Here is a 144179-nt window from a genome sequence, read left to right as displayed (position 1 = left end):
ATCCTGGACAAGTAAGAAAATGTAAAGAGAGACTGTCCAAATAAAAAGTACAGCCTTCGCAACAGTTTCTATGTCTTCTCATGTGCATTTCCCTTCCAACATCTGCTTTTCTTTAGTCAAAAGATAAATTACTTCTATATTGTATGAAAAGTTTAAACTCAAAGGTTGGTTTCATTCTCAAGTTTCTTAAAGTGCAATCACAGCACACATTTGTTTACTTTCTTGGTTCTTCCCTATTCAGCACTCCTTAGTCAGGCAGATCTCCCAAAGAGAGGTCTGGATAAGAAAGGCTGAGGGGGCCCCTTACCTGCTTGTCAGTGTCATCACTGATGCCAACACAGCTACGAGAATACGGGCTGACCATAAATTTGCTCTCACTACTGATGCACTCTGGAAGGCTACAGTAAGACCGGACAGCAATAATTATAACTGGTAATAATCCTAATGTATCACCTTGCCAAAGGTGACCATGACACTCCTCCACAGGCATAATACAAAATAAACTTGAAAAGTTCAAATAGAACATCTTTCCTTAACTCTCCTTTCACAACTACTCAAAACCTTTATTGGACATCCCACTTGTCACCTTTCTTATGGTTAATCCTTTTCAATATTGCCCCCTCTTAGGCTAATATTTCGTTTCTTTTCCTTGGGGAAAATGTCCAATATTTAAAATATCTTTAAAAACACTCATTCTGTGAAGTCTGTCTACATGAGTTCACCAAAGAGAGAAATGTTGGTATGCTTGATAGTAGAAGATGAAACTGGGACCTCAGTTTCCACAGAACAACCCCTCCTCTAAAATCCATGGAAAGTAAGAGACTAATTCTTGGTTTTTATAGACATGTTTTAATGTGAGAGCAAAAGATATGTCTTGTCAATATTAGGTTCATTGGAAGCCTGAAATCTATTATTCCTGCTCTTTGGGGGAGGAATTACATCTCTTATACAAGTGTTAAGTGCACTGTTCGAACTTAGTACAGGAATGCATTGGTAAGAAAAGCTAGAGTCTCTAACACAAATAAAAGGGAAGAAGGGATTATTGTACAAGGGTATGGTTTCATGTCAGATTTAACTTGACAGCAAAGTAGATTTAATGAGTTCCTCCCCTCCCCTACCCCTTAGTATTTACTACCTTCCTCTCCACGGCTTTCCAGGTCATGCGCCCCACCCCCCTTTTCTTGCCCTCTTTCTCCCCAACCCCATTGTGGCGATTCTTTAACAGTGCTATCCTGCATGGAACTGGGCACTAATAATGCACTGACACAAGGCAACTGAGCTGATCTACTAATCAGCAGGACCAAAAAGGATAGTCTCACACCTCACAGTCCTCTTCCTTCTCTCCTTTACTCTTTAACTATGCATACCCCTCAATCTCTGCTGCTCATGTGACTCGTTGGCAAGCCAGTTCAGCTCTTGAAGATTTGAGTTTCACAGGATTTTGAAGCAATTTAACTTCCTCTACTAGGAAGGTCTTCAGCCTCCCTCCCTCCTTTCCTCCCTTCCTCCGCTAATCCTTTCATTTGATATCTTCAATACTCTCCAATTCTTAGCCCTGTGGACCTGTTTCCTGCTGTGCATTATCTATTGTATCAGTCACACTTTCTTTTGACCAGACTTAATTGACTAAATAGATAGACAGTATCTATTTTTTTCTTATTTATTTTATACCATTTTAATGAAGTTAGCTCAGAAAGAGGGCTGACTACATCCAAGATAAAAAAATAAGCAGTCAGGCACATCGCTCAGCAAGGAAAGAAAAGTTGTAACACAGACCTTTTTGCACTTTTTCTTTCAGCAGTAATGAGCTTTTAATTTGACTCCCTGTATTTGTGAAGCCCACCAGCCACAGAAAATGAACCAACAAAATAAAGTGAAAAGATTTCCGCCAGCATGGCGAACTGAATTGGCTCACTAAGAAGTCAATAACTGGAGCAATTGCAAGAGAGAGGGTGGAATCATGCACTTGGGAGCTGTGGGGGGGAGCAAAGAAGTGGGACCCTGTCTTTTGGGAGCAGCAAGTTGTCAGACCAGTTTAGCTATCTTGTCAAAACTTCCTTAAGTAAACAGCCAAACTGTTAAACAAACATAAACCAGTTCTCAGGTAGAGGGTAAGAGGTTGAAAAAGTATGGAGAGAATAGATGCCCCTCTTTAAGGGAAGTGAGCCCTGCTTCCTCCATAAACAAAATATGATTACCTGTTGACTACACGACCATGGTCCAGCAGATGACTTTTTCCTGAAACAAGGCTCAAGAAAGAGGTCTCGAATAGCAGTATTTTAAACTAGAGAGATCTGTAATAGTGTGATTAATCATGTTCTTGCTTAATCATGATTATAACCTATATTGCTTATCAGATTTAATGTAGCTATTTGTTAAGACACACTGTAAATCTACATTCATATATATAGTCCACAAGACTTGTTGAATGTGATGGATGTTTGTATGATTTTTAAAAGCAGAATCCTTGAAAAGTACAGAGCATGTTTTCTCCTATTTAACAATCACTAAAAAAAAGCAAAGCATTTCTTTTAAGTATTATGCTGTGACTCTCCTTATAAATAACTATCAACTAAGGAAAGAAGAAATTGCTTCTTGGTATGAAATCTGCTTAGGAAAAAACATTAGATCCCTGCCTCAAATGCAGACTTAGTTCCACTGAAGAAATGTAGTCAGCCCAGTTATGCTGAAACCAAACCAAATATGCTCAGATTGTATAGTCTGAATGTGTGGAGCTATATGGCTCTCCTAATACTCTGCAATGAAAGGGATAACCTGGCAGCTGCATGAATATTCAGTATAGTGTACACCAATTCAACAGTCTAACCATACTTCAGCCCAGAGAATAAACAGTCAACAGAGCCACAAATCCTTGAACCTACTCACTCTTGCTTCTTCCTACAAGCTAATATGGAGGGAGTATTGAGAAACTTTGCCCTCACATCAAGCATTTTGTGGAGACTCTGTAATAAAAACTGTGACAGATGAAGGATACAAGATCCTTTGCGATATTTAAGAACCACTCTGCTACCCAGGTGTTTGAAAGAGATCCTGTTCAATCATTCACCAGTTTCAGTAACAATTACAAATCAGAACAAGGATTTTTGTATCTCTTTAGAATACTTTCAGTTTCTAAAGGTAATCCAGTTTAAAATCCTCTGTTCTTAGTACTACACACTTACTCGACATGCACTCTTTCAGTTGCTGGCCAAACCGGGGCCCATTATGCCCTCTATAAGCCATGCCCTGCGAGGAAAATGAAGGTACATCTACCTGAACTGGAACGTGGTATTGAAATGCTGAGGTTACACTGAGCTGACAGTGGTACTGTTTGGTAATATTAATTGAGTTCAGAAATCAGTGCAGCCAGAGAAGCAGCTGTGATTACCTGTCCTTTTATCCATCCTGACTGTCCTGATGACTGCGCTATAGAATTAGTCTCTCTCTGACTCAGTGAATACTTATTTATGCAAAGTTAAACATTTTCAAAAGGACTCACAAGACAAAAGCACCTCACCAAAAACAATAGCATGGTGATTAAGCACCCTCCCAGGAGAGAGAGCGCTCTCTTAGACTACAAGGAAACCCGAGCTTTTGAAAGGGACATTGTTTTTGCAAGAGAGCTTCTCCTCCTGCTCTTCAATATTTTTTATAGGATTGATTTTAAAAAAGCACCTATAGGGGTAAGCACTGTCCTTTGAAAAAAGCTGAGAAGTGCTTTGTTTATGACTTCTGCTGGGGTTTAGGCAGATCGTACTTTGTCATTTCACACTATCAAGTCTGAAATGGTTCTGTACATTAGCAGCAGCAGATATTTAGATACTTAGATCTGCTAGAAATTGATGAAGGCTTTTTAAGGTTTATGTTTAAATTTAAGTGTCCATATAATTTATAGAAATGTAAATTTGTCTTGTAAATCTAGCTGTCAGTAAGTGGGATCTAGAACACTACAGAACTCTGCCCCACATTAAGAAAATAGAGCTGTAGATGATATTCATACACCAGTAATTCAAGCTCTACACCAGACATAATACAGCTACAACATGTTTTCCTCCTTACTCTTTTCACAAACTCCATAAAAGAATGGACAGCTCATCCTAATGAGCTCTTCAGCGACTGAGGTACACTTAATCCTGAATCAGCAAAACCTGATAATAACTCTCAGCTACTTGAAGTGGATTTATTTTCTGATGACTAGACTTAAATCCAACCAAAGGTCAGTAGAAATAAAAAATTATGTCAGCTCAGGACTTAATGATATATTCTTACCTCTGTAGGCCTATAATTTCTTTAGATACCTAAGAGGTCATGTCACTCTTAATGTCTCCCAGCTTTATGAATGCAACCATAAGTCCCTTTTAAATCAGATTACAAGTGATTATTATAACTCTAAATTGAGGGAAAGGCCCACCATTTTCTCTAATTGGAAAGACTAATTTAATTATAATCCTTGTCTTTCCAGATGCTTTGTATTTGTTCCATTACATTACAATAGATAGTCAGGGTTTATGGAAAAGAAACAGTTAATTGTTTATGACTTGGAAAGGATGAGAATTAGTTCACATATTCTCGTGTAGCCACACTTCAGCCAAACTTCTATTGGTTTTGAACTGCAGGTATCTTCATATACAGCACATGATGGCTTCACTTCTAATGTAAAGTAGCTGAGAAGACTACGTAACTGGATTGCTTATGCTGTTCTAACATTTTTTAAAGATCTTCCATCTAAAATAGGCAATTGATAAAACCATCAGAAGTAAAAAACTAATAATTCAAGATCTACAAGTCAGTGGGCACAAAGTGGAAAATGGTTAATGTATTCAATATCCCAGTGTGATTTTGCACTGAATGAACAGAAATTGACATAGCCTCCAAAGTGAATCTTGCCAACAAACTCAACTTGCCTTATTAAAATCATTGTTGTATCTAAATTATTTTTGTTTGTCAAAAATAAGTAGCTTTCCAAATATTAAATAGGCCGTATCTATATTCTGTGTAGCTTTGCTGAATCCAAAGTTTAATTATTTATTAGATATCAAATGTATAACATCTGTGTAAGAAGGCTGACATATGTTAGGACCTTTGACTTTGATATACAAAAACTGTCTGCTGAGTTAGGAATCTCTCTATAAATTAATTAGATAAACATGAATATAGCATGTATATTCTTCTATGTCTTTGCTTCCCTAGAGATGAGGATAATGCTTACACAAAGAAGACAAGACTGAATGTATGAATGGATAACTTTTGTCTTTGAATTAACAAGGTTACACTTTATGCCTTCTTAACTTTTTAGCGGATGGCTTTCAGTTTAAGGATTTCACAGTCTAAACATTAATTCTTCTCTCTTCTCCTAAGCTGTTTCTGAGACTCTGACAGTATTACAGAAAATTACACCAGTATAACTACCTAGATTTTGTTTCATTGGTATAAATTTTGTAGGCAAGGCCTCAAGTAAGAACATTCTTCTGGAAAGATATATTGTTTGTCTTCTTCATTCACACATGCAAACACACAGACATATACACACAAATCCAACTGATTATACTTTGGGTCATAATCTTATATTTTGATAGGAAAACTTCAATTTTATTTATCTCCTTGTCTGTACTTTTGAGTTGAAACCCTTCTAAAACTTGCTCCTCCAGCTGCTTGTCATTCCACTATATAACAAAAAATCATTTTGCCTAACACTCCCTAGAAAGCGGAGCCTACTGCCTGTACAAAGATATTTCTTTTTCTCAGCTAGATACAAAATGTAGTCTTTTATCAAGATAAGGGAAGGGTCACAGTTGATCTTCTAGTGAAAATGCAGAGCCTTCTCTCCACAATATTTTTTTTCCTCTAGAGATCCCTCAGTAGAGATCCACAGTTTTGATTTACGATTTAAGTTACAACTTTGCCATAGAAAAGGAGTAGTTCATAGGCAAGTATGCAAGGTCATAAATTATGCCCATTCTCACTACTGAAAAGGTATAATCTTCTTCCAAATAAGGCTGCGTATAGCAGTATATCCAAGGAAACTAGAGAAGTAGACATGTGCCAAAAGCATCAAATAGTGTTCTTTGCCTGAGTAGGGCCCATAGTGACATGCATGCAAAAGAACTCTTGCTTTTTCAAAAAGCAATCCTGAATAAAAACTCTTCTCATTCAAGATAGAGGCCTTAAGGAACATCCTGCATGTTAACAAACATCTTCAGATAATGCCTAGTTTGATGCTCATTTCCTACTTATTCACAGACTCTCTTAAATGGAGCTCTTTCACTTCTGCAGCTTAGCCTAAGGAAATCCTGCAAGAACAATGTGTGACTGAAATACACACAGGTTTCCCAAATGGTAGCAAGACCCATTGATGCTGCTTCAGATAGCACCAAGACAGCAAGTTATAATACAAGCTAAACAAGAAAGGGTCTTGTTTGTATAGGATTGATTTGGGTTCAAGCTTTTTTCCTTTCAATTTGTAGTATACTACGTAAAGTGTCCTTCAGTGAAGAAGATATTTAGCTGCCAAACTACATTACCTTTCCTCAAGTATTTCAGTAGACAGAATTTCAAAACCACCTATGCAATTGCTTACTCCCCAGATAAGCATTCCCATTTACTCTTCTTAGTAAAGTAGCCTGGAATCTCCTTGCAGATGCTGAAGGTCTGGTAACAGAAAGAGAAGCCTTAAATACTCTATTTCTAAAATCAGATACCATGGCATTGACACAGTTTTATTAATTAAGGTTGATTTATTGCTGTAGAAGATGCCTGGTTTGATGCTCCTGGAGACTATACAATCTGTACACATTTACAGAAAAACTGCATTACTGAGGACATTACAACTTTCTTGGGACTACCTCTGTACACAAGGGAAAATCCTTAGGACCCCTAGATTATGCAGCTTTTCTGTTGAGGTTATCAACAGGGTATAAATGATTCCAGTATAGGGACATCTTTCAATTGTACAATAGATTTAGACCATTAATTTATTTCAAGACATTTAACACTTGACGGATGGCTTTGAACTATTTCCAAGACAGATTACTTTTGGATCTCAAAGAGAAATAGCTCTTTATCCCATTACAAAATTTCTGAGCCAAACAATCTTCCTCCTCCTTCTTTATTTCTATAGCATTATCTAGTGTCTTCTCCAGTCACAGTCTGGTTAAAGCTGTTGCTAGTACTTTTGCTAGTCAGAGCATCCCTAATGAGTTTTTATGCTATTGCTTTCCTTGTTTTCTTATTGACCTTACTGCACAGTTTCCTCAACAAAGAGGGCACACAATATTTTTATATTCACAGCAGGTATTATGCATCACACAGCACTACATATGTGTTAGTGGATAAACCTGATTATCTGTCTTCCCCAGAAGATCATATTGATCAGCCAAGCAACTCCTAAAACACCTTAGCATCTAGATTACTTTTTCCATTTTATTTGTGAAAACACATTCTTTGTCTGTTCAGATGCTTAAATCCCATGGTTCTAGGAAAGTTGTATTTTGACTGAAAGAAGGACAGAAAACACAGTATGCCTAATACATACACAAAAGAGACATAGCAAAATAAAATACATTAAATTAAAAAAAAAAAGGTTTATGACTTTAACTCTAGCCACAAAGAAATGAAAAATAGTAGTCCATCCAACAACTGATTTCAGGGCTTTTATATACAGGTAAATACTGTTATCAATTCAGATACCATATATCATTTAGAAGTAAAAGCAAGGCATGGTGAAGATTATATGCATAAAATGGATCTTATTATAAGTTTTTTCACTAAAATCATTAATAATCAAGCTTTTCAGACAGAACAGGATAGTCCAATAGTACCACTTTCCTGCAATCTTAAAAAAGAAAAGGCAGAACTAAGGTACAATGTTTCTCTGTAGCAAATCTTATAATACCCAGTCATCCCAGTTACCATACCCTCACTCATCCTCATAAACAGAAATTAAGAACATTAGAGTAGAACTTATTCAAACACCTGCTAAAATCAGTGGAGACTCTCACTGGATTGATATGCTTTGGATCAGGACACTAGCGCAGGGTCTTTTGCACACTGACTTTCTCCATTCTTTTCTACTGACATCACAGCTACCTAAGTAATCCTCATTAATTTTTGCATCAGATAGTTGGGGCTTTTCAGAAGAATTACTACAGTGGGCCCTGTGTGGTTAACTGATGTGCTGAGCAAACGTGATATATTGCAAAGTGAAGTATCAGGCTGGAAAGCTAAAACAATGAGTTACTCAGAAAACAGTTGGAATAAGCCATGTTTGTTCTTTGCCTTTTTATACATAAAAATGCTTTTGAGCATATTTGTTCAAATGTTAAAATGTATGCAACTATAAACTCGACTTCAAAATCTCACATCTCCAGTTACAAGCCAGTTATATTTACAAAAAGCAACACTCGTTTACCCATCAGGCACTTCTAAGCACATCTTTGGATGTTGTTGCTGCTGTTTTTTTATATAGTTGAGCTATTTGTCTTAACTAAAAAAAGTAGCATCTGTATGTAATTTCCATGCTCACTTGGCACCACTACCTCCTTTTGATGACAGTCTGTACTGTTTCCCTTTCTTCTTCTAGTCACTCCAGCTGCAAGACCCAGATGTCAAACTCAGGAATGTATCTTTTCCCAGCACTGATATCTGATTCTGTTGTTGGCACCTCTGCTGGTGGCTGTTCTGAAGCTGCCTATGTGCAGCTTCGTAAGTTTAAACTGCAGACAGCATTTTTTATTTATATGCTAAAACCTTTTCAGTTGCCTTAATTATGGGAACTGCATATTATATATTCATTAAATATACCAACATATAGATTCCATTATTTACTAACTGGTTTTATGGCAACTGTCATGCTTCTGTAACCAGAAACTGGGAGGCAAGAAGAAAGCTTCCAAAAGTGCTAATGAGACATCAAAAGTAGTTGCTTACTCTTAAGAACTGATCCAAATGAAGAAAAGGTAAATATAAAGCAATCAAAGGCTGAATGACAAGAGTAAAGAGTAAGGTAGAAAGGAAAAGGTGAAAAAAGAAATTTATTAAAAAGGAATGAACAGCAAAGAGATGAGGGGAGAATAAAATGTTAGAACTGTCTAAAACCATTCTGCCACATGTCTCTAAAAAGTGAAGTTCTTTAAAAAAGAACAAAGGGAAAAATTTCTTTCTAATTAATACCTTCTTGTAATTTTCTCTTTTTCTTTCTCCTAGCTTCATGTTTTCCTCTTGGGAACTTTTTGCTGCAGTATTTGATTCTCCATCACATAGACAAGAGATTTGTCTCCGAGGAACTTTGCTGTAGCTTACTCACATACAGTCACTGACTGGTTTGGAGTACTGAATGAGCCAACCAGCTTGCATCCTCCCACAAGCACTGGATAGCACCTGTGTGCTTACTCTGCTGCAGTCCATGTGACACATTAATTTTCCTGTCTACAGATCCTTTAAAGAAAGCACATTCCTCTCCCCCTGCATTAATTCTCCTGTGTAATAAACATAATTTTGAGCCAGCTTCTATCTTACACAAACAAATATTACCAGTTGCTTTACACTGATGTGCATATAGTCACAAGAACAGTTTATGAAGACAAAAAAGTGGCATATTAACAAACTGCTTATTCAAGAAACTAACTAGTGTTAGGCTAAAAGAGCTAATTAGCAGGCTAAGAGAAGGGAGGGTAATGATCCATTAATGAGCTAATGGAGTGGTAAGTGGTGAGTAACCCAGTCAGGTAGACAGACACACTGGAAAGTTCAGAGATAAGAAAATATTAATACTTAGCAACATTTGTACTATCTTGAAAGCCCACCTGATTTCTATTTCAATATATCTGTTGGATGTTGAACATTGAAGTGATAAATTATATGTAATTCACATTTTACAAATTAAAGAACTATGACCAAAAGTTTAAAGATTCAAAAAAAAAGAGAGAATTAACTTGAAATCCAGGAATGTAAAATGTTTACCAGGATTCAGCCATTTAATAGATTATATTTATTTTGCTGTTCAGTCTAGCAAGATGCCAACACCATGATTCCTATTCATCACTTATGCATTCCTTATTCATCACCTATGCATCACACTTATATGCATCACAGGTATGGAATGGACTCTATATGAGGAACAAAAATATATAGGAGTCTACAGCATCTAGACAGGTAGACAGAGAGACCAATCAGTTTTTGCAGTATGAAGAAGATAAATAGATGAGAGAGTGTACAATCAGGCTGACATAAAACCTAGGAGGCATCAGGTTCAAGACCAACACAAGGAGGGTTGTTGTCCCTAAAAGTTTATAGGGATACAAAAAGTGATATCACAAAATTAATGGAAGAAAATCCAGCATAGACAATTAAATGCAAAGAGGCTATATCTGGCTTAAAAAGTTCCTGCTCTGAAAATCACTGGAGCCTGGGAGAGCATTTGGGGGAAATATCACTATATACTTACTGTCTTCTTATACTCTTTCCTGTACTCTGATGCTGGTCAGTGCCAAGACAACGAGACACTGATTCAGATGACGCTTTGGTCTGACCCAGTGAAGTTGTTCTTATGTTCAGTTTTTGGAATTTGAAAAGTCCCACTGAAATCAGCAGGATGTCTACATTCTCTTCACTACAGGTCTGAACACCCAGCATTTTGTAGGAACAATCAAGAGAAAAAGTAACTTACTAGAAGACAGAAAAGCATGGAAAGTGTATTGTACAATATTGTAACTCCAGAAACAGAGAGCTTCATGAAACCAGAGTATTCTTTTAAAGAGCTAAAAAAAAAGTTAGCAACGTAGAGACTGGGTTTGTGAGTTCTGTGAGAGAGGATGAAGCAATTTCGTGAGAAAGCGCAGAAAGCAGGAAGAGAGTTCTGCTTCAGATTTGGTACTAGATGGAAAGCTAATGCAGCTGAGACTGATGGCAGAACCGCATTCCTGTAGTGAGGCCGTGGCATGATCGCTGCCCTCCTACTTTGGACAATAGGAGTCAGGGTTTTTTTCTTTATTTGGACTGTCCAGATTCAGCAACTGTGTCTCACTTTCAGCACCAATAAGTTCAGCACCTCTAAAAGAAATGTTCAGATATGCACCCTTAATCACCAGCCATTTCTAAAAATGTATTCTCAATGATTTAGGAACATGCAAAAGCCTCAATTACAATAGTTATCACAGCTGAGACTAAAACATAGCTCCAGACTGTGGGAGCACGCAGCGTCCATAGCTAACAGCATAGGGATGATGACAGGCAGACTATTCAACAAGACAGTGAACCCAGTATGAAAAGAGCCGTGTGAGAAGACAAATTCCAGTATTTTAGTCCTGAAGGTGAAAACAAAGAACATTAAGAGTACTGGCAAGACTAGAGATACAGAGACAGAAGACATTTTACCCCAGGAGAAAATGTACTGCAGACTTCAGTCATGACAAGTACATTATACTTACCTCAAAAATATTTTACTTCAGTAGCATGAAAATTTCTAATTATTCTTACAGTTCTTCATACAAACAAACTTATGGAGATTAGGTGCTGTTTGGAGTTTGTGATCAAAGTGTTAGAAACAATCAGTTACACTTGTAAGTGTGAAAACTGAAAATGTTAGCATACAAATGGAAAAAAGAAAGCATGTCTTTAATTAGCTATTTTGCATACAAAACACCTTATCACAAGTAAGATTAGAGATAGCATACAAAGACAATGCATTTAGAAGTGCTAAGGACATTATCACATTCTTCCATTTACTATCATTTTTTAATACAGCAAGATTTTACAGAAGTGGGAGAAAGAAAAATTAAAACAAGCTTGCCTATATGTAAGTAAGCAAGCCAACTTGTCTTTGAACTTGGCTTCCAGCACCTCTGCCCCCAGTAAGTGGAATTTGTTTCCTTCTACATCTACTGCCCAATTACTTCTTCAAACTGTTTGTGTAAACACCAGGTGTTCAAAACAGTGGAAGCCTTTTTTGTCTCCATAATACCAGGAGAACATGTTTGACCTAATGACAACCTTCTACACACACACAGGCACAAAAGCATAAACTGCACTCTCCATCCTTCAGTTGCTTTCAGCTCCAACATTTTAAAGGAGCTCCGAGAGATGACAACTTCTTGTCTGTTTAAACAAAAAGGTGGCATTCAAAGTCTACAGCAGGAAGCAATCCCTCAGCTTTTCAAGATTATACTTTTGGAAGAAACTCAGGCAAAATAATCTTTTGACTTAACTGGCAATAATGATTTACTGTGAACAAAAAAGGAATTTAGAGAGATTTTGCTAGGATAAAAGGTTGAGTAGGAAGTAACATAGCTTAAATTTCTACCATTATTTCTGGAAGAAGTTAAAGGTATAATTAATGTTATTATTCATAAAAAGAAGAAGTCAACAAGCTTGCAGCTCAAACAGCTCTCCCAATGAAGGCTGTAAACCCATTTTATTTTCACATTGGGAATCCACAACCAGAATATTAGGAATTTACAGGGATTACTTACAGGGATTACAGGAAGGCAGAACACAGACTATTCATCTTTAGGAAGATGCATGGCAGAAAAAGCTGGCTAGCTAACGAACTCATGGAGATTCTCTCTATTTTTCAAATTTAGAATATCATCCATAATTATGTGGACCAGAGTCCTTGGCTGAGAGTGGGACCTGACTAAACTCCATAGTGAGAACACAGCCCTCTGGGAATACATAGGTCCATCAGATATCCTTCATAACAGCTGAAAGGAGTCTAGGTCCTACCAGAGAAGAACCAGCATGCGCTAAACCTAAGAACAATTGGCATACAACCTTCAGGTGCAGGTGGAGATGATGTGAAAGCAAGTCTGGAAACTAAGACAAGGTTTCATATGCCTCCTCTAAGGGCTGAAACAAATTCAGGGAGAGAACAGCTTTGGCGAACCCTAGCTTATTGTAATTACCTTGTTTGCGTTGTGCTTCATCTTCCAGATAACCATCAGGCATAGCTGAAAATATGAGAAACTTTCCCCCTCGGCAGCTGGAATATGCATAACAAGAAACCAGAAGACAGTCTGAGTCTGCCAAAGAAAGAGTGGCTTTTCTTTTAGGTCCTGAAGGGAAGGAGATCACTTTCAAGGTACCCACAAATCCTGGAAGAGGACTCAGAACTGCTCTACAGCTCTCATTTGTAATTCATCAGACTTCAGCAGCACATGTTGTACAGTAATGTGCCTAGGATTCTTGAGAGGTAGAGAGTCGTCAAGGCAACCTGATATTGAACAAGCCAGATTCAACATCAGAACATTTACAGGCAGAGAAGAGGGGATCCCATGCTATTTTTGTATGTTGATGCAAAATGCATCAGTGGTAGTATCTGTTGTTACTATTATAACCCCTGGTAAAAAGGAGAAAAGTATTACAAATTTCAGAAACGTTTATGTAGACTGCTATCCTCAGGAGAGACTTTGTGTCATAAACTGTCCAAATGCCAGAGCCAAGAGAAATGTACACAGCTGATGACCTAGACAGTGATTGAAGATAACAGAACATTCTCTTGCTAACACTGTGTGCTTTTTTCCACTACCTAATGAAAAATTTGACTCCTAGAGACTTTGTGTTCATCGTGTCCACTGGAGGTGCACAGTTCAAAGTCATATTTATATGCTTGGAATTCAAACTTTCAAGGGAAGGGAATGGTTCCCAAAGCTAAGTAGGTCTTCTGTGACGTGAAAGAACAAGCCTCCACCTTTTGAAGGATAGATCCTAACATTTGGAATTGATTCCAGGCGCATAAGATCTGGTAGAAATAAAATCAAGATGGGTTGTTATGTATACATCATGGTCTGCACTTCAGAGGAGACTGTTACGTATTGACTGTGAGTCTTAATGAGTTAAGAAGTGCAAAATAGACTGTGGAGTTTGTAAAACATTTCACCTGCCAGCTACCAAGATAAGGACAGAAAATAACTTAGCATTAGATAGTAAATAACTTAGATTGAACTGCGCAGTCCTGTACAAACAGTGATACTGGGCTGCAACAAAGTGAAGAAATTTTGTATGAAATGGATTATAATGTGGAAATAAATTAAGATTAAGAGAGAAAAGTGAGTTAACCCTTTGAAATAATGTTGTTATTACCATCATAGAATCATAGAATTGTTTAGGTTGGAAAAGACCTTTAAGATCATTGAGTCCAACCGTCAACCATGCCCACCAAACCATGTCCTGAAGTGCCTTGTCTACATGCTTTTTTAATACCTCCAGGGATGGTGACTCAACCACTTCCCTGGGCAGCCAGTTCCAATTCTTGGGAACCCTTTTTGTGAAGAAATTTTTCCTAATATCCAATCTAAACCTCCCCTAGCACAACTTGAGGCCATTTTCTCTTGTCTTATCACTTGTTACTTGGGAGAAGAGACCAACAGTCACCTCACTACACCCTCCTTTCAGGTTGCTGTAGAGAGCGATAAGGTCTCCCTTCAGCCTCCTTTTCTCCAGACTAAACAACCCTAGTTCTCTCAGCCACTCCTCATAAGACTTGTGCTCCAGGCCCCTTACCAACCTGGTTGTCCTTCTCTGGACACACTCCAGCACCTCAATGTCTTTCCTGTAGTGAGGGGCCCAAAACTGAACACAGGACTCGAGGTGCGGCCTCACCAGTGTCCATTACAGGGGGACGATCACTTCCCTGCTCCTGCTGGCCACACTATTTCTGATACAGGCCAGGATGCTGTTGGGCTTATCATCATAATCATCCTGAGCTTGAATTTGACAACTAAAGCATTCAACTAAAGTCTGAGATGGCTCCATAACCTCTTTTCTTCTTTTGATACCAGAAAATAAATACTGTAAAACTCCTTTTCTCTGATATAAAGGAGAAGACAATCTGTGGCTCCTAGGTTAAATGAGCAGCTACTTTATTTGGAAGGCCTACTGTGAAGGCAACAGCTGTGGAGTATACAGATTCAAGCAAATATAGTGGAAAAGCAGGCTATATTTTAAGTATCTTACATGAGATAGTGGAATAAACCACAACATTTCAGGATCAGACTATAAATATATCCTTTCAAAATTCCATAAATGTATTTTTTAGAATTTGAACTGTCATGGGATTGTCCTAGTAAAATCAGTTTGGCATGGGAAACTCTGAGTGAGTAGAGCAAAATGGAGAAGGTAGAAAATGAAGTATTTTAGCACAAAAATACAATTAAAAAAATGGAAACAACCAGAAGTGCCTAAAAGGGAAACATCACTATCACAGCAAACAGAATAGGGACAAAAAAAACCCCCAGTATTACTGGGTTTTTCTTTACTTTTTTTATTTTGCTCTTGGGAAAGATTACCCAAGCACTTTTTCCGCTGACAGTCAAGCATGATATAGTTAGACATAGTCAAGTAAATTTGATATGTGAAAATACAATGAGATTTTCTTCCTCTTTCAGCAACTTCTTCCAGCCAATTGAATACCCACCTTGAGGAAGGAATACTGCATATTGCTAATATGCACAGATTTCAGGACTGGGTGTCTATTTCAGTCACTAATTTAGAACTGTGAGGAGACTTACATTTCTCTAACTCCAAAACTGGACCTGTAATGCCACATAATTCATCACATGTTATTTGAGTTTTTGCAGTAGATAGTAAAAGGAGTAATTTTAGCTAAAAGCAGAACCAATAAGCTGATAATTTGTTATGCACAGCTTACAAATTTGTCAGTATACTAGCAATCTACAGCATAGAAATACAAAATTATTCTATAAGTAATCATCAGCTGGTCAGTATCCAGCAAATGAAGGAATACATTTTTTATTATCAGTATTCAGAATTGAAGTCTTCTTGCAACATCTTTGTGACAATGGCCTTTTGACAACGTTAGAGAAACAGTTCTTGTTGTTTCACAGTATCTTTAGGACCTAGTGATGAGTTGCACTTGGCAAAATATACAACTCATAGAGAATTGAGAAAAATGAGCGCTTCTCAGCTTGAGAGAAATCTTAGTGAACATGACACAATTTATAGTTTTAGCTAAATTAGCAGGTCAAATATAATGAGCTAAAAACATTATGGAAACCACAAACTGATTTATGTTCACTAAGATTTTTGTCTATAGTCTGTTCTCTAGCTGAGACTAAGTCAGGTTTTCTAGACTTTTTTGGCAATGAAAACGTCTGTAGGGCAGATGTCTGGTGGAAATAGAGACAAAAGCAATGTGATAGAAGTAATCATACCAGATGTCCAGAGCAAGCAATTATTCAAAATAAACTGAATCGATAGGAGATCCAAATCTTAAGGCACTGGTTACCCTTAGCCACTTACACCCTAGCAATACTGACAGAGGTGAGACTGGTATGGATTTTAAAAGCAAAACCTACTATGTAGGTCAGTAGCTTTCCTCTCATAAAAAGTATTTTAAAGCAATCACTCGAAAGGTTGCTACTATTCAGTGGCAGCTGACCAGAAAATATTTCTGCACAGAAATTTTCAGATTTTTCCTCAAAAGCTCAAACTCTTCTACTTAAGGAAAAAGTAATTTTATGCTCAAAATCCAATATTACATAAGACAGGGTAGGAAAAAGAAATTAATCTGTCCTTACTGAAAATGCAGTGTTTAGGACTGTCAATTGGTTTATTGTTTAGCTTAGTTTCTTGATGAGAACAAATGGAAATACAGGAAATTCCATTTAACCACAAGAAAAAAACATTTTTCACTGTGAAGGTGGTTAACAAAATGGAACAAGCTGCACAGGGAAGTTGTGGAGGCTCCATCCTTGGAGATATTAAAAACCCAACTGGGCACAGCCCTGGGCAACCTGCTCTAGTTGACCCTGTTTTGAGCAGAGACTTTGGACTACAAAATCTGCAGAGGTGCCTTCCAGCATCAATCATTCTGTGATTCTGTGAATGTCGAAAATACCAGTGTTTAGGAGTTCTCTTTAATTTCCATTTATTATCAGTTCTTTTTCAACAGCACCAAATGTCTAAGTGTCATCTCCATATCTTGTTTGAAATTATGGTAGCTTTGATTTCCAGAGTTTTCTGTTTACTAGTTATGAAGCCATGTCGTTATTTTGATCTTATTATGCTCTAATCTGATTTACTTATACTCTTACAATCCTACCCTCTTCCCTCCTTTCCCTCCTCAAGTTTCCAGAGCACAGAAGTGTTCTAATTTATAATATCTTTAATCTGGAACGATCCCTTTCCTTCCAAATTGCTAAGACAATATTTTTTTTCACTAATCTTTTTGTAAAACTTTACTGCACATTTTATCGCAAGCACTTCTCTATGTTCTCCTTTAAAAAATGCAGTTGCTTACAGAAGTGTATGTTTCACTGTTTAGAATCACAGATGATTAGTATATTTTATACCTTTTATAAAACTGCTGTTGGTAAGGAACTGGTAGTTCATGCATCACCTGATCCAGAAGAATCCAGTTTGTTCAGAAGTAATTTTTTAAACATGCACACAAAAATCTTAGCTTTCCTGAATGTTTATTGTAAACTAAGTACATTCAATATGCAATGTTATGAGTCAATTAAATATACAACCCTTTTATTTTCACAGAAACACTTTTCACATAAATGCTTAATGAATTAACACTACACAATTCTTACTGTCCTTACTTCCTGCTGATATTAGAAGTACTGAGCTACATGAGGAATTGTCCTTTCAAATTATCTACTTGCATGCTTACATATTAAACCTTTTTTGCAGGTACAGGTGTGATTAGAACATATAAATTTCTGGGTTTGCATATGCAAGTATTCTGTGTGCAAATGCTAGCATTCACAAATGATTACAAGGGCCACTTTGAAAACTAGTTCAGGTATTTGGTTCCTTGTTATGATACATATTGGCAAATCAGACCAATATTTGTCATTCTATGATTTGATAATAAAAATTCATAGTATTAGTAATATGGCATCTGATTTCTTAGAAATAGATTTTCAGTGGGATTTTTGCAGTAACAAGTGACCAATGCTAATCATAAGTCTTGTCCTCTGCTTCACAGCAGAATTGTATTCTGTTTTGGTAGGACACTTCACAGGCAAAAAGAGAAGCTTTGTAAGCATCTGCATTCATCATTACTAAAAATAAAATGTATACACTAACAAAGGAATTTAATAATCAACAACTTGTTTGAGAATCATATTGTTACAGGAAACACTTCAGTAGGACTCCAACCATGTCTTCTTTTGAAATTTTGTAAGATATCTTCCTTTGAAAGTATTTCAGAGAAATTTGTTAGGGAAGAAGAAGTATTGATAATACCAAACAATAAACTTTCTACAAAGTTCACATAACTGAGTCTTTAAAAAAATAGAGCATGTACCTTCCATATGATATGACAGTCACTGAATTTTTTGGATGATGTTGTAAATGCAATCAAAGCATGTTTAGTTTCATTTTGGTTTGTTAGAACTACAAAGGAAGAAGGAAGAAACAGCAATTTGCAAGGAGATGGAAAACAAGGCAATACAAATAGAAAAAATAGTTACACTTAATGAGATTTGTTTTCATTGGAACTGCTGCTGGGTTTCACTTTCAAACTACAGAGTTATCTACTTTCATTTGATTAGAGACAATGCTATGCAATCTGTCTGAGTTGCTTTGATTCTCTCACCAAATAAAAGAACAAGTGCGTCACACTTAAAGAGAGAAAACATTCAATTTAAGGAAATGAAAGAACAAAGAAAGAACCTAGTTACTTTAAATACAAACGTGAAGACAATTGCATTAAAGATAGCAAATCACAGCCTGGCAAGGATGCTGGTGGAGAAATTCTGTTCTGACACAAACCCACAAGGAATTACTAAAATTCACACAATTACTTTGGAAAAGCATAGTTGTGGTTTTGTTTATACTAAACTCACTATCTCAATAGATTAGGGTTTTTTTCTTTTTAGTAGTTGCTTCTAAACTTGCCCTTTATTGTAGTTTTCCATCATCACCCTTCAGTCTCCCAGTGACTAATGACTTTTCCATCTCTCCTTGTGCCACATCAGTACTTGCCACCTCTTTTCCTTCAAACTGTTTAACATAATTAAGTAATTTAAATTACCAAAGCAATTATTCCCAAATGGAATACAGCTTGACATTTGCTTCTTCTATTTCATGTCTCTTTCTATCTTGCATTCTCAAAAGCTTATTGATTTCTCCAGCTGAAAACTGATACAATAAGATTTTGCCTCTTCCTACAAGCTTTGCTTTGCTTGTACTTCAATAGTCTCACATGACCAGAGCTACAGCACTACTGCTAACTATGGATGTGCTTGTACCATCCATATGTTGCATCATGTTATTACATCCTTAAACGTGCATTCCTTCACCACCTAATTATTACCCATGACTTAGAAAAACTTTCAACTCCAATTCAAGTCATACATACTACGTATTATAAAAGGATAACTGTATTTATACTACAGAGTTACCTTGCTTTAAGTATCTCAGTAAGCAATGACAAAATCTGAAGTACCCCTAGCTGGTTAGCCGGAATGCAAAAACTGTACAGACAGCACGTTCCCACTAGACTTCATGATTTAACACAGCTGCCCATTCAGCCTAAATGAGGGAGTCAATTCTTGATCTGAAGAGGTTCCCAGGGTACACCATTATTCTTACCACATATCTTAGATATGTACAGAAATAAAATTTAAGAACTTACTAGGACTTCAGAACAGGGTTCAAAATACCAAATATTAACTACAATTGGTGTTTTCCCTGTGTGAAGACTACAAATTGTGACTTAAAACTATATCAAGTTATCAAGGGTTCAGCCTTGGAGGATAAATGTTCAGCTGTAGACTACAGAAGCAGAGTCTTCAGGAACAGTCTCTAGCAAACATTGTGGCCACAAATTTGGAATATATCTAATGGAATCTGATGGTAATTCAATGCAAGCTGCATCTAAGGATGTCTATCTCAAAGCATACCACTTCTAACTGGGATTGCATGGCATGTGGCACTATTGACTCTGCACTCTTTGCATATCAGAGTTCCCTCCCAGAAAGCACAGGAATCACTTTGTGAAGCAGAATGGAGGCTAACTAGGAAAAAAAAAAAAGTTCTTTACACATATGTATTATGTTTCTAGTAGCAGTGGTGCTGCAACTATGATAGTCTGTGTATATACATGATTTAAGCTGTATAGGGATGGTTAATATTTTTACTAGACAAAACAATATATTCAGTAGTGGCTTTACTTCAGGCCTAAATAAAAGCTTATACCCCAGAAAGTCCAGCTGTTATTTCACTTAAGTAATTTGCCTAGTAAAAGATATTACTTCTTCATACAAGCTTTGACTTACTTTATGATCTCTTATTTGCTGTTTCCAACTGCTGTAAATGAACAGAGTTCACGTTAAGTGTGTGGTTACTTTTAATGCACCAAAAGAGAAGTTGTTGACTTCATCTTTTATTTCACTTTTGAATACATTAGTTTTTACTGTACCTTTTGTTTTTTTAATATTTGAATACTTCAAGCTCTTTTCTTTGCTACAAAGTAAGCCTACTGTCAGTAGTAACATGTTAATTCAAGTACATGTTTTAACAGGATTCCCCAGCCCTAATAACCATTACTTCCTGCATTCATAATAAAAACAGTGTGAGATTGCTATGTTCTCACATATCAAACAAAACTTCAGGACAGCCCCGTTAAATGATTTGCCAACATACAATTTGATATAGCATTAGCAATTTTCTAAGTCTTTCTCAATTGTCCACATAGCTGTTTAGTACATACCAGGTTAAATGCTAATCAGCACTACTAAAGTGTTTGATTTAAATCACTTGTTCCATGTTTTGACATAACTTTGGTAGTCTTAAAATAAGAGGTTGAATGATACAAAGTATTTTTTTAAACAGTTTGCCAAACCTTAACGTGTTTCTTTACAACAACATATGGTATAGTCATTATTTAAAGGCAGGTTCTCGGCAGTACACATCTTTCACTATAGGATTGAAACTAGGGACCCATCTGCTCATATCTATTAAACTCGCAATACAATTTCAAACATTTGCTGAACTGATGACACTTGCAAATATGGTAGGATTTTTATAACATAGGTGAATAACAGGAACATGATTTCACTTTAACCAAAATCATCTTAAATTGTTGTCAGAGAAAAGAAAAAACGGAATAAACAGCTGCAGTACTGAATCACATTAAACACAATGACAGGGCTGTGTAATACAGGCTCCATGTTATAAAGCTTTCTTTTTTCCTTTAAACTAAGGAATGTGCAAATGGTAATCACACTAGCGCAACAGAAAAGTACTTTACAGCACACCCAAAAATGTGGAGGTGATCTCTTTTATTGGGGCAACTAGAAATATAAAGAAGAAGTCTTTGAGAAATTTTAATTTGTTTTATCAGAGCTTGTGAGCAGTAAAAAAGAAAATCAAAGGGTTGCCCTGTGTGGTGCCTCTTGGTAAAATAACCAGCTTTGAACTTATTCTTTGGATAACACAAGACACTGGGTTAAGTAAGGGGCACCTCCTTAGGTTCTACTCCCATTTGACACGACACTGCCAAACATATGTAAATTTTATACCAAACTAAATGTGAAAACATGTATTGTAATAAACAGCCCTATAAACATTACATTTGTTCTCTAAACAACCATGCAGCTGAGAAAAAAAAAACAGAGGAAAACACAGGAGACTAAAATCAAGGAAAACCTATGGGAAAAAAATTACAAAATGAAAGAAAAACTGAACCATTGATCCATCAATATTCTTACACTGGCCACTCCCCAGTTGGAGTAATATATCACAGTTCAACTTGTATCATCAGCTGTGACACCTTAGACAACAAAGGATCTGTACCTATATACAGAATAAATGAAATCAGATTTGTTCTTAATCTGATAGCCATCATATTTTGACAGTTAAGTTAGTTCGTCTAAAGAAACACATCCCAATTCACGGTAACTAAAATTCTCACTATGACTGAAAATCTGTTCATCTTTTACCTTATATGGTTTGTTTCATGTTAATTCACTGATTTTATTGTCTAACATGAGGAATAAAAAAATAAAAATAGAAGGGGAAAGAAAAAGAAATAGAAACAAACAGAAGAATAGATCAACAGTAAAATGAGAAAAATACAGAGCTCCTTACAGCAGCAGTATCTTAAGTACAGGATTACAAACATACATACAACCTCAGACTTTCCTACAGAATTTTTAAATTGAGTATTTTCTACCTTGTACCACAGCTTCCTATAGCACAATTACCTTTCAATAAAAACCTGGATATACTGGAATGGCATCTTCAAAAAAGCTAAGGCCTTGTCTAAACTTGCTAATACAAATAAGATATAATATATGTACAAAGTAGAAAAATTACTTTAAAAAATTCCAAAAATCCAAACCCTCTATGTATGGACATTCTTATTCCAGAATAAAACCATCCAAGAGTGAGAGTAGCAAGAAAATCCTTGGAAATTGTTTTAATAGAGTTAACAGTTTGTTTCCTGTATGTGCGAACCTTCTGAAAAAAAGATCACAGCTCCTCCTACACTGTTCAGATAGCTCAATGAACACTACATATTTTTGTTCATTGTTCATTTGAAGGCACAGAACATTTGCAAAAGGTGTGACTTATTGATGTTGGTATGGTCATTATAGTTTCCTCTCAGTACTTCCGTACAACCTCATTATTGGAATTAGCAAACTGTAGCTTTTGCTTGTCATATATTTATTATCACTTGACTCTATTTTATAATCACAATATTATTATTATATTAATTATATTAAATTAATTGAAAAATTCTGTCTCTTGATAGCAAATAACATAGAAAAAATATATTGAAAATTAAGATTTAAATTTCTGATAATATTTTGCCACTGGAATATGGTATAGTAGATCAAATACACTGTGGCTTTTCAGTAAAGTAATCTCAGACAAGACAGCATGAAATTCTTCAAATTAATCTAGGTGATTTTTAAATGCTATGTAGGAATGATACCATGCCAAAATGAAGGCAAGCATAAGAGGGAGTCAATAAAGAAAAAAAATCTAGCTGTCAAATCATATTTGTGGAATCTATGGAAACCTCATCAAAGTGAATGAGATTTGTATCAAAGGCATTTTTTGTCATGTCCGAGTGAAGTTGAGTAAATGTGCTTGGAAATCTATGTCTGCATAAAACTAAATAGCTCAATGTGTGTCTGTATAAGTTAGACTAACAACTGACAACTCAGCCTTCAAATCAAGTACTCAAGCTGGCATTTCAGAGCTTAAAATATGTAACAGGATGATCAGAGAAGCTTTGTAAAAGGTGGAGAATTTCAGAATTGAACATAGGCTCTCAGCTTTGAATGTTGTCTCTAGACATCAAAGAAAAAAAACTAATGATGCATAAAAATATAGAGCAGTAAGTATTGCACCTAATCTACTGCAATAACTTTTCATTCATTTTGATAGTGCATAGGATTATCAAGATGGAGCAGGTCACTGAAGAATCATTTTGTACAATGAAGATCACACCACAGCAGTAAAAATTTTAGGATACTTTCAGTCCTCAGCCACAGACCCTTCATCTTTTGAAAACATTCTGCTTGTTGAGTGAAGATTTTAATGAAAACAGTATTTCAGAACTTCCTTCCTTTGTGAGTATATGTCCTCACCTTAACCTTATTTTAACATTGTTTTTTGTGTGGGCGTTTATTGTATTGTAGAGTATGGCAAATCTGATAAGAGAAAAGCAAAGACTGAGCCCAGTCTTATTGTATCAGAATGGCTGAAATAATCACATATCCTGGAAAACCTGGGAATTTCTGATCCTACTTTCAGACATAGAATGGATACACAGTTTTTGATTACAGAAAATTCTCTTGCAGTCAAACACAAAGCTAAACTTCAGTTGTATTCTCTGATGAACAATCAACATGGCTCATTTCCTGGGCTTTGGGAGAAAAACTGTTTCTTGCACAACCCAGTGAACTGAGAATAATAGGAATGATATGCTTGATGACAGCAGCAACATAGAATCTAAAAAATACCCCAGAAGACTGCACTTTTGAATTAAAGTATGAATGTCATAGGGACAGCACATAGGATGTTTGATCCCAAAAGATTTGCTTCTTTCAGTGCCCTATAAGCTACAGCTGTAACTGTCACAACCACCCCCTACCTGGATAGTTAATTCTCCCCAGACATTCTGACTTGTTTCTGTAAAGATCACAACAGTTATTAAAAGACAATAAAAAACGTTTCCAAAGGTAACAAAATTATTTCTTTTATCTACATTTTATTTTATTTTAGCTTCTTTTCATGCCTCATGATGCAAAAAAGTATAATTGTCTGGGTTTGTTACCTCATAGGACAGATTTTTTCAGATATAGTGGAAATATTATTCCCAGTTCTTTGGGTATTTTTTGCAAAGAGAGTTTCCTAATCTCTGCTTTCACCATAAATCATCAATTAGTTATGTAATTGAGAAAAGATACATGCTGCTTCCACCTGAGTCTGTTAGTATCATTCCTGAAATTCAGAAGCGGTTGGCTGCTGTAGAACAGTGGCCTTCACACAACAGGACAGTATGACAGCATATCCCTATTCTTGGAGGGTACATTCAATCCTTAACATCTCATCAGTCTCATGTACAATAACGACCGTCCAATTAATTTTAATATATTAAGCACATTCATACTACTTGCTAGATTCCTATACATAGCTAGAGAAAAACCAAAGATTGAACAACTTAGTGTGAGCAGAGCTCCTGGCAGCATGAACCATAGAAATTTTTCATCACAGAAAAATAATTCAAACTTTACAATGGATGCATCTGTCTGTAGGGACTTACAGCTCTTCTAGAGTTCTTACAATGACCAGTCATATTGACATATATTTTCTTTAACCTTTACATTTGAAAAAATAATCCTACCATCAACAGATTGCGGTTTGAAAGAGATTCCCTTTACAGGCAATCCTTTTCAAAATTATTCATAATATACTTTCCCGTGCTTCTGGTAACTGTCAAAAAATGGCTTCATATCAGATGGAACATTGGTCTGATTTAATACAGCATTTCCTGTTTGGTTATTTAACTAATTCCAGTATTTTCTCCAGGGCTTGAGTTTTCACTAAGAAAGCATACTGCAATAGCCTCCAGTGAAGGCTGTTTCAGTGCTCATTTCCTGAATCTGATTTTGACTTCTGAGAGAATTAACCATTTAGTTCAGTGAGCTGCTAACTCCTAAAGTGGTCAAGATGTCCGTCTTCACAACTATTTACTTTGCAACTCTAACAATAGAATTTAGTTGGAATCATTTGAAAGCTTGTTCCATAAGAGCAAGGACTCCAAATTTCCAAACTGTTAATAACTAAAATTACTGATAAATATTTCTGCATGTAAAAATGAATACTCTATATCTATAAATGAGGGGGGAAAGAGACTTGGACAACAAACAATAAATTTAAACTCCTTTGGAAACAGCAAGGCTTCTTAGGACTCAGCTCATTAATTTTCCCTGGGAGACATGCAATTGAAATTCAGTGAGAGTTAAACACTTGACTCCCTTAGGTTCTTTAAAAACCCAGATGAAGTGATATTTAACTAATTCCCACATTAATAGAAATTAGTCATTTGGCACAACGATGAAATCTAATTGTTGGTCACTACAATAGATTCGGTCCCCAGCACAGCATTTAATGACGTCATTATCGGAGCTCACATGTCCTGTCCTGCTGGGCTAATAGCAGCCGAGTTTACTGGCCTGAAAGCCCAGTCACCTGGAGTGCGATACAGGGGAAGTGGTTCCATTGGAGGATGCCTCTCGTTACCTGCAGTAAGGTTGTGTATGTGCATTCAGCTTCCCACAAGCACTTTTTGCTTTTCCAAAGCATGCATATTCTACACATCAGAAGTAATATATTCTTTGGGCGTGACCATCCTGGTGTGTTCTGTAAAATCAGTGAAATTAGATCCCTCTGTGAGATGTACGAAATAAAATTAGGCATCTCTGGAAAGATTTACTCTTGAGCGGCAAGAGTTTTTCTCTCCCCTTTCCTAGTTTGTTTTCCCCCTTTCATTCTTAGCGTCCCGGCTTTGCTGCCAGAAATTTCTGAACTGGTGAGCTCACTCCTCTCCCCCCTCCTCCTTCCTTTCTTCCTTTCTCTCCGTCCCTCTGCCCGCCGGTGGGTTTCAATGGGCTCCTGCAGTTACTCAGGCGGACAGCATTCCGTTGCCGGGCAACTCCCTGAAAAGAAGCACATGCTGCCGCTGCACAGACAGAGCCTGCCCGTCTGCTCCAGTGATGCTGTGGCCTAATTTCTACCTCTCTTGTGTTAGATACAAAAGGGAACATCTCCAGAGTAGAGGGTTTGGGAGTACTGAATTATCTGCACTTTTTTTTGTTTGTTTGTTTTTTCCCTGCTCTCCTGATAGGGTGCATCCCCTTCCATCTCAGGGCCCCCAGAAGTCATGCATGTCTAATCTGCATGCATGCGTTTGGGACTGTTCACTGGGCTTTGTAGATACTGACAATTTTCTGTTAGCTTTTGGCTCAGTTAATAGTACTTATGGAGATCTGTTAAGCTTTCCTGTAGCTCTCCCATACAGGCAGCTTTGCATGCAAATTCTCAAGGCCATTCATCTTTTCCTACCTGACTCTATTGCCTGGGTGTGTTTTTTTTTTAAAAAAAGGCCTCTTTAGGAATGTGAGCATAGCCTTTCTTATTTTCCCTCCTTTCACTGTGCTTTCCTGAGAACAAAGAACAGTAAACTAAGAAATTCCTTTGGTTTTTCCACAGTCTGAAGAAAGATCACTGCTTTATCCATGGATTTAGTTTTGGACTGCCTAATCTTCTCAAAAGGCAGGCCCATACAGATTCAGATTTTGTGGTTTGAACTCAGCTCTGCAATCACAATCCTTCACTGTCTATTACAGACAGTATTATCATTAGGTAAAAACAGCAGTCAGAATAAGAAGCAAGTTTCCTTAGATTTATTGCTAGCTTTCCTAAATTTATTGTTAGCATGTTTTTAATATGAAGATTGCTTTTGTTAGTTGCCTTTTGTCAGTTCTGGTACCAACTCAGCAGCTCACTGAACCTGCAAGCAAACATGAACCTCAGAGAGAAGCTGCATTGCATTCAGCCTGACAGAGTCTAATATTGCTTTGGTGCTTTGGGTATTCCTCCAATCCCCCTCTCACTTCTGGACCGCATCTGAAGTCCCAGTCCTAATCTACAAATCCCTAATTTGGTTAGTGTGCATCTACTTTAAGGGCAGCCAAGAATCTTCATCCACTGATCCCTAGAGTCGGGACTACACTACAAATTTCTGCCAGTATAGCTATGTCAACGCAAACTGTGAAAAATGTATAACCTCCAGCTGACACCGCCGCACCAGTAAATGCCTGGTTCAGCCTCGTTTATGCCATCAGGGCAGCACATTTGTCAGCTCAGTTTGTGCCTTCAGAAATGTGCTGTAATTAAACAGGCAAAAACCACAGTGGTATGGAAAAACATGGAAATAGCAGATGCCCTGTAACAGATAAGACCAGGGCCAGTATCTGTGGACCATTACAAGAAAGACTCTGTGAGAGACAGAGATCCAATATCTCTGTAGAAGAAAGGTCCCAGCCCAAATGTTCCAATTCTTCCCTATGGCACAGTACTTATGAGATTGCAGCCACTTTTCCTTCCATTGTCCTTTATGTGTATAGTGCTGTGGCTAAGATTCTGCCTATCTTTTTGTTATCTTTTGCTTATCTCCTACACAAAGGATCAGAACTGTTCAGCTGTGTGGTAGCCATAGTTCTGCAACACTAAATGCAAATGGAGTGGTGAAGTCTCATCCTTTTGGAGCAAAAGGATATTTCAGTCCCTGAGAGTTGCGCGGGCTAGGCAATCACCACATTATTTACAAAATGTTTTGAGACCTTCTGGAAAGAAAGGTGCTATATACAGGCAGAACAATAGTTAGCACTTGCATGAGTCACACATATACAGCTTTCAGTATTATACAACTCCTCAAACATCCTTCCTTCCCAAACACACTTTGTGTAAGATGAAACATGTGGGACTTTTCTCCCTCAAAACCACAACTTAATAGCACTAAAGAAACAACAAAATGTCTTAACATTACATTAAAAATTCACACTCCCATTTGAAGTCAATCTAAAAGGGAAAATAAGACCCCAGAACTGCTTGTGGCCATAGCAAAGCTAATGAAAAAAAATAATTAGGGGATCCCTTGATGAACAGGTAAAGAACTGAAGAATAATAGCACAAGCCAATTCATCATATGGATACCAATTTCTTACACACTGTCCAGATGCAGTCTATGTGTTTCTCTACATATTTTCAGATCTTGCATCAATTCACGATGATACTACAGCTTGGCCCACAGCCAGAAAGTGGCAAGTGAAATAATGTTCCAGTACTTGCACTGTGAACACACAGCTGGCTTCAAAGGGAAATGGACTAATCCTACTTCATTTCCCTTCTTCAGTATGTGTTTAAAGAGCTTTGGTGCGCTGAAGGAAATCGACCAGAATTCATTAGTTCCCTTCTGATTCAGCTCATTGCTGTTGCAAAGGGAAACGGGTCGGGATTGCAGGATCCTACTCAATTTCCTTTTGAAGCAGACTTTAAGCCAATTCTGCTCTCAGTTGTACACACACAGATCTTCACTAATGATGCATATATTTAAATGCAATACCTCTCCAAGCTGGCTAAAACATATAAAGACTATGAAGGGAAGAAGAAATACTAAATAATAATTTTTTAAAAAAGATAATCTATTTGACTTTGTACCATTGAGAACTTTTGCCTGAGAGCATTTCTGAGAAACAAACGCAGAAAATCAAGAGAGGAACTTCTAGAAAGAGACAGAGGAGAAAAGAGAGGGGGGGGAAACCCAACTGAGACTCGGAAAAGATCACAGTAAAGGAAAAAAAGAAGAAGAATTTTATAAATATATCATATACATTTTCTGCTATTTAATGGAAAATTACAGCAACCTAAACCACTGATTGTAATAGCTAAAGCAAATCCTAGGGACCATTTTGATCTTTTTTGGAGGTGGTTTTGGAAACGGAGTCATGAAGCTTAATCACTTGCTCTGGACAGAAAGTTTTTCTTCCCATTCGTAATCAGATCTCTCCATTTCTCTCTTCAGACCTCATGTCATATTTTTATGAGCCTTCCCAAGGTTACTGAAAGCAATAGGATTTCAAATTATTCCAGGCTATATCCGGTTCAGATTAAGGCCACTGCTTTTGAGACAATAAGCCCAAACCAACACTCTTCCAAAGCAAACCTCCAGTTAACCACCTAAGCAGAAAGTGGCTTGTGACAAACAAAGCAGAACAGAAGAAAGCTACAGGGTTCATGATGGGACCATGGCTTCACTGGAATCAAACAGGCACAACATGTAAAAATCACTTTTTGTAACTGTCATGAAGACAAAGAAGTATTATTGCTGTAATGAACTGTCTCTTAAGCTTGAACTGTGATACTTTAAATGGTGAACAGCCTCATGAATTTGGTTTCCCTACTAATTACAAATCCATGAGATTGAAGCAGTATATTGCACAGAAAACAGTCCTGGAGTTAGAATCCACCAAAAAACCTTTAAAATAGCAACATTGTATCTGAGAAGACATACCTGATTCCAAATCCCTAAGTTTTAGAAAGTTTTATTGTCTGAAGTTGTAGAGGTGTCTGAGGGGCTCTATGTGACAACTTAAAAATTTGATTCCTTACCAGTTAGCTGCAGAAATATAGTACAGATGCAATTTATATCCTGCACTAATAGCTTCTCAGCACAGGAAAATGAAGAACAATTGGAGAGCAAGTAATGGCTCAGTGATTCTGTAGAACACTGTACCACCTACAGAGTGAGTTAAACCAAGATTATTTTCCTTTGCTATTCTATATCAACCTCAGTTTACAGCTTTAACTTTTATCACCAGACCATAATTTAAAATGTTATTCAACTTACTCTAGAAAAAGTTATATGACATTTATAACTTATAAAGGCTGAGAACTTCATACGGAAGCACTGGGATAGACACAGCAATAACATAGGTAATCAGTTCTCTTTGCATGCACAACTTATTTTCTCACTTCAAAGACAAAGGCTGAATGTCCTATCCCTCTTTAGTTGTAGTGAATGGATATTGTACAGGAAGAAATCAGTCACTACTTGTAGATAACATCACAAACAAATTAATACATGAAACAAAGGCATTTCACAGCTCAAACATTCAAAGTCAAAACTAGTTTATTAGGCATTTTTCTCATTTTTGTTTTTTAATGTACTTCAGTTTCAAAGTACAAGACAGCAGATGATACAAAGGTAATTCTAGCTCAATCAGCTCAGTGAGTATAACTACATTTTTTTAATCCTTTCTTGTTTGCTGCATTTATGTCTCTGTTATTATTATTCTTGTTTGCTACACTGATTACACAGAAGGTTTTTCTTTTGTATTCCCTTTGCAAAATCTGCATTCTCCTTCTTCCTACCTGCTCGGTTTTGCTGTGTCTCATAAAGAACCATTTCCTTTTGTTCATGCTGTGCATTCGTATGACTTAAACCTCAACTGATGTCACCTCAGAATTCAAATTTCCCTCCAATTTGAGATAAATTATTCTGGATAAAACTATATTCTAAATGTGTCCAAGCCCTTAACAAAGATGAGAATTTTGTTTTTACTGTCAGACGCATTTCAGCTTGCGAAACATATTCCAGCAAAACATTCCCTTGATTCCTAATGTAAAGAGCCATAGGTTGCTTTTCTGAAAATAAAAATGAAGTACAGAATAAGAAATGTAGTTCAATAACTTAACCAACCATGGAGCTAGAGTCACTATAAATGGGAGTTAGTGTATGCAAGTAGAACTGGGCTCTTGAAGACATAACAGGAAAAGAAAACATCCTTTGATTTGCATCAGAGGTGTCTCTTAGACTTCAGATGGGAGGCAGTGAAGTACTGAGGGAGAGAGATTAAATACTGTGGCAAGAGGTAGAACATAGTGACAGAGGAACATCTGCCCCTACTGCTGTTCTTTGACAGGTACCAAATGACCATGTTTGTCTGCAAGCAAGATTTACTACACTGTGAAGACCAACACAGGCTGCCCAGTGGAGGAACGAAAGGGAAAGGAAAGTAATCAGGGAGACAGGAAATATCAAGTCCTCCCACTATGCAGTGCGCATAGTGCAAACGCTTGTGCAGATCACCCTGGACAACAAAGGCACAGTATGTTGTTTGAGCAACTCATCCTTCTACTTATGCACAATTAGGAAAGGAGGGACAGGGATCATGGATGCCACATAACCTTACAGTGACCTTGGTAATAGGTACTCTGACAATACATGATGGTTACTTCAAATTAGAGACACAGATATACCACCTGCATTCATCAATCTTACCTCCTAGTCCCAAAATCTTTTTTGAACATCACAAACTAAGAAGAGTTAGATTTGATATCTACAAACTTATTCTCACTAAGAGGTTTAACCTATGACTTGTCAATATTATCCCATTTCCTTGATTCTTCAAATATAAAATATCACAAACCACTAGCAATTCCACATTCCCTCTAAACAATACAGCCTCCTAAGAATGAGGTTCAGAATTTTGACATTAGGCAAAAAAAAATGTATTTCTCAACTCATTGACAAACGTGCTTGCTCTAGTAATTGTGCCCAAACCAAGAAAAATGAGAGGATCTCCTTTAGCAGAAAGCCCAGCAGTTAAACTCTAAGAGAAAAAGGGATATATTAAAATCTTCCTCTTCTGTTCAACCTTGGATTAAGAAGCTGTTTATTTACCAGGGATTTAGGAAGACTACAAATAGAACCCAGCCTATTATTATGCATTAAAAAGTGAGCTTTCTGTATGAGAATGCCCTCACTTGCTTCACTGTACCAGTTCAAAATATGTGATGTGTAGTTACTGAAAAATATGGAGAAATCAATCCACTACAGCTACTAGAAAATGTTGTGTTTAACACTAACCGGTCCAGCTGGCTTCTTTGCTTTCTCAACAGCCTTCATAGCTTCCTTGAGTTGTTTTCTAAGGTCTTCCTTTGGCTAGTCATGTTTACAGCACTAGGAGAGGAAGAAACAAAGCAATTGTAAAGCTTGTTACGAAGTAGTTCATGTGCTATTAAAGGTGACCTTCCCACTTCCAGTTCTATTTGTTCTTCTTCCTCCCCGAAGTGGGTCAAATCTTTCAATTTAAAATCTGAGCACTCTTCAACAGTCAGGTCTCTCAGAAAAGCATTAACAGCTAAATCCTGAGCTGTCCTGATCTTCTGAAAAGCTTAGAGCCACAAGCTAAGAAAGCGACAAAGGATCACTCCATAGCAGTTTGAATCTACCAATATATTAGAATATAACACAACTCTAAGCAGCCTTCATACTAGATAAAGAAACTGTTAGTCACAGCAGTGCAGTAAGCATAGTGGTAGTCTCCAAATGCAGAAAATCCAAGATGCACATCTTGTCAGAATGATTCACACCATAGACAGACATGTCTTTGCAAACAGCTGTACCATACAAGCTACTGCCCACCGGCTCTTTCTCAATTGTTCATCAGGCTACACTTCAGTGGCAATTGCTAACCCTTATCTATGTTGTCTGTTCATAAGAGCATTTTCCATTGTGTTTCAAGTAAGGTCAGCCAGGTTAGATTAAACAAACAGCAGAGTTTTGCTAACCTGGATAACTTCGTCTGAAATGGACAGGGGTGCATTTATAGGAGTTCAGTCTGAGGGTGTGGCTTTACATTGAACTTAATTTGGTGTAAATGTAGGTTACTACTGGTAAGTCACTGGTAGAAAAGACTATTGTCCCTGGCTTACTGGTAGATATTCATTAGGGAAAACTTGCAGATCCTCAGATTCTTCATCCACATGATCTTCTCTAATGTTTTTTTTCTGTAGCTTGATCCTTCAAATGATAAAACCTTGCACCCAGTTCTTGAATCTAATGCTCAGCTTTGCTAACTCTTCCTCCTCAAGAAAGGCAGCTGAGGTTTTGGCTTTGTGCTAAGTGTCTGTCTTATTGACAACAAAAAAAAAAAGGGCACCCCAGTCTTTATTAGCTGAATAACTACAACAAAGGCAAAACCACTGCAAACCTAGATAATAGATACAGCAAATTGTAGATACAGCAAACTGAAAGATGTAAATTTTAAGTATATTTCACAAGGTGTAACTTAGTATCTTTCTTTTCATATCTTATTTTCCAGTTAGATGAGTTCAAGTCTACAGATCATAGAATCTGGAATGTAACTACAAAAATATGAAAAACTAACAGACAGAGCTTGACAGTCACATAGTTAAATCATATACAGCAGCCAAGCAAAGTTAACAGGAATGTCCTCAACAATCAAAAAAAAAGGAGTAATCTATCAAGGTCTGAGAAACAGAATCTTCAGAAAAAAACCCCCAACCTGCTGTCAGGTAATGTATTTAGTCATTCTGAATGAAGGACAGTTAAAACAAAAACCTGTTCTCATGTAGATTTGCATTTTCATTTGTAAAAAGGAGATGGGCTATGCCAGGTTAATCACCCTGTTTATCTGTTTCTCTGGTACCCGCTGTGAACCATATGCTCATCATTTTATGTCTTAAAGAAACAGCAAACTGTAGAGGGGAAACCCCCACAGTACAACAAAAAACTAAACTAGCAGTTCTGTACGCACTCCCCACAATTTTGAACACCATAAAGTTTATAAATGCCTACAGGTTTTGCTCAACAGACAAGAGGAGAGAGGAAGTACAGCAGTGAAAAGAAGCTGCAGTTTGCATAGTGTGCTGGTCATACTGGTGTCCCCAGAACAGTACTAGGCTGTAGGTATGCGTATCATTTATTCACACTAGTTGCTCAGAGTTGAAAACTGGCATCATATTCTTCCTGCTCCCTCTAAAAGAAACTAGTAAAACACATTTCTAGAACTCAGGATTGCGTCACATAAAAACATGACATGTTAGGTTTGCAAAGTGAGGTGTTCAAAATGAAGGCCCAGATCTTACAGGGATGTGATCAACTTGGCACTGTATGTCATCCCACTACCTGAAAATTAGAGGAACTTGAATTTCTAGGTATTTAGACAGTACTGAAAATCTCATTTCAATTCTGTAGAAACTAAGTAACTTCAACCCCAAATGCTACATTTATCAATCTGTTCTGATCAAATTTATTAATTATACTATTTCTTACTGACATGTGGGAGCCATCCATAAAGGACCACCAATACAGACATTTAAATGATAAAAGCATGCTTTGATTTTTTCCCCAAAACAAAAATGACCATCTTTCTTTTGTCCAAAGCTCAGGAAAAATGCCTATAAGCTGAGAACAAATACAAGAAAAAACCTCCCCAAATGAAATGTTAACAATCAAAAGAAATTTAGAAGAAAGAGTACAACCTTTATAACAGAATTTGCTGAATATCTTTGTTAAAATCCCCTATCAAATAAAATTTGATTTTTCTTATGATGGTGAAGGCAAAGGCTAAAGTCATACCTAATTCAAATCACACCACTCTAGTGAGATGGAATTATCTCAGTTTACAGAAGGAGAGGTTTGAGCCTAACGGTGTTTGCCTGAAGCTCTCCAGTAGAAAAAAGCTTGAGCTATAATGACAGAGTGTGCAGAATGACCCATATTACCTTTTGGCTAAGTACTACTTTTAGAAAGCTTTAGTAGTTTATCATCACTATATGGTAATGATGACTTTTCTCAGACACAAAGAATTATGGTTTTTATCAATGGTTCATGCCAAATCCAAGTCCTTAAAAGAAATCAGCCCAAAGCAGGTGCACAGAGCTGTCAGACCTTGAAATTTGTTTTGAAACCAACCACCTGTTAGTGTAATTGTGTAGCTGTTTTTCCTGGCTTATGGGATTTTAGTTCAGCTGTTGTTCTCATGCTAACGCTTATTTCCTCTAGGAATCAGTCTGTCCATTTACACTAACCTACAAATTTCTATGTGACTATCTTCAGTCTAATTCAATGTATACATGCAGAATGTCTGGTGTAGCACCGTGAATCAGTAGCACACTTTGTTTACAAAATAGCTCATGATTGCTGTAGGAAAATGTCTGAAAAATAGTATTTAGCATCCTCTGTGTCATGTTTAATCGTTTAGATGACTCGTCTCTGTTTCTTGCTTGTTTCAGACAGCAACAAAGAACATTTACTTTTAATGGATGATCTCAAAGATCAGATTTACTGTTGGTGCCTGACTCACATCTACTGATAACAGAGCACTGTTCCTGCCGCTGAAATAAACTCTGAGTCAGGATTCCCATTAAAACCTTCTGTTTCTAAAGGTTTATAACTTCACCAGAAGTTGATTCTGGATTAAAGGTTAGCAAAGATACTCTCAGTTCACAGGAACATTTACTCAAAAAAATCTGAAAGAAAAAAATCTGTATAAAAATTATCATCAGAAGGACAATGGCTTAAGATGCTTTTTGTAAATGAGAAATGGCATGTAAGAAACAACAATGCACTCGCGCTTAAGGGGCCAGTCAGAACTGCAGTCCCTTTATTCTCCAGATTGCTGTTTTCAGCACCCTTTGGACATAAGCCACCCCAGAAAAAGAACTGGACACTTGGGTGAGAACAATAGTTGAGCTGTTCATTAAATGTCTCCTGCAACAGTCAGTCCCAATCACCCGGCAGCTCTACACTGCCCTCCAGGGAGGGCCATCAACAGAGTTATAATGTTTCCCTCAGTTTACCTCTGACAGGAGATAATTCCTTGGGAGTGAACACATAAAGCGAGTAAGAAAAATAGAGCTGACATAAACATGAAAATATTCATAAAATATTTCATGACATAAAACCAGTAAAAGATAAATTATAAAGATTAAATATTCCATGTGCTCTTATTCGTGCACAGATAACTGCTATCCAAATGCCTTTTTCAAGCATCATATAAAGGAAACAATAAACAATTTATGGGTAATAGTTCATAAATATATGCAGTACTGTATGTCCAATGGGCATAGATATTTCATTGTGTGAGACATGATTACTAGGTTTATACATGATACGAAATGTGAGTTGTTTGCAGTTATTTAAAATAATTTTGGGACACAATAAACTGTTGACAAGATATATCCTATTTAAATGTATTGCCCATCCCTGACTGTAGAGTCTGTTGTCTTGTGTTTATCAGAAGGAACACTTTTAAAATGCATTGAGAAACTCAATTGTTATCATTGTCTTAACTTAAAAAGACTACACCTTTGTATAGAGTTCTGTTAAAAGAAATCCTGCTGCTTATCATAAGCACGTACTTCCCCAAAGTTCCTGTTTTTTTAGAAGTTTTATTAATTGCAAATGTTGTTTACTACAGGAAAACCGTGATTGAAGCTCTAAAACAAAGAGAATAGTTGTAACTTTAATCCTTTCAATAAGCCTTTGTTTCCCATTGACTAAAAACTTCCTAAAGGAAGTAGAGCTGCGAAAATCCAGGAAGGAATTAGATTTGCCAAATTCTGTTCCTACTTGGATTTAGATGCAAAGGCTTTGTTACATTGTACAAATGTTTGAATAAAAAAAGAATTATCAATTACAAAAATGCATTTTTGCCAAGGTTGAAATTTATTAATAGAAGAGCTTTCCCTATCACAGTATGCACACTATGAAATTACATAACTTAAAAAATAAATAATATATTCATTTTTTAGCTGCTGCCGCATTTTTTTCAGTGGCCTTTTTTTTTCTCTTTTTGTTACCTAAGGGGAACTTGGATATTGGCCTGACAATCATACAAGAACCTAGATAAGTAAACAAATATTGAAAGGAAAAATCAAATGCAAACTCTTACTTAAATTAAGCATGCTTTGCAGCATCCAAAATAAGAGAAATCGTCAAAAACCCTTTCCATGTCAAGTAATTGCACACTGGAAAGGGTACTATTGTGGCAATAAAGCTGAATTCCCTGAAGACCTTTCAGAGACACTACCAATTTGTTTTGTATTTTTTTCCACATGCTCCTTTTAACTCTGTACCACTTCATGCTCTCCAGGTTTTAACTAGCCAAACATGCAGAGACTAGTTAAATATATTCTCGCTTATCCATAGGACAGAGGTCCTTTTAAATTCTTATCCTAATATAACTTAAAGGCAATTGCTATTTCCTTCCCACCAACACGGTGTATATTTTAACTGTTCATTTCTTGATCAATAGTACACTGGAAGATTAAAGAATACTTGACCCACCATTTTTTAAAGTGCTGCATAAGGATAGATTATGGAAGGTGCTGACTACTTTCAACTTCTTATGGTTTCAGTGGGAGTGCTGTTTAGCATATTGCGACACACAGTTCTTAAGTAAAATCAGCACTGTATTTTAACAAAAGTATGTCAAAGGTTTGGCCAAGCTTAGCTGGACCACTGAGTTGGAAAGGCTACACTGTGAGTTCCAGTAGCCAACAGCAGGCAATGAAATGCTGTGGATAACATCATATCCAGCCTGTGTACTGCTAGCTCAAACCATCCAGAAGAGAGGCTGACTGGGCGTGATCTTCAGCCTAAGCAGAACCAAATGGCTCTGGATTCCTAATGAGACATATTTATGACTCTGCTATGGAAACGCCCATGTAACATTTGTAACACGAATACACATATGACCAAATTTTTGAATAGCTTCCATTTAGGATATTACAGGTGCTAATGCCTAAGTTTCAAGGATATAGTGGATATCATTATTCACAGTGACTTAAAACTTCCTTGAAGATTTGCCTGCATGTTAATAGAGATACATGGAATGTATCCCCAAAACGACTAAAAAGTGTTTTGATTAGATCAAATTATAACAGGAGAAAGAAGAGAAAAGAGAGAGAAGAGAAGAGAAGAGAAGAGAAGAGAAGAGAAGAGAAGAGAAGAGAAGAGAAGAGAAGAGAAAAAAAAAACAGATTTCTGCATTCCACTTTTGATCACAACAGTTGACAACCCCCTCCTTCCCTTTAAGATGGAAAAGCCAGTTTTAATTTAAACAACAAACTGTTGACCAGGCCTCAGCTTGGCTTTGCAATTCACTATATGCCTGAGGGATAAATTATTTAGCATTAGCACATGGTATGTCATGTCTTGTTACTTAAGTGGAATATGGCTTCCATCCAGCTGTACCCCCGAGGCCCCCCGATTGGCTGCGGGTGATGTCATTTCCATTTGGTAATCTTCGGCAAAGGCCCAGGGGACCGTGCTGGCCGCCTGGCAGGTCCCCCAGCCCCTCCGCCTCCCACCCAGGCCCAGCACCGGCTTTACTCCTACTTATCACTCTAAGGTTCACTGCAGGTACTGCCCCAATTACATGATTCTCAATAACAGTGCAATGAAACAGAAGGTGCAGCAGATGAGCTACATCATCTGCACGAAGTATTTTGCTTTCTTAACGGAAGGTTTGTAACAAATTTAGTGAGATGGGTATGGAAAAATAATTTTTTGCTGCAGGCCCAAATTAAATGGAGAATTTTGAGGGGTTTACTTAACCAAATATGAAATAATTTTTGTCAGTATTTCTTCCTAAAATTAATTAATTTTTCTATTTTCAGTGTATTGCGGGATTTTGTTCAAAAAAACTGTTTCTGCACTGCAAGACAAAGGGATTCTGGACAAATGACCTGAGAGCATGAACTCTGGAAAATGCTGCTTCTCAAAGTTTGGCAATGCAATAATCAGCTACAGTGCCCTTTAAATGGCCATATTTTGTTTTCATTTAACACCTACATTATATTAAAAGGGTTTTTTCCTTCAGGACCACCTTCAGGTTATCTGCCCCAGAGGAAATAATACTCATTAGGCTATTCACTATCGGAAGGCTCCCAGCATAAAAATAAGGGTTGGTTTGTTTTGATTGAATTTTGCAGCAAAGTCAGTGAAATGCCGAGAATTACAGAGCACTGTCGTACAGATGGTACTGTCTACTCCGTGGTGAGGCACAAAATTTGCATCTGTCTGTTAGTTAAGGTTCAGCAGTGGTTCTGCTCAGCCTTGTGTTCTAAGTGACAGGTAACAGAAAAGACACAACTGACACGCTGTAAGATATCCACGTGATTTGTTACTGTTACATTAGCGTTTAAGTACATTACACAAAACCCCACTATCAGAACTTTGTTTCTTTGTGGTGAGGAGGTATGAAAACTGACTGTGATTCTCCTCCTCTGTTACTGGATCTTAATTCTTTGCAACAGTGTTTTGCATGAGAAGAAAGGATTTTGTGTAAGCTATGCGGTCTTATGGTGAAGTGCATAATTCTCTGAGAGAGGCAGAAGGGGAACTTTGCAAGGGGATTCCCACGAGAAGAGATGCTGAACCAATGCAGTACAAAGTGCTGTAAAATAAACAACTGTAGGACAGGAAATGAAGAACTCTAATCGACACCGCAAGAGGGATTAGTTAGTCAAATGTGAAAATTCAAAACTTCAGTTTAAATCAGAACAGCTAACTCCTTCTCATCCTGCACAAAATAAACAAATCTACGGCCATCGGATTCAACAGCTGCTCGCAATTTTGATTTCTGTCATTTGAAAGCTGGCACCTGCAGCAAGCCCCGGCCTCGATACTGTAGCATTGATTTAAGGACCCAGCTGGAGGGAAACACCTGGATTCGCACTGATGTTCATTCTCCCCAAACTACCAGACCAACTTTGGGGTTTAGCTAACTAATAATAAACTGTGGGATTAGCAGGGCGACTGGAGACTAAACTGCTACCAGGGCAAGCCAAGTCTGCCGGCGAGACAGAACAAAAGTGCGCTTTGGTTCGGTTAACCACGCTGAGCCGAGCACGTTAGCTGTTACCTCAGGCCGCAACGTGCCAAACTGCAGAGCAGGACGAGCGAGGCCCAAACCCACCCGCTGCCCCGGCCTCAGAGCCGCGGCCCAGACCAGCACACCTCGGCTGCGGCACGGCAGCTTTCGCCTCAGCATCCGAGCAGGGCTGGAGGGGCCGAGCCCTCGCCAGGACGGCGGCACTTTTCGTGAAAACGACCGTTTCGGCTGCTGCTCGCCTTCTGAGGAGAGGGAAGGGGCGGCAAACAGCCGCCTCCCTCTGCCGCAGGGCGGGAACCCGCCGCTCCCTCAGACCTTGAGGCGGCTGCGGCGGGAGCCGCGCGCTGAGGGCAGCTCGGCCCCGCCCCGCCCCGCCCCGCCCCGCCCCGCCCCTGGCGCGCGAGCCGCCCGCCGCCGGGCGCAGCCCCCGCAGCTGGTCGCGCAGCTCTCGCGATAGGCGGGCCGGCCGGCCGGCGCGAGGAGAGCGCGCGGCGCTCTCGCGAGAGGAGGGCGCGCGGAAGCGGCGTGGCGCGTGGGGCCGAGCCGAGCCGAGCCGGGCCGGGTGTTGAGGGGCCGCCCCGGCCGCAGCAGGGATGCCGAGCGCCGCCGGCCGCGGCCAGGGCCAGGAGCGCCGCCCGGAGAACGAAGAGTCGTCGGCGGCCGATGTGGGTCTCCGCAGGGAGGGGCCGGGCGCGGCGTCGAGGCCGCCCGACTCGAGAGGGGGAAGGGGAAGGGGAAAAGGGGCAGGGTCCGGCCTAGCGCGGGGTTGGAGCCGCCCGAGGGGCCGGCGCTGAGGGGGCAGGCGGCGGCGGCGTCGCCCTGCGGGGGGTGGGGAGGCCGGGCCCGAGGAGGAGGAGGAGGAGGAGGAAGGGGGGGGTCTGGCCGGGCCCGAGGGCAGAGCTGCCTTTTGCTTTTGCCCTGCCCGTCCACCTCCCCCTTCGCCGGGCCCGGTCGGTTCGTGATTCAGCTGAAGAGCTGTGCCCCTCTCCGGTCAGACAGCGTCTCCTGAGCCCCGCTGGATGCCCGATCTCCGCCTGTGCGGGTGGAGGAGGCCCTGCTTGAGCGGTGAGAAACGGCACAGCCCTGCCCTGTCCCTGTGCCCTTTCCCCGTTGCAGTCCCCTACAGAAACGCTGCTCCACGGCAGGCCACTTCTGCAGGGGCACCCGTGGCTCCTGCTGGCCTGGTGGGTGTTTCTGTCTGGTACTTGAAGATCACGGATCGGTGCTGAAAATCTGTGGGCCAGTATTTCTTCAAGAAGGAAAAAAAAAAAAAAGTACTAATAATGAGCATCACTTCCTTTTGTTATAAAATCAATTTTGTTTGCTGTTGAAAGGCCGAAAATGCATCAGCAGAAAGGAATTCGGAGTACAGGTGGCTTCCGTAGAATTATGCGTGGGCCACGATTCATCAAAAGCAGAGAAACAAAGACCCCCCAATTAAAGCATTTAGAGTGAACTTAGGTTCATATATTGACTAGAATAAAATAAATAAACCAAGGCTTTTTTTATTTGGGAATGAGTGGGCTTAGTTGTGAAACTAGAACTGTGATCTTTTTGATGAAAAGGCCGCATCCCCTTGTGTCCTACCTAACAGATTTTGTTAGCAGTCGGTCAAGCTTGCTTTGGCTGTCATAATGACATGCGATCTGCTGGATTTCGTAGTATGCCTGAATATAGGAAGGAAATACTTAGCAATGGATCTGGTTCTGTAGGACTCATTTATTTTTTCAGGAGTAGGCTCTTTATAGAGGTATTCACACTAACATCTATGTAGCAAATAATGATGCTAATGTGTGTTTGCTGTTGTTGGAATTTTTTTTTCTTATAGGGCACAACTATCTTCTCTCACTTGGGTATCTCTGAGAGTCTAAAACACAATTTCTTGACTTTATAGCTAATTGTTTTGTATCAACTCAGGTAACTCTAATGGTTTTGTTCATCTTTTTTGTGTATGCTGCTTTGATATATGTTTCTCACCTCCATTTTAGGATTATGCTAAGGAAAGATATGGAGTGTCATCAATGATACAATCCCAAGAGAAACCAGGTCAGTTAAAAAAATGAAAAAGGTTCTTTAAAAGGGGGGGGGGGCAAAAAAAAAGAAAGAAAAAAGAAGTTATATACTTGATATCTTCAGTACTTGTTTGAGAAATCATTTACCAAACTTTTTCATTCAAATCCTGCTGCCATTCTTTCCCTTTATTTGAATACATTTGGCACTTGTGAGGCTGCATTTGGAGCGCTGTGTCCAGTTTTGGGCTCTCCAGTGCAAGGATGACATTAACATTTTGGAGCCAGTCCAGTGGAGAGCTATCAGATTGCTCAGGGGACTGGAGCACACGATCTCTGAGGAGAGACTGAGGGAGCTGGGCTTGTTCAGCTTGGAGAAGAGGAAGATGGGTGGTGATCTTATTGCTGGTTAAAGCTACGTAATGGGAGGGTGTAGAGAAGATAAAGCGAGACTCTTGAAGGTGTGTGGTAATTGGACAGGAGGTCATGGGCACAAGTTGCAACGCAGGGAATTCTGATTAGATAGAAGGAAAAAAAATAATGAGTGTGGATATTGGAGCTAGGTCCAGAGAAGTTATGGAATCTCAGTCTTTGCCCTTGCCTGGACCACGCCCTACACAGCTTGTCAGTTTTAGTTTCTGTCCATCACCAGGCTTGACTTTTTTTGGATTAATTTATTTATAATGTACTGAGTCCTGATATGTCAGTTTTTTTCTTTGTTTGGAGTAAGTTCTGCTATGGCTTGCTGCAGCAGTGCTCTCATCCCTGAGTAGGATATCTGTCTGCTTATGCAGCCTTCATTACTCCTGCATGTGAGCACCAAATCCATTAAGATTATATATTAATATATATGGATTTTATCATTATTCACACCCCTGTGAATTCAGGAAATCCTCATTTTCTACTGATGGGGAGTTGAGATTCAGAAAGACTTGTCAGCTGGAGAACGATCTCCCAGGCCAACATCCCAAGAAATACTAATCTTCATATTATTCAGTGAATGAAACGGGAACAAGGGAAGGTAATAGACTGGCTTCTTGTAACTTCTTCATAGTGAAATGTAAAAAAGGAACATCATTGGTGATTGCGTGATTTTTTTCTCCTCTGAATGGTTGCTTTGGTTGAACTCCCTTAGGAAGGGGAATGTAGGGAAGAGGAGGAGCCACAAAAGCAATCATAGGTTGAAACCAACTGAAGGGGAACATTATGTCAAGAGTGTAACGGGACAAGAAAATCTCTAGAGACTGTATTAACAGTCATACTGAATAAAATAAATACTAGCTGTCAAAGAAAGGGAACTGAAGTTGAAATCACATTGTAAGCCAGCCCAACTGCTGGCTACTGTGGTCTCTCTCTTCCTGATGCCAGGTTTTCTACTGATCCGTTTCAATATGCTGGTAATAACAACTTGTTTAGCCAGCTTAGCAAAGTGAAAGAAGTTGGCTAGGGGTCTGATGACTGCTGGAAGGGGCAGGAACAGAGCTATCCATAGTTAGGTGTAACCACATAACAATCCATAAATTGGTGTGCAGTCACAACCTAAAAGGTACAATATTAAGAAAAAGGTAACTTCTCCAAGTTAGCATCTGACTGGTTAACCTGCACTGCTGACTGTAGACTGAAAGATTGCCCTGTTGGATCTCCTCTCCCTGCAGTCTTCTGTGATGGCATTTGGCTCACAAGAGTTTCTGCAAGCTATGTTTCCTCTGCCAGTTTCACATCCCATAGCAAACAACCGTGTGGGAGACCCAAGCTGGCAGATTGAGATGGTGGATCAAATCCTGTTCTCGTGGAGAAAGTCTACCCTGCCAACTGTCTCATATTCAAAAGAAACACTCAGAAATACTGTGGAAAAAAAAATGTTGAGAAGGAAAAAAAAAAATGTTGAGAGGGAAAATGGCAAAAGCTACAGGAAATTATATGAACAAGGCTGAGTGCTGTGTTTAGATCTGTTGTCCCCTTGACCCTTGATACTTGTTTAAAAAAAAAAAAAAAGTCTCAGCCAGTGTATGGGCAGGATTGAGTATGTTTTCCATTGGGCTTAAAATACAACCTACAACACTCCTGCTGTTCTGTTTTTCAGAAGGTTTTTAGGACACCAAAATTCGGTAACAATAAAAGCCAAAATGCCTATAATAAAAAAGTTCAAGATCAGCCTAGTCTCTTCCTTGACGCTAATGCCCTCCTATTTCAAGATTCAGTAGCTCCTGCCAGGGAGAGCTTTTATCAAAGGACTCATGGGAGAGTGAAGTCATCACTCAGCATCAGTACTGTATACATGCTTTTCCCCAAAGTATTCTGCTTGCATTGAGTGTCTTGGAGGAACTACTGCTTGGGGCAGGGGGTGGTGGGGAAGCAGAAATGCGAGTGTTCCCATCTGTCTACTGTATTAATTTTGTTTCTGGAGTCTGTGTGGGTACATGCCATTTCTAAGTCAGAATAACGAATTGTGGTATAACATGCAGATCCACATACCGTCTGGTAACTGGAGCCAACAGACAATACAGACAGCACAGACATGGGTAGGAGCTCAGTTGGATGTCTGCAGCATTGTTGTTTTTAGGCTAGCTGTAGTAGCTGCACTGTCCTGAGGACACTGGCTGGATGTGGGAAGTTAAAAAGCTTAGAGTGATCAGAGCAAATTATTCTCCCTTTCCAAGGGATAGTCTTATTGTCCTTTTGCTGTACTCCTAGATTCTTGTTCCTCTGCAGGCAAATTAAAACTCTTTTCATGTGTTCATAAAGTTGTTGCATAGGTGCTCCACCTTGCTCTACTGATCTCACACACACCTCTGCCTTCATTCTTGGCCCACTTCAGTCTTCTAATGTTGGCTGCCCTGGCTATCTGATGTTCTCACTTCCTGTTACATCATGTCTTTAAGTCCTTCCTGCAAGCTTGAGGCTACGATTGCTAGTAAAACTTTGTTTGCCTTTCCCATTTTCTCCCTTCAGCCCCATTACTTTCATCTCCCCTCCCTGGAAGCTGCTTTCATCTTATACTGCTTTTGGCTTTCAGGTTTTTTTTATTAAACTTCTCTTTTTCAAATTTATCTAACATTGTAAAGATGCTGGCACTTCACAGAGACAGCAGAAATATTGATCATACTGTTCAAAACTCCATGATGCAAGATAAATGAACTAAGTAAACAGGCTGATGTGACAGGCAGGGAATGGGGGTCTCGGGGCGGAAAAGTGATTTGGTCTTGTATAACCCACACAGTTCTTTGGGTTTTTATCGTCTCCTCCCATGTTTAGAAGAGGTTAGAGTTCTGAGAGAAAGGTAAGGATATTTAGTATGTTGAAAAGAAGAGATTGTGCTATACACAAAAGAAATAAAAAAATACAGTTTCCCCTTAAACATGATTCAAAATGGCAGTGAAGGTGAGGTAGCATGAGTATTGAATTGGGGCTGGAAGTGTAATTTCAGACATACGAAGTGTTTTGTTTGAACTTTGTTTAAAATTTTTGTTCCCTTGTCTTCACTGCAACTGTAGCATGGTTTAAAACCTTTTATTTTTGCATTACTTAATTGTCTGTAAGCGTTTTTGTGGCAAGAAGACAGAAAAATGTAAGTATAGCTTCCATTTGTGAGAGAACAAGTAGGTGGTAGTCTGAAGAGGATGGTGGAAGGCCCTTAAAGGTGAGAGCAAGAAGCTTGATTTTTATCACGGAAGAGATAAAAAAGAACTGAAAGGGATTCCAGGTGAAATGATACGTGAGAGTACAAAGGGAAGATTTGAGCTACAATAAGTTGGTTGGATGAGAGAAAATGAGTGGCAAATGATTGCTTACACTAACAAATGCAGACATTATCATGAACTACTGGCATTTTAGAAATGAGAGATGGACAAGACTAGATTTGGGAAGTGTTGAAGGAGGGAAACAGTGACATAACAGTTGTTACATCTAGCTCTTTTCAGGGGAGCACATTGACAGGACCAGAGGCAGTGGGCACAAACAGAAACACAGAAGGTTCCCTCTGAACATGGGGAAACATTTTTTCACTGTGAGGGTGACAAAGCACTGGCACAGGTTGCCCAGGGAGATTGTGGAGTCTCCCTCCATGGAGATATTAAAAAAAACATCAGAACGCGATCTTGGACAACTGGCTCTAGATGGCCCTGCTTCAGCAGGGCATTGGACCAGATGACCTCCAGAAGTTCATTCCAACCTCAGTCATGCCGTGATTCTGTGATCTGCTGTTGGAAAAAATTACTTTATGGTGTCTCTTTTTGGATATTGCTTTATTACCCTTTTTATGAAAGGTGAAATAGTTTTTAATAATTCATACCATATAACATTTTTTGTGTTAAAGTTGTCTTGTTTCGTGTTGATGAAACATGAACTGTTATGTATCCAAAAGACTTTTTAAAATATTTATCTAATGCAGATGGTTCCTGAAACACTAAGGATCCATAAAAAGGCTAACACCTCATTCTCTCTTTATGCTTGTTCCTGGAAAATGTTTTAAGTTTCTAACAATACAGTTTTAAGTTGACTGAGGTAATTTTAACTGTCTGAATATCAAACTCTTAGAAATACTAAAGCTTATGGCTTGTGCTGGTTCCATGTTTCCTGTAGTACTATACTGATAAAGTTTGATCATCAGAAGTTGCTGGCAAGTGATAACATCTTTATTCCCCTTTCTCCCTTCCCCAGTGCATGCGTGTACACACATACATTATTAATATATTTGAGTCAATTTCCTATCACATTTCTCTGTGCACTTTCATTCTGTTCTGCTTTTGATGTGTGTCTGTGAAGAAAAAAACCTACATTGCCATGAGAATAAGCTAATAAACATTTTCAGCCCCCTAAAATTCCCAGTGCAGAATAATAGGCTTGCAGGGCAAGCTGTGACTGGTATTGAGAGACAGACGGAAGGACTCCAGAATGGCAGATGGTAACCTGGGGTAGGCAAACTTTGGAAAAGTTCTGGCGCGAAAAGTCTAGAGTGGAAGCGTCTTAGTAAATTTAATGTTATCTTGAAACAAGGGAGAAGCCTGTGATGAAACGTAGAGAGAGTGAATTTGCTTGTGTTACATAACATAGAATCATAGAATATCTCGAGTTAGAAGAGACCCATGAGGATGAATATCTCCCTTGAAGATTTTTTTTTGTCTAATAAGCAGTGTTTTTAACCACATACTAACTGTAAATGAATAAGCGTAGCTGTTAGAACTGTTGAGGTTCTATGCAATGCTATGTATATCCTCGTAACTGATTTGTAGATACTACAAGAAATAAGCGTTTGAGACCATGCAAAAATACATTTGGCCAAAAATCTACAGAAAAATGCAATTAAACAAGTACATTTCAATAGTGGTATGCAGCCAGCGTATTGGCAGCTCATAATGGTTGTATAAAAGTCCTGATTTATTTAAAAATATTTTCCTTGACATTTTTTATTTTTTCCTTTGCTATCCAAAATCTGTCCTTTCCAAACCATGCATTCCTATTCTTATTTAGCTTTCTTGGGTACATAGAATTTGAAGGGTTCTTTCTGATGAATCCTGGCTCCTACAATGATAGTAGTCCTAGATCAGGTTGTCAAAGAGATTCTCTCTTAAAATAAATTTTACTTGTTTTACATAGTAATACTCTTGTTGCTCCAAAATGCTATTGGTTTTATCAAAATAAATCTTCTTTTAATTTCTAATTCACATTTATTTCTGGTTCATTTTAAGTAATAATTGTTTTACAGTGATATTCACCCTACTTATGTAGATACAGAGAATAGTCATGTCACCTCTGAGCCTTTGTTTTGCTGTGTTCAACATACCAACTTTCACGTTGCACAGGGGAGCGGGGCAGACATTCCTTAGCTAGCAGAAATTCAGACTAACAAGTGCAGGTCGTACAGTGCAGTGCAATGAAGTCCTATCAAAAATAGTGTAGTCATACTGGGTTCTGCCATCCATGAACTACACTAAGTCTTGCTTTTGTTTTAGTGCAGTTTGACCCTGCTATATGAGTCAGACAATAAGCTTGAACCAATTTAAAACTACTTGATCAAGTACAATTCACTGAGAAAGGAAATGGGATCTTGTGTGTTTTCAGTATATCTATTATGCTGTAGATACAAAAAATAATGTTTTGGATTTATTATGAATTGTAGCAATGATGGAAAATGTATTTGGAGTTTAACGTGAAAAATGTTTTTCTTAAAAACTAAACCGTTTTAAAATGTGTTTTTTTTTCTGTAATTCAGATAGAGTTTTGATTCGAATAAAAGACTTGACAGTGGAGAAGGCTGATGAAGTGGTTTGGGTTCGTGGCAGAATTCATACAAGCAGAGCTAAAGGTGAGATGCCTCCAGGGTTTATATTTTTATTTCCTCACATTGTTAGTATAACCTGAATGTTTATTAACCTGAACCTGTTGGCTTCATGACCTGTTAGTTATGTCTTGCATACAAGAAAACTTCGCCACCTGATTACTCAGTGTTCACTTTGACTGGTTATTTTCTGTTTTTTCTACCTCTCTTTTCCCAAGAGGGGAAAAGGAAATCTTGTTTTCAGCTGAGTGGAAATGGGGTATTACTATTGAATTGTAGTAAAAGTGAATTTTGGTTTCATCATATTACTAAATAATGTGTGGACAATTGTAAATAATAGGAATTTTAAAGTACTATAGTCATTCTCCTTTGGGTGTTAACAGCTGTGAGATAAAAGTTACAAGCTTCTACTGTAAAATGTACTTTTATTATAAATGTATCAGTTGTCAGAAAGGCCATATTTATTCTGCTGCATATGAATATTTTCACTATACCTTTTCTTTGTCAGGATACAAAAATCTGTGTTAAAATTTCAGAATGTTTACTTTCAGTTACCAGTATCTGACTATATCAATTTGAACTTAAAATAAGAAACATCATCTTTCTCTAACAAGACAAAGGGAAAATCCTTTTATAGGTTCTCAGTAGTGTGGGCTGTCGTACTTGGCTGTCTGACAGCCATATTTCTTCCCTGGAATCAAAAGTTCTCTCCAGAGATCAGTTTGCCATATGCAAACTTAAATAGGCTTTGGCCTTTTCAGTTGACATCAGATGCTGACAACTGTTGTACTGGTTTCAGTTATGTTTGGCAGCTCTGTAGTGAGATATAAATACCTTGTCTTCCCAAGAGTTGAAAGAAAAGAGCATGAAGAAATTGTCTTCACGAATGAAAATTAACTGTAGTCTGAGAATTGGAAATAATGCAAATGAGGGGCAAGAATCCAGTACAGAATATTGTCACAGATACCAGATTAATTTCTCTTTTTGAGGCTTCATTTTCTTAAGGAATGTCCCTCTTAGTAAGTGTCTGTACTGCAGTCAGTTAAAATAAGGTACTGTGTGGAAATACATACATATAATGCACATTTTAATTTGTATTAGAATCTTTATATTTAGGAAGTCTTGTGATTTCTGCAGTAGTTCTGTAGTGTGGTCTTACATGGAAGTCTCTCTTTGCTATGTAGAGAGATTGTCAACCCGCAAAACTGTGAAAGCCTTGGTCATTACAACTTGAAGTTGTTCAGACAGGAGACACTATCTAATTTAAATGTTACTATCAGTATAGAAATAAGAGTATCCTTATGGCTTTTTCTTTTGCAATTGTAGGAAAATTCAGATTATTAACAGAATTTAGTATATTAAAGACAGGTGTCTGTGCAGACCTTTAAAACAATGTGAAATTCAATGGTGGTTTATTACTGTCTCTGTATTGCATTTATATACAATATCTTGTATGATGTATGCATTTACTTCAGTCAGAGTAACATATATATAACATGGCAATACTAACTTACAAGAAGCAGTTTGTCATCCTTCACCTTTGACCTCAGGAAAGACTATTGTTTTTCATGAAATAACAGTGCTTATTTTCAAAACTCTGGAACACAACCTGAACAATGAAAGCAAAAGGAGTTGATTATGGGCATGAAGTGTCCTCAATTTATTGATTGTGCTTCTTGTTCCCTCTTGGTCTGACAAAACAGAACAATTCTGATGCTTAGGGAATGGTGCTAGGGAATGTCATATGCTTGTTTACTTAAGCTTTGGGGGAAGAATCTTACAAGAAAAGCAAATGTTTAAGAGTAAAAAGTAATATTAGCCTTTCCCACACACATTGTGGCGCTACTCCTACCATTATGGAAAGGAAAGTCTTGCGGGAAACAGGAAAATCTTAACAGAAAAATAGCTTTAGTTTTTATCAGAAGCTCGAATTTGACTCCTAAATAACCAACATATCCTTTATTTAACCCTGTCTAGTTATGACCAATAAACCAGAAAAAAAGAATGTGAACAACTGCAGAATCCAGCTGTCTCGTATAGCAAGCCACTCGTGAAGTCTGATGGAAATTAACTGAAGGATGTGTAAAGAATGGGGTGTTGGGAATTTCTGTGGGTTGTACCAAATTAAAGTGCTTGGGGCCCTGTGGTTTTTATCATAGATTGAATAAATATTATTTCTGGCCTTATTTTAAAGCCAGCCTAAGCTACTGATCACGTTTATCATTGAAGGGCAGTTGGGAAATCAGTCTGGGTTCTGCCAGGCAACTGGAACTTGCGCAGTATGTTAGACCTGAACTTTTTATGAATGCAAAGGTTTATAAAACATCGAAATAGTATGTCTGAAAACAAGAGTACCACCAAGAGCAATTTAAATACTGGACCAGATTTTATAATAAACCACATAAAGTTTTCTCTTTGCTGGCAGATGTCTGTACCTAGCAATGTATTAATTTATATGACCAAATATTTTTTACTCTTTATACAAATTCCTTCCTTACATCCTTTTGTCTCATAAGGTCTTGTGTCATTTGGTACTTACATCCAAGAAAGGAAATGGATTCCTGTTTCGTTTTATGTGCTTACTTTTGAGGGGATTCTCTGTGTGGTGTCTTCTCTTGTTTGTTCAGTGACTAAAACTTTTCATCTTTTCAGGCATTCTTGTGGGACACAGTATTGGTTTGTTTTATAGAAACTTAGATTAGTTTACTGTTGGATGTGAGTAAAGTGGGTCTTATACTTTTCACTTAAATACCATGTAAATATTTTGAAACACATGGAGAACATCCCACAACCCCAATTTTTTTCTCACTCCGATGCTTCCTTTTTTCTGTCTCTTGATCTGGAAAGGCATCTAATCATGAATTAGATTTGATTATGGCTTGTCTTTTTGAGACTTTATTTTGCATGCCTTCAACTCTTTTGGGAAAAGTTCTGTTTCTTCCTACAATCTTTGTAACTGTGATATTTTAACTATTCCTATCAGTGAGGTTTGTTTGATCACTTATCTTCTGTGTGATTAGAAATGTTATATTCTACAAAACATCCTCTTTCCTCATGAAAACAACTACTGTTACTCATGACAAAAAAGATTTGAGTCCTTTTATAATGCAGATATTGATCAGACTCCTAGTGTTTGGCATTAAGTACAACTGCCAAACTTTTGCTTCTGATTAGTATGATAGCAGGTCCCTCCATTTATTTCACTATCTTCTTAAATATTTACTAGTTGAGTGACATTGAAGCTGTCTTCAGCTGTGTATTTTTTGTTTGAACACCTGATACATCATTGCTGAAACTTCGATCATATTTTGCTAAATCATTTGTGACTGAAATCATGGAAGTAAATACTATTTTCTAGGAAATACTGTATCAAACCACATTGTAAGTAAAAAATATTGAGGTGTCAAAGTTGTGAGATACGCCTAGCTTATCAAAAGAAATTTAGCATATTGTGTCCTATGGAAAAATTGTACTTGTTGGATCTAAAACACAGGCATGTATAGCACTGAAGGCTCTGTTTAATTTCTGAAGCCTGCACTTTTCTCATTTAAATCTGTGGCGTAATGTTTGCCTGCAAGAAATACTTACATCCACACCAGATTAGCTTCTTTACTTAGACATTGCAGCCTCTGGAATACAGAAATAGTTGTACTCTGTTTTCTGAAAATACGGAATTAATTTTGTTGCATTTCTGAAATCACAATCATAGGACAAGGTTAGTTATTTCCAATAATTATAATGCTAATTTTTAATATTTTTACTAGTTTTATATGTTTGCTTTTATTTCCATCAGTTTCTGTGTCAAATGTTCTGCATTTATCTTCTGATACTGTTTAAATTATCTGCAGCTATTTGTCAGGAATGGTAATCTACATAATTACAAATGAAAATTGCAGTGGGCTTTTTAGTGTCAGTGTTCAAGTTACATATATGTTGATTTTAATGTTTTATAGTCTAAGTCAGCAATAACTGGGAAATAGCTACCTATAACAAAGCTTGTGGCTTCTTCCTTTTCTCAGCATCTTGATGGAAATGTTATAATGTTATGACTCAGAAATTGTAATTAAAATGATGTTGATGCATTTTATCAGATACTGGTATAGCAATGAAGTGTTTGTTGTTAATTCTCTCTCTGAGGAAGAAGCATTTAAAATCACTGTATTTCCTTAAATCTAAGTTAAGGAGTAAATGACTACTAGAGATGTGAGGAAAAATATGAAATGATTTTAACTGTCAGCTACCAGATTAGAACAAGCTTTGTTGACTTGGAAATACCCATTTTAAAAGTCAACAAAGTGCGTTATGTTCTTTGTAAATTATTATTAATTTTTATTAACTTCTTTTTCCCTAAGCTGCTCATGAATAAATTGCTCTTACAGGAATTTTTTACTTGGGTCTTTTAGGTTCTTGTGATTCACCAGAATCAATACTCCTTTTGTTCCCCTTCATTCTGAATGTGTGGTGTATTATAGAATGAACATTGTTGGTTTAGTCCCTGTGGTGCAAAATTGAGCTTATTTCTCTCAGAGCAGCTTTGTAAAGTGAACTCCACAGCTTTAATTTGAGAAGATGAGAAAAAACTCCTTTTAAAATAATGTAGACTTGAAGTAGTTGTGAGCAAAGCAACAAGGAAAAGTACGATTTACTTGTTGCAGTTGAAGAACAATAGATATTTAAAAAGTTATGATTTCAAGTTTTTGTTTTGTCTAGATATTATCTTGAAACGCTTATTGTTATTTTTAGAAAATGTCCATTCACATGTTCATAGCTGTAAGGCAGGATTATTTGATTTATCTCAATGTTTGGTGTGTGTGTATGCAGAGCTGACTAGTTTGATGTAGCTATTTGGGGGTGGGGGGATGGAGTGGGAGGGAGACACAGACATCCACCCTTAAAAGCTCAGCTTAATATTAAAGTAGTAAAGCATTTTTTCTCATTCACAAAGACCTCGAGTAACTTGTCCTTAATACACCTGCGTTGTTTTCCTTTGTATTCAGGGAAGCAGTGTTTCTTAGTCCTGCGTCAGCAGCAGTTTAATATCCAGGCTCTTGTGGCTGTGGGACAGCATGCAAGCAAGCAGATGGTAAAGTTTGCTGCCAAGTAAGTAAGCAATTATATCCTGTTGTCAGAGTAAACAATGGTGGGAACCAGGACTCCCAGGGGTTGGGACCATTTTCACACATTAACATCAATGCTTCGTTTGTTTTAAAATGTAGTTATTTAAATTGTCAGCTCACTATTGCGTTGAATACATTACACTGACAAAAGATAAAATAGAGAACAGGCTTGAAATTCATTCTGAACTGCTGAAGCAGCATTCTCTCGCCATAGACAACCTACATTTACTTTCAGGCTGGCTAACAAAAAGTCTGGCAAGCTTAGCTTAGTGGGCCACTTCATTTTGTGTGTGGTGTTTGTGTATGTCTGCACATGTTCAGGTTTTTTTTCTACAAGATGTGCGGTGTAGTAATAAGTTTTTTAGCTAGAATTGATGTGAAGAAGTTCCATATTGCAAGTGGCTTACTGAGTTGAAGAAATTAAGAGTAGCTTCTGTACACTGAATTAATCTTATTTACACCTTATTTTTGGCATCAGAATGTTTAATGAGGGATTTAAGTTAATTTTTAAATATTTGGGGGGGGGTAATGGTTGGACTTGCCAATGAAACAAGTGTTTGTTGCAGTAATTTAAATTCAGTTACTTGGTTTGTTTTGTTCTTAAAGATAAAAAATTACCCTCCCCTGCTACTTGCCTCAAGATTGTGCTTTTGGGTTGTCCAGTACTAAATATGCTTGCATGACAAAGGTGTTTTTATAGTAGAGCTTTTAATCATGTATATCTGCTTGTCCACAAGTAGAAATGAGGATCAATTTGGTGCAATAATATGTTTAACATGTGGCACTTGAGTTGCTTCTGTGTAGTTCTTGGCACTACTCTCATGCTTGGGAAGGGAGCCCCCACTAATTAGCTGCAAAAGTGCTACAGCCTTCAACCTTCAATATGTCAGGGAGAGGAGGGATTCATTATAGTATAGACTTCCAGAAGCCAAGTTAAGAAGGTTAGGATAATGCTTCTGCTGATGAGGTTCAAGGCAACGGGAAAACAGAACCAGCAGTGTTTGTTGTTTGGCGGTGCTTAGTGTTGGCAGTGCCAGTGTGAAGCATGCTGTTTACAGGTGTTTATGAGCCAAAGTGAAGTGTTCTGTTTCTTCGTGAGATAGTTTGCTCTCTCCAGCTTAGAATCTTTCGAAAGAATTAAGTGTATAATCTACTTTTTCTCCGATTCATCTCCCTCTAACCTACCAACAGTCTGCTTGTGCTGTCTCAATGAACTTCTGCTACAGAATGGTGAAATGACTCTTACAGTTGTGATGCTGACTCTCCTCCAGTTCTCTCCAACATCTCTCTTTGTCAGTTTTCTTCGTGGTTCTTTCCTCCACAACCGAATTTCTTACGTTTCATGAGTGGCAGAAGTCAGTGGTTAGGAGCTCATGAGAAGGAAGTTGGTTCTTACTCTTTTCTTCTGTGTGGTGACTCTGCCACTTGTAAGCCTTCCATGCCTTTTTTTTTATAATTCACTAATCTTTTTTTACTTGGTTAGTTTTCTGTCGGGTTAGTGATTTAAACTAGGTTATGGAGGTCCAGAGCTAACAAGGAGTGGTAAATGATGGAAAAGGGTATCTGGAAAGAGTAGAGGGCAAAGCTCCTTTCTCTTCTGGCAGCAGTGAGCTGTTAAATCTGACGGAGCCTCATCCTTAGGTTCTTTCCAACTCCCTGTCATCTCCCCACTTTTCTTGATGTGACAGACCAGATTTCCTCTGAGTAGCCAGACTCATGATGCTTGTGCTGTGTTTTGACTTTTCATTCGGCTCCTTTTTGTGATAGCATTTGCTAGCTAAATCCTAATACTTCAGCCTCTCTAATTTATAGCATGCACATTTTACTCATTATTTGTGCTTCTGAAATGCTTACACACTTATCATCATGTTCTTTGAATGATAGAACTTTTTCTGCTACAGCCTTGAGGGTTTGCTTTTGGTTTTTTAACACCATTAGTGCAATCATCTTCTCATGATTCCTTCCCACCAACAAACCTATTTTATTAATATCCTGCCATGCTCTCACTTTTTACAATGTTTTATCTTCTTCTACAGTTTTGTCTGATACTGCCATTACAGCTGCCTCTTGTTCCCTGACTTATAAGTGCACTTGTGGTCACTGTGCCAGTAACACCTGAAGCACAGTGACAGTATGTGCCTTGTCTTCAGTCACTTTCCTGCTAGTTTTCACCTGCTGTGGAATGATGCCATTTTTACTAGCAGATGAGGCTGGTCTTAGATGTCTAAAAATAACTATACTGTTTCTCTGTCTTTCTCAGTGTCTTTTTTAATCATCTCCTCTTGTTTCCTAGACATTAAATGAGGAAATACACATTTATTGAAGAAAACATTTAACTTAAAGACCTTACATTTCAATTAAATTTAAACTAAACTTTTTTACCTGTAGTACATAAACTTTATTTTTCATGTGCTACTTTCTCATATTTTGATACTGAGTCCAAAGCTTTTTTTAAAATAGTTTGTGAAATTCTGGATCTTGAATTTTTAATGAGACCTGATTAAATCATGAGCATTTTTTGTACAAATTTTCATAAATAATAAACAAACCAGTTCCTCTTTTAGATATTGGCACATGGAAAACAAGAACTTTCATAACCTTTTGTGGTCTAGCAACATTCATTTACTAATTATCTCCATTATCGTAAGAATGTGAGTTCTTTTTGGTGAAAAATACTTAATACTGATTTAACTCAGTTTTACAAAGAAATTTCTGTAAGTTTAACTATGAAAAGTTTCTAGTTGAACTTTCAAAAGATGCATAGCCAACAACAGAGCCAGCTGAGATACTGGACTGGCAGCTGTGGAGTTCTTCTGTCTTTCATAAAAAAACCCCAACAGCCTAGTCCTGCAAGGGATGCTGTATAAGAGAAAGCATAAGTCTCTTTCAGCCAGCGGAGGTGCCAAGTGGTGCAATTAGTAATTTATCAGCCTGCTTTTTTCCATAAAGTATTGGGTGTGGTCAGTTTTGGTTTTCTTTCTCTTTTTTTTTTTTATATCAGCATTGGGCCTGCCCCTGCTGTTACCATAGCCACGTGGTATGATCTAGCAGTTGGGAGAGGTGGTTAATAGATTCTAATTTAGCTGCCCAAACAATGTGCTCTCACTCAGGAAGTAAATTGATGGCTCTTTAGAGTAGGCCAGAGAATGAAAATCCAGAAAAGAGGTTAAAAAGGGAGGGGTGGGGAAGATGGCTAAACCTGTATGGAAATACTTCACAATGTAGAAAAATATAGCTAAGTTCATCAGCTAGATAAATGGGATATTGCAGAAATACTTTCTTTATCCATTTCTGTTTAATTTTTATATCAGTGATCTGGAAGAAAGTGTCAAATTGCAGCTGTTACGTTTGCTGGTGACACAGAAATTGGAATGGTAAACTAGGGGCTAGGAGTAGATAGTAACCAGGGTTCATTTAGAGTGATCACTTTGATGCTCTTCAGTGTGAATTTGTACCTTTGTGATTATTAGTTCAGATTTTTGTATGTTCAGGATTAATATGTAGGAAAGTAAGTGATGAGAAATGTAAGATCATGATCGATAACTGACTTTAACAGGAGTCCATGCAGTTCTCATACCTACTATGCTAGGAGATCTCTTGAGTTTTGGAAAAGAGCAATAAAATGCCATTAATGTAATATATGCCTGTCATTAGACCATTTCTGGAATATTTTGTCCACTTTTGTTGTCTTTGTGTCTGAATATATGTCAAATTGGAAAAGGTTGATGGTGAAGCTGCAAGATGAAATGATACGCGGTCAGGCAAATCTGCCTTCCTGTGAGACTAAAGAAAACTCTAATCTATCCAAGAGAAATTAGTAAATAATTTAAATTCCAGTCTGATGGTAACTATGCAAGAAGATTTTCTGCCAGTGGAGGGTTCTTTACTTTGCAGATACAAAGGTATGACAAGATGCAATGAACAGATGGTGAAGCTGGGTAAATTCGGAAGGGAAGTGGAATTTTTTTCACTGAAATGATTAAAAATGTGTAGTGGATTTTGTTACTTAAAATCTTTAAAAGAAGATAGGCTTTTCTTCCCCTGGAAGATACCCAGGTTCATCCAGGTGTTAGAACGTTGGTATAGGAAACAGATTATTTTATTTTTTAGAACAAAGAGAATAAGAATAGGTATTTACCTTGCTTTCATATATACAATGTCAGTTAACTCCCATTTCAGAAGGTTTAACGGGTACTTACTGTATTTGTGCAGATGTTATTACAGTTGCTGTTACTGAGTTGAGTATAAAATGTTTGTACTTTCAACTATTTACAAAACGAACTCATTTTTTCAAAGTAAACTCTATTGCCTTCAGCTTTCACTGACATTCAGGTAAATAATCATTGATTATTACGTTTTATGACAATTATTTAATATGTTTTAGATTTAATAATGCATTAATATAATAATTTGTGCATTCAGCTTACAGAAAAGTGTTGAAGAAAAACCCAGAAAATGTCCGAACAAGTATAGATGCTTCCATTAAGTGAAACATTTTCTATTTAAAGTCTATAAATAACCAAGTTTCCTCCAATTCTTCAGACTTTTGATCAAGAAAATGTAGATTGTGATTCACTTAAAGAGGCCTGCATGGGGTTCAGCTTGCAACATGAAGCTGTTGATGAAAGATGTTGTCATACAGACTGCAATAATGCAATCCTGTGGTTAAAAGAGAAAGTCTTGGCTAATAGACATGCAGATAATTAAGAGGGACATAAGGCATCTAGTGGACATTTTAGTAATTATAGTCTTGATTTTTTGGAAGGAACATTACATATAAAGAAGCAGTTTGCTATACAGAGAAATTTTTTAGCATTGGACTTGATGAATACTGAAATAGCTTCTTTAAGGATTAAACAATAGCAAGATGTCATCTTTCTGTTCTTAATGCATCATGCATCCTAATTTAGTTTCTAGTCCTTTGTAATATTTGTTACAGATGGAAATATTGTTGTCTTTAATGGAAATGGTGATAGCTTTGGCATGCTTTTCTGCGACTTGTTCACTTTTTTTGGTTTGTTTGGGTTTTTTTTGTTACTGAGGGGAATTTTATCAAAAAATCACCTAGATGACTTAGGGCTGCTGCTGCAGAGAACACTTAGCTGTAGTTACTGGCTTTTAATTAAAACATCTTGTTTCTTGTTGTAACTTGAACTGAAATTACCCTTTCACTAACATTCTTGGAATTACCTGTTGGGATCAAAGCAGCACCTTCTAGGTTTCTCTAGTTTACATTTGATGCACTATGTTAGGGACTTAAGATTTTTCCAGCACTAGATCTTGCTGAGCATAGTTCAGACAGAACTCAAAACACGAGCTTTTACTTCCATACCAGATGAGATATGTAGTCTAAATGAGCAAAAGCATATTTTCTAATTATCAAATGAAAGTTTAGAGTAGATCATGAATGTTCATAAATACAAAGATGGTCACATGCAGTAGAAAACTTCATAGTGCTTTTGTGTGCCCAGGCAATTATATGCATATTTGGATATAGGGACCTACATAGGTAGGACCTGAGTTGAAATACATCTTAAAATTATGGCAAATTTAATGACTAAGGGATGTTACAGTTTTAAAGTGTGTTCCAGACCAAGAAATATACTGGCTGAATTGCAACTCCAGTTTAGCGAGAGAGAGAGAAAAAAAGCATATTTAATCACAAATGCAAAGTTTTAAAGTTCTGTTATGCAAGTTTGCAAAGCAATATTACAACTACAGTGATGTAAAAGTCAGTTTCTTCCTGTATTTTTATGCTGATACCATTTTGCATGTCTTGAATTCTATGCATGTTCTGATCAAAGCTCTGTAATGACTTCACTGACAGCAGTTCTCAGCCATGGGATCAGTAATCTGATTATGAATCCATCATACAACACATTTACATTTAGCTACTCTTTTCTTTTTCACAGTGCAGATAATTAGCTTCAATAAGTTTAAAACATTATTGTTATTTGCAATTATTAGTGAGAGGGCTTCTATTCACCAGATTAGAAACTTCTGCTTTCAATGAAGATGCTGCTATTTGTGTCATTAGTAGTGTTTTCTTGGCATTTGCCAAAATGTTGACATGAAAAAGGAAGCAGGAAGAATAGAGGAGAACTGTTAAGGGGAAAAAAGTTATCACAACAGTAAAACCTTTATTCTTCTAAACATTCACTTATTTGAAAAGCAAAGGGTATTTATAGTTATGCCTAATACTATTTTAACATGATATATTCTCTGTGTGTTTCTTATCATCACATTCTCTTGCATCCAAAGCATTGTATTGCTGCCTCAGTCTTTTTAAGGAGTTTTAAACAATCATTTGTAAGTGAGTATACTTCTAAGCACTTAGTGTCATTTCTCCTTGTCTGTCTTGAATTTGTTGCCTCTGCTTAAATAATGGAGATGAATGGAGGCTCACCCTTAACTAAATGAATTCTGATTTAAAGCCTACTGTCGACCTCTGCTTTGTACAAATTTAGTCATTTGTTCATTATACTGATTTGAGCAACTGTAGCTCTTTTAAAGTGTAAATGTACCAGAAAAACATACTATTCACAAATTTTATGCAGTATGTGGAATTACCTAATGGTTAAGCAAGTCAAGCATATGAAGCACTGTGGCCTGTAGAACTTTTAAAGCAGCTGCCAATGATTTCTACTACCTGAAAGTATTACCATCAAAGAAATAGTGTAATCAACTAAAATGCTCAAATTTGGCTTTGTTTTTAGTTACTTGTAATTTATTTATAGTGATGCTGTTAGGATTTGAGAATTTTGATGCTCGAATTTTCCACTGTTACTTTAATATCATCAGATTTTTCAAAACTTTGATCATTTTTATTAAAAAATTCTGTTGGATAACTTAAATTTGAACTCAGCTTTATAACATTAAAAAGTTTGTCCCAGGGTAGACCAAAGATCCATCTGCCTTTTCTTAGGGCTGATACGGCTGCTTCAGGAACAGTAGAAAGCAGGGCAAGCAAGCAGTCACAGTTGGCAACACTTGGTGATTTGTATCTCAGCTGCTTCTGGGTCACACCACTCAGGCTTTATCAGAGAAGAAAGCTAAGTTTCCCTCATCATCTAAAAAGAGAAACTTAATTGTTTAGCCGGGTAAATCCTACTTCAAAAATGTGAGAGAATGACTAATTCCAAACATTTATATTTCTAAAGAGGAACTTCTCAATCCTAATAAGTTTCTCATGTGGTTTTACTGTAGCTGTACAAAGACTGTAGGGCTAGAATACCTAGATTTTGTTCGCAGCCCTTAGACTGACTTAGTCCAGGCAGTGCTAGATAAACTGATGCAGATGCAAGTGATTAGGACTATAGTTACAGCAATAGCTTGTACCTGCTTGTACTCTGTCCTTACCTCCTTTAACTGGGGGTTACTGCCCCTCAGTAAAACCTCCTGTGCATATAAATATTTATCTCACCACCCTCCAAGTTAGTTGTGTGGGTTTTATGTGTTTTGTGAGTTGGGTTTTTTGGAGCATGGAGAGTGGTCTTACTGAAAAAAAAGCCAACCTTGTAAACTTGACGCTTGTTAATTGCTCTTTGCTTTAGTGAGGTCAGTAGTGGCCAGCTTGTCCGATGACATCCTTGCTTACCTCTTATTATTTGTGGTTAAATTGTGGGCCTGCTACTTTCCTGCTTTCTAAGGGCTTATGTGGTCAAGTGATGTACATAAAGTGCTTTCCAGTCTTCTCAAGAAGGCCTGAGAAGTGAAAGATAAAGTTAATTGTAATGGTTATTTTTCATAAAAAGGAAAGAAATACTTTCTGATATTTGGCCTTTTGTAAGCAGGCTAGCAAAGAGACAGAGTGAAAATACATTTCCAGTGGTAGTGAGATTATCTGTAGAAAATTACTGGTTTAAAGTCTGGTACCTTAAATACCTAAATAAAAACTGGTCATACAAATTATTTTCTCATTTACAACTCTTGAGGCTTTTGTTATTGTTTGCTTATAGCACACATACTTTATATCATATTTTTGGAAGGCTTTCAAGATGTTACATGGTGTTTTAATGTGCTGTTAGTGACTCTTAGTGGAGAGCAATTCAGATGTCCCCTGTCATTGAGAAATGACTTACAAGCATGTTGCATCTTTCAGTAACAAGTCATGTAGTTTAAACAAGCTCGATCAGTTTTGATTTTCCCCTCTAGATCTGGGACTTCCTTTCAGTTTGTTGTTCTGCTAGTGAAGACACATCTTTCACATAATTGCATCAGCTGACACGTACAAGAGTGTTTGTGGCCTAGAAAAAGAACTATGCAATTTGTCAGTTTATGTATACACATACAAAGAATGAGTGAGCACTAAGCTGAATCATAACTCTTTCCCTCCCAAGTCTTGCATCGCAGTTTGAATTTATTGTGTCTGGGAATATTTTAGTAAAGTCCTTCATTACTCAGTTGTTACATATATAATAAGTAGCTCTACCTAAGTCCTTAACTCTGTTTTATTGTTCCAGCAGTCCATACAGTACATGAACATTCTAGCGCTCAGTACGGAGTCTGGTGCAGTGTGCAATGAAATTTAGTAAGGCTTCTATCCTATCTTTATTGACAGCATCAACAAAGAGAGCATTGTGGATGTAGAAGGCGTTGTGAGGAAAGCACATCAGAAAATAGGAGGTTGTACTCAGCAAGATGTTGAGCTTCACGTTCAAAGGGTAAATTTTTGAGCAAATAGAGCACTGGTTAATTGTTTGAGAGATTATCTGTCTAGGCTGTCTGTCTACATGCATAAACTTTGTCAGTAAGCAGTCCCATGCCAGATAAATAAACTGCTTTAAACTACAAATTTCAGTGTATGATATGTAAACATGAAACATTTCTGGTTTTAAGAGATGTGATTTTTAGAATTTCCTATTTTTATCTGCCATTTGAATTACAGTGCCAGGTAAAATGAAGTATCTCACTAGAATAATTTGTCTAGGAATGCTTGTAATTCTAGTTATTGATTTGTAACTGCAGCAGATACTGTCGTAAAAAAGTCTGCTTCTTTTTAAGTGCAAGTCAGAAGTTTCTTCTTTATCAGAAAGTTATAATCTTCCCCCAGTACAATGGAATGGAATATATAACTCTTAGCAAAAGTAAAGCACTGGCTTAACAGTATAGAAGCGCTTGAAACCTAAAATTCCTGTAGCTTGTGCTGTAGGGCTAGAGGAAGTGCAACTTTATAATTTGTTTAAATAGAAAGCGTATTTAAACGTTTATGTAATATCCTTTTCTTCTAAAGGTTTTCAACCAAACTATACGCCTGCAATACCGCTGAAACAGTCACTTCAAGAGTAGAGTACAATGGCTATTGTATTTATAGCAGTAAGGTAAATTTTAGCTAACAGCATTGGGGAAGATCTGCAGATTTTGAAGAAACATGTTTTACTATATCTGCAGATTATCACATGCTTAATTTTTCTGAAAGAATAGCAAATCCTGTAAGGTACCAAAGACTGTAAGGCCAGGCAAGGTGTTTTTCATTCTCTGATTGTATTTTAGGTGTCTCATAAATTTGCAATCTGAAATGGCTCTTTCAGATATAATCAGATGATAAATAAAATAATACATTAACAATGAGAAGAACAGGATGATTTTACTGGAATCAGAACCTAAGATTCTGTGAAATCTAGTAGTTTCAGACCTGACATTCATGCCAATAGGCTTTTGCTTAGGCAGTGTGTACTTGCTCAACTCAATGCTTCCCAGAAGAAAAAAAGATATTTTTAATCTTTCAAAAGGAAAATAAGAACTAAGCACTTCCAGTATTGTCATGAGAATGCACCCATGTATCTCAAGTATTTGAATAAAATTACAGTCTTATAGCTAACAGCCTATGCAAACACTGTTTCAAGTCTATGCCAGAAATACCCTTTTGTAAATCACACCTTCTTTTGAACTGAGTCTCATGCTATTTCTGTTCATGTCTCAATTTCAGATCTATGTGATCAGTTTAGCTGAACCCCGCCTGCCTTTACAGCTGGATGATGCTGTTCGGCCAGAAGTGGAAGGAGAGGAGGTGAAAACTTTGCATCCTCAAATACTTTTAATTGTCTTTGTAATTGAACAAAAGCATGAAAGCCAGGCAAATTCCTTAATGCAGTGATTTTGGAGGTTTGTTAGGTTTGCATCTTAATTCCTTTCTGTTATCCAGAACTGCGTTACAAATCTCTATAGCTTTGATGTCTGCTGAACTGCAGGAGAAGGTCAAAACCAGAGGGTTTGCAGTCTTGTGTGTCTTCTGGATCCTCATAGTTGTGTTCTGCCTGTGACCTCTGGGAGAAGCCACACCTTTTTTGCTATGCTGCTAATTTGCTGTATGTTCTTTGTAGAATGATCTAGAAATTCTACTGAACTTAGAAGTAGCCTTTGGCTTTTAGCCAAAGGATGTTTTTCTCCATTGATTTTGTTTTGGCTTTTTTGGTTTTCGTTTTTGTTTTGGGGTTGGTTTGTTTGTTTGTTTGTTTTTTGAGGTGCATGTATTCATTATGTATCTTTGCACAACTGTTTAGGATGGAAGAGCTACTGTAAACCAAGATACAAGACTGGACAACAGAGTCATTGATCTGAGGGTAAGGAACATGCTGTGTTGCATACTTGCCTGCAACTGTTTATTCTTCACATTTCTAATCCACAAAGCAATAGAAGTCATAAATTTGATGGAAGTGTGTTTTTTGCCAGAGGAAAAATAAACAGCTATTTTTTTTAGTTGTGAGTGGCATTGTGAAAACACAGGGGTTTTTAATCCTAAGTATTCACCTTCCCTGACATTAATCAAAGAGCATGTATGTCGTGGTTTAACCCCAGCCAGCAACTAAGCACCACGCAGCCGCTCACTCACTCCCCCCCCCCATCCAGTGGGATGGGGGAGAAAATCAGGAAAAGAAGTAAAACTCGTGGGCTGAGATAAGGACGGTTTAATAGAACAGAAAAGTAGAAACTAATAATGATAATGATAACACTAATAAAATGACAACAGTAGTAATAAAAGGATTGGAATATACAAATGATGCGCAGGGCAATTGCTCACCACCCGCTGACCGACACCCTGCCAGTCCCTGAGCGGTGATTCCCCCCCCCCCCCCCCCCCTTCCCAGTTCCTAAACTAGATGGGACGTCACATGGTATGGAATACACTGGTGGCCAGTTTGGGTCAGGTGCCCTGGCTGGGCATGAGAAGCTGAAAAATCCTTGACTATAGTCTAAACACTACTGAGCAACAACTGAAAACATCAGTGTTATCAACATTCTTCACATACTGAACTCAAAACACAGCACTGTACCAGCTACTAGGAAGACAGTTAACTCTATCCCAGCTGAAACCAGGACAATGTATTAGTAGTTTAAAGGTGAACATTTAGGATTTGGCATGTGGCCATGTACATCTGGGCTTTTTTATTTACAAAACTCAAAGGTGGCTGAATAGGGACAATTTAGAGACAACGTTTCTTCTCAAATGTAGTGTTTGATACCCAAAAACTGTAGTAAGAGCTCAGTTTTGAAGTGCAAGATGGAAGTTCTGGATTTAACCTGTAACTGAGGTGCTGTAATACATGTCTTGCAAGTGAAATTGTACCAGGCCATGATACCAGTCTCATTCTTTTTGTTTCCTCCACAGCTTTTGTATCTTTTTCTTTTTTTTTTTTTTGCTGAAACATCTTTCTTCATCCAGGTCATAGAGACACAGCCCTCTGTGAATTCATATAACTCCCAAACACGTACTCTTTCTGATCAGCAGCAAAAAACTATCTACTAAATCACTTACAGGACTTCTTTTTTAGTGAAACAGCAACCAAGACTGAGCGTGTAACTAACTAACTGTTCATACTGACATGAGATTTTCTGGTCTCTTCCCTTATTTGGCTCTCCACAATAAAATTTGAATTAAATTTTCATTGAATGAAGAGTGTGCTTAGCTCATTTTTATGGTGCATCTAGTACTGCCTTCAAAGCTCTGATAATGGCAGTTTCCTCAGTAAATATGGACCTAGGAAATAAAGCAAAAAAGTCGGTTATTTATTGGAAAATTTGGAAAAATTCTGGCACTGAGATGCTTAAAGCATTTGAATATCTGACCTCCTTATTTCAGCAACTAACACTACTTGTACAAACTGTTCTACTTGGACCAAAGTTAATTGCTTTTCACTTGACCTTATGTATAATATTGAGCAACTTCAATTTGTGATTACTTTTCAGGATACTCGGTATTTTATCATGTTGGTCTTTTCATCTGTGTCTTTAAGCCTTTGATGAAAAGAATTCTATACTAATGGTTGAAAGTGAAAATCATTTAAAGGATCATCGGCTTATGGTAGTGGTAAGGCAGTGCAGTAGATTGAAGGGAGAACTCTGGGATGCTTGAAGTGCAAGTTTTACTTGAACTTCTGGTGATGAAGAAAAATACTCAACAGCACTCCAGAGAAACTTAAGAAAATCCAAATACCTGCATAATAAACTGGAAAGAGCCATGAACCTCAAAGAGAACAGAGAAACAACACAAAGGGAAACAACAGTTCAAAATACTAGCTGAAAATAATGGCATGAAAGTATCCTTGGCTGTAATTCAGATGAGGGCATCTGCCGAGTAAAACCTAAGAAGGTGTATAGTAATGGAAAAAGAAGGAAGACTGTAATGCCAGAATAATCACAAGAGATTTAACAAAAAGGGGTGGGCTAAAATTCTTCTGTCCCTGTACACATTCAGTAGTCCAGCAGGACTCTCCCAATACTTCTTATATATCTCTGCCAGTATAGTAGTCGAACATTAGTTGTCAGTATTCTGCCTGGAGGGTACAGCTGCTGAGCTAAGTGAATGCTGCTATAACCTTTTCTAACTTATATGTCCCAATCATTGTCGGTACACCATTTATTCAGCAATGTTTGGCACCTTGTTTTGAGGTCTGAACCTTAACTCTGCCTTCTATAGAAGCTATTTTTCTCCTTAGCTCCAACAGCTGCTGCAGTGTGGTGCTAAACAGCTATTTCATGCTGAACAGGAATTCAGGTTAACTTTTTACGAAATTGATGGAAGGATGAAATGTCAAATCTCAGTACTTCAGTGCCTGATGTCTTGTCCTGTGCATGCACCTGTGGCTGGATGTAATCTGGCCACAGCTTTCCCTTGATTAGGCTTAGGTATCTATCTTGCCTTCCTCCTACGTACAGGCAAAGTTGCTGTCTCTGACTGTGTCACATTTCTTTGTGTGTGTGTCTTCTGTTGCACATTTCATTATTTGTTTCAGAACAAAAGCAGATTATTTTGGAACAGTATAGAATCATAGAATCATTTAGGTTGGAAAAGACCTTTAAGATCCTCAAGTCCAACCGTCAACCCAACACCACCATGCCCATTAAACCATGTCCTGAAGTGCCAAGTCTACGTGTTTTTTGAACACTTCCAGGGATGGTGACTCAACCACTTCCCTGGGCAACCTGTTCCAATACGTTACAACCCAATATAATATCCAATCTAAAGTAGGCTCATGCCTATTCATAAGTTTGCTTTGTTTGTTCTCAGGAGCTTGGCTTGTGCAAAAGAAGATTCTAAATAATTATGTGTTACTTTGACCTGGTTTTTAAACGGAGAGCTGAATAAGCAGAAGAGGTATTTAATGGAGAAAGGGGAAATCCCAGTGAGAATACATGTGCTTATATATATGTGCGCATCCTAAGCACTGTATCCAGTGGAATCACTGACAGGGACACGACAGCAGTTTGTCCTTCAAAATAACTGAACCACCCCCACCCACCCCACCCCCGTAGTACCTGGTTTTCAGTGATGTGGTTGCGTAGACTGGAGCTGTAGTACAAATGGGATTTCAGAGAACCCCTAGTGTTTCGAATGTGCTGCATAAGTAGACATATTCTGAGGAGAATTAGAAGGCATGATGTGTTGAAGGCTCAGAGGGATATCTGAAACCATTGTTAGCCACTGGTCTCCCATACCTCTTCCTTCTAGGAGAACCAAATCTTGGGCAGCAGGGAAGAAATGTTAACAGAACAGTTCTAACAGAGATGCTGTGATGATCTGTTCCTACAAGTGTGGGAGGAAGTCCAACCACAGATATATGTACCATTTAGTTCTGGTTTCCTCAGTGCCCCAGTTTTTTAAGGAAGAAGGAGGTCATCGAACATCAAGAATAGAGATACTATTTTTTGGAGAAAGAGTTAACAAATGCATAGATCTTGGCCAGGATCAGGCTAAAAAAGTCCTTAGTATGGAATTTAAATTATTTTTGTCCATTTAAATACAGTCTTTAATGTAGTTAAGTAGTTTAACTAATTTTACGTTGTGATTAACCAATGAGTTCATTGGTTAGGGCCAAATCATGATAAAGTGGAGCTGTGAAACTCGGTTATTGCATGAGTGAAAGGGACTGGATTTCCAAAAATGGCATCACTCTATCCAGCTGTGATGTATACCAAGGAGAGCTTGATTATGATGCAGTAGAAGGAGTGCAATTAATAAGAAGAAATTACATTAGTGGAGATGTAATATGCAAAGTATTCTACAAAGATTGCAATACTAACATTCTTGTGTACATGTGAAAATAGATTGAGTAGTGCACTGTATTTTTAAGAATCTTGCAGTTTGGTTGCTGACAAAGTTCTCCGAGAGGTGTCTGGTAGGTTTTTTTGAGGTTAGGGATGCGAAGCGCTTAAAATGCCAAGATCCCAAGCTATTGCTATAGTTGTTATTCTGATGTGTGGAGGGAAAATGGTGATTATTTAGGGTGGAGGGGTTTTAAAAATCCTTTCCAAGAAATGATGACTGAGGAAGAATGAATCTGTTCCTGATGGGTTAACTCATAACATACAGATCACATGCTTGTGGAGTAGAAAAATTGGGGGTGTAGAGACAAGAGAGATATGATTAGAAGGAAGAAGAGTCCTTGTATAGACCAGATTTTCTTTCACATAACCACAGGTGACTGTGAGGAAGAAACCACTGTTGACCTAAGTATCTATTTTTCATGATAGCTTAATGAAAGTCAAAACAGTCGATTCTAGAGATGTTTGACTTACTGTTCCTTTATTGGAACAATTAAAAAAGTCAAATTGGAGCACTGATTGTGTTTCTAAATCTTTACTTTTCTGCTGTTCTTAAGTTTAACTGAAGTATTCAGTGATGTGTAGACTTTTCATGTCTGTAAAACCCCTACAGAAACTGTACTTCATTAAGATCTGTGGTAGATGAAAAATAATGAAGAAAAGACAAGTGAAACACTGGGTTTTGGGTTTTGCTTCTTAGTTTGTCTTCCTCTGAAGAAAAAATCAGTTCAGGTTCATCCAGTTTTAACAATGGACCTGACTGATATCCTTGTTCTGGCTTATTTTTCATGTCCAGCAGGGTTTTTATCTTAACAGTATCTGTCCAAATTTGATTTAAATTATATGTATTTTGCAGTCCTGATGCTATAATTGTGTCTGCTAATGCACAGCTCATTGAGACCAAAGCACAGTCTTTTTAGGGTCAATATTACCCAGTTTAAACTGCTCAGGGTAGAGCATAAATATGAAACTATCTTTAGTAGTTTATGGATGTCAGACTATGTTATATGATAATCCAGCTGTACATCGATCTTAATGCAGTTTTTGTCAAAATACTTGATAACTTCAAGCTTAATTTCATTGTGTTGAATTCAGTTTGCTCATTGCAAAAGCTGTGTTTTTCCTGACCGAATTCAAGCTGTAATGAACAAGCAGATGTAGTTTATTTTGTTGTGGGTGGTGATTTGATAGTGAAGACATAACACAGTCGCAGTCATTTAGACAACAAACTTCATGTTCATGTCTTCTTATACTGTAAGTAATACCGAAATCTAAATAAAAATTGACTTGAATCACTTTGAGGTTAAAAAATTGTTATCTAACATGTATCCTATCTCCTAGCAAAACCTTAATTTCTCATACATATAGTAGAGGAATTGCAAAATTATTTACATTATTTAGAATAATGTATATTACTTAAAAGAATATAGATTACATTATTTTCCCTTTTTATTTAGCCTACTTATGTATTTAGTGATTTAGTGGTAGAAGACAGGTAGTTACAGCAGGCAAACAAAAGCAAAACTGAGGTGAGAGTGGAACAAATTCTACAGCTGACGTGAGAGTAAAAAGAAAAGTTCGCAACTTTGCACGGCTGTGCCTCAGTCGCACCTCTTTGAGATATGATCATGTTAAAGTGTTAACTGCCCTCAATTCTGTTGAAACCCATTTGTTGGTCTCTGGCAACTTACATGGCTATTATTCTAACACTGCAGCTTGTGTTGAATGAGACATGATAATTGCTTTCATAATCTTGCTTATGGTGTTAAAATATGTTCTGTTCTGGTATTACTAATATTTTCCTTTGTAGCATTTAAATAATAAACACACAGGTGAGATTAGAGTGATGTTACGACTGAAACTTGTATTTCAGTATTGTTAGCTAAACATTTTTTTCTGCTGTCTGTAAGAAAGGTGATTATTAAAAATAATGAGTTTTCCTGTAAAAATCAATTCTGCAGACCAAGTTAAAACATTAACACTGTTAACTGCAACAGCATCTAAGTGGCATAAGTTTGTTTCTGCTTATCTCTTGAAGGAATATTTACTGTCTTTGCCATAGTCTCAGTAAGATAGTTTGTCAATATATATGTGGAAGAATTCATATTAGAGTGAACATTACAGGAAAAGAATGCCATGGCAAAATCTTTCTTAAGGCAAAGGTAAAAATCAATTCATTTTGACAGCTGTCTCTGTCTGTAGTTTGCCATGTTGTACCTAAGCGTGTTAGCTCAAATGGTATCTGTATTACCTACCATTGTACCAAACATGGTAATATACATACCAGCATCCCAGTTAAAGACAGGATAACAGCTTGAATTATTTTCTCCAGATAAATTCACTCTCTTTTTGTCCTGAACATTATACCAGTGCAAAGGATGTAATTAAAAAGTTGTGCTCCATGTGTAGATACAGAATCATCTTTAAAATCTTTGGAAAGTTGTAGTGGCACATAAAACTTTTGAGGTCATCTGTTTGACTCCACTGCACGTTGACAGTTGCAGTTCTTTAGGAGCTTATCTCAAATGTCTTGTTGGTCTGTTTAATTCTTACAAGGAGACTGCAATATCACAAATTCTCAACAGTTATCCCTGTTGGCAGTCTCTGAATGAATGGGCACTGAAACTCAGCTACCTTTGGTAGAAAGAAGAGTGGTCTTGTCAGATCTAATTTCAGGTATGGAGAATTGCTGCTTGTTCTCTCCTTGGTCTATAGTTAAATAAAAGCTTCAGTGTCCAGATCTGTGTATTTGGCTGCTTTCAAAAATGCTATTTTTTAACCATGATTTATCATTATAGATGGGATTAGGAAGACAGGGTCTTTGCTCTGCATCCTCAGTAAACCAGGAAGAGTTACTACCTAATGAACTATTGTTAGTGGAGAACTGTGTTAGTTATTGACTGGCTGTGTTTTTGTGCACACTTCTAGGTCAGACCAAGTAATTGCTTTCAGATTGGATTTAGCAACCATTTTTCTTTTTCCTAGGACTGTATGACTTAGGACTGTATTCTTACCTGCTGTGGCATGAAACTGGTGTTGGTTCATCAGAAGGGTAGAGTAGGCATTGTTGCTGTCCTGCTTTAAATGAATGTTAAACATTTTGTCTCTTAGCATTTTTAGAAATTTGTCTAGTTTATCAAAAACTGTATTGGTAAACCCAAATGTGACTGTTTAAGTTGTCATCTCTTGGAAAATGTCTTTCACCTTCTAAGTATGAGATGGTTAAGGAAAAAAAAAAAAAAAATCCCTTTGAAGCATCCCAGTGCTTTGATGTAACGCTGTCAAATTATGCCCAGAACTCAGGCAAAGTCTTAGTGTATGTCTGATTCTGGGAGAACCATGTGAAAAAGTTTGAGGGTACTTTTGTAACTGTTGCTCAAAACCTCATTTCCTTCATTTTGAAAGTAGTGGGAGTAGCGGCTGTGGTTAATGCTATCAGACAGTGAGAGCTGCTAGCTATTATTTACTGGTCTTAACCACTTACACTCCTGAGAAACTATATCGGTCAGCTAAAATTGCAAGTAACTCCAAATTACTGCAGATCTGCAGTATTATTACAGTTCTTTGTTTTGGTTTTTCAGTGAAGTGATATCTTTATCTTGCAGAAATGATGGATGCAGCTTTATTTCAACGTATCTACTGACTGACTGTCTAAATTTGGGTGCTTATATGATTTGTTTTGGTTGGGGGTTTTTTGTTTTGTGGTTTGGTAGGAGTCATGTGAAAAAGCCCACAAGGCTGCTTTTACCCTAACTGAAAAGTTGGGTACCTTTCAGAAAGGAGAAGTAAACAGTGCTATGACGCAGATTGTCGTAAAGAACTGTTCTCTTAGTTGTTTGCAAGAATTCGTTAGGTTTTATATACGCTTCTAGGTTGCTAACTGTCAGCTTTTAAAACGCTGCAAGCACAAAATCAGATATGGGTTCAGTGTTTTCAGCATTCACTAAGGGTTATTTTTTTTGCTTCATGCTAAAGCTCAAGAGTGTTACAGGAACATTTAGTGGAGGATTTGCTAAGCAGATAAGTAGCTTGACTGTGTCACGTACATAAACAAACAGAAGATGATAAATTCAGCCAGATCTACTTTTGCTTTCATCTAAATGTACTTTCAGAGTAAATTCTAAAGACAGAAGAACTGCAGTTCATATGATCAGGTGTTATGTGGACTGTTTTAAATGCTAGGAGTTTAGACCTTGGTTTGGGGATGTTTTTATGTCAGTGTTGTATGTGGTTAACACATGGCTGTGTTTTTACATGAAAAATGTTGTATTTGGTAGCCTTTAATAGACACAAGCATATCTGCTTTATTTAAGTTATTGAGGGCTTTACTTTTATCATGCACTGTATATTACTGCAGCTGTTCTAGTTCAGTGTGCTGAAAATGTTTTTAATAGGTTTAGTGTTTTTATTCAATTTCTTACTATAAAACCTTTATTTGCAGAAGCACATCTCATAAATCAGTGATTCTTTAAATGTAGAATTGACCATACTGCCTCCTTTATAACTGAATATGCCATAAATTGAAATGAGGAGTTTCTCTTGTTTCCTTTGCTGCTTCTTTTTGCGTAATAAACAATTACTGATTTGCATTTTTCTCTGTTTAGGCAAATACAATAATCAAGTGTTCCTAAGAGAAGAGATTCATCCTTCCAGCTGTCCAGAAAAAGTAACAGAGTCAGGAAAAACTAACTTAGGATTCATTATTTTATCTTCTTCTTATAGACCTCCACTAGTCAGGCAATCTTCTGCCTTCAGTCTGGTATTTGTCAGCTTTTCCGAGAAACACTTATTCACAAGGGATTTGTGGAAATTCAGACTCCCAAAATCATTTCAGGTATTGTATATGTGATCCAGCAGCTACAGATCTGCTTCTTTTACAGCTGCTCAGCGTTCCTATCTGCCAAAAATTTAGTAAGTTTTTATTTCAAAAAGATAAAGTTCTATTTCTAATTTAGATGCAACATAGCAAACTTCTAGCAGGTATCAAAGTTGTTCTTTACTCTTCTCCTGACTTTGGATGTTAAAAGAATGACAAGACAAATATTACATATACACCTGATTTATGTACTGTGCAGTGCATGTAAAGTTTTAATTTGGTTAAATACAGATGTCTGATCATATGCATTGTTCTTCAAATCAGTGTTCTCAATGTTGAGCACTGCCAGTTCCATTCCCAGTATCAAAAAAACTAATTTAGATTAAAAGCAACTTCCACCATAAAGAAGTTACAACAAACATATCGTGGTATAAAATATGATGTCACTTCTTTAGCAGTGAGCATATGGCTGAATAGAAGGTGGTAGATCATTTTTCTGAAACTGTGGCACAACAGCTTCAGCCCAACTAGAAGTCTAGAAGTGTAGATTTTGCTTCTAGTTCTGTTGTTGACCTGCTGTATTGTTTTCAAAAGTCACATTACTTGATTTGCTGGTGGATGTTTTTTTACATCTTATTGGTGTTCTTTGAGGTTTTGTTGATGTTGCTAAGACATACGGCATGGAAAATGTAGGGCAGAATTTCTATAGTATTCTTATTGTATGTGCATTCATTGTATGCATACATTTTGCCTACTGAATTTTATACTTCTGTCTATATTTTTGAAGACAGCTCTTGATTGAGATTAAAAAAGGGCTTTTTAACAAAATACATGTAAGCAACTATTCTTTGAACATGGAAAGTATCACTGTACTATAAGATGAAGTAACTTTTTTCCTGGAGAGGCAGTTGAAACAGCATGAATTACTAAAGAATCCCAAGTAGTTTCTTTACGTAGGACCTTTGAGGAAGTGTGCTATTCTTACTGTGCAGTGTACCACTGAAAGCAAGCAAGCAAGCACCCTATTGTTTGGATGAGATCATATTTTGTAAAAATAACTAAGTTAAGTCGATTTAAATCTCATAGCTAGTCTAAGATTTGAGATTTTTAAAGTTACCTATATTCAAAAATACTCACTGAAACCATTTCAGTGGGAGTAGTGCTAATGAAAGAAAAGAAACATTAATCTCAGTGGAATGGTTAGTAACAATAATAATTGGTACTTTACCTAGAGTTACCTAACATTAGAACTTTCACAGATTATTAACTAATCTTTCACGCTGGCATGCTTTTGTTAGCAAGTTAGGCAACTATAACTCTCATACCACACACTGGGAAATGGAAAGGTAAAGTGACTCAGCTAATAGTTTTGGTAGGCAGTTTGCAGTAAAGGATTCAAATGCATGTGTTCTTGGTTCCTATTCTCTCAAGGTAACCGTCTACAAAAACAGCCTCAAACTGAGAAAAAGCTTTATACCTTTGGCAGATGTCCTCTGGTAAATCTAGGTTTGGCTCTAAGAGAGATGTCTGCAGTTAGAGAGGATGGTCCTGGCAAAACAGGATATGCGCTTTCATCTCGGCCTCTGCAGTTAACCCGTGGAAGCCTACGTCACTGATAAAGGCTGGTTTCCACAGCAGTGTTGGGCTGCAAGTAGATGTGGTGGTACAAGCATGCATTCTCTGCTGTTCTCACTCTAAGATGATGGACGGGTGGGAATAGTAACATTTTAAACTATCCCAACTAAATTTGCAGATTTGCAAGACTATGTGTGACAGTCCTGAGCTGCAAAACTTCCCTTAGCATTAATGGATGCAAATTATATCTTTTTCCTCTAATATACTTTGAAGAAAAAAAATCTCCTGATCTGTAAATGTAAGACAAATAGTCTATAACTCTACCTCTGATTTAATTTTTACATTTTTATTTTAATAATTACTGCAAGGATTTGCTTTTCAGCTGCCAGTGAAGGAGGAGCCAATGTGTTTACTGTATCATACTTCAAAAGCAGTGCCTACCTGGCTCAGTCCCCACAGCTGTACAAGCAGATGTGTATATGTGCTGACTTTGAAAAGGTTTTTTGCATTGGGCCAGGTAAGAAAAGTGTTGGTTTATCCACAGTGTGAAGTGTGCAGTGATGGCTTTTAGCAGCTGTGGTACAAATAAGATAACACGCACACTGAAAGCTTTGAATGGTTTCACTTAATATAGTTTCACTTACCAAACACAAATTTCAGTTGGGGCGACTAATGAGAGTAAAGTTGATAGAGAAGTTGCTGGAACAAAACTAAAATGCTGAAATAAGCATGGAGTACTCCAGTGTCTGCTATTCTGTGAGGAGAATGAATAGAGTTGCATTGGAAATTGATGATATGATGAAGTTAGTAAAACACTGTGGTTACTGAAGCCATAGTTTCCTATTAACCATGCCCAGCAGTTGCCTAGTTGCCTTTAGTTGCCCAGTAGTAAGCAGTTAAAACAGGCAAGCTAGGTTTTATGTGCTTCAGATTGCATATTAACATATACTTATCCCTTGGTTTTGTATATGTACCAAACAACTTTATTTAGAAAACGCATACGTTTAACTGGGCTGTCAGTAAATAATAAAAAATTAGTAATTTCCAGGCTCATGCTCTCTTTCTCAAAAGCTGATAGGACATGGCCTCTTTAGGTGGTAATATAGCATTTTTTTTTCTAAGACTTCAAAGACAGGTTTAAAGATGTGTAAACTGGAAATGCTGGAGAACAAGTCAGTAACAGCTTGTAAAATAAAAATGCAAGTAATTCAGAAGATCTTAAATTTCTTGTTAATTATTAACAAATCAGCCATGGTTTATAAGAGGATCTGTTTATATTAGACTCATCTATCTGAAAAAACCCCAAACCCACAGAACACACACACGTGCACAAGTTTATTTCCTCTGAAAAAGGCAGTTTTCAAATATGAACGTTCGTATGTGCCTGAAAACTTGTCTGTTTTTTCCACTTCTGTCTGTTGGTCTGACAAGAGATACTGCCTCTCTACAAGTCTTGTCTGTCTTGTATCTTTGAGCACCATAGCTACAATAATGCTGTCACTGTTGTTATAAATGATGCTCCAAGGCAGCTAGTTTTCTTTTTGTTTTTCAGTGAGAATTGTCATGTCTAAAGACAGCATTGTCTGCCTGATCCAAATGCTGATGTGATTGATTGTCAGTGTTATTTTTCAAAATGGAATGATAATTTCAGGTCAGTTAGAATTTCTGTTGTTTAATTTTACAGTATTTAGAGCTGAGGACTCCAATACACACAGACACCTGACTGAGTTTGTTGGTCTGGATATTGAAATGGCTTTTAACTATCACTATCATGAAGTGGTAGATGAGATTGCAGATACCTTGGTGCAGATATTCAAGGGACTTCAGGAAAGGTAATGAGAGCATTTTCCATTTCATGAGCAACTTTGTTTGTTGGAGATTTCTTGCACTGTGGTATGAAATGGGTAAGCATTTTATCCTCAGCTTGTCAGATAATCATTAGTAATCTGATTTACAACAGAACGTCAGACATTTTTGCTTTGCTCTTAACTATTTCTTTGTCCCTGACTCTTAAAGTTCATTCAAGCCATAGGCCAGTAAACTATTTTTAGCCTGACTTGCATCTCCTAGAGTATGCTAGCTTGCACTAAGAAAACTTGTTTACTGTTGAATGGACTTCCTAACAGAAATGATCCATCATTAATTTAAAACATCCTTCTTTTTGTGCCACTACAGGTAGATTGATTGTTCTATTTTGCAATTAATATTTACTGTCTAAGAAAGCTTTTCTGAATCAAATTTATTGTAACAGCCTGCATCTCTGCTATGAAAGCAGCAAAGATGATTTTCCATTATTCACAGTCTAAGTCATTAAAAAGCCAGGCCAGAAGTTTAGGAAGTGTTTTTCATTTACTTACAAATTAGACTATTTTGCCAGCAGAAATGCAAATCTTTTCATCTGCTAGAAGGAAATTTCTCTTTTGTATTTGAAATAGGATATTACCCAAATCAAAGAAGAACCCAGGTAAATATTAAAAATCAAAGGAATGATTTCTCACTGTCTTTACTGTGAAAATTTGACCTAGTCAATTATTTCTTACAAAAGGAATAGAACAGAAGTATTAGTAAAATATTAACATGTATATCACTGAAGTAGATGCATTAACTTACATGAAACATTTCATTAGGATTGTACAGAATTTGTCCAGAAGTCGCTATAAAAGTTTTTTTATGTTGCAAGAGGGACCTCTTGTGGCAAAATTTTATTGCCATTGCAAAATCATTATTAGATGCAAGAAGAATACATTTCTTGATTGTTTTTTATTTTGCTTCTGTTCTTGTTACTCCTATATAGATTCCAAACTGAAATTCAGACAGTGAACAAACAGTTCCCGTGTGAGCCATTTAAGTTTTTGGAGCCAACTCTGAGGCTGGAATACCGTGAAGCTGTGGCCATGCTTAGAGAGGCTGGTGTTGAAATGGGTGATGAAGAAGATCTGAGGTACTTGGGCAGTACAAAAATGTGTCAGAGCCTTGTGAAAGTGGTAGTGAAGTGCCAGTTTTGTACTGTGCAACTGACAGCCCTTGAGAAGGAACCACAAGCTTTTAGAGGAATAAGCAGTACTCATATCCAGATTTCTTGATAAATAAATGGATATGAAAATAGTCCTTTCTTCTAATATAGGCTATATGTACGAAGTCTGAAATCCAAAAGAAAATAACTTACAACATAAAGTGAGAGTAACTTCAACCTTCTAAGGATAAGAAGCATTTGTTTTTCTAACAATTGCAGTCCTTCATGTGAATTGTCACATGTTTTTGAATAGGATTAAACAAAAAGATTCTTCAGTCTTAAGGTCTTTTTTTTCAGTAACACCTTCCTATTTCTTCTTTCCAGGAAAATGATTAAGCAGTCATGATTGCATTCCCATTGATTTACTGAAGGATGGGTTTAATTAACTGGATATAAACTTCTCTAACGACACCTAATAAATTAAAACTTTTCTGTCCTTTCCCATATTATATCCATTAGGATAATGTGTGATTTTACAGTTAAACGATCTGCGCATCAAAGAAGTTTCAATCGTAAGAGTTTGCTAGAGCAAAATAACTTCCTTAGCAACTGCTTATGGTGTTTCTCACTTATTGTGCCTAAGAAGAAATGGCTGCATAAGGTATATGCCAATAGGAAGTAGAGTACACAGTTCTTCAGTAATCATAATCTGATGACTAAGAAGTAGTTACATTAAGAGCAAGAATATCTTAAGATATCAGTTAATTTAAAGGATTTCTAGGACCAATACAAAATATTTAGGAACAAAAATAAATATACTTTATTTCTGAAATTTCTGTCTGCACAATCCAAAACATTCAGAAACAAGTACTGGATTTTCTAAAGGGCAGGGTGCAGCAGATCTGTAGCTTGAAATCTTTTTAGCTTTATGAAGTGTATAATCAGGACAAGTTATAATCACTTAATTTTAATGGTGATAATCTTTTTCAGCACACCTAATGAAAAGCTTCTGGGCCGCCTGGTAAAGGAAAAGGTAACAATTATTTTAGAATAAATAAATTTGTCATTGAATCTGAAACCTGATGTCATGGAGTCATTGGGTTGGTATAAATGCCTACTTCATGTAAAACAACTTTTTACACACTGATTGAGAATACAGTATCTCGGAACACGCAGAAGTTGTGAAGAGTTTGTGATCAGCATAAGCATTTTTTAATTGTCTGACTGCATTCCCATTTTGCTGCTGCTTATTTAATCTACTGACAGTTTTGTCTTTATCATTAATAAGCTGTTTCAAACCATTTTCAATCTTTCATATTTATTTCTATCATCTGTTATACTGAGCACACCAAACAGGATAGAACGTTCCAAAACCAGTTTTTACGATAATAAAAAAAAATACCAAACCAGATTCTAACTAAATCTATAGGAGAACACAAGATCTTTGGGAAAAAAATGAGTACCTGTTACTACAGCAAGACATTTTACTGCTGAACATTTATAAGTTTATACTAGAAGTAGTTTTGGAAAACTGAAAAAAAAAAAATACACCACTTTTATTGATAACTATTATTTTTTAAGATAATACTGTCAAATTTGTGGAAAGTTATTGTAAATCTTTATTTTATTTCAAAGATGCACTGGTTGTGTCTTCTTGTAATTTGTTCTTTAAATCATTTTCTCTTGTACTAACTGTTTCAAATTACCTTCTTTCAGTATGATACGGACTTCTATATTCTTGACAAATATCCTCTTGCTGTGAGGCCTTTTTATACAATGCCAGACCCAGTAAACCCTGTAAGTAAAATTCTTTGTTGTTGTCAATAGGGTTTTTTTTGTAGTTTAAATTATTCCCTGTAGGGATAACTTGACAAAATAGATAAAGTATATTTATATGATCTGCTGTTATAATTAAAATTCTGATAACAAGATTAGGTCAGTGTTACATGACTTGTAAAGTGTTTACAGTTACTCTTCACTGGTGAAAACATACCAAAAGAAACAAATCTAGCTAAAACTGGGAGATCTTTGTGAAGAGATCTTCATGGTCAGAGCACTGCTGCCATCACTGAAAAGAGGCAAAAACATTTTTCTACGGCAACAGGCACTTTAACAGAAAAGATGCTTTTTTACATTGTTAGAAATTCCTCAGTTTATTCCTAAATCCAGGGTAAATATCTTTAGAGCATCTTTTGCTGGGATAGCTACATGCAAGCGTAATGGTTTTTCAAAGGGCGTGTGGATCAGCTTCAGTTTTTTCAGTCAACTCCAGTGTAACGAGAGGAGCGAAAGGGGCTGTAATTCCCGGGCAGACTCCGAATATATTGCACTCTTAATGCACGACTTTGGATATCATAAGTGAACTTGAGAGGTGCATATTTGCCGCCTAAGGATGGAATAGCTCTAAGTGGGAAATAAACTCATCTTTGTTTTTCCAGAAAAACTCTAACTCTTACGATATGTTCATGAGAGGGGAAGAGATCTTGTCCGGAGCTCAGAGAATTCATGATCCTCAGCTGCTGACAGAAAGAGCCCAGCATCACGGCATCGGTAACAAGTCAAACAACATGAAGCTGAATTGAAAAGAATATAAATCATGATTGGATTTGTTTCCTTTAGAGGAAGAATTTGGGGTAGAATTTGTTGTATGGCAGTAGTGCTAAAATCACAGTACTGTTTCATTCTTGATGTTAATCTATCTAATTCTGTTTAACTATTTTACTCTAGAGTGGTGGTATTAAGAAACTAGCTAGTTTCCCAGCAACCCCTTCATGAAAAGGAATTGTTTCTGAAGACTTTAGAGAGAATGTAATGCAGGAAATACCTTCAACAGAATGAGGGTAGACAAACAAGTTTCATTTGGTTGTGCCTCTCTGTACTCTCACAAAGTTTTTACAGAGTACTCTAGCAGAGTCTTGGTTGGCTGTCCTTTTTAAATCTTGAACAGAGAGCAAATAAGGAAGAAGTGTCTGTTGGTGAAATTAAAAAAAAAAAAGACTCGGCAGGGACAAGGCCAGCAAGTAATAGAAGGGTAAAATAGTAAATTAGGTGGAGATCACAAGAGTAGAAGATTAAAATTATGCTTTCAGTGAATGGCAAAGTGAAGTGGTAGGTACACAGTAGCAAAAAAGGAGTAGCTCCCACTGTAGCAAGATGGGAAAATAGTTGCTAAAGCTTTGCTTTCTCACTGCAGTTTATTCACAAAGTCACCATTTTCCATAAGTTACAATGAACAATTGGGCCTAGCTCTTACTCAAGTCTAGAATTTCTTCCCTGATTAAGTTATTAACAAAATTATAAAACAAAACTGTTACAGTCATAATTCTAGGTAGTCCTGGGTAATTTATATGTTTAATGAGTAAAAACCCCACTGTTAGTTTGTAAGTTAAATTAGTAAATTTTTTGTTGTGTTTGCAGTCCTCTAGTCACTTTTATGTTTGGCTTGGGGTTCATTAAGCAGGTGAGAAACATATCTTTTTCCTCTCTAGATTTAGAGAAGATAAAGGCTTACATCGATTCCTTCCGTTTTGGTGCACCTCCACATGCAGGTGGTGGAATAGGTGAGTATCCTTTTTTTTTTTCTGTGTTAGCCTGAGCTTAATTTAAACTGCTCAGTCTCAAGCAGGGTTCAATATAAAATTCAAGCAGCCCTGTTAGGTAAATGTGTGGGGCTGTTATCCTGGAGATTTTAAAGAGATAAGGTAAAATGTAAGGATTATTGTAACATAAATAGGCAAAATATTAATGGCGCAGTCTGGCAAGTTTAAAAAAGTAGGTGATCACCAGAAAAAATGCCCCTTTATTAGCCAGGCATGTCACCTTCAAATTTGACCAATGAGGAAGATTTAAGGAATCAAGAAAGCACTGTATTATGTATGGATTTGTCATAGCCCACTAATAACAGAAGCCACTGGTCTCAGTGCATTTGATGAAGCTGTTCTGCAGTGAGGAGAGATAAGTGATTGCTCCTGTTTTATTCAGTGATTTGACTGAATGTCACTGATCAGTTTGGCTTATGCTAATTTTTCAGGAAAGGTATTGGGGCTTCATGTCTTGGGTGTGAGTATTTTACATATTAAAATGAAAAAAAAATAGGGTTTAGGCATCTTAATCGTAACAATTTAGTTACGCATATTGCTTTCATTAGCAGGGTGAAATCTGTTCATGCATGTGGAAATAGGACACTTTGTAGGTCCTGATCAATAAACAGAATTTCTTTGATTCAGTCTTTCTGCATTTGCCTTACTTTTGTAAAGTATATTTAGTACATTTTCAGCATGTTCTCAGAACAACTTCCTAAATATGCCTTCAGTAAATGCATTAGATCTGCAATATGCTGTTGAGACAATTGTTTTGAAACACCTGTAAGATGTAAGCATCGATGATGATGTAGTACTTGTGAGCAGAGGAGATGCAGCATTTGCAGATGACCCAAAATCATTTAGGCCAGACAGAACTGACATCAAGGAAGCTGAAGCTACATCTCTTCTGCAGAGTAAATGCTCTTCATGGCACATCCCAGAGATCAGGCCAAGTACCAGCCAAACAGGAGATACTGTGAGAATTAACACTGGTTTCTAGCTGTTTCAGATGGAAACCTTAACAAAGGAGCACAGTATGTGAAAACTAGTATGAAACCCAGATTCATCTCATGTAGCCCCATGGATTAGAAAGTCCTTCCATGTTCCACAGTACACACATAACCTCTGAGATTTCAGAAAGAAAGAACACAATGACTGGTGAAATATTTATTATCATAAAGATCCCAGGAGATAGTTACATGGGTATGTGTTGCTGAATCTACATTTTTGTACTGTAGAGGGTTTGGGATAAAATTTCTCAACTGTAGGTTTTTACTGTAGTTGCTTATGGCACTTAATGTCTCTTACTCCGAATCTGTTAAGACTGGTTTGGACTATACTTCTGTTACTGTACTCAAGATACAGTTCTCCCGCTTACCCACCTCCCATTTCAATTTTCTGCACCATCTTTCTTGAAAGTCCAAAGTGATTCAGAGCACGGTTGAGTCTCAAGGACCATTGCTTATTGATACACGTTCCAAATAAAGTCTGTATTGTGGCAGAAGGCACTGTATGTAAAATCCCTAATTTTTGGTTCTAGCTCCTTTCTGTACTAGGACGTGCTAATGCATACATCTCAGTCTTTGGTCACACTACTATGTGAGGCTGGCTGTAGGTATAGAGTACCTTTAACTTCCAAAGAGTTTCAAACAAAAGACTGACTATACTGATCGTTTTTTTTCCATTTGTTGTAGGGCTGGAAAGAGTAACCATGCTGTACCTAGGGCTGCATAATGTTCGTCAGACCTCCATGTTCCCACGGGATCCCAAACGACTGACACCCTAACATGAACTGCTTTTGAAAGTTTGAGATGATTTGCCCTGCAAATATGATACGATTGCAAGCATATCCCCTGCTACTGTTGAATGTCTATTGATTTGAGTATTATAATATGCAATTAAAAAAAAGGAACATCTCGTTTACTGAAGTGCCACAATATTTTTTTTTTATCCTTAGCTGTTTATTTAAAAGAAAATATTTTCACAGATCAAGACTCTTTGTATTGGCAACTGTGCACATTTTTAATGAAAATGTGATACTTTGAGTTAGTATTCTTAGTGTCACAGTAAACTGAATCATGTTTCTAAACATTTTAATAAATTATGCAATAAAAATTCTGCATTTTTAACTTATGTCAGCAAGGTTGAATATTCTGAATTACAGAATTGGCTCAAAGCTAAAATAACTGGATGCTTGCAATTTGAAAATCAGGAGGAAATCAGCCAATTGTTAATTTACATGAGTGTCAGGTAGAGAAGCAGGTGAGAAGAAGAGTATTCTTAACAAAAAGGCTTCATATGAAATTGTGAAAATAGATTGCAATAAATCTCTCAAAGTAAATTAGATCCAATATCTCTCTCTCTCTGGTTTTTGCTTTGTATCCTCACAACATAATCATGAACCAGTAAGGGTTGGGTTTTTTTTAATGATGCAATAACTGCCTAAAGTTTAAATCTATTTCCTTTGTATCTTCTCCCCCCCCCCCCTTTTTTTTGAAACTTGTATACAAGCCATAGGCTTGTTCTTTATTTTATATTACTATTTGAGAATGGATAGAAGGTTACACACACTCATGGAATACACAAGGGATATATAGTATTCTCAGAAAATAAGCGGACAGCGAGTTTGAGAGCAGGTAGTGTGTTCTCCTGCCTGACCCAGCCTCTAGGATAACAAACAAAACAAATCAGCAAGGATTTCATGTATCTGTTGCCAATGAAAAAAAAAGCAAATAATGTAAGCCAACCTATTTCAGTTTTTTCATTTATAAATGCTGTGAAGAGCCCAGCTGTGTACATTTAGAGAAATAGGGTGTTTCTGTAAGTCAGAGTACTTCTAAAATTCTTTCTAGACATCCTTTTTCTCAAATGAATCACTTGAACCTCCTTAATTTGCAGTGATGCGCAAAGCTACTTCTCTTCCTCCTCCTCCCAACCCAAAGGATGTGCCCTGCATTTGGAGAGGAACCAGTGTATTTGAAAATTCCTTTTATGGACTGATAGTTGTTTTTCAAATTTAAAACATTTTTGTAAGTGTGGATGCCAAGGAGCAACATTCCTTACTTGGGCACTCTGCAATAGCGTTACTCTAATATTCATACATATTTGTAATTCCTGACTTAATTTTTGCTTAACATTTTACATGATAAAGCTTTCAGGAGGAGGTATGGTTTAGACAGTCTGTGTTATTGTTGCTACCTTGATTTTTAAATGTCAGAGAAGTCACATATTGGTTATGCTACAAAAAGGTCAGTGAGGCTGTGTATAAATTGTGCAGAATTTCACAAAAGGGCAAATCATCTTTTGCAGCTGCCATTGAACAAGACTTAATTTTAATGTTTTGTGATGAGTTCTCCATTAGAAAACAATCATACTAAAGGTCAGTTAGGCAAAGTACTGGAAATGTAAAAGTTACTTTGTTTAGAAGTCAGACAATTCAAGGAATAACATACTTTGCAGCTTTGCTTATGAGTCTGTTGTAATTAATTTACCATGGAGTCTTCCCCAAATTATTAACTTTAAAATCTTACAGTGTACCCAGTTGTACTTTACAAAGCTAAGTGGATTATATCATCACAGACTTAACTACTGATGAATCCAAGTTTCAAAACAGTTGTTTATTCAGCTAAGCCAACTGGAATGAATTTAACTTAATTACTTTTGTTCATAGGAACTGGTAATATATTCCACATCAGAAGTGCATCCTTCCAATAAGGAGCAAAATTACTGACTTATATTTCATGCCAACAACAACAAAAAAAAAACCCCAACCAAAAAAAAACCTCTGAGAACTACGTTTCTTGCTCCAGAATTCAGCAGCAAATACGTTCCTGTAACAACTGTGCTTATCCCAATTCTGTTAAGAGTTATTTGAGCTCATGCTATAGTTTGATTTATTCACAGTAGCTGCACAAGAACAAGAATTCGGATGGAGACTGTGATTCCTTTGTATGCAGAATCCTTTCATGCAGCTTTTCTTAGCTAACTGAAAATAATTATGATCATAAATCAAACTGCAAAATGCATTTGTCCTGAATGTAATCTTAACAGGATATTTTAGTGGGAAATGTGCATTGTTAGAACTTAGTTTGAAACCTTGCAAATAGTAACTTCAGAACTTTTATGTTGCTTTGATAGGTAGCAACTCTGGTTTGGTAGTTTTGGAAGTCAAACTTGTGTAGTCCTTTATTTCCAGTAACTTGCAGGAAGTTTAGCATTTTACATGGAGTCTACAATCCTGCTGCTTCTCCACCAGTTAAAATGTTTTGGGTTTTTTTTTTTTTCCTTTCATAATATATAAATGGTAATTACAATAATGCAATTTTTTAAACTAAGGAACTATAAAGGATATTGGTAAGGAATAGCCAGGGAGTCATCTGCTCAAAACAAACACAAAGCTTTACTTTGCTTCTGAAGCTCAACTACAACATTTTCCTGTGAAAACCCATCTGTGTTCACTGAGCTCTCCAAATCTGCCCAGCAGGAAAGAGGACTCAGGCTGTGCTTTTGGAAGCAAAGTGCAGGACTGGTTCCCCACACCTGTTGGGGGTTAACCCTGGGGGGCAGCTCAGCACCACACAGCTGCTTGCTCCCTGCCCAGTGGGAGAGGGGAAGAGGAAAGGAAGGCTAAAAGCAGGTAAACTTTGTGCTTCCACCCCAGGCCAGTTAATTCCAGGTGTATTGGACACCCCTCCGCAAGAAAGCAAACTGTGGCCTGGGCTCTGCTGCCAAAGGGATGGAGGAGAAGGCGTTGGCAACGTTCATTGTGGCATGCCGTTTGGCTGCCTTGGACTTGTACTATTTTCTTATTTTCTTTGGATTTAAAAGACCGTGTAAGCACAGGATAAATTGTAAACAGTCGGGCAGTTTTTCTTGGACTTTGCCACCTCTTTAGCCCTTAGCTGTCTTCAAAAGGAAAAAAACAAAACACCACCACAACAAAAACCTCAAAAGCTATAATTATGTACTAAAGCACAACAGTCTGCATTAAAGCAATACCAGCTTTCAAAAAAGACTAACCCAGCCAGAACCTCTACTCCGACCTCTGCAGTGAACACTGAGTGAACCAGGTATAATAAGATTCAGCTCTGCACAACAAACCAAATTGCCAGGCAGCCTTTACCATTTTGCAATTAAAGACTGCGTTCACGGTATGGCAACTACACCGTAACATGAAATAACACTACCGCAGGAAGCTTGGGCTGCTAGCGCTTTTTAAAGGGTTTCAGAACTGAAAAAGAGTCAGCCCTTCGCTACCTTAATTACAGCAAAATTCCCGGTTTAGGCAGAGATTAATGACTTTGCAGGTGGCAGAGCGCTTCTAAGCCATTTTTCATAGATACTGGAACAGTTCCCGCTGGCGCACGCACCATGTGCCACCAGCTGCTCTTCAGCCACGGCATCGCCTGGCACAAGCGGCCTTGGACCATCCCGCCCGCCAACGCCACGAACGAGGAGCCAGGCCTCCAAACTTAGGCCTGACCCTCACCTGGCTTAATTTACACCCTTTTCACCTGAGGCTAGTCCCTCAGGCGCAGCCTACCTACTGCGCCTTGGCAGCGAGAAGCTGCCCCAGACGCCTTCAACGCAGGGAGTGGGGGTTTCCACGGCTCCACGTTTCCCCAGCAGCGCCCCGGGTGCACGAGTGGAGTTTTAAACTCCGGTTACTGTCGCTGCTCAGCTCACCGCAGCTAAACACCGTGCTGGACGCCTTCCTCCCCCGCAGGTTTAAGTCCTCCACAGCGTTTACCCGTTCACTGACAACACCAACACCCCCCACGGCGGTTACAGGAAGCCCAGCGCAAGACTGAGGAAGCGGGATACTGACCAGGCTGCCCGCCTGCCGCCGGAATTTACACTCTAAGCCCCCACCCGCGGCAGGAACCCGCCTCCCCCCCCACAGCCGGGCACGGCCGAAGGCCGCCCCGCCAGACGAACTCGCCTTTGGCGCGAAAACGTCCGCCCGGCCGGCGGGAAGCAGGGGCGGCGGGGCGGGGCTCTGCGGGACGGCGGCCGCCGATTGGCCGGCGAGGCGGCAGGGCGGCGCACGTGGGGTGCGCCGTGGCGCGAACCGCTGTGGGGCCGGGGGGGAAGCGGCGGCGGCGGGATGGATCTGGCGGTGGCGGCGGGGGACGCGGGCGCGGGGCAGCAGCACCAGCAGCTCCGCGATGAGGTGGCCGAGAAGTGCCAGAAGTTGTTCCAGGACTTCTTAGAGGAGTGAGTGAGAGGGGCCGGGCCTGGCGGCGGCGTGGGGGGGGTGGGGTTAGGGCCGCCAGGAGGCGGCGGGCCGCAAGCGCCTCACAGAGGGGGCCGCCATTTGGGTGAGATCCTGTCAGGGCCCTGGCCCTCGCGTTTCAGTCAGAAAAGCTCTCCCGTCGCCTGGGCCCGCCGCTGAGGCGCTGCTCTGCCGTGAGGGGCGTAGGGAGGGAGGGCGGTGCAAAACCCTTCCCAAGCAGCTTTCGATGGGGCTTTTGTTAGGTGCATTTGGCCCCTTTTACCAAAGTTTTGCGACAGCCACGTTGAAAATCCCTCTTGTGGCTTGGTTGTTGCGCCTTAGTACGTCTGACTCCCTACGTTTTGTCTCCCGAGGGACCTTTCAGCAGCAAACAAGGAAACCGTTAACATCACCCTGTGGAACGCAAAATAAAACCCGTTTTGCTGGTGCAGAACGGTTAAACCATGAATAAAATTCTGTGTGGCAAACCAGCTGTATGAAATGCAGAGCCAGTGCATCTCTGCTGGGGTGTTTGTAGAACAGATGTGGCAAGGGGGGTGGAAGGAGAAATATTGTTGGAAAAGACGTTTGCAAGGGACTGTGGGATGCCGTTGTTCTCTTGCACGCTCCTTAGCATGTGCAAAACATTTCCTCTCTTTCTCTCCTGAATTCAGAAGTATTCAATTGCAGCCTGGTATGTAACTGTGAAATGTTTTCCTGAACCGCTTTCAGGTTCCAGAACTGCGATGGGGAGGTCAAATACTTGCGTGATGCCGAAGAACTGATTCGGCCAGAGCGGAACACATTGATCATAAGCTTTGCGGATTTGGAGCAGTTCAATCAGCAGCTCTCTACCACTATTCAGGAGGAATTTTACAGGTAAAGTGTAGAGATTAACTGAAAGCTGAGCAATGCTGCAGTCTCAGGCCCGTCTTATGTGTTATATAAAAAATAAGAGGCTTTCTGTATCCTGGAAACATTTATATTTAAGAATTTTTTTTTTTTTTTCTGTATCAAAACTTATTTCTTAGTGGATTCCTCTCTGGAAACCATTAGTTAACTAGGCAGTTGCATTTATTTTGGTAAAGAAGTAGATGGTCAGTGCAGGAATACAGAATAAACAATAGAACTTCTTGCTCTGCAAATATTTTATTGAGCCAGTGGCTTATTTTGAGGATCTACTTCTTAATATAAGGATAAAAGTGTCATAAAATGAGACTTTTAAAAGTCCATTTTCAGACAGCAAAGCAAATGGCATTATTATGCAGTAATCTCTTATTTAGCATGTTTAGATTAGCTTTTGCGTGTTCTTACATAATGTGGCAGTAAAAGCCGGAACCTGGAAATGTATGATACAAGCCTTTGATGTAGTCTAAAGTAAAGACGGTGTTTTCATAGCTTCTATAAAATTTGAACTTATTTTCTGTATTTCAGGGTTTACCCTTACCTCTGCCGAGCAGTAAAGACTTTTGCCAGAGACCATGGAAATGTTCCTTCAAACAAGGACTTTTATGTTGCATTCCAAGATCTACCTACCAGACACAAGTAAGATGATTATTAATTCCAGAAAATTCTGCATTTTTACTACTGGGAAAAAAGTGTCAAAGCATACTGAAAACATTTTGGTTATGTAGCATGAAATGTACAGTTGACCAATACAATAGTGAAGAAGTTTCCTGATCTTGTGCAGGATATTTTTTGAAACAGTTGTTCATTCGTGAACCAAACTCAGATGCTTACATTCATCATATTCCACAAACAGATGGACCTTCTCTAATTTAAAAAAAATGATTTAGATATGTTGCTTTTGAAGTACCAGAGAAGTAACTTTTGGATTGGTTTGACCTTTGGTATTAATCTAAAAGTTTATGTAAAATCATAAAATGAGAATATATTCTAGTAACTTTGTTTCCTTTGTCTGTTACAACTATTCTTTAGTCACAGACTGAATGAAACTATGTTGTGTCATAGTGCTTGGGTAGTACCCTCGGCATAAAAACGTCGACTCCACTTAAGAATTTAATCCATATGAATTTGTTTTAAACAGAATTCGGGAGCTGACATCAGCAAAAATTGGCTCACTGATGCGTATCAGTGGACAGGTGGTACGTACCCACCCAGTCCATCCTGAGCTAGTAAGTGGAACTTTCCTGTGCCTCGACTGCCAGACGGTGATTAAAGATGTGGAACAGCAATTTAAATACACGCAGCCAAACATCTGCAGAAACCCAGTCTGTGCCAATAGAAGGAGATTCATGCTGGACACAAACAAATCAAGATTTGTTGATTTCCAAAAGGTACAGTGGTGAGGTTGGGGGATGACAACAGTGATGTTCCTGTGGTAGTTGGAGGGTGGTTTTTATACTGCTAAACATTGAAGACAGTTAATTGTGGTTCTGTCAACATCAAGACAAGACCTCAAGAAAAGGCACTGGAATTTCTGCAGATGGTTTCTTTCTGTCTACAGAAGGCTTATGTTTAAGCATGGGAAATTATGAATAGTATCAAAGCAGTTTTGTGGCATGATGTTTATTGTCTAAACCAGCCACTGAAAACCCACATATTCAAGCCGTTGTTAGTCTCGTGTTTCAGGTACATCATGTGTAGTTGTTTTATATGAGTATGAAAAGAGATGTCTTTTAGTATCTGCAGTGTTTTGCTCTTCCAGATTGATTTACTCTGCCAAATCCTCAGCACTTCACATCCTGCAGTAATATTTTGTGTCAGTCATGTTAACTGGACTCTTCAAGTTGCTTTTCCTAGCCCTCAGAATTGTCATTGTGGCTCCTGTGTATCCTCTGAAGTTTCCCCAAGGCTCTTTAGATACTGATCAGTGAAGGGATTTTTGGTTGTTTGTCTTATTGTAAGAGGATTTTCATGATCAATGTGGATGGCAGCAATCAAATACTACTTACTATATTTATTAGCAGCTTAGCTTTTGAAGCAGTTTCAAATTTGGTGACATCCGTTAAGTGATTAATATTCTCTCCCTCCCCAGGTTCGCATTCAGGAGACGCAGGCCGAGCTACCGCGTGGTAGCATTCCTCGCAGCGTGGAAGTGATCTTGCGTGCAGAAGCAGTGGAGTCTGCTCAGGCAGGTGACAAATGCGACTTCACAGGGTCACTGATTGTCGTGCCTGATGTGTCCCAGCTCTCAACACCAGGTTTGTTGCTACCAGTCATGCCCTCGATGATATGTCCTTCCTGCTTGTTCTGGGAACTGCTGTTCTTACTCCCACCCTAATGGCAGGGGTGCGCGCAGAAACCGGCTCCCGGGTGAGCGGGACAGAGGGCTATGAAACCGAAGGCATCCGAGGACTTCGTGCCCTTGGAGTCAGAGAGCTGTCGTACAAGCTAGTCTTTCTAGCTTGTTACGTTGCACCAACAAATCCACGGGTGAGTCTGGAGAGAAAAGAAATTTAAAGGTATTGATGATTTCTGCTCTTTATGGTTTCACCTCAAATTAGGGAGTGGGAATGGGTAAAGCTTTTTTAAAAATGTATGTGTACCACCTTCCTCTGCATTTGACTATCTTTATATTCTGACTGGACTTATATAGCAAGTTTTTTTTCTTGTCTTTATTGTTCATAGCAGTTTTCACAGATGTGATTATTTACTTGCCAATGTTATCAATTTATTCTAAAGAGCTAACTGGTCCATTTATTTCCATTCAACTTTCATCCATTTCTGCAACATTTCCTTTGCCTCCAGGAAATCATATTGCTTCATTTTGTCACAAGGAAAACAGTGATCCTTCCTGTTCCCTCTGGTTTATCACATAACATCTTGGGATGTTATTACAACATAATAAGTAATACTGACTATGGTTTTAGCATTTAATCTATAATTCTGCTAACAGCTTCACCGTCACATAGGATAAAAATAGCATCTGTCATTTTCTTGGTGTAGGAGTTCCCTGCTGCATTCTAGAGTAAGAAAGACCTTGTAAATTCCAGTTAATGAAGAATGCTTACAAACGCAAATTTTACTCGAAGCCGTACTGGTTTACTCTCTTTAATCTCTGGACAAGCATCTCTCCTGGGTTTTTCTCACTAACTGAAGTTACACTCCATTGCTTTTGCCCCCTAGGAAATTGTCTGTTGGTTTTTAAAAGGTGTAAGGTGATGAGCTTCCTTAGCCTAAGGTCAGTTTTTCTGAATGTGTTCCTCCCATTCAGCTTACAGAGCAAGTTTTTGTAACCTCCTGTCTGCACTGCTCACGTTCAGTAGTGATCATGTTACTAGTTTTATTTTTTTAATTTTCTTTGTTTAGTTTGGTGGAAAGGAGCTCCGAGATGAAGAACAGACTGCAGAAAGCATTAAAAACCAAATGTCTGTGAAAGAGTGGGAAAAGGTTTTTGAAATGAGCCAAGATAAGAACCTTTACCATAATCTGTGCACCAGCCTTTTCCCCACTATCCATGGTAAGAGTCCAGTTGTTGCCTCAGAGAGGGAAGATTTCACTTGTGAAAATATTAATTCTTTTTGCTCTTCGTGTGGTGCCATTTTGGGAAAGCTTGAAAGCCCTATGCCAACTACCACAAACTCTCCCCTCCAGCACTGGTTATGCTAGAAGAGGAGAATCTATTTCCTGAGTACTTGCTGTGTTTAATCATTAAGGCCTGCAAGACTAGTCATAGTGGTTGGGTTTGCTATTGGTTGATCTACTACTAAAGCTACAGCTGACAGTTGGATATAAGCTCTATTTTATATGGGCTTCCCTCAAAAGATTTAAGGGTTCCAAATATTTGTGTGCTGCTGTGTATGTATGTTCGCAGTTGTTTCTGGCTCAGAGCTAGTTTGAGGAATTTTGTTTGTTATGTCTGAAAAGTTTGATTGGCTGAATTTGGTCCATGTTCTGAGCCTCTGTAGCATAAAGGAATTCAGCCGCTTTCTGAGTCATTCTTCCATGAAACTGTATCAAGCACATAAATGCAGTTTTAGTGGATGTTTAGCACATAGGTAAATTCTGAGTGGATGTGCCCAAATGCTCTAAAATTCTAGGGGGCTGAAGTTTTTTTAAATAGGAAAAGTGTGATGTTTTCTTTGGATTTTTAGTCGAGTGTCTTTTCTGGGGCAGGTAATGATGAAGTGAAACGTGGGGTCCTGCTGATGCTTTTTGGAGGAGTTCCTAAGACCACTTCAGAAGGCACTTCATTGCGTGGGGACATCAATGTTTGTGTTGTTGGTGATCCAAGTACAGCCAAGAGTCAATTTCTAAAGTAAGCATCTCATTAAAACGCAGTTTTTAAATATTGTCCAGAGTGACTAGAGCTGTAAATGTGTACTCTGCCTTTTCTATGTTAAACAGAGGAAAAGGAAGTAAAATATTTAAGAATATTTTCCAGGAATTGTTTGGATGTGGTTGAAGTACTTGAACAGGGCTGAAGCAAAGTCAACATGCCCCTGTAGTAATAACAAAGAATGAATTAAGACTTTTTTGTTGTTCTTTATGTAGTTACGAAAATATGAATTTCCATATATTTTCAAAAGACATTGAATATTAAAAATACAAAATTTATTGCACATCTGAAAATATCAGAGATGGATGAAATAATGATTATTTTTTTCCCCCCTTTTTTAGCTTAGTCTAAATTGGTAGGGCCCAACACTTTGGACAAATAGACAACTATTATCCCTGAAAAAGAATTATGAAATAATTATGTTTTATGCTACATCTTCTATTATAATGACTTTTTTTGGAAATTCTATTTAATATGGTTTTTCTTCATCATGCTGTTCATTTACCTCTGCATCATTCTCCATGAAGCTGAGGTCCTTGCGGAGAGTACGCTGCAACTCCGTAGAGGCACCACAAAAACTGCCTTAGGCTGCCTGTGGTCAGTCTCGCTGCTTCCTGCTATAAAGCCATTTGTTCCCTTGTGCTGACATTTACCTGACCCGTAAAGAGCTGTGTTAGCTTGTGAAGTTAGCAGAAAACTTGTGGGAAGAGGTCTGGATTATTTTTTCTCCTGGTGTCATCATGGGTGAATAACAGACCTGTGACAGACTGCAGTTAGATAAGACTTAGTTTCCAAGGCTTGCTCAAACATCATTAGAGGTGGGAGGGCCTACCTAAACATTAATTGGTTCCTGAAGGAAGCAACAAGTCCTGGCCTGAGAGGTTGAAAGCAGCACTGCATTTATCTTGTTTCTGCAGGTTTTAATCTGACTTTTTACGTTTGTTCCTCACTGTTATGTCTCTCCATAGGCATGTGGACGAGTTCAGTCCTCGTGCTGTATACACCAGTGGAAAAGCCTCCAGTGCTGCTGGTCTAACAGCGGCTGTTGTAAAAGATGAAGAGTCTCATGAATTTGTCATTGAAGCTGGAGCACTGATGCTGGCAGATAATGTGAGTCCAGGAACTCGAGAGGTTTCTGCATCCCTGGAATGGTTTTGATTAATGATGAAGAGCCTCACATTGTCTTAATGATGCTTTTTTTCCAGAAGTGATTGAATTTGGGTGACTTACTTTTTATTCTTCCACTGCAGGGGGTTTGTTGCATTGATGAATTTGACAAAATGGACGTGCGGGATCAAGTAGCCATTCATGAAGCAATGGAGCAGCAGACTATATCCATTACTAAAGCAGGAGTAAAGGTAGCTCGTGCTATTCCTTTGGTTGTGTAGTCTGTAACCTTGAAGTAACCTGAAAAGAGGATATAGATTCGTGTGTGTTTGTAGAAGTAAAGTATGTATTTGCACTGTTAAAAACAGGGTGCTGTGAAAAGCAGTTTTAAGGGCTTGTTTCAGTATTGTTGGCAAGAGTGTGACAATGTTAAAATAATGATTCATCAAACTGTCCTGGGGCAGAGACTTGGTTAGAAAGAGCTGGTTAGAAGAGTTCAGGCTCTTTTGGGGGGTGATTGTTGTAATACCTTTGTTGAAACTCCATCTAAAAGATGTTATGCTGACCCATTGGAATTGCAATGAGTTGGTTTAGCAAGTGGTCACAGATATCATTCTTCTTTCTTTTTATTTATTGTCAGGCTACCCTGAACGCCAGGACCTCCATTTTGGCTGCAGCAAACCCAGTTGGTGGGCGTTATGACAGATCCAAGTCACTGAAACAGAATATAAACCTGTCAGCTCCCATCATGTCTCGCTTTGATCTCTTCTTCATCCTTGTGGATGAATGTAATGAGGTAATTTTAAGGAATTGTAGAATAATTTATGTCAGAAAAGACCTCTGGAGGTCTAGCCTAAAGCAGATCGTTGCGAACAGGTTGCCAAGACCTTGACCTGGTGAGTTTTGAGTATCTCCAAGGATGGAGATTCTACAGCCTCTCTAGGCCCCTTTGACAAGCCTTATGTGTTTAAAAAATGATAATAACTTTTATATCTAATCAGAGTTTCTCATGGTTCAGTTTGTGTCAGTTGCCTCTTGTCAATCTGTACTTCTAAGGACAATCTGGCTCCATCTCTATACTTGCTGCTGAGGCAGTTGCTTTCTTTTTAAGCTGAACAGTCTCAGCTCTCTCAGCCTCCTACATCATGTGCTTCTGCCCTCTGACTGTCTTGGTGACCCTCTGGAATCTTAGGTGAAGCTGATCTCATGAGAGCGTCTTGCTTCTGCTTTTCTTCTGTCTGCGAAGTTAGAAGCTGGCAGTACAAATTTTAACATGCTCTGCTGAATACAAGGATACTGCCTTTTCATCTTGTAGCGATTTGACCTGCAAACTTAACACCATTAGTCATTTTTACAAATTGCTGGTCACTGAGGCTAAGCAGCTACCACCTGTCTGTGTGGTGTTTGCCTTGGGAACGCATGAGATACAGAGATTAATGCTGGTTCAGCCCTATTCTGTCTACTGTTTTGCTCAGAGTGATTATCTAATTGAAAAGGGACTGATGAAAGAGACAGAGTAGGCTGAAAAGGAAGAAAGCGGTTCCCACGCTGCAAAGTGCTGCTTTCTGCCTGTTCTATGGCTAACTTGTAACCCAGGAGAGTTCCAAGAGTTTATAAATCCTAAAACTGTCTTTTATCCCTTCTCTGCTATGTTTCCTTGTATTAAAAACCTCCAGGGCATTCTCTTGGATCTTCTGGCAGAGAGTCTGGCTTCTGGAAAGACTAGCTCTGCCATGAGGAGTGCAAGTGAGGGAAGGGAGTGGGAAGGAAGGAAGAATATAGCTGTTGTTTTGATATTTGGCTGATGTTGTGAAAGTGGTCTGACAGCAATAATATCCCAGGTTACGGATTATGCCATTGCCAGGCGCATAGTGGATCTGCATTCCAGAGTAGAAGAATCTGTCGATCGTGTCTATTCATTAGATGATATCAGAAGGTATCTGCTGTTCGCAAGACAGTTTAAACCAAAGGTAATTTTATGTTCTTGTATAAGTTGTTCTGTATGAGGAGGTCCAAAGGAATAGTCATTCTGTATCATGCTTTTTTCCAGCAAATACAAAGACAGTTAGTGTAATGTTCTCTCAAGAAAGGAGCCATAAAATCAGTTGTTATCTAGAAACATAGCATATTTTGGAGCCATGTACTCTTTTTTTGAACTCCAGAAACCCAGTGAGCCCAGCTGAGACTATGTTATAATCAGTAGTCTTAACTGCTTTGGTGGCAGTTCTTAGCCTCTGTCTAGAATGATTGAGGGGTCGTTTCATAGCTTTCTCATACCTCAAGAGCATGGCTTATTCAACACGGCTGCTGCAGAGATTTTTGTATTTTACTGACTTGTTGCTTAATCAGGCAATTTGTTTGTTTTTATTTTAAAAGGGTATTGTTCCTCAATATTCCTTTGCTTTCTTTGTGGTAAAATACAGAACATGGGAAACCACTCTAAGTACAAATTTTTGTGGTCTATCCAAGTGGCAGCTTGGCTGGGCTGTGTGTTAGATTTTGTAGAAGTTCTTCTAATGGAGTTCTCAAATGGAAGGAGAGGACACCCTCCCTTACAGCGTTTTGAAAACTCCCATTTCATTTCCATGTGGTGGGGAGTTTGTTTTCCAGCTGGGTCTGTGTATGTGTAGATAGACTCAGATTAAAAGCATGTACACAAAGCTGTAGTTAGTGTTAGTATGTGAAGTGTATGCTTGTGTGTCTTCTTGCATGCAGAATGAAAGGTAAATAAACATAGAACAATTGGAAGCAAGTCAGTGGAACATAAAAATAGAAAATATCAAAAAATTGCTGTAAAATAATTATGTGTCAATGTACTTATACTTACTGCAATATCATTGTTACTCTAATTATTACAATATAATTATAACATAATATGATTGTCATTATATTTATGTATAGTATGTGTGGTAGTATAGAATATTTCAGAGAAAACCAGCTAGTAGAGAAAAGTCTTGGAACTGCCAATCTAATGCATGAAGCACAAACTTTAATATTTTTAACATGGCAAACTGTCATACTGTCTTATGTCACAAAGATATCTAAGGAGTCTGAGGACTTTATAGTGGAGCAGTATAAAAGACTACGGCAGCGTGATGGCTCTGGAGTGACAAAGTCATCCTGGAGAATCACAGTGCGACAGTTGGAAAGCATGATTCGGCTGTCTGAAGCTATGGCCCGTATGCACTGCTGTGATGAGGTATCAGGTTTTTGATGAAAGTTTGTATAAATGTTTATATAAAAGTTGTGGGATTACTGACATTGCTATTTGACTATGGTATTGTATATATTTAAATCCTGTGGGTGAGGAGGAGGGCTTGGATCATATTTTCACTTGTGATGTGGTCATACTTGGTCTGAATTTGTATGCTAGAAATACTGTTTTTAAGGTATGTCATGTAAAACAGAGATCAGCTGGTCCAAACTGAACATGCATGTTTTTGCATTACAGTTTTATCAGCACTCTTAGCCTGTTACCTGTCAAATCATGACAAATAGGAAGAAAAATCATCTATTAGTATCAGCCAGGGCTGTTGTCAGTCTTTCCTAATCTTGCATAGTAGCTCTTTTCTGTCTGCAATCTAAAAAGCTGAAGTTCATCAGAGTATCTGAACGTCCCTAAGAGTATCTGTATTTGTGATCTGAGCTCCACCTCATGTCAACTAATGTTGAAGTGTATACTGCACTATGGCTACTAACTGTGGTACGACTATTACCCATCTAGTCCCTGCTTTAAAACTCAGCAGGCTTTTTCAAAGGTTGATTAGGGGTTACGTGACACATACAGTGATAGTAACTTGCTCACTGGTTGTGTGAAAAGGACACCCATTGGGTTCTTTTTAACTAAATTCAGCTTGTAAAGAAACAGATACCTTCTAACTTATAGCTCAGCTAGAGGTGATTTTTCCAGTTTCAGCTCTTCAGTTCTGGAGGAGAGTCTCATTAATTACATTTTTTTTCATATTGTTTCTGTTCAGACACATTTCTGTCATGGTTCTTGCTCCACTGATCTTTCTTCAAGATGTTCTTGGCTTAAGTAAAAATTTTATTGATTCGACATGATCGCTAGAGCCTGAAAGATTCATCAGGCTGCTTATTCCCTCTATAACCTTGTGTGAACTCAGAGTACTTGTAGTGGGTTATAGTTTGACTTGCAGACTCTTTACTGCTTAGCATTACTCAGGTGAGATGGGTAGAAAGACCCTTTGTCAGAGTCAGGGGTGAGTTTCTGGAGTTACTGGGAAAAAAAAAATTTAACACTAGAAGAGCCACCATGCCTATTTAATATGTCTTTTCCAAATCTTCCCCAGGTTCACCCGAAACATGTGAAAGAAGCTTTCAGGCTTTTAAATAAGTCCATCATTAGAGTTGAGACTCCTGACATCAATTTAGACCAAGACGATGAACAGCAACTGGAGGATCAAGAGGACCAAGATGGCGTCAATGGTAAATTACTTGTAAAGAATTTTTTCAAAGGGGAAAGTACTTCCAGTCTGGTGTGCACCACCACAAACAGTTAAAAGATGTTATAGATTTAAACCTGGGCATGTGTCCAAATAGGTGAGGCAGAAGCTCCAGCTGGGGTTAATGGTCTTGTGAATGGGATCAGTGGCCACACTGAGGACATGAACAAGGATGCCGCACCCAAAGCTTCTCTTAGACTGGGCTTCTCTGAATATCGACGCATTTCTAATCTCCTGGTGCTGCATCTCAGGAAAGCAGAAGAAGGTAAGAATTTGTATATTAAAAAGATGGCAGACCCTGAGTTCAGGGAGCAACTGTTACTACATCTCATGCTGTTGCACTTGGGATTTTCACTCCTGCTGAGACACCAAACTTGTTAGGTCAGGTGTGAACGTGTACACATGTGTCTATACTACATCTGATGATATAAACACGACTTCTTGGACTTTCTAGCTCTGGTATCTTAGTCATTTGTCAAAACCTGGTAAGTTGAGGAGCATGTCAACAGAGCAGATCCAGAGAAGGATTTGTAGGATATGATGGTTTAACCTAGCTAGAAGAGTCAGTAGCAATGAAAACTGTAGCAAGAGCTTTAATGTATGCCAGCAACCACAGCCTAAAGTATATACTTAACCAGTATGTGCCAAATGGCTGCATCATTTCTTGGGGAGATGAAATAGTTCAGTTGCAATAAGGCTACTTGTCGTGGTTTAACCCCAGCCAGCAACTAAGCACCACACAGCTGCTCACTCACTTCCCAGTGGCGTGGGGGAGAAAATCGGGAAAAGAAGTAAAACTCGAGGGCTGAGATAAGGACGGTTTAATAGAACAGAAAAGAAGAAACTAATAATGATAATGATAACACTAATAAAATGACAACAGTAATAATAAAAGGATTGGAATGTACAAATGATGCGCAGTGCAATTGCTCACCACCTGCCAATCAACACCCAGCTAGTCCCCGAGCCGCAATCCCCCCGCCCCCACTCCCCCCAATTTCTATACTAGATGATGTCCCATGGTCTGGAATACCCCTTTGGCCACTTTGGGTCAGCTGCCCTGGCTGTGTCCTGTGCCAACTTCTTGTTCCCCTGCAGCTTTCTCGCTGGCTGGGCATGAGAAGCTGAAAAATCTTTGACTTTAGACTAAACGCTTCTGAGCAACAACTGAAAACATCAGTGTTATCAACATTCTTCGCATACTGAACTCAAAACATAGCACTGTACCAGCTACTAGGAAGACAATTAACTCTATCCCAGCTGAAACCAGGACACTACTGCAATGAAATGCAACAGTTGTCTCATAGCATATACCAATGCTACGAAGTTTTTGGAAGGGTGTGGAGGCTACAACATTTGTTCAAAATGCTGAGTCTGTGTAGAAGGATGACTTCTTTGGCTTTGTGTGACAGTGATTTTCTTTTGCCCTTGTTTAGAGGAAAGTTGTATGAGTCCTTATGACTGCTTTTTCTTGACGCTGAAGGCTGCTGTTATTGCTAGGCTGCTCATTTAATTTGTAAGCCACTTGGATGCAGAGAACTGAAAGCTTCAACTCTCAATCTAAGTATCTCCAATTAAACTATGATACCACAGCCTCCTGCACAAAACATGATTATTTAAGAAACCTAAGAAAGTCTCATGTTTCTTAAACATCTTAAAAAGCATCTCTTCAGCGTTTTAAGTGTTAACATGTAAATCCTTTCTCTTATGGTTTGAATGGTATCTTACTGCTGCTGTGTGTATGCAAATTATTTTCTTTGCAGAAGAGGACGATTCATCATTGAAGAAGAGTGAACTTATTAATTGGTATCTAAAGGAAATTGAATCTGAAATAGAATCTGAAGAAGAACTAATAAATAAAAAGAAGATCATAGAGAGAGTCATTCACCGGCTTACGCATTATGTATGTATAGGGATGTGTGGATAGTGAAAAAGGGTTTTAACTTATATAGGGCAATGATTCATTTTTAATAGAATACATTCCTAATTTGAGAAATATGTTTTGTGCTTCCGTGTTATTGACTGAAATAAATTAGAGATGTGTGTAAGTAAAAGTCCAAAGCGCTATATTATGTCCCTATAGAAGTGTAAGTAATATTTTCCTGTATTTCTATAGTGATAGTTATACATTAGGATACAGAAATGTAAACAACACTTTATTCAATGGATAGCTTTAAGTAACGGGGGCACTGGAGCAGTTTGGAGGAAGAAGTATGAAAATATAAAATACTTCTCACTTTTAAAGGTACAAAACTACTAGACTGAAGTGTTCCCAGAAAGCATACAACCTATAAGAGATTTCCACTGAAAATAATTGTTAAGATTAGGAACCTGTTAAAGAGGGAGTTTACAATTGAAAGGGTTAAATAATACATCAATAAGAGGTGCTACCAGTATAAAAAGGAGATACCTTTCAAAAAGTAAAGACAAACCTTTCTGTTCTTGTTCGAATACAAATTTTTGTCTGTTGCAGGACCACATTCTGATAGAACTGTCCCAGTCAGGACTTAGAGGATCCAGAGAAGAGGAGACTTTTGATGAAGACCCATACCTGGTTGTCAACCCAAACTATCTGCTGGAAGACTAAGGGCTGAGAACTGGATTGTAGAGCTGACTAGTTACATGTTGGAAAATACATTATTTTCTTGCCAGGGTTGCTGTATAGCTTACTTCTTAAATTCCGATGAATGCTTTACTATGGAATGCGCCAGTGTGCGGTTAGTAATATATGATTGCTCATTTACACTGAGCATACCTGGAAAGTCTTTAAAGAAAGGACACACTTATATATTAGTTTCGTTATTAATTTCTGAGTTTCAATGCCATCATCCAGATGTAGAGGAGAATCAGTCAGTAGCCCTTTTCACCATCACGCTATATAGGTGCTTCTGTTTTGAATGAGAGGAATTTTGCATTATTCTTCTATTGTATTTAGTAGACTTTTTATGCTATAGGTTTTTACTGTTTTTCTTATTAACATAAATAAAGATCATTAAATGTCTGGAGATGTCTGGGGATGGATTTGTTGTCACTCATATGTGGGATTGCTATTTTCTATGCCTATGCTTTGAGGCTGAAAACATAGTGATCTAAATGTTTAATGTCTTAAGAAAGATTAAATTTCCTGGATGACAGATGCTGTTTTTTAAGAAGTTTTTTTTAACTTCCAGTAATGGATAATGAGAAACTCTGATTGCTTCTCTTTCTTTTTAGATGGACTAAAGATGTGTATGCTCCTGTTGCATATGTAAAATAGAAAATTGAAAATAGCCAAGGCCAAAGCAAGACTTTAAGTCAGGAGGTCAGAAACCCCCATCTTGATGAATGTCTTGACTTGTAAGTGAATTGAAAACTGCCATAATTTGTGAGGGATTTTTAAGACTATATTTGTAAACTTGTTTGTAGATTTTTCTACAAGAAAATTTTACTTAAATTTCTGTTGTTCTCAATTATTTGCTGTATGCTATAGGATTATTAAATAATCTATTAAGAATTAAAAATACCTGGAATATTTGTCTTGTCAACCTGATACTGGCACCTAAGAAACATTTGTAATAGCATGAAAGCTACAAAAGCTATATATTTTAAGTATAAATAGTGTGAAATAACTGTTTCTGAAGCAGGTCCAGAAACAGAGCTGATTTGTAAGACAGTCATCCTTTTCCTGTTAGTGTCTCCCAGCTTTGGAGAGATATGCCTGAGTCTAACTAAGCATATCATTAAAGGTAACAGTTATATTTAAGGAATGGAAGGAATTGTAAATATTTGTCACCAACAGCACTACCACATCACTGGGCACTAGCTCACTAAGTGCAGTAAATTCTCTCCACTGATTTCTTACATAAATTGCATCTTGGCAAATGCTACATTTCATGAAAAATTGCTGCTCACCTGCAACAACAGTTTCATGTTCTTCTATATTGTTCATTTACTTTCAAAATAAGGACAGGAAGATGTTTGTACTTCATTATGTGTTTTCCCCTCCACCCAGTCTTTGTTTGATAATAAATATTCTTCACATGGGAGAAAGTATTTTTTTTCTGCTTCTCTTTCCCCAGTTTTGTATGCTTCATAGGCTAGGAGGGGTTATCTTTCTGAGTTAACACTGCTGTACTGGAAAATAAGCAGCAGGTGGTGCAGTAAAGTTCGTATTCAAACTTGTTATTCAAACATCGGGGAATAAAAAGAAGAGTACATGTAGTTCAGAACAGTAAGCACAATGTTTCAGCAAGCTTTGCTGGAAAAAAAAGTCATCTGGGAATCAAACAGGGTCAAAGTACACAAACTACACTCCCTATACAAGCTATAAGATTGGCTATTTAAGTAACAGCAAATGTTGAGAGACGTTTTCTACTCTAACTTAAAGGTAGTACTGCTTGACAGAGTAATAAGTTGCCCAGATGATTCCAGCTATGCTTTAGACAAAAAGCTAGTTATTAAAGGAAAGAAACTGGGAGACAGAACTGACTTCAATACCGTTATGTAGAATTTTGTGTTTAGTTGATTTAAATGTTCTGTATTTAGGCAGAAAATATTCTCATCTCTTCAGTTTTGCTGTATTTGAATGTAGAAGAGTCAAGTTATCTCCTCCCTGCAGCAATTCAGGTAGGCAATCTGTATGCGTCCACCCTGCTGAGAAAGCATGTGTTTTCAAGGCTGAAGGAAGGAGTACTTTGGAAAGCAATAAAATGATATTCAAATTCCTCGATGTTATTGGGCATCAGGATGCACATGGTTGCTGTTGCCTGAATTCACATAACAACCACTTTTCCAAGTGGGTAAGGTGCCACATCTCAGATTCCCTTTATGCATCCAAGAATTAGAGTGCAAGCATGCGTCTTGCTGTCCTGCACGCCCTGAGCCGTGGTGGCACCCAGCCCCAGGAACGCAGATAACTCTACTCTTGTTATGTTCTGCATCGAGATCTGTGCTGGGATTCCTCTTAAGCCAAAAAAGGCCAAGAGGAGACGAAAGGCATTGTCTACTTATTTTATCTGCCTCTGAAAAGGAGGCAGGATCAGCAAATGTCAGCTGATGTTCAAGCATAAAGGGGAACCTGAACATCTCAAAATGTTTCTACATGACCTTTCTCCAGCTAATTGCTTGACTGTGGTTTTTGTATTCATCCATTTGTTTGTTCATCTGTTGATTGGAAGTCCTGATTTGTTATCATTCTAGTGTCAGGTAGTTCTGGGAACATTTATCTGTGTAATAGATAATTTCAGTTAAATATTACTTATACTGTAATATAAGTAGGGTGTAATAACTGTCTCCGAAGCAGGGCCAGAAATGGAGCTGTTCTGCAAGACAGTCATCTTCTTTCTGTTAGTCTCTCCCAGCCTTGGGATAAATGGGGAATTCGCTCAGAATTTTATCGCCATTGCTGGACCTCTACCCAGCGAGTTAGTAAATAGATTGCATCTGCAGAACCGAGTCCTACCCAAGGAAGATCAGGGCCCTGCCGTGGCTGAAGCCCATGATTACCTGTGCCAACAAGATCTCGTGGCTCCTGAGCTGTCCCAGTACTTCTCCCACCTTCGTGAGATTGGGGTGACGCATTACAAAGTCTTCCTGCCGTGGGCATCCATTCTGCCGAAGGCGGATGCCAGGAAGCCGGATGAAGCCCAAGTGGAGTGCTACCAGGAGCTGCTCGAGACCCTGGTTGCTGCAGACCTCAGGCCAGTGGTAGTTCTGCATCACCAGCGTGTCCCTGGCGCTGTGGCCACGCAGGCTATGGGTAGGAAAGCCAACGCTTTCGCTGACCTTTTTGTGGAATACGCAGAGTTCAGCTTCCGCGTTTTTGGGGACCTGGTTGATGTGTGGCTCACCTTCAGCGACCTGCCGGAGGTCCTGAGAAGCCTGCCTTACGATGACCCCCAGTACCGAGCCCAGGCCTTAGCTGCCGCTCATGAAAGAGCTTACAATGTCTACCATGAGAAACACTCACCAGCAGGTAAGGAGAAGGGGGAGAGGGATTTTTTTAATACAGCTTTTTCACAAATATTTTGTGATGGGATTAAATGGCAATGGCTATATGCAATCTCTGTGTGAATATGCTGTCAGTGCTCAGAATTATATAGAAATCCTTGAGTAACGGGTTCCCTCAAATCCCTTATTTTGATAATTGTTCTATAACTCACTGGTAATCGCATTTTACTTGAAATGATAGTCAAAATAGTTGGGGGTAATATATATGTGTATGTGTGCATATTTATATTTAGTTTTTTAAGCATCAGGGAAATATTAAATAGCCTGTGGTTAATTTGAGCATCAGAAACTAGTACTTCAAAAGCAATTATAATACTTTTATATGCTTTTTCTCTAAGGGCTGTTATCCCTGTGCTCTTAATTTAAAGACCAGCAGGTGCCCCTGATGAAATGTAGTGTCATACTGTTCATATACCAAACCTTAAATGTCTTGTATAATAAAAGTGGGAATAAGACTTAGGAAGAATCTTTTGATTCCTGCCCAGTCATCTCATTTTCAAAGCCTATTCCTTATTTCAAAGTCATTGAAAACAGATTGCAGTTGCTACCATTTCAGCTAAGAGAGGAAGATTATGCCATCAGTCAGTGCCTGTGCTATAATCTCTTATTTGTGATGGGTGCAGGCTTTTTCATTCAGGCATGATCTGTTCCCAAGGAATACAGCTTTGGAGATCCAGATCTAGCTGAAGAATCAGGTCAAATTCAACTATCAGCCTTCCACCCAAAACATGGAAATCTTTGCAAATGTATTTAAAAATCCACTTAAACCAAACTGATCATGGTTTAAAATTACATTTCTCAGTTAATCAAAGTGAAATGATTTTATTTAACTTCAAAAAGTTAAATAAACTAAAATGAAACAAAATATTTACTTTTTTGCGTAAAACAAAAATTAATTCTGTCAGTTACAAATTAAAATTACTCAAATCCAGCCTTATTCTATTTGTTTCTGTGTACAATGACAAAATCATAATAATCAAGCTATTTGTGGATAATAATAATATGCTTTTGTGTACCTCTTCCTGACCCACAGAGGGCAGACTAAAATATTCCTGAAATGTACCTCAAACCGTGAAGAAACAAGGCACAAGAAGTCTCCTGAGAGATACTAATAGTGTGAGGAAGTCTACAGTGTCCTTTGTTTGACTTTAATCATTGCAGACACTGGGATTTTTAAGTAATTAAATCTTAACTCTACCTGTGTTACACAGAGCAAGAGAATTTCACCTCTTCTAAGATGGGTACTCAGGATTTTTTAAGCAGCTGTCCTCATGGGTCTGCCTTCTTTGGGCTTGGAATTTCTCTCTCCCAAGCAGACAATCAGTAGAGCTGGCTGAGTCCTGTTTTTTCAAATTTTTAATTAATTTATTTATTTTTAATTCCTGCATTTGTCAAAAACACTTTGCAGTACAGTTCACTCTTTAGAAGTTGCCCAGCTTCCCTCCCACATAACCTGCCCCCCCAAATTCCCAGTGTCCCAGCACCTCAGCATCATCCAGCACAGAATGGATTTCAAAAAATAGCCACTGTAGGACCACCACAAAGGCATGAAAATTAAAGATATTACTTATGCATGGAGTGGAAGGGCACCCACTGGACAGCTGTATTCAGATCCACCTTCCTGCAAGCAACAGTCCTAAGATGTTCATGAGCTTGTCGTGATAAGACAACGATTTATTGACAAAGACTCCTTGAACTCTGCCTTTGAATTTCTACCTTCTTCAACTCTCCATTGAAATCCTACTGGGTATTCTGAACTCAGCTACTTAGGGCGCTGTCTGATGTTCCACATCCTCAGAAATTTCCAAATGTTTTTAAAATAACTGCAGTGAACTGAAATTTTTTATTTGTCCTTAACATACTACCAATAGACTGCCTCTTTTTTTTTTCAAGGTGGAAAACTGTCCATTGCTTTAGGAATGGATTATGCCTTGGATAGCGCTTCTTCAGAATTGCTTTCAGTTTCTCTTCAGGTAACACTTTAATAGAAATTATTTCCAAAATTATGTAAATTTGATTTGATTTAATTTGATTTTTATGTACGGGATCAAGTGACTTATTGCAAGTTAAATACAATTTCAGCAAGTTAACCAATTGACCAATTTGGTAAATTTTACTTATTTGATTAGTCTGATCATGTGAAGCTCGCTGATTTAAAAAATGACTTCAGCGTCCTTTCCTGACAAGTAATCACTGATTAAGATATATAGAGATATTTGCTCTCATAATTGGCAATTTTAGCAATATACATGCTTAACTGCAAAAAGTGTACCCATTGTAATTTTATTTGCAAGTCTACTTAATGCACCACCAAAGAAATAGATACTTTATTTCAAATAACTGCTATTTAAAAAATCTGCTTATAATGTTAAAACACAGACTGAGCTGTGCCAAAAGTGATCTAGTTGCATGGGCATGGCACAAAATGAGGAGAACATAATTTCTACAAAGATGATGACATCCTTTCTGTAAAGACCAAACTCTCTGTTAGTAGTTGTCTTCACCTAGAGGATGTTGATGTAGGATACAGTGAACAAATGACAGTGCAGGTTTTTTGCATGTATTCACAATCCTTTAAAGCTTAGTAATAGGGTAAGTGATGTTGTAGGCATGGCATTTCAAGGATATAAGCAAGGTGTGGTTTGTAGGGAGAGGAAAGATTTTGTATTAGATGAGCTGACTAAACTAGAAGAAAACCTTGGACTGAAAAATAAACTGAAAGCTTATCAGTTTTTTTCCAACTTCATCAGCTGGTTTAATAAAAGAATACGATCTATTCCCTTGAACTTGATGACTTGCAGTGGGCTAACGCTTGTAGCTTGGAATGATTAAAGATTTCTGAAGTGGACTTTCCCCAAAGGATTATTGATAAGGCCTACCTGAACCACATAGTTGCAAAGGTTTCTCTGATTAATCATAGACAGTCTTACTAATTAAAAAATCAACCGTAAATCATTAATATTAAATTCATAAAATAATCCTAGAATTTAATTTAGCTGTTTAATTTTTACTTTCTTTAGAAGGAGAGATACAAAATGCATCTTCCCATACAGTATCCAGTTTGTACTCATTATATTGTCCAGGGCTCCCCTATAGCTGTATGACTTCTTACTCCAGCAATGTATCTTTATCAAACATTTCACAATTTTATATATTTTTTGTGTAATACCTGCAAAAAATACATTTTACTCCAGGATGATTCTTTTCCTTTTCTGGTTTCCAGGATTCGGTAGACTTTCTGTCTCTCAGCCTTCAGTACTGTTGCGGAAGTGAAACAGATTTTTACAAGAAATTGAATGAATTCCAGGTAACGTTATGCACAGTGTTAAAATTATAGCAGCAGACAACAGACTGTAAATAGAAGGGGAATTTCATGTTTCTTGATGCATGTCTAAACAGTTCTGATTTGCTGCAAGAACTCAGACAACAGCTACACTAGGAAACAGCTGCATAGTTCTCACTTAACTTCTCTGTTGTTATTCTGACTTAAAAACAGGTGTTCGAAAGTGCTGGGAAGGATCATCTTGGTCTATGCTCATTATTGATGCATTAACGACTGGAATGGCATAATTCTTTTGTCCAGGACTGAAAAACCTCTCTCACATCCTAAGTGCTTGATAAGCTGTTAGGCTAATACCTATACACTAAAAGACATTGTTTTATTCTAGCATGGGTTCTGCAATGGTACTACCAAACTTTGCAACTCCTCCTCAGTAGAGGCAGTGCTAGAAATGTTAATGAGGATGAGTTTGTGAAAGGATTAGATCGCATGGCAGCAACATGTCAGCAATGCTATAGGCTAGTACCTGATATTAAAACTCTGGTAGTGAATTGCACTCTTAAAATATGTAAGATGAGATTCATACAGCAACTGAGTAGCAGAATAAGGAGCTGCCCATATGACTCATTCTCTTTAGGGTCCCAGCATGCTGCAATTACTCTAAAAATCTGAAGTGGGTCAAACATTTATGGCAACAAATTCTTACCAAGTAAACTTTCAAAAAAGGACATACTTCCTCATGCCTTTTCAATGAGAAGTCGAACACTGAAAGTTTCTGGGGTTTATGCTTTGATTTGCATTGGGCTTTTTTTGGATCAGAGAAGAATAGTGGGTGGTATTTAATGCTTACTCTGTTGATTTATGAATTTAACTTTGAAGAACTTTATCACCGATTCTCAGTCTTCTAGGTACTTCCTATTCTGTGTTAAAAGCAACAAATGCCAAGAGCATGGTTTTACTAGCTGGCTGATGCTTCTTTTCATACAAGTCTCTGACTTTTGGTTTTGCAGAATGTCTGGAAGGACATACAGATCTTGGTTTTTAGTCTAAAGTTCCTTGATTGTGGTTCCATGGAAAAGAATCCTTTCATACCAGTAGCTGCCATTGTTGGAGGTGAGCGACGTATTTCAAGAAGGAGGAGAGTTTTTAGCTAAGCTCTGCATGGCAAATTATAGAGGATGTTCAAAATTGTCCAGTCCAGACCGCTGCTATTAGATGAAATAACTTTATGGTTTCTTTCATAGCCTTCTTGGAAAATTAAGGGTGGGTGGTGAGTGTTGAGGGATGGGAAGCAGGAAATCTTCCCCAAAGCTTTTCATAATTTTCATCAGCCTGAAGTTGCACCAGGAGAGGTTTAGATTGGATATTAGGAAAAATTTCTTCACTGAAAGGGTTGTCAAGCACTCGAACAGGCTGCCCAGGGAAGTGGTTGAGTCACCATCCCTGGAGGTATTTAAAAGATGTGTAGATATGGCACTTAGGGAGATGGTTTAGTGGTGGACTTGGCAGTGTTAGGTTGATCGTTGGACTCATCTTAAAGGTCTTTCCCAACCTAAATGATTCTATGATCATTTTTAACATGAAATTGTAAATATCTAATAAAAACCCAACATATTTGATCTGAGAAAAATAGCTATTAGTTATGAAAAGCATGCTTGTTTCTAAAGGTGTAATTCTATGTAGAAGTAGTGTCAAGCAGTCCATGGCATCTAAGTTGTGACTAAGTCCATCATTTACCCTTTGTTTTCAGCTATTAATAAAGAAGAGACACGTGCGATTGGGTATGATGTTAATGAGTTCCTGGACTTCTCAGCATCTCATGTTTTAAGGTACAGGTTTTGTCCTTTAAATCAGATACTGTAATAAAATGGTGTCCTCTAGAAACCTATGTGCAGGCAGACACAAGACAGTGTTAGTAGTAAAGTCTGCTGTTAGTTGCTGAGAGGACTGGAAAGGAATGCCTTTCTGCTGAGCCCAGTCTCTTGCTATTACAGACAATCCTCTATCCTGCTATTACAGGCAATGTAATCCTCTTCCACTCACTCATCCTTGGTTACCCAGATTGCACCTTCAAGCCAATACTAACAAGTACATTTTCCAAGACTTCTGTTCTTTTCAAAGGCAAACCAGTTAAAAATAAATTAATAAAATAAAATAAAACAGAGACCTTCCTAGGAGAGAAGCTAATTGTGCCTACAGAAATGTAGATATCATTGTGCAGGGAGATGCTAAGGATTACAGAAGCAGGATTGATTAGTTTTAGTTTATCCCATGGAAACTCACGAGAGCAGTTGTGGCATGTGAAAATTGTACACACTGCAAGGATTTTGTTTGCACCTTTGACCTAGCTGTAATGAATTATGACAATCTGCCTGCAAAGAAATGCTTTAGATACATAGCTCTTGAGCTGCTCTGCAGTTACTTCATTGCACTCCACCTTCATCTGCTAGCAGGATGGCAGTAATTGGACTGATCAGGTGACAAAGGAACTATATACCCTAAGTGGCCTATGTCAGCTGAATGGGAAGCAAACGATTCTGCTGTCCTCTGTATTCACAAGTTCTGTGGCATGGGCATCCACCCTGGAGATATTAACTTCTTTTTATTCTGTTTCCAGCAAAACAAATACTCTACAGGAGAACCCAGATGCTGTTCTGGCCCCTCGCTCGTCCTATCAAACAGTTTGGGAAATGTTTGCTAAACAGTCTGAATTGGAGAGGGATTCTTTTCTGCAAGATGTTTTCCCAGGTGGTTTTCTCTGGGGCACATCCACAGGTGCCTTTAACATTGAAGGAGCTTGGGCAGAGGATGGGAAAGGAGAGAGCATCTGGGATCAATTTGGACATGCAGGTCATGTCTACATGAACCAAACAGCAGACGTGGCATGTGACAGCTACTATAAAACCAGCTATGACGTTTACCTACTTAGGGGTCTTCATCCCCAACTGTACAAATTTTCTGTATCCTGGCCTAGAATTTTCCCTGATGGCACCAATGAGACCATCAACACCAAGGGTGTGGATTATTACAACCAATTAATTAACCGATTGCTAGAGTCTAACATTGAGCCCATGGTGACTTTGTTCCACTGGGACCTCCCACAAGCTCTTCAGGTTCTTGGTGGCTGGCAGAATGACAGTATCATAGCTGCTTTTGTAAACTATGCAGACTTCTGCTTTGCTACTTTTGGGGATCGGGTCAAGATCTGGATTACTTTCCATGAGCCTTGGGTTATCAGCTATGCTGGCTATGGCACCGGGGAGCATCCTCCAGGAATCACTGACCCAGGAGTAGCATCTTACAAGGTAGGGACACAGGAATAACTAGGATTCTGCAGCTGCCATTGTTGTGGGTTTTTTCCTCTGATGGTTCTGTACTTTAACCATGTTCAAGCCTAATGTGGCCTCTGAGACAACTATTTGCTTGTTGGATTTATGATACTTGCAAAAAATGGCATAGTTATTGGGTGCTAGATGACTTTGTTTTGTTTTTCTATTCTGAAAGCTGGTGTTGATGAATAGCCAGATTCTTCTGCTTAATCCAAAACCTGCTGCACTCCGGCTATGATTATTTGTTTTGTCAAGGTTTCTTCTTTTGGATGGAGACAACATTCTCGCATGGCAATAATCTCAATGCTGAAGAGTTCTTGTGCAAAGCAATGCGACACATATTTCTCTGCTTTCTGCCCCCCAGGTGGCTCACACAATTCTCAAGGCTCATGCCAAGGTCTGGCACCTGTATAATGACAAATACCGCTCTCAGCAACTGGGAAAAGTGGGGCTGGTGCTGAACTCGGACTGGGCTGAACCCAAGACTCCAACCAACTCTGAGGATGTGAGGGCATCTGAGAGGTACCTGCAGTTCATGCTTGGCTGGTTTGCTCACCCTATATTTGTTAATGGTGATTACCCAGATATCCTGAAGGCTCAGATCCAGGAAGTAAACCAGCAGTGCTCCACAACGGTTGCACAGCTGCCTCTGTTTACAGAAGAGGAGAAGTCCTGGGTGAAAGGGACTGCAGACTTTTTTGGTCTTTCCCATTACACTTCCCGCCTGGTCAGTGCTGTGACTAATGGGACCTGCACACCAAGCTACGAGAGCATCGGGAACTTCTCCTTGCATGTAGATCCTTCTTGGCCACAGACTGCCTCTTCTTGGATCCACGTGGTCCCTTGGGGATTAAGAAGGCTGCTGAAGTTTGTGTCCCAGGAATATACAGGTACAAAGATCCCAATTTACATAGCAGGAAATGGTATGCCGACAGGAGATGCGGGGGATCTTATTAATGACACTCTGCGAGTGGATTATTTCCGACGGTACATCAATGAGGCTCTAAAAGGTATGGAGAAATTTTAATTTTATGTTTTTTTAATAATGGCAGCTAGTTATTCTATCACTTCCATGGTGGTTACCTTTAAAACATCACCACTTGCATGGCGGTATGAGGTCAGTTGCCTATTGTGTATGTAGTGTGACTTAATATACTTCAGCCTATCTGGTGTCCAGATACAGAACTCTCCATTCTGTTTAGATATGGGAATAGTTTTTTCATATATACAGATAAATGTAGCCTGGACCCTAACGTCAGTCCCTCTGTGAGAACAGTGTTTTTGTAATTCAGCTTCCCTGAAGATGATTTGCCTGCAGACAGGCTCCTGCCTACCGAGATCTCATAGAACAGGATTGAATGATGTCTTTACTGATTAAGCAGATCTAACTGACAGCATCTGTACTGTTTCAGGTTAGAATTTTTAGGGAGATATTTATACTTCAGTTGTTTTGAGCAAGGTTCAAGGTATGCTTGTATCTTTGCAAACTGTGTATAAATTGACATAAAAATAATATTAGTGACAAGTTCTGGACAGGTATAGAGATTTGAGATTTCAAATAGAGATTTGACTGATACTCTCTTGAGATACACAAATCAATACTGTCAGGAAAACTTTATTAAATATAGTGTATTAAATAGGTTGGTGATCAGCGTATAGCATTTGATCTTCTTGACCTAGTTCTCAACATACTGATAGAAATGTTAAAGAGCTACAGAAAACACAATTTAGCATTGCTGTTATGCCTCAGCAGAAGTAAAGAAGATGGACTGCATATGGGAAGTGAACTTTTCTGGAATGGGAGAGATTTAGTGCTTTTTTGTAGGCAATGTGAGGAAGGATGCTGGACTTGCCTCTGCTGGTATTGTATCCACTGTTCTGCTAAAAGAAACTCCCCTGTGCTCAGGGAAGATGGCAAGCACTAAATACATGTAATGTTTCAGTTTAACTATAGTGTTAAATCTAAAAGTGTACCATATACCTAAATTGATGAATTGTGCTATTGTGCTTGAAAACAAGAACACAAGGAAAGGGATACCAGTGGCACAAGTGTCCTGTACTCAAATATCTCTTGACTAGTACTTCTTTTCTCATGCATTTTTATCACTAAGCATTTGACCATCTCCTGTGCTGACTGGTTTACTTGCCAGATATTCTAACTGTTTGGGTTTTTTTTTTTGCCTAAAAGACCATTCATAGATGTTTGGCTTATCACACTGTTACCCTCAGTTGTGGTGCTTATGTTGTGCTGTGCTGGGTTCAGAAAATGTTCAAATGAATAACAGTGTCTTGTACTGTTTCTGTGACAGCGGTAAAACTAGACAGAGTTGATGTTCAGTCCTATATTGCTCAGTCCCTGGTTGATGGCTTTGAAGGCCCAGTGGGGTACAGCCTAAAATTTGGGCTACATCATGTGAATTTCGAAGACAGCAACAGACCAAGGACTCCCAAGGCATCTGCTTATTTCTATTCCAGTGTTATTGAAAAAAATGGTTTCCCATCCAAAGTCTTGGACAGATCTTCTACACCAGTGGTGTTTGACCTACCTGTGCCATCCAAGTTGCCAAATTTACCAGCATCAGAAGTTCCCTCCAAGGCAAAGGTTGTCTGGCAGAAGTTTTCATCTCAAACAGACTTTGAAAGGGACATGTACTTTTATGGGACATTCCCAGAGGACTTTACATGGGGTGTGTCGTCTTCTGCCTACCAGGTAGAGGGAGGTTGGAATGCAGATGGCAAAGGACCCAGCATTTGGGATAATTTCACCCATGTCCCAGGGAATATAAAGAATAATGATACTGGAGATATAGCTTGTGATAGCTACAACAAGGTGGAGGAAGATATTTACCTGCTGAGAGCCTTAGGGGTAAAGAACTATGCTTTTTCCCTGTCCTGGTCTCGAATTTTCCCCAGCGGAAGGAACAACTCCATAAACAGCCATGGAGTCGACTACTATAACCGTCTCATTGATGGACTGGTAGCAAACAACATCACTCCAATCGTCACTCTCTACCACTGGGACCTGCCACAAGCTCTCCAGGACATTGGTGGCTGGGAGAGCAGTGCGCTGATTGACCTGTTTGATAGTTTTGCAGACTTCTGCTTCCAGACCTTTGGGGACAGGGTGAAGTTCTGGATTACGTTCAATGAACCCCAAGTCATTGCCTGGTTTGGCTATGGTGCTGGGACATTTCCACCCAATGTCAATGACCCTGGCAGTGCTCCCTACAGGGTTGCCCACATCTTACTGAAAGCTCACGCCAGGGTCTACCACACATATGATGACAAATACAGAGCGAGTCAGGGAGGGGTCATTGCTCTGTGTCCCAACATTGACTGGGTTGAGCCAAAGACACCAAGCGACCCCAGGGACATAGAAGCTGCAGACAGGTACCTGCAGTTTTTGGTGGGGTGGTTTACACACCCGATTTTCAAAAATGGGGACTACCCTGATGTCATGAAGTGGAAAGTTGGGAACAGGAGTGAGCTCCAGAACCTGCCATCGTCTCGCCTACCAGTTTTCACAGCAGAGGAGCGTGAATACATCAGGGGCACAGCAGATGTTTTCTGCTTCAACACCTACACCTCCAAAATTGTAACCCATGCAACAACCCGGTTGAGGCCCTTCTCCTACGTGTACGACCAGGAAGTTTTAACAAAGGTTGACAGCTCCTGGCCTTCCTCAGCTATTACTGACCATCGGGCTGTGGCCTGGGGGCTGAGGAGGCTACTGAACTGGATCAAAGAAGAATATGGAAATCCCCCAATATACATAATTGAGAATGGGGTGGGAATAAAGACCAAATCGGATATTGATGACAATACCAGGATATTTTACTACAAAACATACGTTGACGAAGCTTTAAAAGGTACCAGTGTTTTCTTTTGTTCTGTTGGTGGTGTGTGTCTCCTCTCTAGATTTCTGGTTACGTTATTCCTCTGAAAAGTAGTTTTTAAAAGTGATTGATATCAGTCTTTAAATATTCTGAACACAATATAAACATAGTGTTTCTTTTTATCATCTCCTTTGCATGGCTATTTGTACTTGTATCCTCCAACTATGAAGAGTCTCTTAATGATCTTAGTTGACCAGTGCCAGCTTTATGAAGCTAGAAGTGTGTATGTGCTTGCATGTGAATTCCTTGCGGTTCTTTTAAGGTGTGACTATACCACTGATGCTCTTGCATTTGTTTCTGGTTTTTCAGCTTACAAGTTGGATGGTGTTAACCTGAGAGGATACAACGCTTGGTCTTTTATGGATACCTTTGAATGGTTGAATGGTTACGATCCAAGATTTGGATTGCACCAGGTTGATTTTGACAATCCCAACAGGCCAAGAACCCCAAAGCGCTCTGCTGTGTACTATGCAGAAATCATCCGTAATAATGGTATTCCATTGCCAAAAGAAAATGAATTTTTACACGGAGAGTTTCCAAAGAACTTTTACTGGAGTGTAGCAACTGCAGCATATCAGGTTAGGAAACCAAGACTGACTCTTAAAGTATTTGTGGACAGTTAATTCATTTTGGATGAGACGCAGCTTTTGTAACATTAAGTTTTACTGTAATTGAGAGTTAGTGTAAAAACTGCTGTAAAAGGGAGGAACTTGGAGATATTTAAGGGCATGGTTATACCACAGGAATTGAGACAGCAGCATGGGCTTCACAAGAGCCGGCCAACATGGAGCAGCAGGTGAACCGAAACAATGCTTGTTCTGTGACATTGTACTTTGCTAGTACGTCTTGCCTTGAGGCCCAAGAGGTCTTACTAGTCTGGTACAGCAAAACCATTGCTATTTCTAGTCTTAAGCTGATAAGTCAAAATATGGTGTGCTGCCACAAAGACTAACAGGCTGAATTCTTTGCTAGGCCAAGACCTAAATTTGGGGTTTACTAACAATTCCCCCCTCATCTTCAATTACAGATTGAGGGAGGATGGAGAGCAGATGGGAAAGGACTTAGCATTTGGGACCAATTTTCTCACACTCCCTTGAAAATCAGCAATGATGACACTGGAGACGTAGCTTGTGACAGCTACCACAAGATTGAGGAGGATGTGGAAATGCTGAAAAGCCTCAAGGTTTCTCACTACCGCTTTTCAATCTCCTGGTCCCGCATTCTTCCAGATGGGACCACCAGCTACATCAATGAAATGGGACTGAACTACTATGAAAGGCTTATTGATGCTCTTCTGGCCGCTAACATTATGCCTCAGGTAACTAAAAACAGTAACTTTCAGGTAACTAAAAAATAGCAGAAACCAAGTCTGATGATCAGACCACATGTGTGTGTTTCCATCCACACCTTTCTTCACAGAGAAATTGTTTTTCATTGTGGTCTGCAAAGAAACACAGTTTTTGCATAACAAAATGAACTGGGAATATAGTGATATGTTAGAAATTACTACTCAGAAAGATCACAGTAACCTTACTGTTGGCTGCTTGCAATTACCTTCTTGTCCCTCATGTGCTTGGAAGTGGACTCCACAAGGACCTGCGCAGTGATCTTTCCAGAGACTGAGGTGAGGCCGACCAACCTGTAGTTCCCAGGATCCTCCTTCTTGCCTTTCTTGGAGATGGGTGTAACATTACTGTTTTCCCAGGAGTCAAGAAGCTCCGCTGATTAGCATGGTTTGTCACATAAAAAGACAGTGACCTCACCACTGCATCAATCAGCTCTTTCAGCACTGTCGAGTGAATCTGACCTGTCCCCATAGACGTGGACACCTGTAGCTTTTTTATGCTTCTACCTGTGGCTTCCCCACTGCCGGCTGTCCCTGTCCTCCCCAAACCACACTGGTACATGTCGGGAATGCACATGGCTGCACCAAACACTGCATACATGTGTACACACACGATACAGGGGGCAATGCAGGAATATCTACACAAGCATTGTTGGATCATACCTGAGCAAACCTGTGCCTTCATGGCATTGCTCTAGACTGGTCCAACAGATGTACCAGCCCGAATGGATGTTCTATTGGACTGTATTTCATCTCAGAGTCAGTGCAGGCACAGCAGTTCTTCACTGACAAGTTCTTGCTATCACAAGGTTGTGGTGGTTTTTGGTAAAAGCTTCATCTTCACTATCAGGCAGTCCTTAGAGTTTGAGTCATTTCTCCATGTCCTAAAGAAACTGAAACACTGGCAAAAAGCTATTTTATTTGAGTGCACGAGTGATCACTACAAACTCAAACACCATTAAGGAACAGGTAGCTGCAGATCAAAGCATAGTTTATTTATGTTCATAAATGAGGCTGGATTACTGCCCTTATTTCCAAAAGTCAGAGTGACTGGTTGAGTCCTTTCTCTTGCTGTCTTTCCCCACAGGTAACTCTCTATCATTGGGACCTCCCACAGGCACTGCAGAACGTCGGTGGGTGGGAGAATGATACTATCATTCAGAGGTTTAAGGAATATGCTGAGGTCCTTTTCCAGAGACTGGGAGATAAAGTGAAATTTTGGATAACCCTCAATGAACCTTACAACACTGCATATTGTGGCTATGGCGTTGGCACAGCTGCTCCAGGTAAGACTGCTCAGACAGGTAACACATAACCTCAGAGCCTTCACGGCACTGTAGACACAACTCTGTTTTATGCTGCAGCAGAGTAGATGCTAGGGGCTTTCAAAGGTAGAGCAAGGAAGACGGTGTGGTGGGCATAAATGGGGTTTGAACTGCTGTGATGTGGTGAACAGGTCCTTCTTTCACTTTGCCTGTCCCCTCCAAGACCCCTCCTCCTTCTTCCAGTCCTCTAATCCACCCCTCCTCTGCAACCTCGGGATTACACTTGCTGTCAGGAGCAGACCCCATTTCTAGACCAGCTCCGGGGACTGTGGAGAAGGGTTAGGGCTGGAGGAGGGCTAAGCTCATCTGTAGGGTAGAAGCAAAGGAAGGAGAGGGATGGGAGCTGGCCTGAACACGCAGCTTTCTGCTGTCCATACTGGCAGCAGCAGCCCGTTGCTGGGGCTGGCAGCCCTGCACAGGCAGAAAGCTGAACCAGCCTGTGTCCCGCTGCAGGGGGAGGAAGGGGCAACGAGGGGTCCTGCACAGCCTGCCCACTGCAGCTGCACCTTCAGCTGTCTCTGCTGAAGCAGTGATTTCAGCCCAGGGCTGGGCCCAAGGACACCAGGTGCTGCACGTTTATTCGTAGGGGGCAGTTCTGGGTGTCCTGGGTGTTGTGTTAATCTGGAAAGGAGCCGATGAGAAAGCTGGGAACTGCTGCTCCACTGCCTGTGCTCTCACCGTCTCTGCAGGCATCTCTGTTCGGCCAGGGCGAGCCCCCTACATTGTGGGGCACAACTTAATAAGGGCCCACGCAGAAGTCTGGCACCTCTACAATGAGACCTACCGGGCAAAACAAGGAGGATTAATCTCTATCGCCATCAACTCTGACTGGGCAGAACCAAGGAACCCACACAACCAGGAGGACATCGATGCTGCCAGACAATACTTGCAGGTACAGAGACACCTGGTCACAGCTCTCCCTGCTGCCCCAGGGTTTGTTCATGCTGGCACCCTCTCTCTGGGTGCTGGAGATGCCCAGAACCTAGGTCAGCATTTCACTGAAAGAAAAGGATGAGCCAGAGGCATCAGCGTGAGAAAATGTATCACACTTTTTTGGCTGATCAAGTATGCAACAGAAATGAGACAAAATATGGTTGCAGTGACAAAAACTTATTAAATTTACTGCCATTATATGGGCATCCCTGGCTATCTCCATGTACCTGTTCACTATAAATTCAGGTACTAGCTATAAAGCAGCAAATGAAGGAGAAATGGTTAAATCCCTTGTTTTGATACATAATTTATCCTTCTCCCTTGTTTCCTGTCTTAGTTTCTTCTAGGTTGGTTTGCTCATCCCATTTTCAAAAATGGTGATTATAATGAAGTGATGAAGACGAGGATTCGGGAACGCAGTCTGGCTCAAGGTCTGAACCAGTCCCGGTAAGAGCCCAGGCACTTGCTGTGCTGAAACCTGCTTTTCTGATAGAAGTGGTAAATTTCAATGATTCTGTTGCAATGTTACTATAAAAAACTTACTGTATCCTCACAGAAAAACTCTAGCGTACATTGTGCCTGTTCCCTGTCTTCACCTCTCTTGCAAACTAAATTTACTAATGTAACCTATCTTTGGGGTCGTAAGTTGGCAGCTCAGAGTGACATACTAAATGTTCTGCATTAGACACAGTGCTTTACCTGACAACCATGGTAAATGTGTTTTAACTTTTCTTAAAACTGTGTACTGAACTCGAGCACTGAGAACTCATTGGTTCCTCTGAATTACATTTCTTATTTTCCATTACCGTTAATTATTAATGTTATTGTAGTAGCAGTGCTCCATCATGAATGTTTTTCCTTTTCTCTCCCTTTCGAGGCACATATAAAGAAAGCACTTTTCCCCCTCTTCACTTTAATAGCAATTTCATGGGGTATATTAGAACTGGGGCTGTTCCTGATCATTCCTCTCCGAAAATGTGAAAGACCACTTGTTTTGAAATGAGGGAGATGGTGGAAGAGGCGGTGTGTGCTCTGCAGCAAAGGCAGGTCTCTTCAGGATTCGAGTTATGCTTTTGTATGTGCCTAAAACACTTGCATTCTTAGGCACTTTTTTTGACATGTTATTTCTTTGGCAATTGCTGCCATTAATAAGAGAGCAAAGTCACGCGTGTTGCTTTATGAGATAATGTGCCCAAGCATCTCAATCTGTTGAAGAAGTCCTGTCCTCAGTCTAAGACTGCAAACTTTCAAGCACCACCAAATTGCCAGGAGCACTGGCAGCATTTTCAGCAGGGCTTGCCTAGGGACCTAATTCCCAGAAGAACCTTCTCCCTCTTCTGGCTAAGAGAGAGCTGAAACCTCGCTCCTTGTTCCAGGGTACCCTGGATGTCCCTGACTCCGTTTCTTACTCTGTGTAGACTGTGTAGGGCTGCAGATCCCAAACGGGGGTGTTCTTCTCTGAGGAGGCTTCCCTTTTGAAGGGAACCGAGCATTTTGGGATTAAATAGTAGAGTCCACACACACACACAGAGCCTCGTTCCCAGTTTCTCCTGGGTTTTCCCATGTTCTTCCAGAAGGATCACGGTACCTCCCCTTGTGCTTGTGGTGCCGGTACCAGGGATAACCAGCATTACACATGGAGCGTGTTCAAAGCGTGGACCTCAGGGAGAAAGCGCAGAAGTTTTTATTGTTTCCTGTGTCGAAGCCAGAGTTTATGAGACAACGCCGTTATTAGCCTCTGCCATGACCTACCAAGTACTACTACTGCCACGCAGAGAAGAGCTCTTCTTGTAGCAGATGCCTGCTCCCCTGCTCCTGTGAAGCACATCTTGGCACAGATGGCTGCCTGCACCTTCAGTGCGTGCAAGCGGTAGTACAGTGTTTTGAGGGGGCTTGTGACATCTCCCCTGAGCAGGGACAGGACCCCCTGGATGTCACTGCCTGCTAGGAGGCACCAGTTCATGCTTCCCTCTGTCAGAGCTGGTCATGCTCTTGCAGGATGGTGGGCTGAGACAGGTCACTGGCAAACACCGCAGCTCTGGGTCTCCACAGGGGTGTGGTGAGTACATGACAACCAAAATGATTGTCGCTGGTTCCTCCCAATGCGTTCCTCACTAGGCATGCACTGTTTCTTGTCTTATAAAGCAGGATGATGGTCAGACTTCTCGTTTGACCATGAGCGGGACCTCTAGCCATCAGGTGTCTCTCTTCTGGTCAGTGAAAGGTCTGTTCCTCTCTTGGAGAACGTTAGAGCAGGCAGCATGAATTACACAACAGGACTGGGGAGGGGTAGAAGCAAAAGAAGGGGAAATCCTGAGAAGACTTACATTTTGAGGGGTTTATGCTTTTCTCTGTTTTCTATTGCAGACTTCCAGAATTTACTGAAAGTGAAAAGCAAAGAATTAAAGGCACCTATGACTACTTTGGTCTAAATCATTATACTACAGTTTTAACGTACAACATAAATTATCCTGCTGGTGTTCAGTCGTATGACTCTGATAGGTAAGAGATGAATGTAAATTATTGGTCAAGTAAAATACGCACACCTGGAGTCTGGGCCAACTGAGCAGTGTAAACTGATAGGAAATAAAGGCGTGAGACAGGTATTTTAAGCTGTTGCAACCAATACTAGGGAAAATATCCCCGAAGAGTACCTTGTGGTGCTGTTAAAAAGTCCAGCAACAGCCCTTTTTTTTTTTTTTTAACAAACCTGATGACAAATGTGAATGTTTAAAACAGGACAAAGAAAATTAGAGGATCTGCTAAAGGAAGAAATCTGCACTTTTGAGTCTCCCAAAGGTTTGGGATCAGCTGTATACAGTATTATTTACTGTATTACCTGCCCCCAATCTGCAGTTTGAACTGCTAGATTATCCTGGTTTATGGATACTGCTCCATTTGCTGTTGAACAGTTGTTAGTTCCCTCACCAGATTGGGTAAATGTAAGTTCAAAGCCTAAATAGCTAAATCACTTCATGGTTAAGTATACAGAAGTAAGTCAAGATTTTTATTTGGATACCAATTTCTTTTCCCCAGCTTCAAAAGGTAAACAATAGGACCTTACTAGTTTTTCTGATGAGAATTAAAGTAGCGGTGGGACCATGCATGGGGGTGAACATAGGCTGTTTTCTGAAACATTTCCCCAGAGAATATATTAAATTATTATAACTTCCTTTTGCTGCTGCATCCCAGCCCCTGTGGTTTAGCCCCATAGCAGGACACTGGGCTCAGTCTTGCATTCCTGTACGTAGGTGTAAATGGCAATTTTGTGTGCTCAAGCACTGCATTATATGTATGTTGAACAGTAGAAATGGTGTCAAAGTACAAAGATCTGGAGCTAACATCACATCCTCAGCCATAGTTGATTTAAGCATAATACGATTGTAAAGCAAAGTATGAGAAGTGTTTTCTAGAGGCTTGTGAGCACCAGCACCCCCTCAGCCTGCTGTGCTTTCGCCAGCTTGTCCCAATGTCACTGCTGGTTCAGTTTCCTGCATTGCTCAGCACCTTATTTCTCAGCCCTGCAGCAATGGGGTGCCAGGCAGAGCGGCAGGCACTTGGGACTGGTCCCTTGATCACTGTGTCCTCCTCCGCAGGGGTGTAGCTTCAGTAACCGACCGCAGCTGGCTGAACTCCGGTTCCTTATGGCTAAAGGTGACACCCTTTGGTTTCCGAAAGCTCCTGAGATGGATAAAGGAAGAGTACAACAACCCTCCGATTTACGTGACTGAAAATGGGATCTCAGAAAGGGGAGCCTTAGACTTGAACGACACTTGGCGAATGCATTACTATCGAAGCTACGTTAATGAAGCACTGAAAGGTAGGAATGATTATTTAAATCTGATCATCCACATCTCTAGAGAGCAGCAGTGTCTTGCCAGAAGACTGATATGTATGAAGCAAGTAGTTGTGAAGAGCTGAAAGACCACTGCCATCACACTTGCCAGTTACGCACTCACCTGAGTTTACTCTGTATCTGCTTCTGAGAGCCTTTGGGTTTAGCAGAAACTGCCCATGGATAGCCACAGCTTTGCAGGGAAATGTGAGCTAAAGGAAGAACAAACCCTGGGTTTAGCAGGGTAACTGCAGCTTCCTTGTATAGCTGCATCTGGCAAGAGCAGGTACTACTACCTGGCGAATACCTGTTTTGACTTCTGCTGTGTCTAAAAACTGCATCTTTTTAAAAAACAGAAAAAAAACAAACCCCAAAGTGGTTTCAATTACAGCAGTGTCAGGCAACATCAGGGAAGGGCTTTTTTTCAGTTTGCTTCTCTGAGGTACTGGGAACTGGCAGCCAGATGTTCAGAAAATGGTTGTTTACTGCCTTTTAGCAGCAAGGCCCCACATTTGAAACACTGTTTGCATTATCGATGGCTTGTCTTCTCTGTTCCTAACCCTTTGTTTATTGGACAAAACCTTTGATTCTTGGAGCAGAGGAAAGCGGCCTCCAACACTGGCAGGCTGACTGAGCTACCCTGGTTGCTCGTTAGCTGTAACTTGGCAGTTGAACTACCCCAAAGCAACTGAGCCAAGGCAACACGCAAGAGAAGTGGGAGCAGGGGAGACGGCAAAAACCAGTGAGGCCAAAGTGGCAATAACCTCACTGCGCTCAGCACCCTGCTGCTGTGTAGTGTCCCTGAGCATCTTTGTGCCACCCCTGGCCTGGCGGTGACACCTCCCGTCACCCGGCTGCACAACTAACCTGTTCCCTCTGGTCCTGGTCACAGCTGTTGTGCTCGATGGCGTCGACTTACGAGGCTACACCGCGTGGACACTGATGGACAACTTCGAGTGGGCAGTGGGCTTTGATGAAAGGTTTGGGCTCTATCAAGTGAATTTCACAGACCCCAACTTGCCGCGGCGCCCCAAAGCCTCTGCCAGGTATTACTCGCAGATCATAAACTGCAACGGGTTTCCAGACCCAGCAATGGGCCCACATCCCTGTCTGGAACTGGAGCCTGAAGGTAAGCGATGCAGCAGAAATCATATTTTTTTTTGTGTGTGTGTGTGCATCCAATTCTAATCCTGAAAGATTTCCATAATTTATGGTCTTCAAAGACACCAACATTTTCTGCAATATTCTTTTTAAGGGCTCCAGTAGTGCACTGATTAATCATCAGTCTTTGTTATGACTGAAGACAGTCATGTGGAATTATGTCACTTCTATATGCAAAACCAGAACAATGACTAAATTTTGTGCGATAGCACCTTGATACATGCCTGCCTCCAAAATGCAGCAAAGTTACTCCATTCTACTTTTCTCTAACAGAACTGCCTAAGACATTTTCCAAACAACACATATTCAGTATTCCCACACCATTTTTTTCTAAACAATTTTGAATACTTTATATGAATCAGTGTTTTGGTTAAGCCTTTAGAAATGCCCTTTTGTCATTTACATTTTCTGAACCAGAGGAGTACATTGAACACCAACTGTTGTTAGTGTGGGGTTCTGGAGATGACCATGGCTGCCAGAGAATACTCACCTTTCCTGGACTGTCAAGAATTGCACTATCAATCAGCCTCAGCTGTGCCTTTACTTTGAGCTAAAATTGTGTGTCACTGATCCCACAGAATTACAGCTACTGCCAGAGGACAGAATAGCAATAGTGAAAGCCTTGTAGAGGCAGGAAGCAGCAATACACACACACACACCCCCCAAACAGTTCACCCCAGGCTGTGTACTAATACTTTCTTATTGTTTTCCCATGGACAGTGACACCAACAGACACCACACCAGGACTGGCTGACAGCGTGCGCTTTTTGGGATTAGATTTAACAGCACAAAATGCAGAAATAGCACTGTATGTGCTTTTTGCTCTTTCAGGAGTTGGAGCGTTGGGCTTGGCTCTTTTTGCATACAAGTATGGAAAATTATCCAAAAGATCCCATAAACAGTCACACATGGAACTTAGTAAATTCTGAAGTCTCCACTTGCTAAAGGGTTTGTTTGTTTTTTATTAAAAAAGTCTGTAGCAGCACCTGGAAAAGAAACCTAGTGCTTGTACTACTGCAACTTGGCATCTTGCTTTAGAGGTGGCTCCCCATCATTGTGGTGTTTGCTTACCAACTTTAAAATAAAAAAAAAAAAATCTCCATGGTAACTGTCTCTTTTCTCCCCACGTACTATTGATTTCTTAAAGACAAAAGTAAAATTGCTTGTTCCTATCTGCATAAGGATTCTGAACTTGACCTTTCATCTGTTCTTGCTTCACCCTCTCCCCTTGGATGACGCAGGTCTCTTCAAGTTTATCTGAGAGCAGCCCCTCGAAGCTCTACTGCTTCTCAATGGGTTTAAGACAAATTAGTCTGTTCTACTGCAGCTACTGTATGGATTTTTTCCCCCTTTCATTTATTTCATATACATTTTTTTTTAATTGTGTATCCTAAGTTTTTAAAAAAATAACAGAAATGGCCCCAAGTCTATGCCTTCACATTTGAACAGAGTGTGATACTTAATTAAACCTCCTTTAAACAGGAATCAGAAGCAGCACAGAACACCTGTAATATGTAGGTCTCTAACACCAAGATGCACAGTACTTGGTGTGGGGGAGGGAAGGCTGATATCCTATGACCCTTCCTCCAAAATAAAAGCTTCCAGGCTCTTGTGTTGCAGGCCCCCGCTAACAACATTTCTACTTTATGTGATAAAGACCCACCTTTTTTCTTCCTGTACCATTGCCTGGACCCAAACCACTTATTTCAGATGTGTTTTACCAGATTTTAATATGAACAACTCTCAAGTAAGGTCATTTAAACTGGAGCAAAAAGTTTGTCTGCAGTATTTTAAATTTCACCATATGATCCTAACTGCTTACTTCCTTGCGACACAAGTACTTCAGAGGAGCCTCACAAAAGACAACAGCTATGTTTTCTGGAAAATAGTTTATTGAGTGCTTGGGGAATTAAAAACTACAAGGTTTTGCTTGCAGTTGCAGAAGCAAGAAAAAAGTTAAACATAAATTAGTTACCTGATTTGCTAATTATAGTGCTTCTGAAACCCTCATTTTAACCAGTCATCGCCTACCGTGACCTTTATATTAATATCTGGCCCTTAAATTTATGTAGCAGAATATTTATAGTTTAAAAAGTGCCTTTCTATGGCAGACGGGTAATGATTATGAAAGCTGAGAGAGATTTTCAGTCTTTTTAACTCTTTGCTTCTAGGCCTCAGCTACACCCACTTGATTTTTCTGACTTAGGTGACTTTATTCCATACTCCACTGCAGGAATAAGAATTAAGTAATTCAGTCAGTGTAAAATAAGCCCCACTTGTCCAGAAGCTTTAGATGACTCAGATCAAGTAAGGGAAGGAAGGAAAAAAAAAAAAAAAAAAAAAAAAAAAGCCAGACAGTGATTAGTGCAGTTACTCAAAACTACATTTGTTGTGTAGAATTTCCATTCCAAGTATTGTTTTCATCTTCTCCATCATCTTGTGTCCTCAGTCTATATATTTTGCCTTCTTTTTTGAAGTCTTCCCCCCGCTTTTCCACTACTCGTTTCCTGACGGCTTGCCTAGGGTACAAATGACAGTGAGGTTTGACAGTTCCCTGGTAGTAATTACACACAAGAAGTGAATGCAATAAAAATGCAAATCATGCATCCTTCCTTCTCTTATCCCCAATAACAGTTTTCTTCAGCGCCTTGTTTCCTTGGGAAAGAATACCCAGCTGAAAATTTGTCATTTAGCAGTCAGTCAAACTGACAGAATCTCGTTTCCCCTGGAAAGCACCTGTCATTGAAGCGATACGTGGCCGCTTCACGTGAAATGGCCTAGCGGCTCTCCCAGTACAGGGGAGGTCTCGTTCTCTAGGCAATACAAAACCTTAACTGTCAAAATCAGACTTCAGTTGCTTGAGTTTCTTGTACGACCACACCATAATAATTTGACATCTAATTTTCAGAATTTTTATCTTCCAAACAATATCAGCTGAAGCGAAGCCCAGAGTTGTAGTTACAGCTGAATTCCCTATTCATAAGTGATAGCAAGAGAATGCTTTTTTTACTCTGTAATTGGAAATTGAAGCAAACAATGAGGGGTTTGCTTAATCACACACGTAAAAACTGAGAAATCCTAGTCAGAGCTGCCATGCAGTTTACCAGCCACCAGGTTAAGCCTTTTAACCGGATGGAAGGGTGGTGGCCAGAAACTACACGGAGAGGGCAGCAGTTAAGAGACAGATACAGTTCAGTTCCCCACTACAGGATGAAACAATTCCTGCAAGCGGTTTGAGAAATAGCTGCCATAAACAGCTTTGATTACCTGCTTTGCTCAATGCTGCTAGATGCAGAAGGATTTGAATGGTCTTGCTGATGAGCTGATCTCACAGTAGACTGTGAGGGAGGTGGACTCGTAAACAGGAAGTTGCTAATAAATCTCCAAACCGCTAAGAGGGGATAAAGTATTGTGCCCAAGAACTTCCACAGATCACTGCCTGAAGCCTGAACAACAGAAGTAGCAGGTCTTCCCGCCTGGTCATGAACACGTAAAGCAAACTTGTCAGATATTAAAGTCGTGCACTTCTAGACAGAGTATTTCATCCATAATTTAGAAGCAGCTCAGCAGACACAAGAGAACTCCTTTGGTTACACACTAGACAAATATCTACACCACCATTTATCTGCTTCAGAAAAAGCCCTCCCCCAAATCAGTCCTGACAAAAATTAAACTAGTTTTGCAATCTCAGACACAGAAAAGACCAAAATTCAAGCCAAGTATTATCATGGCCCACTAACAGCAAATATACAGCTACAGTACTGCTGTTTGCAAGAAAATGTAAAGCAAACAAACCAAAACCCAGCACCTACCGGCAGCAACACTACTGAAGCACTCGGTGCTAACTCTAGCTCCAGTAATTTCTTTCCGTAATCTTCTTTGGTAAACTCCCTTCTGGGAAACATTGTCGCCAGTGAAAAATTGCCATAAGCATTACCAACTGTCTGTGAAAATATAAAGAAAACATTTTGTTTATAACTGTTCACTTTTAAACAACTGCAGATTTGCCAGTTGAGTATACCTTGCCATATTGACCCAAGAGTTTGATATCAAACTATCAATCATCTTCATATAGAGAAACAAAGGATTTTTCATATCCTACTGTCTCTTAACTAATGATACGCTGCACTAATACAAAGGCAGTTGGTGGCACTGGAGAAGGCTGCTACCAAAACCCACTTCAAATAAACAAAAAGAAAAGCAGTTGATGACAGTTCCACCATGATCAACAACTAGTTGATGCTACACCAAGTTGTAATCAGCACATAGCTGAGAAAACAAAACACCAATTTACCTGTGCAGCAAACTGCCTTGCTTCTTCCAGCCGTGCTTCAGATGGGAACTGGTTAGTAAAGGAAGATCCATCTGGGAGGCGGAACTGAATCCTGGCTATTGCACTGCAGGACACGTATCGGGGTCAGTCAACACATGAACAGTTACAGACAAATGCTCCTGGGGCTTTAGTTTGGTAGTATTGAAATGTGGGAGAGAGGGACAGTCATCCTACTCGTGGCAGTGCAGATGGGTTATAAGTTTGGATCCACAGTTGATAACCACCTGCTTGTATCTCACAATGCATCTCCTGGTTTTTGTCAGAGTCCAAGACCCATCACCATTCAAACAAGATATTTATATTAATCATGCAAAAAATGAATAAGTGAATGAAATATAAAGCATATTTCTTTTGTGTAGCCTGTATTAGTTTTGTTGTTTTTTCAAGAAGTTGTATTATGAAGGCACAGATATTTAAGCTGGCTTGGCAAGTAATTTTATATTCAACTAGCTACGGGCCAGCGTTACTGTGTGAGTTTCAACACCAACACAGGCTGCTACTCCCGTGCTTGCCCTCTGTTCAGGGGCAGTACTAGACTCACAGTGGCTCCGTAACTCCACATAAGGTCTCTATAGGTTAAGAGTATTTTTTAAAACACTAGTGTTGGGCAAAGCAGGAGATCCTCTGACACGACAGCTGATGACCCCAGTCAAGTCTTGCTGAATCCAAGCCAACTGCACACACAGCCAAACAGCTGTGTCAGCACCGTGCTCCCCAGCACAGTTCTGACGTTGTCTAGTCATTCTGTCTAGTCATTATCTATCACATTCTCACCTTACCTAGTTCCCCACCTAGCCCCATTATATGTGGTATTTAAATCAAAGATCATACAGAAAAAGCTCTTATCTAACTAAAATAACACACAAGGAAAGGTGGTTAGTGTTTCATGAGGAATGTCAGAAGGTTGAAAGTTATCAGAGAACATAATATTCATGTAAATAGCTACAAATAAATATTATAAAAGAAAACCAACTTTTTATGTCACTGTTCAACATGGCATCAATTAATAGATTAGGATATATATTAAATATCTTAAAAGTTTAAGTTTCTTTATCTCTCTCCCCCAAAATACACACTTCTTTCTCTACAGGAACTCACCTTCGCTCCTTTTGAGATGCTTCTTTTCTGGCCTCTATTTCAGCCTGTTTAGCCTGAAGAGCTGCAGCTTTTGCAGCTTCTGCTTCTTCCTTCGATTTTGCAAAGCGAGCTGCTCTCTCAGCACGATCCTGTGAAAGGACCAAACACAAACGTTAATCTTTACCATAAATTGTAGCTTAACTTTCATTAAAACGGAGACCTACTATCTATACTCAGTACCCAACCAGTGGACAAGACAGTACGGCTGCAAAGAATTATTCACCGCCAAGCTGCACAATCTCATGTCATTAGCCAAGATGAGACTTTCCAATGAGTCACTTCATACAAATAGTTGCTAATAGACGATTTCCCCTGCAAGTTTAACATTCCAGTGAAGATAAAGGGAAAATAAATAAATAAATAAAAAATCTTATGACAAGTTACATGATTACATTCTAAGTGTTCTAGGCCAAAACCTAACAATGAGGAGGGATTTCAAGTGTTACGAACTGCTTATATCTATATATGTACACACATATACACAAATTTGGAAAACAATCCTCACCACCATTTTGAGATCAGTGTTCTTCTGCATGTTCCACAATTAAATATTCCCTGCGCTTCTGTTCCAGAACTATACTTGCAATTATTATGTTTAAATGATAATTCTCCACTGGACTCAAGGAATATGACAAAAAAGTTGGTATGTTTGTTCAGAAAGAAAAGATCATGATGAATATGAACGCAGAAGCTTCACTTTATACACAGGAAACACTACATAAACCCCAAGCATATGAACTGTTACAATACCAGGCCACACTAAAATGGACAATCTTTCAACATTTCACTGAATGAGAAAATGTATCTTTTTAGTACACTGGTGGCCCTTGTGAGAGAGAAGCAGCAAGCTATCTTCCAAAATGAAAAATATACCATTGCAATCTGTTGTCTTATGCGCTCTCTAGCAGCCTTCTCTTCTGCCTTTTCTCTGTTCCTTTCCTCTAACATACGTTTTGTCAATTCTTCTTCCTGTCGTCTTTTGTACTCCAACATTTCTTTACCAGTTTTTCTCCGTTCAATTTCTTTCTTAATTTCTTTCTGAATAAATAACAGACAAAAAATTGGACCATGAAATCGCCTTGGAAAAGAGTAAGACAAGACTGAAGTACATTTGTTTAAAAAGGAATGAAGCATTTATTCAAGTAAGGCTATAAAAAAAATTGCAAGTGGTTTTACATTTTTTTTGTTACCTGTTCTTCTTCTTTCCTTTTCTCTTCTCGTCTTTCTTCAAGCTTTTTTGTTATTCTAAATTTAAGAATGAAGTGAAAAGTCTTAAAATTGCAGTATCTGTTATTAACATTTTAAAATGTTAATGAAGCATTTGTAAACACTTGCAGAAGACTGGAACACATGAAAATGAACTGTAACACAGTGCTAATACCTACTGTACAGTAATGATTCATTCACATGCGGGTGTACCATCCATAAAAAGATGAGGTGGTGATTCACCACTGAGTTTCTGACTTTTAATGGAGTTCTAACATATTCCTTCTGTCATTTTTTGCTCAGTAAATGAAGAATCTTACATCTTACTGTTGAATCAACTTGTAAGACATACAATAAGCAAATACTATTTATCATCTGTGGTAACAGAAACACTAAAACTCAATCTCCTCTTAGCTATTTAAGCCATCTGGTTTCTTCTGCACATCACTTCCTAAAATGGAAAGCAAATAATATATAGCACTGACATAAATGCACATGCATCTGTCTCATCTATCCAGAAAGGTGCCTTAGAATAAGGACTGACTTAAAAAACCATAGCAATTTACAACATATTTTAAGTCTAGGGAAGGGCAGGCATGACCAAACAACTCCATGAGAAGTCAGATAATCTGAAAAATTTTGCTTGTATAGTAGCTGTTTTGCTTTTTAAAAAAAAAAAAGGTAATTACCACAGAGGTTTGTCTCTGTTTTCCCCTGAAAGAAATGTTGCAGATATATGCAAATGTGGTGTAATTTAAGATTAATGCACATTTTTAAAAAGAACTTTGGTATTTATAAGAAAATACTGACTGCATTTTCTTATCAGTAGTAAGGAAAAATTATACTTATTGTCCAACATCCTTTAAAGAAAACTGAAATGAAATGTGAAAAGGTTTAAAAACATATTTTAGCAGTATAAATAATCCTATTTACTAAGTATGTGCTACTGGTTTTAGGTAGGATATTACAAATAGTATCAGTCTTACAGATGCTAAAACCCAATTTTATACACTGAATCTCATACTTAAAAACAATCGATTTAATGAATGAACCATGTACTGAACCAGATCCTTCTGGTCACCATACTTTTAAATACTAGAACTAGCATTGCTCCCGAGACCTCATTACTGTTCACTGATAAAACAAAACAAGAGTCTAAGAAGAGGATTCCTCTGGCTTTTTCAATATGCCTAGACTACAAACAGTCATCAAATAGACAAGAAGAAAAAGAAGCAAGATGTCATCTCTGTACAAAACCTAGCTTAGCACTTCATTACCCCAGTTTAAAGTGCTTTCAGTTCAATATTTTAACTCATTCAAAAATGTGCAGCAAACGTATTGTCCATATTCAAATTATATCAAAGGGAATATTTATAGTTTTCCAGATTACCCCTTTCTTTCAGAGTATGTGAAAAAAAGAGATTAATTTAAAAGCTGTTTTCTAGTATTGTCACATACATCTAAACAAAAATAAGACCACATAAATGTTTGCCAGATGATAACAGAATGAGCACCAAAATCCTGTAATTAAGTCCATTTATTAAAAACCCAAACAAACCAACCAAACAAACAAACCAAAAAACCCACAACAAACCACAACAAAACTGCCTCCTGAGAAACAAATACAATACGTTAGGAAGTCCGCAAAAGAAGACTTACCTTTCTACTTTGAGTGCAAGATCATTCACAGGCTGAGCATCACTCACTTGTTCATCTAAAGAGTTAGTTGCTTCCTGGCTTGCTTGACCTGAATTTGCTCCATCTTCAAGGGATTTACAAGAAAGTAATCCATAAGAGAAAAATAAGAGGTGTATTTCTTATCGTTAAAAATTATTATGCTCATTGTTGGCCACAATTCACAGTAACTAGGTTATCTTAAGGAGATAAAAAGTTCTGCTATTTAGACTCTCCCCTCCACCCCCCATTTGGTTTCAGGTTACTAACCCAGACAAACTTTTTAAATTGAATCCTATATCAAGAAAGTGTGCACAATTTTCATTCTATTATAAACCATAGATTTCTCACTCATTAAAACTGAGCAGAATGAGAAGTTATTCTTCCTTCTAGACTTGCAATCAGCATTCTAGGATACCCAAGTTTTTTCTCAACAAGTCCACTCAATGTATTGCCTTTCACATACCATCACGTAACAACTTAAGAAAAGGAAAACTATTTCAAAAGCAAATTAGCTAGCGTTTGTGTAAAAATACATTACCAGCAGAACGTCTTATTGAGTCAGACGTAACAGACTCGGGAGAGTCACAAAACTCTACTGCTCTGGATTGCATATTTTCTGGAGCATCATCAGATGGACAGGAGGCACACGGAGCAGATGACTGACTTCCATTTTCCAAAGGCTGCCCTTTTACTGTGTGCATCTAAAAAATTGGGGGAAAAATGCCTCGAAACTATGAAACTTTGAATACTTTCCACAGGTTCAAAGGTCAAGACTAAACTATTTTCAGAGAATCAGTCCTATTTAAAATATAAAACTAAAACTATCATGTATTGTTTGTTGATTGTGATGCAAGCATACATTTCATATTTTTTTCCTAATTTTAGTCTTACACTTGAAGTCAAAGTGATAAAACTATCTACATTTATACTATGTTCCAAGCATAATTTTATAAATCCACATTACAAGACAATATTACAAAACCACGTATGAACTTTACTGAAAGAGTAATCGGTATGTCATTCCAGTTCAGAGTTCTTGACATATTTCTTCAATACTGTTAGTGTTACACAGATGATCTAAAACAATCTGTGAAACAAAAAAATAACATAGCACCTTTGGATAGTGCTTTGCAACCTGTTCAATTTGTGTACTGAATTTAAGTTTGCAGATTTTGTTGTTGGAAGGATATAGAACCAGTAATTCATTACTCCCCAAGGCACAGGCTAAAGGCCAGCGACATCTCGTCTTGAGCACATGAGCACACCCAACTCAATCTGAAATATCCAGTCTGTCAGCAAGTGTTACCTGTTTAACTTTACGGATTCTGGTAACAAGCTCTTCAACAGAAACGCTGCCAGCAATTACTTCCAAAGGGATTCCATTGTCTCCTATAAAAAAACTCGATGGAACACACACTACAGGATCTGCACAGCAACAGTTAAGGGCAATAAATGACAGAAGTTTATAAAGTAACTTTAAAAGGAAAAGCGTAAGTCCTTCCTACAGAACCTTCTAGCCCAATATTCTATCTCCGCCTGGTTGCCAGCAGTCAGTGCCAAGGGAGGAAGAAAAAAGACGCTAACAAAAATGCTGGAAAACATTACATACAAACAATTAGAATTTCTTCTTTTCTTTGAAATGGTTTAAGCCAAAATGTTTTTCTCCAACACACATGCATCTGACAAGCAATTATGCTTTGACTTAAAAGACTTTGGTTTAGTGTTTTAGTGTGAGACAACATCTATGTAGACAACAATGAATTCTTTACAGCATTAAGAAAATCCAAGTTAAGGTACTGAATTCCCTTCCTCAGCATCATACAGAATTCCTGAGCTATACGCAGTGACCTACTTAAGGTAGGCAGATGTTTACCTAACTTCACACATGTGTATCTGATAGAACCCAATCCACTACTTGTTCTTCCTTCTCTGTAACTCTGAACTCCAGCTAATAATTTAAAGCATTGCTTGTTTGTTTTCTAATGCTGATTAGTAATACCAGTGGGTTATTTTGTTTACATAAAGCTTTGGATAATTTTCTATTTGGACAATTACATAGGATTAACATCAGAAAACCCCAACTTGTTCACTTTCTCTAAGAATTGACAGTAAGTTGGATATATAGATGGTATCTTTTAAGTACAGTTTCTTGCATATTTTTGTGCCATAAGAAGTATTTTTAATAACGTTGCTTGTGCATATATTTCTTAAGAACAGTACTAACTTGTAAAGAGCAATTTTCTGTAATCATTATGTAGCATCTAAACTGATCTCAAAGGATACAAATTTGAGAAAACTGCAGGCATGCTTCGCTGTTTAAAAGAAAAGATTCGTTTAGGGGGAGCAATTACTTTGCAACAACTTTAGATTAAGTCTTTCATCATAAAAATAACTGTCCTACTACCACACACAAAACTATTTAAATACTTGAGAGAACACTAAAAGCAAATTTGCATTGCATCTTCTCGTTAACATTTTGCGTAAGTGTTGACATGGTGACAATCCCTGGTTATCACAGTTGACTATATAAGATTTAGGGGAACAGTGCTAAGAAGCAATTCAGGAAAAAGACATCTAGTCTACTGAGTGCGAATAATATAGGAAGTCTAATAAAATGTCTATAGAGCATTTCAAAATAATACCATTTTTGGAAATGTCAATGTGCTTTCTGCACATGGACTGGAACACTTACACATAACAAAAATAGTTGAGTAATTTACCCAGGAACTTCAGTGCTTCGCTATTCTATGTGTTACAATAGAGAAAAAACACATTTTCTCTGCGGCTTTACAGATTTTTATCTTTCTGAATTCATAAGAAGTTTTAAATTAGTTATGTAACTTGGCAAATCAAGAACTGCCTCAAGAGTACTTGCATTTTGATTCCAGCTTTTTTACATAACTTTTGTCTCTCTTTCTGTTGAAAAAAGACAACCTCAAGCATCCTTTTACTAGTACTGAAATACAGTCCAACATACACAATGAATATTCTGCAGAACACAACAGTAAATTTGGACATTTGGAATTTTCTCAGGCTCTAGTGGCTTCAGGTGTACTGAATTCACTTATGTTGTATTTAGACTACCTCCAAATCAGGGCGAGGATTTCAAAAGCCTCTTACTCTCATCATCATCAATGAAAGACTGTGTAAGAGACAGAATTAGAATGGGATCAAACCTTTTGGTGTCGATTTTAATAGCAACAAAACCATCTGAAGCAGCTTCAGTCACCTTCTCATCTTCCCACCTTGCAGCCATCTCAGTAGATTGTTCATCCTCACCTGTAAGATACAGTACACATGATACTAAACATACCACAAATTACTGTCTCTGGTCTGATTTTAGCTTTGCTTCAATTGCTTGAAATCACCTTTGAAAGACGTTCTCATGTTTATTTTCGAGTCAGTTTATCATTTATTTTTGATAATCTGGAGACAACTCACTCCAGCTGACTTGCCTGGCTAACATACCAAAAACCCAATACATGAAAAATCCTTCCAAGCCAGCAAGCACATAGCTTTCACAGTCATTCAACTGCATGGTGAGATGGTCCAAGGGAGCAGAACAGACTGGACCACACAGATGGAACAGACAGAGGAACTGGTGGTGATGGCCAAGTCCCAAGATCAGCTCGATTGCATCACCTAATTGCACAACCGCCAAAGGATCTCATTTTCACGTTACAGTGTGTATGCTTATGCTTTAGTATTTTGCTTCAGTATACTCTCATAATATGCAAGGAGATTCCCACAGCACAGAGGAAACCGTGGCTTCTCCCTGACATTAAGCTTGACTTAACATGCTAAAACCATTCACTGCTTACCCCTCATTATAAATTTAATTACATATTGGTACACCAGCTGCTAATAGGTAAAACTGTATTTTCCACTCCTTGGAAATACATAATTCAGCAGACAAGGTTTCATCAGTTTGATGGTGTTAAAAAACCCACAAACCAAGAAACAGTTATTCGTGGGATTATTTCTAACTTAGTTTTGTATTCCAGTTCCTGACAGGAACAGTAACAGTAGGAGGGGAGGAACAAGAGTAACGGTAGAAGAAGAGCTACTTAAGTAAGGGAAACTGCAAAGGTGCTCTGGGGCTACAGATTCAGAAGTGTTATTCTAATCACATTAAACACATCAATCATGCATTTATCTTCCAAAGCACCGGTTTAGTGAGGATGTGGGTTAATAAGTATGATTCCGATGAATATTAACCATCTTTCAACAAGTAAATCAGCCTGCAACCATTTCTTTATCCTCAATCTGTATTACTTTCTAGCAGCTTGGAAACAACTGTACTCTTGATGAAGAATTTGAGTCACAAGTACAGAAGCATAGTAGTGCATTATTCAGTGACAACAACAAACCATTTGTTTGTTTCATCCCAGTTGCCATTTCATGCAGTATTTTTTACTTGTTAAAGACCAGGAGTTATATGTGGAGTCCCCTGGTGAAGCGCTGCTTCCTTAAGGCCATAACTGCCTGGCCACAATGCTTCTCGGAGACATGTATCAGATATATCAATTTTGGAAAAGTGTTTTCCAACCACATGTATTGATTTTTCCCTGGAAGCGCTGGAGCCAGTAAGAAAGTATTCATCTCTATTACTATTATACTACATAAGCAACTAAATATTTAGGATAGTTTACGTAGGAACCTTTCCTCTTCCTTTAAGTGCAGTGCTTACAACTGTGGTCAGTGGATGCAGCTGTTCGGCCAAGGGTGGTTCGGCCTCCTCCCCCATTTCCAAATGCTCAGAGACAGACAGCTGCTTCACCACACACTTTTTCAAAAGGACATGTGCTCATCCGATTAGGCTACTAAAAATATCTAAATACTTGCCTAACACTAACTTTTCCATACAAACAACTGCTGTAGAAAAAGAATGCTGAAAGACACAAACAGGTCAGAGACTGTTCACAGTACAATCTCTGAGAGATGTGACCCATGAATTGAAAATGCTGATAACTCACATTTTACAAAGCTCTATGCCATGAAGCACAGTTTAATATTGTGACTACCCACAGAAGAGTTGCTTATTCTCACACATCTTTCTGTTTTGATAACCGTTTCTCATTTGGGGGTTAAGGTTCATTTATTACAGTTTTGTAGTAGTAATTATATCCTGAAATGAAAATTGCCAGGCCCCAGGAAAAGCAACAGAAAAGTCAAGAGGTCAAGCTGAACAGAACTTGACATAGTTCATAATTCTACTAAACACCGAGCTATCAAAACCACCTCAGAGTTCTAGTTCCCAAGAGTCTCAGATTTGTTGTTTCTCAAACAAAAGTATCACTTTATTTCACTTAGCGGAAAGACCTGTACACAATTTGCAGTCACGCTTGCTCATCTCCTAAATTTGGTCAGGTAAATTTAGATATCTACATAGCGAAAACGTATCCATCGTTTCTCAAGTGATTCAGATAACTGGAAGAGACTTTTTCTGCAATGATTTATCTCCTGTACAAGAAACTTACTCAAAACCAACGCAGGTTGTCAAAGGACTGTAATTCCCCATCCCTCAGCACAGTCATCAGGGAAAAGCACTTTCCTTTCAGAAGGAACAAGATAGGCCCAGCTGACTTCTCAATGTCCAGCATTTTATAACTACTCAGCAAGAGTAAGGATTGCCCATCCTGGAAATGACACAAAGTCAGGACATTAAGCTGCTCACCTCCTCCTCCTCTGTGTCATTTCACATATTTAACTTGAAAAGTGCTTTGATACAGCTTGGCTACAAAATGCTAACAAATAGCTTGTTGATTGCAAATCAGTGCTTTGTAAAAAAAAATATCTAAAAATAAAGTTATGAACAAAGGAAGAAGGGTTTCTACAAATGTTACTAAAAAGAAACACAAACATTTTAGCTTGAAGTTCCCCCCCCCCCCCCCCCTCATTTTTTCACTTCTGAAAAGCACTTTTTATGAGTGGCCTGGTATTTTCACGATCAGAACATGTCTTAACTTTTAGAAAGAATAATCCTAAACACCTCAATCAGGACAGAGAAGGTATCTGAGAAGGTTTCCTATCAAACAATTAACTTTAGATTAATAACTCAAATAACGAGAGGAGTTTTTTAACTCTGCAGGCTAGAAAATCATGTACATAACAGCTACCAACAAGATACTAGAGACATTCACCAGACCTGTTTCAGCACCAGGAATACTTCTTCCCTGTGCAGCAGCAGAACCTACTAGCAATTATTTGATGCCACAAAGTAACTCATCTGGTCCCCAAACACAACTTCCTTGCTTTGTGCATACAGAAGCCTCTAATCTAATTTAAAATCAGTTTTTTAAGGCAGACATGCTTCACCTTATGCTCCCTGGAGAGTATGGAGCAACCCCTTTTATAGCAACTTCCCGTGAATTCAACAGGATATTTAACATGCTTACACAACTACACAGAATATGCTGTGAAGGTTTTAAAAACTGAACTAAAAAAATGTTAGGATTATAGCTGCAAACAAAAATGTTGAAGAAAAAAAACTGGTTGAACAACATGCAATTGCAGTCACAAACACCACCTCATTGTTAAGATAAACAGCCACATTATGCCTTGCTTGACTGGAAAATATTCTAGAATCAGAAAGAATAATCCAGTTCTTCATTTTCTAGCAGTTGTTTAGAGAAGTGCAGTGAAGAGGGAGAGAGGGACAGACAGATGGTAGCAGAAACCGAACAGAGGTGGACCTACCAGAATTCAGTAATTTCTGTCAAGGCTGTATCTAATAGCTATCCTCCACAGTGGCCACCCTACAATCACAGTTAATTTATATTTTCTGTTTCTCTCATGTAATTTTTGTTCCTTTATTCATTTTTTGTCCCCATATACACTATTAGACAAAGCATACAAAGCAAAACAGAATCACTGAACACTTCTGAAAGCGTGTTTTCCTGCTCAGAAACCTGCTTTCAAATGCCCGTCTATGGGCAAGCGTGTAGCGTGAAGACTCAAAGCTACCATCACCACCCATTGTGCAGTTTTAAACATGGATCTACCCAAATAACAAACCCAGTCACTGCTAGCATAAAAATAGACTATTCTTTCAGCACTCAGCATCCTTCAAACACACCTGCTTCTGCACATGGTGAGAAAGTATGTTCTTGGGCTTCCCAATTCCCTTTCTCAGCAGGCGTAACAGAACTGCTTTGCGATCAGCTCCATCACAGGTCAGCCACCCCAATCCCACTGTTCCTAGGGTAGACCAGAACTCAGCAGAACTCTTGATGCTTTCATTTTGGAGATATGCTTGCCCTAAGTAACACTGCCCCTCTTTCAGTGGTCATAAGAACAAGCAAAACTAATCAAATCTTTACAGTATACTACAATGTCAAAACGCAGTTACATCCCCACAATCATAAATTTATCTCCACTCTGCGTATCTACACATTCCTGCATCCACCTGGTCAACGTTCACATCTAAAAGAAATGGCCAGTTTTATGTACAAATTTAGTTTTGTAAAAAACGTTGGAAATAAGTTATAAAGTGCATTTCTCAACCCCTGATATATATAGATCATGTTCAAAATACTCATAAGTACTGAATTACTATTGAAAAAAAATATCTTTGTGGTGGGTTAACTTTGGCTGGATGCCAGATGCCCACCAAAGCTGCTCTATCATTCCCCTCCTCAACTAGACAGGGGAGAAAAACATGATGAAAGGCTCATGGGTTGAGATAAGGACAGGGAGAGTTCACTCACCAATTACTGTCACAGGTAAAACAGACTCGACTCGGGGAAAATTAATTTATTGCCAAGCAAATGTCAGAGTAGTATCATGAGAAAAAAACCCAAACGTTAAAATACCTTCTTCCCACCCCTCCTTTCTTTCTGGGCTTAACTCCACTCCCAATTTTCTCTACCTCCTCCCTGCCAGCAGCACGGTGCGGGGGGGAATGGGGGTTGGGGTCAGTTCATCACACTTTGCCTCTGCTGCTCCTTATTCCTCAGGGGCAGGACTCCTCACTCTTGCCCTGCTCCAGCATTGGGTCCTTCCCATGGGAGACAGTCCTCCATGAACTTCTCCAACATGAGTCCTTCCCATGCGCTGCAGTTCTTCACAAACTGCTCCAGCGTGGGTCCCTCCATTGAGCTGCAGTCCTTCAGGCACAGACTGCTCCAGCGTGGGTCTCCCGCGGGGTCACAATTCCTGCCAGCAAACCTGCTCCAGCCTGGGCTCCTCTCTCCACGAGGCCACAGGTCCTGCCTGGAGCCTGCTCCAGCGTGGGCTTCCCATGGGGTCACAGCCTCCTTCAGGCATCCCCCTGCTCTGGCGTGGGGTCCTCCCCAGGCTGCAGGTGGAGATCTGCTCCACCGTGGACCTCCCTGGGCTGCAGGGGAACAGCCTGCCTCACCATGGTCTTCCCCACAGGCTGCAGGGGAATCTCTGCTCCGGCGCCTGGAGCATCTCCTCCCCTCCTTCTGCACTGACCTGGGGGTCTACAGGGCTGTTTCTCTTACATGCTCTCACTCCCCTCTCCCAGCTGCTGTTGTGCAGCAGTTCTTCCTCCCTCCTTTTTCCCCCCCTTCTTAAATCTCTTATCCCAGAGGCGCTACCACTGTCACTGATGGGCTCGGCCTTGCCCAGCAGTGGGTCTGTCTTGGAGCCGGCTGGCAGTAGCTCTGTTGGACATGGGGAAGGTTTCTGACACCTTCCCACAGAAGCCAGCCCTGCAGCCCCCCAGCTACCAAAACCTAGCCACATAAACCCAATACAAAGCATTTGAAACACCCAAGAAATTTAGTAGAAGACTTTTAATCCTGAGTAGGGAGTTGGGGGGAAGATCAGCCTTTACATAAGTCAAAGCACATTATGTTTCACAGGTGAAGATGTCAAGCGTTGCAAAACACCTGTGTCAGGAAGTTTCTTGTTGTTTACCACCTGGCTTTTCATTTTTTTTTATATAACATGCTATGATCATGTCATCATGGAGGAAGACACCTATCAGGTAGGCACTGTTGGTAAACACACTGAAGTATGTTTATGGAAAATAAATAAGTAAATCCTATGGTAAAAGGCTTTTACATCATAGCACCCACCTGCCATCATGATTTGTGGGCTTTAAAATGTTGCCTTAAAGCCTGCATACACTACCCCATCCGCTCCTCCTACACCAACACAGCATGCTGTGGGCTGAGAAGATCTTGACTTCTCGCACTGTTTACTATCCGGTAGAAAATGCTGTTCTCCAAGTATAAGGAGAGTTGTGTCAACAAAGGAACTTAACTGCACTTAAGGAACTTAAAGGAACAAAGGAACTTAACCACACATCCCCCTTGGGAGTGAACTTCTCCTTGAAGCTAAGCGAATCCCACAGTTCAATAATTCTTAAGGGAATGACACTCGTCACACGTTTAGCGTGGTTGTTTTTTCATGAGGCTTCTGAAAAACTTCAAGCCACAAGCGCTTAAGGCAACAGTAGAAACAAGAGAAACACCACAGACACAGACAAAAACACAAGAAGAAAGTGAAAGAGTCCGTCCGATGTCCTCCTTTGTCTTTACCTACCCTAATTTTCCCAGGCAGAAAGGCAATGTACCCAAAGGCAATGTGAGTTTCTATAGGTTTCAATTACCATTCAGTTACAGAACAAACAGTATAGGGACCTCGGAAAAAAAGAAAAAAAAAAAAACAACAAGAGGACACCGTACACAAACAGCCAAGAAAGTCACAGCAGTAAGGACCGCACGCCGGCCCACGCAAGGGCACGGCGAAGGGAGAAGCAAACCGCGGCAACAGCTCGTTTCGCTGCCCAAGGCCGCGGCGCGGGCAAGGCCAGGGGCTGAGAGCACCACAGCAGGCCCCGCACCGCCGGGCCGGGCGGCGGGGACTCGGCCTGACACAGCAGAAATCACGGCGCGGCGGGAGGGGGAGGCGGGCGAGCAACAGCTGGCGGAGGCGCCGCCGAGCCTCCGGCAAGATCCGCCCGGGGGCGAGCGAGGGAACGAGCGAACGAGCGGCAACGGCTGACGGGCTGGCTGACAGGGCCGCGGGCTGACAGGGCCGCGGGCGGGCCGGGCCCACCCGACGGGGGAAGAAGGCTGCGGGCCGGCCGGGAACCGCGCTCGCCTCGGGCGCCGCCGCGGAGCCTGGGGCCGCCCCGGCCGGCCTCAGGGACGGCATCCGCGGCCCACAGAGGCCTGCGCCGCCTCGGCGGCGGCGGCCGCTCCCGCTCCCGCTCCCCTCCGGCCCCGGCGGAGGACGCGGCCGCAGGCGCTGCGTCAGCGCGGGGCCGGGCCGTACCTGAGACGAACACGACGAAGACGGAGCTCCGCTGCTTGGCGGCGGCGATGGCGGCCGGGATGGAGCCGCCGAACCACATCATGGTGCCGCCGGCGCCGGGCGCTGCCGACCCGCCGCCGAAAGCGCGTGCGGCCCCCCGCACCCACGGCCGGCCCCCGCGCGTGCGCCGGCCGGCCGGCCGCGGCCCCGCCCTCCCCTCCGGATTGGCGGCCGCCGGCGGCGCGCGCCCGCCCTCGGCCACGCGCCGGGTGGCGGCAGATTCGGCTCGGCCGGCCGCCATCTTGGCGCCTCGTTGCCCCGCCGCGGGGCTGCGGCCCTGGGCTGTGTCCCAGCGCAAAATGGCCGCAGGGGGTGGGGGGCCGGGGCCGCTTCAGGGAGAAAGGGGCCCGCGCAGCTAGGGTGCGTCTCGTGTGCCCCAGGGCCTGCGGTGAGGGGCTGCGAGGACAGGGTGGCCGCAGTTAACGCTGGCCCTACCGTCCACCTTGGGAAAGTCAAGGGCGCGACAGAGGGCAAAAAGGATGGAGGAGGTACGTGTTTGACAGAAATCCGTGCTAGATACGTTAAAAGCAGAGAGCGCGGCATGTGCAGATCCTCCGTGAGTGGCAGGAGGTGAGGCCAAGACATCCTCCACGTTCCCCAGTGAGCCAGGCTGCGTGAGGGACTGGGACTGGGACGGCGCGGCGTTCACAGCACACAGCCTTAGTGGGGGCACAGCCGGCAAAGGCAGACAGTCTCCTCGATGGACGTTTCGCAGTAATGAGGACAGGACAATTTCTTTCAAGTGCTCTGATGGTAACATTTGGAAAAAATGCTGCGCTTAAGTTTCATAGAAACGCAGTTAGGACTGGGACTACATATTCTGAGTAACTATTGCTGAGGCAGATACTGTGAAACGTTTGAAGGCCAAAAAATACAGTCGCTCTGCCTGGAAAGCTCTTTGCTGTTGTACTTTGTGTAACCTGGAGTTTAATTAGCAAAGTCACTGGACAATGACGACTAAAAAACCTACACAGCTATAGTGGAAATAGGCAAATCAATGTGAATATACAAAAATTGTTTTACCTCTCTCAAGGTGCAGCATGTGGACAACGTGTCACGGTAATCCTGCACACTGGGTAAGCTTTGCATACACATGCTGTGCTTCTGCAAGTTTCTTAAAGAAGTAACAGAACATCATAGCTTTTCTGCTGAGATGGTATTATTTTTTTTGTATTTTCATTCTTCATGGTACAAAACGGATTTAAGAACGATGCCAAAGGTCGGATGGTATTAAACTATAAATTTTTTGGAGATGAACAAAAAGACATCTCTGTTATGCATGTGCATATAGTGGAAGAGGTTAGGTTGTAATGGGTGTTAGTATCTTAAGCTCTATGAAGAATTTGGATGTGTTGCGCTAATTCTTGTGGCATTTCCAACAGCTGTAGTTTGCATTTATTGCATCTCATTTAAAACCCTAAATGGGAAGCTGAGTTGCATAAGAAGGGTGAGTGAAGTGTTGAACATGATATTTTTTGGAAATTATTTTGCAAATACAATTTCCAAAAATTTCTACACCACTTCAAGCAAGGAAGAAATTTTGTTTCAACATAAAAGTGGAAGGTCTTACTAATGACTGCATAGGTAACTTCTTGCGTGGGTATACAATCTTTTACATCATCAGGAACTATTTTTATTACATTCTCAAATAATTACAATTTTAAAAGTATAATTCTCTAACTGTAGGGTCACCACCGAGTTGCTGCTGTTCCATGTGCCTCTGCTGCTATAATTAATCTGAGAGCTCCTAGAGCAGGTGTTCCTGGGAGACAGCAGAGGTCTTCAGTTGGTAGGCCCAGGCAAAAGGAAGGGTAGCTAGTAAGTAGAAAGTTTTATTGGGAAATAAGAAAAAATAATTTGATAGCTGAAGCATTACCCAGAATTCAGTTCTTTGCTGTGCCTGGCTAACTTAGGCAAATTTTATATATGTGTGTGTGCATTACATCTATTACTCTTGTGGAAATGTCAACAAGTTTGTTAAAATGAATACACAAAACCAAATTCAGCAATCAGTATGGGAAACAATGCAAGACAGTCATTTACATTTTTAAGAGATTAATTTTTTTCCACCAAAACCAGCACAGATCTACTTGGATTAAAAGAAAATATTTTTATTAGTGAATGACTTTTTTTAATTGCACTATTGCTTCAATCAATGGTTCATTAACAAATCAAAGTATCAGTTTAAGCCAAATATAAAGGCAACAAATTTGAGTAAACATGGGGAAAAGCTCTGGTGTATTTCCTAGTATGTATAAATCAATGTGATGATAGACTATCATAGCACACTAAATAATGCTCTTTCTTAGAGTAACTAATTTGGAAACCATAAGAAGGGCAAGACGGTGCTGCATACTAATCTCCCTAATTAACCCTCCAAAAGTTAAGATATTAGAAAGAAGCAGAATGCCAGTGTGTCCCCTCGAAAGTTCAAACCGAGGTCCTCTGTAAGTCAAGTGTGATGTGCAATATTTATTTTTTTTCTTTCTTTTTTTTAAAGTTAGCTGTCAAGTAATTATGGGAACTCAAATATAACTGGTCACTTAGGATTGAAGCTAGTCCCTGTTGCAGCCAGCTTCTAGCATGCCTTCCACCTCTGTTGCACCTGCATCTGAAAAATTTCACTACTATCAGCATGGTGTATTTTCATCACTCTTTAGTCTAATTCAGATTTTCAGTTAACTGGGGCATGGGAACTGAATTAAGAATAAACCTCACTGTTAAGCATTATCCACAGCAGCACAGTTTATTTTTTTAATTTATACCAGTTTTAAAAGCATACAACTATCAGCAACATACAGATTTTCCTATACAGCTCTTTGGTTTACAGCACTAGTCTTATCTGACATTCAAG

The 144179-nt window shown here is 39.1% G+C and overlaps 4 protein-coding genes across 4 annotated transcripts; 3 read left to right on the top strand and 1 right to left on the bottom strand.

The window, feature by feature from the left end:
• The first annotated feature begins 40192 nt into the window (after positions 1–40192).
• Positions 40193–82915, top strand: DARS1 (aspartyl-tRNA synthetase 1). Its single transcript, XM_075028933.1, has 16 exons — positions 40193–40360; positions 41684–41741; positions 47916–48008; positions 52979–53081; positions 61659–61761; positions 63027–63107; positions 63601–63660; positions 72362–72473; positions 74413–74547; positions 75715–75862; positions 76825–76971; positions 77974–78016; positions 78700–78780; positions 79422–79533; positions 80472–80543; positions 82259–82915. Exons 1-16 carry the CDS (start codon positions 40289–40291, stop codon positions 82348–82350), a joined length of 1512 nt encoding a protein of 503 aa, XP_074885034.1. The 5' UTR covers positions 40193–40288; the 3' UTR covers positions 82351–82915.
• A 3747-nt stretch (positions 82916–86662) lies between these two features.
• Positions 86663–100591, top strand: MCM6 (minichromosome maintenance complex component 6). Its single transcript, XM_075028904.1, has 17 exons — positions 86663–86780; positions 87511–87657; positions 88213–88323; positions 88826–89075; positions 89777–89942; positions 90029–90174; positions 91051–91201; positions 91858–91999; positions 92989–93130; positions 93271–93378; positions 93768–93923; positions 94969–95097; positions 96165–96326; positions 97438–97573; positions 97688–97855; positions 99354–99493; positions 100064–100591. The coding sequence occupies exons 1-17, from the start codon at positions 86671–86673 to the stop codon at positions 100175–100177; spliced, it is 2478 nt and encodes an 825-aa protein (XP_074885005.1). The 5' UTR covers positions 86663–86670; the 3' UTR covers positions 100178–100591.
• A 2288-nt stretch (positions 100592–102879) lies between these two features.
• LCT (lactase) lies at positions 102880–123611 on the top strand. Its single transcript, XM_075028905.1, has 17 exons — positions 102880–103543; positions 105472–105551; positions 106802–106885; positions 107869–107971; positions 108609–108687; positions 109476–110163; positions 110552–111197; positions 112497–114056; positions 114393–114661; positions 115111–115401; positions 116516–116714; positions 117443–117645; positions 118024–118133; positions 120054–120188; positions 121283–121506; positions 122414–122650; positions 123403–123611. Exons 1-17 carry the CDS (start codon positions 102880–102882, stop codon positions 123609–123611), a joined length of 5781 nt encoding a protein of 1926 aa, XP_074885006.1.
• A 943-nt stretch (positions 123612–124554) lies between these two features.
• UBXN4 (UBX domain protein 4) lies at positions 124555–141452 on the bottom strand. Its single transcript, XM_075028932.1, has 13 exons — positions 141287–141452; positions 134212–134314; positions 133319–133347; positions 132342–132460; positions 131574–131736; positions 131018–131120; positions 129343–129397; positions 129026–129190; positions 128114–128241; positions 126977–127079; positions 126495–126626; positions 125950–126158; positions 124555–125201 (listed from the first exon to the last, which is right to left on the bottom strand). Exons 1-13 carry the CDS (start codon positions 141366–141368, stop codon positions 125063–125065), a joined length of 1530 nt encoding a protein of 509 aa, XP_074885033.1. The 5' UTR covers positions 141369–141452; the 3' UTR covers positions 124555–125062.
• Between the last annotated feature and the right edge of the window lie 2727 nt (positions 141453–144179).

This window comes from Buteo buteo, chromosome 5 (assembly GCF_964188355.1).
Source record: "Buteo buteo chromosome 5, bButBut1.hap1.1, whole genome shotgun sequence".
Lineage (NCBI taxonomy): Eukaryota > Metazoa > Chordata > Aves > Accipitriformes > Accipitridae > Buteo > Buteo buteo.
Note: the sequence above shows the minus strand (reverse complement) of the source record. Positions and strands in the feature narration are given on the sequence as shown.

Coding starts and splice junctions, on each gene's coding strand:
- LCT (XM_075028905.1), top strand. CDS start 102,880: ATGGAGCTGTTCTGCAAGACAGTCATCTTCTTTCTGTTAGTCTCTCCC. Junction 116,715..117,442: donor CGTTGGCACAGCTGCTCCAG/GTAAGACTGCTC, acceptor CCGTCTCTGCAG/GCATCTCTGTTCGGCCAGGG. Junction 118,134..120,053: donor CAAGGTCTGAACCAGTCCCG/GTAAGAGCCCAG, acceptor TTTCTATTGCAG/ACTTCCAGAATTTACTGAAA.
- UBXN4 (XM_075028932.1), bottom strand. CDS start 141,368: ATGATGTGGTTCGGCGGCTCCATCCCGGCCGCCATCGCCGCCGCCAAG. Junction 134,315..141,286: donor CTTCGTCGTGTTCGTCTCAG/GTACGGCCCGGC, acceptor TGTATCTTACAG/GTGAGGATGAACAATCTACT. Junction 129,398..131,017: donor CTTGCACTCAAAGTAGAAAG/GTAAGTCTTCTT, acceptor TCTTAAATTTAG/AATAACAAAAAAGCTTGAAG.
- DARS1 (XM_075028933.1), top strand. CDS start 40,289: ATGCCGAGCGCCGCCGGCCGCGGCCAGGGCCAGGAGCGCCGCCCGGAG. Junction 41,742..47,915: donor ACAATCCCAAGAGAAACCAG/GTCAGTTAAAAA, acceptor TCTGTAATTCAG/ATAGAGTTTTGATTCGAATA. Junction 79,534..80,471: donor AGCCCAGCATCACGGCATCG/GTAACAAGTCAA, acceptor TTTCCTCTCTAG/ATTTAGAGAAGATAAAGGCT.
- MCM6 (XM_075028904.1), top strand. CDS start 86,671: ATGGATCTGGCGGTGGCGGCGGGGGACGCGGGCGCGGGGCAGCAGCAC. Junction 87,658..88,212: donor ATTCAGGAGGAATTTTACAG/GTAAAGTGTAGA, acceptor TCTGTATTTCAG/GGTTTACCCTTACCTCTGCC. Junction 97,574..97,687: donor GGACCAAGATGGCGTCAATG/GTAAATTACTTG, acceptor GTGTCCAAATAG/GTGAGGCAGAAGCTCCAGCT.